The sequence below is a fragment of the Phyllobates terribilis genome, unplaced genomic scaffold, assembly GCF_046119375.1.
Source record: "Phyllobates terribilis strain yellow unplaced genomic scaffold, ASM4611937v1 Scaffold_3__8_contigs__length_932513732, whole genome shotgun sequence".
NCBI classification, from domain to species: domain Eukaryota; kingdom Metazoa; phylum Chordata; class Amphibia; order Anura; family Dendrobatidae; genus Phyllobates; species Phyllobates terribilis.
Genome location: NW_027362763.1, coordinates 543,529,685 through 543,673,863, shown reverse-complemented (window position 1 = coordinate 543,673,863; position 144,179 = coordinate 543,529,685). Strand labels below are relative to the sequence as shown.

The following is a 144,179-nucleotide window of genomic DNA, read 5'->3' as shown; positions in this document are numbered from 1 at the left end:
AATATCTCATAGGGTGACAGTTTGTGTTTCCCTATGGGGGTGGTGCGTATGTGATACAGTGCAATGAGAAGGAGCTCAGGCCACTGGGTCGCAGTCTCCTGCATAATTTTGGTTAATTGTCTTTTCAGTGTGCCATTCAATCTCTCCACCTTGCCACTTGACTGTGGATGGTAAAGAGTATCTAACGACACTGTTGATCCGATCATGGTAAGTAATTCTTGATATACGCATGAGGAAAAGGCTGGTCCTTGATCACTTTTGATAACTTCTGGGTCTCCATACCGGCGAACAACTTCAGAGACCAGCTTCTTTCCGGGGGTCTTGGCAGTCATGTTTGGAAAGGCGAATGCTTCTGGCCAACTGGAAAACATATCCACTACCACTAAGCAGTATTCATATTGGTTTGGCATATTGTGCAACCTTTGTTCTGTGCACTCAACACGGTGGAAATTCCTGGAGCCCAATAGAGTTTCTGTACCAGTAGCAAAGCTTTATTCATCCCTCGATGTACCGGTCCATGGGTCCAGGCCGCAACGGCTGGATATAGAAGTCGAGGCAGACAATATAGTTGTTCCTTCTTCCATAGCCCATCTATCAAATTAGCACCCGCCTCCTTCCACGACTGGCATTCTTCTTTAGAGACTTTTTGCTGTGTGGAGCGTAGCTTTGTGATTGGAGGGACCGGTTGATGCTCTTCTGCAGGTTGATCCTGGGTTGGCACGGAATTTAGCTGTTTGGCCTGTTGCCGCGTAACAGCCATGGGCATGGATGTCAGAAGAAGAGCTGCTCGCTTTACATGGAGATCAGCAAGTGCATTACCTCTTGCTTCAGGGGCATCTGGTCAGGTATGAGCTTTTACCTTTACGACAGCCAACTGTCTTGGTAGTAGCACCGCTTCCATCAATTGTCTGACGCTTTCAGCATTTTTCACTGGAGAACCTGCAGTCGTGACAAAGACTCTCCTTGCCCAGATTTCCCCAAAATCATGTGCAATCTCGAATGCGTATCTCGAGTCAGTAAATATATTCACACGTTTTCCTTCGGCCTGTTGACAAGCAGCAATCAGAGCTTTGAGCTCGGCTTCCTGTGCTGACATACTGGGAGGTAAGGCTGCAGCCTCTACCAATGTATCTTCAGTTGTAACAGCATATCCAGTATGAAACCTGCCAGAGGTGTCAGTATATCTGGATCCATCCATATATAACGTAAGTTCTGGGTCATCCAAGGGTACTTCCCCCACCAAAACAAGTGGAGTTGACTCTGCAGTAATTTGTTCCAGACAATCATGCAGTGGAGCCTCTTTCCCCTCTCCTTCAGGTACTGGCAGCAGGGTGGCTGGGTTGATGGTGGTGCACCGGTGTAATTTCACATTTTCTGGCAAAATAAATGAACACTGCAGCCGCAGGAGTCTCTGTGTAGACAGATGTTTAGGTTGCTGCACAGCCAGAACAGCCGCAATATCGTGTGGGGCATAAATGTGAGTTTCATGTCCAAGGATGATGTCCGCCGCCGTCTTCTCAAGTAACTGCTGTGTGGCGAGAACCGCTCGTAGACAGCTGGGGGAGGCCCTGGCTACCGGGTCCAGATGTGCTGAGTAATACCCGACTGGGCGCTGCTTTGTACAGTGTCTCTGCGTGAGTACTCCGGCTGCATGCCCTCCTGTTTCAGAGACATACAAATGGAAAGGTTGAGCATAGTCCGGATTTCCAAGGGAAGGGGCTGTCTTTATCCTTGACTTTAGTTGCTCAAAGGCTTGTTGCAGCTGTTCTTGGTGGTCCTTGTTGTTTACATCAGCCAGAGTGTCTTCTTTTAATGCATCATATAAGGGCTGCATCAGACGTGAAGCGTCTGGTATCCATTGTTTGCAATATGTACATAGTCCGAGGAACCGTTGCAGCTCTATGGGATCTTTTGGGAATGGTAGTGCGTAGATGGCCGTCTTCCTTTCTTCTGTGAGATGTCTGGCACCCTGAGTAAGGCAGTGGCCTAAGAAGACCACTTGACCAAGGCAAAACTGAAGTTTGGAGGCTGAGACTCGACTATTCAGTTTTGCTAGATGCTTGAGGAGGCTAACACTGGCCCTGATAGACACTTGCTCCGCAGGGGCACACAAAAGAAGATCATCCACGTATTGTAAAAGTACTACCTCCGAGTTGTCCAGCTGCCACGGCAGCAGACAGCTAGACATGTTCTTTGCAAACTGATTAGGGCTATTCTGCACACCCTGCGGCATCACAGTCCAAGTCATTTGCCTGCCCTGATATGTAAATGCAAACAGAAACTGGCAGTCTTTGTGTAGTGGAATGCTGAAAAAAAAGCGTTTGCTAAATCAATTACTGTAAACCAGACAACGTGTATGTGCATCTATTAGAAACTTAAGGATATATGACCATCTAGAAAATTAGTTTACATCACCATATTTTAGCCCTAATGTCAAAGTGGACATAAATATGTGCTGTTGAGGGTAGTGGATTGATCAGCCAACTTATCCTGAGCCCATATTTTAAGGGCTTGACAGAAGTTAACCCCACTCTCATACATATTGGTGTCTAATGCTCTGTCACACACTGATCATGATGATCTTCCTCATACACATTCTGGGTGTAGTGTGTATTGCTGCCTGTATTCCGGTTGTGCCAAGATGGCCGCCACCAGAAGGAAGCATACTACAGGAAGGGTGAACCAAGATGGCCACCACCAAAGGGACATCTGGTCAGAGGCCGAAGGTGATGCAATGGGTGTAGCAACATGGCCGCTGCAGGTAGGGTTGGAACTTTGGGTGGACATAGGTATAACAGGTGAGGATGGGGCACTAGGAGTGGCTTGGGTAGTAGCAAGGGGTGGGGCTCCTGGATGGGGCACGTGACATGCAACACAATAATCTGCTGATAATGGATTCTGCTGGCCACAATTAGAACATTCCCAACAATTCATTACTCTGCCATTATCGGAGAGCAGTATCTTTGTAATACACATAACATAGCGTCTTTCCCTTATTGTCTGTATTTTCTTCCTCCATTCACCCTTTTTTTTTTGACAAATTCTTTGCTGTTCCATATCAAGCCAAGGCCGTTTTGCTATGCTAGCAGCTGTAACTGGGCGCTTATCTGGCAGCGCGCATATTTCAGTTAACCATTTAAGTTCCTCCACATATCCACATACTTTTTCCTTCTGTCAACAAACTCAGCGCAACCTTTTCTCACATACATTCACTTTTCAACATTTCAACATTCCATTATCTTCCTTGCTGCATTTAACATCTTGTACTGTAATCTTACACAATGACATTACTCTTTTGGTTTTCTCTACATGTATAACAAACTGACATGATAGCTGTCCGGCTCTTGTAGCCATCACCTCTCCTTCTCTTAACGGACCATGGTCACGGATGTAATCATTAGATGCAGCTTGTATTGTAGGTCCCCCAATACGACATATCTCTGCAGCTAGCCCCCACCCATGCTGCAGTTTCGCATTTGCTGCGTTTACAATGATCCCAACCTGCTGTTGTGGTATACTCCCCGTGCCTATTCTCAGTATAGTGGAGAATTCCGAAGGACCATTCAGTAAAACAGACGCCACCTCCTGATACTCGCGTCCATGTTCTATTTCCCCAGTTTGGGAGAGGGTGAATAGGGAAGAGTTCAGAGGACCCTGGGTCTCTCTGAATGGAGTATGGACCATGGCAGGGGCAGGTGGGGGTAGTGGTTTATAATACCCACCGTCAGCGTTAAGTAATGGGCAGGTTGGTGCTACAACACCGGGTTTGCGTGCTCCACAATTATAGCACGTCTTGCGCCATCCTGTATTAGTGACCCAACACACATTACAGAGCCAATCGTCTGGGTTATATGATGGTGGCTGGCTCTCAGTGGGAAGTGCAGGGTATTTAATCTCATAAGGTTTAAATTGCTCAGTTTACGGATTCAGGGGCTGGGGTACTGCTACATTTGTGGGGGTAGGGGATGCTTCTTTAGGGGCTTTAGATTCGGGTTGTGGACACATAATTTGGGAAGGGGGACCTACTTCCTCCTGTACTTTTTCCCCATCAGCTTCATTTTGTAGCACAAAACAACCAGTTTTTGTCACTGTGCTAGATAATTTGCATTTCTTGACATAAAAGTAATTGAAATAACCAGGCTTCATCTCCTCCTCTATTTCAACATATCCTTCTTTCACAAATCTCATGTGCAACTTTCTTAAACTTAAACACTTTCAGTGCATTCTTAAATGATCTGTTCCCCTCACGTCCTCACCCTCCTGCGGGGAAGACAAATTCTTTCTGCTCCTCTGAAACATTGATTAATCACTACAACTGACAAAAAGATCCTTAATTTGTGCACAGCACGAGTCCGGACCTCAGCTGCTGTTTCACTGACTTTATTTCACCGCTTCCCGTCGGGGAGTCTTGAACGGCCAGATGAAAGGAGGAGAACTCTCATCCACAGTTCTCTGGACACTAGATTTATGTATATCTGTGTGAGTGTCCTACCCAATCTTTGATCACCCGCCCCGAACGGGTTTACCCCGAAACGGTTTAGGTGAAAGGAGGAGAGCTCTTGCCTGCAGCTCTCTGGACACTAGATATAGTGATATCTGGGTGCGTGTCCTAACCAATCTTCGATCACCTGCCGCGACTGAAACTCACAATGTTCAGTCTCCTAAGGACCTTTGTCAGAAGTTGAGAAAGATTCACACAATATTCACTTGTCAATCTGAGGTGATACTGCTTTGAAAGTAAATAATATCAGACCCCTAATGGGACTACATCCCTTATAGTCTCACCTTTGACTATATCCAACCAAGACGTCCGGAGATACTGCAAACAACCAAACACCATTTGGAAACCACGCCAAACGGTCAGTGCCACTAGTAAAGAACTGGTGCACTTACCGTGGCTTTTTGTGGGGGATGATCAGTCCCAATTCCAGTGGGGGAGGCTGAAGGCAAGTCTCTCTTTGTGGACGTCCAGAGGTGGAGGGGCGTCCCTGATTAGGGATCCGAGTCACGGCACCAGCTGTTAAGGGAGGGCAATAACCCTTCACAGTTGACCAAGTGAGTGTCAAATTATTATGTTGATTGCGCAATCCACAGAAAACCAAACGGAGGCAATGCGTGCTCTGTATGGGAGGATTCAAAGAATCTCTGATCCCATTTATTTTGCTTAGCATTTTATATTGTTTTGAGTATTTTAATAGCCAATCAACTCTGCAGCCATACTACAATACTATAGGCTAACCAATGTTAGTACAATTATTACAGAAACACATATATGGTCATATTATCATTGTTAGTTCGAAGCACTATGGAAATTTTACAAGGTCAATCCTGGCCTAAATTAGTTAGATAACTGGAACGGAGTGTCTGACAAAATACAAAATGTTCTTGTGAGAACAGTTAGTGTGGGAAAGATGAAGCGAGAGAAAAGATGGAAAGAATGTATGTTATGCAAGGAGTGATAATAACATGATTTTGAAACAAGCAGACAAAATGGAGTTGCTCTAGCATGAGTATCAATATGTCCTTTACACTTGGATAGCATGAATATTAATATGTACTTTACAGTATCGTCCCTGTCCATGCTTACTGGTCCACGCATCAATTGTCAGGTGGACCTTGCTACTGACGGCGTTTTGTAGCGCATGTTTAATTTTTATCTCCACATGCTGTTGCAGGGCAGGGACGACTTGCCTGCTGAAATAAAAGCGGCTGGGCACGTTGTATTGTGGGAATGCAAATGCCATCAAGTTACGGAAGGTGTCAGTCTCCACCAACCTGAATGATAGCATTTCAAAGGACAGTAGTTTTGCAATGCCAGCATTCAGAGCCTGTGCTCGGGGGTGGTTTGCCGAGTATGGGCGCCTTTTCTCCCATGCCTGTGCTAACGATGGCTGTAGACTGTCCTGGGAGTGTGAGGATGACAGGGAACGTGGTGCTGTGGGCGGAATGACACTGTGTCTCTGTACAACAGTGCCAGAGGTTCTTCCATGGCGATCCTGTGAGGAAGCCGAACCAGCTGTGTGTGAGCTGGAGGAAGAGGCTACAACACAAGCTGAAGAGGTGGTAGGTGGCGCTGTAGGTTGGCCTAGGTCTTCAGTTTGTCTTTGTAACTCCACCACATGCTTGGTCCACACAGGTTTCCACATATTTGTGGTATTGAGGTTGCTGACACTTTTCCCTCATTTCACTTTCTGATTACACAGCTTGCATTTGACAAAGCAAATGTCATCTGCAACTGTGTCAAAAAAGGCACTGCAAGTCTTGGGAGCGCCCGTTTTGGGTTTTGGAATATGCATGCTCCTAATGGGTGCCGAAGTGGAGGCTACAGGCAACCAAGTCTGCCCCCTCCCTCTCCCTCCTTTTTGGGCCGTTCAGGGAATCTCTTCCTCAGAGCTGCTCCCACCACCTTCCTGTACCTCACGCCATGATGGGTCAAGGACCTCATCATCTACACTACCCTCTTCAAACAACTACTTCTCCTGAGTAGTCTCGAGAGCACAGTACGCACCAGAAAGTGGCACCTGAGTCTCATCATTAGATGCGTCCTGAGGTGTGCTGACCATAGGCACTGGCCCACCCGCCTCTTCAGATTCAGAGGGACAAAGCGGTTGCGCATCACTGCATACTACCTCTTCTTCAAATTCTAGAATTCTGCTTGGCTGGCCCCCTCTTTCCAAGTCAAGAGATTAAGAGAGCAGAGGTAGAGATGGCTCCTGTCCAGGGTTCTCTGATTGACTGGGCAATTTGGCAGGTGGTGAAGAGACAGATGGGTGCTTTTCAGTGCTCAGGACCTGAGAGGATCTGGAACTAATTGAAGTCGATGCGTTAGCTGCCATCCATCCGACAACGGCTTCAATTTGGTCCTCCCGCAGCAGTGGGGTACAGCGAGCTCCTACAAAGCTGCGCATAAAGTACTGTTCCCTGGTAAAACTGGGGGATGCTGAGTCTCTGGTGCCCGCAGCAGTCACAGAATCCCCACGTCCTTACCCTGCAGAAACTCCATGCCCACGCCCATGACCACATGCCATACTCCCTGCCTTCTTCATCTTGGTAGACTGATAAAGATAGGCAGAAAAGTACTAAGGGCTTAGTGTGCTTATTCCTGAACAGCTGCTAACAGGTTTAAGAAACATTAATTTTATAAAGTGTGGACTAGACTTTAATATGAGCTAATGTGGCCTACACAACTGTAAAGTGGAGTGTTTGGTGAACTTTATTTACGTCTTTTTTTCTCAAAAAGACATTGAACTAATGCAAAAAAGGACAATGTATGAGGCTGTGACGCATGCTGAGCGGACTACAACCGGACGTGGCTGCAGAACACACTACAGCATGAGCTGCACTCACACACAGAGACCTCGCAGACAGCCATGAACAGTGCAGAGAACTGTGCACTAGCACTGCAAGGCAAAAGAAAGCTTCTCTATCTACTCCTATATAGTGTGTTTGTAAGCAAGCTAGCTGGATACGGATGGAACCACACTAATAGGAGAAATCAGGAAAAATGGAGCAGCACTAATGCAAAAAAGGCAAAAGAAAGCTTCTCGCACAGCGGTTTAGTAGCCTAGGTAAAGCACTATAGAGCAAATCGCTAGCTCAAACTGTCCCTCAGAACAGCAGAGTCCTGTCACTAACTGAATTCACAGCAGAGTGAACCCAAAATGGCGGCGGCGGCTTTTATAGTGCATCATGACTTCATTTCAGCAGCCAATCACAGCCATGCCATTAGTTAACATGCCTAACATGCCTAACAGGATGTGCCCACACTTCTCAGGATCCTCATTGGCTGAATAAAATCAAACTGGCTCATTGCATTATGGGAACTTCCGATTCCGGTATTCGATATTCTAAAAGTATCGGAACTCCGATACAGTGAATATCGGTCGATACCCCATATTTCAGTATCGGAATGCTCAACACTAGTAATAACTCTGGAACGCTTCAACACATCCCATTAATTCTAAGATTGTTTTTTTAAAGACACATTGTACTTCATGATAGTGGTAAAATTTCTTTGATGTGACTTGCTTTTATTTGTGAAAAAAATAAAAGTTGGCGAACATTTTTCAATTTTCAAATTTGAATTCTTATGCCCTTGAATCAGAGAGATATTTCACACAAAATAGTTAATAAATAACATTTACCACATGTCTACTTTATATTGGCACAATTTTTTAAACAAAATTTTTTTTGCTAGGAAGTTATGAGGGTTAAAATTTGACCAGTGATGTCTAATTTTTTCAACAAAATTTACAAAACCTTATTTTTAGGAACCACATCACATTTGAAATGACTTTGAGGGATCTATATGACAGAAAATACCCCAAAGTGGCACCATTCTAAAAACTGAACCCCTCAAGGTGCTCAAAACACCACTCAATAAGTTTATTAACCCTTCAGGTGCTTCACAGGAATTTTTGGAATGTGGAAGAAAAAAATGAACATTTAACTTTTTTTCACAAAAATTTTACTTTAGACCCAATTTTTTTTTAATGTTTGCAAGGGTACTAGGAAAAAATGGACCCAAACATTTGTTGTGCAATTTCTCCTGAGCATGCCAATACCCCATATGTGGATGAAAACCACTCTTTGGGTGCACGGCAGGGCTTGGAAAGGAAGGAGTGCCATTTGACATTTTGAATGCAAAATTTGCTGGAATAATTAGCGGGCGCCATGTTGCGTTTGGAGATCCCCTGATGTGCCTAAACAGTGGAGACGTCCAACAAGTAACATCATCTTGGAAACTAGACCCCTTAGGGAACTTATCTAGATGTGTGGTGAGTACCTTGAACCCTCAGGTGCTTGACAGAAGTTTATAACATTGAGCTGTGAAAATAAAAATTTCACATATTTCCCACAAAAATGTTTTTTAGCTCCATATTTTGCATTTTCATAGGGGTAACAGAAGAAGTTGCACCATACAATTTGTTGTGCAATTTCTCCTGAGTACACCGACCCAATATGTGGAGGAAAACTACTGTTTAGGTGCACATCAGGACTCGGAAGGGAAGGAGCGCTATTTGACTTTTTAAATGCAAAATTTGCCAGAATAATTAGCGGATGCCATGTAGCATTTGGAGAGCCCCTGAAGTTTCTAAACAGTCAACCCCCCCCCCCCCCCCCATAGGACACCATTTTGGAAACTAAACCCCTCAGGGAACTTTATCTGGATGTGTAGGTAGCACCTTGAACCCCAGGTACTTGACAGAAGTTTATAACATTGAGCAGTGAAAATACAAATTTCATATTTTTCGCCCAAAAATGTTCTTTTAGAACCATTTTTTTATTTTCACAAGAGTAACAGGAGAAAATGGAAAACAAAATTTTTATATTTGTTGTGTACTCCCAAATGTGGGAGTAAACTACTGTTTGGGCACACTGCAGAGGTCAGAAAAGGAGTGACAGTTTGGAATGCAGACTTTGATGGAATGGTCTGCGGCTTTCATCTCGCGTTTAGAGAGCCCCTGATGTGTCTAAGCAATGGAAACACCCCCACAGTGACACAATTTTGGAAACTAAACCCCTCAGGGAACTTATCTAGATGTGTGGACAGCACCTTGAACCCACAGGTGTTTCACAAAATTTTACAACGTTGATCTGTGAAAATGAAATAATATACAGGGTGGTCCAAAAGTAGGTGGACAGAAAGTGTAATAAGGTTATGAAGGGGGAGATTTATCAAACACTAAATAGCAGCCGCTTGTCTGGATCATCCTCCAATAAACCATGAATTAGACATGGACGATAAGCTTTCCACCCAATAGATTTCAGGATTCGCATGATCGAAGCTTGTATAATTCCCAATTCCAAAGAGGCTCTTCTGTTTAACTTTTTTGGGCTTTGAACAAATGTTTCAGTTGTTTATTATCTTCTGTACAGACTGTTTTGGGTCGACCAGTTTTTGGAGCATTAAGGATTGAGCCAGTGGCATTGAATTTGTCACGAATGCGGTAAATGGTTTGTCTCTTTGGGACTTGAGTACCAAATGTTTCAACCCAATTTGCTCTAACGGTTTCAGCATTTTGAGATTTCCAATACTCTGTTAAAATACATTTTCTTTGATCTGTATTTAAATTATTTGCCATTATGTGTTATCTGAATTATCTGAAAAGAAAACATATTTGGGGACATCTATCTGTGAAAACTAGATCTGTGAAACTGGCTAAGTTGCCCTTAGCAACCAATCAGATTCCACCTTTCATTTTCCAAAGAGTCTGTGAGGAATGAAAAGTGGAATCTGATTGGTTACTAAGGGCAACTGAGCCAGATTCACTTTACACCATGCTTGATAAATCTCCCCCTTCATAACCTTTATACACTTTCTGTCCACCTACTTTTGGACCACCCTGTATATTTTTCCCACAAATATGTAGTTTTAGCCCTCGTTTTTTTCATTTTCACAAGGATAGCAGGAGAAAATGAACCGCAAAATTTGTTTCTCTGGAGTACACCTATACCCTATGGTGGCCGAAAATTACTTTTGAGGTACATGGCAAAGTTCAGAAGGGAAGGAGCGCCATATTGATGTTCATATTTTGCTGGACTGGTATGATGGTGCCATGTCACATTGGCAGAGCCCCTAAGGAGCCAGAAAAGCAGAATCCCCCAAAAGAGACCCCAGTTTAAAAACTACACCTCTCAATGAATTAATCTAGGGGTGCAGTGAACATGTTGACACCATAAGTGCCTCAAATAATTTTACACCATTGGGCAGTGAATAAAGAATAATTACATTTTTAATACCAAAGTCTTGTTTTAGCCCCAGATATTTCATTTTCAAACTATGAAATGGGTAAAAATGGCAACAAAATTTGTCACACAATTTCTGCTGAATGTAGAAATACCCCATATGTGGCTGTGCAGTACTCCCTTTATCTACAGGTGTGGTGAGGATTTTTAACTACATGGGTGTTTTCCAGAAACAAGCAGCAGTGGATGTTGCTAAGTGAAAATTGCACACTGCCTTTGTATTGACCAGTACATTGTTGTGATCAGTACGTTGTAATGACTAGTACATTATGCCCAGCTAATGCTTCTGGAGACATGCACCATGTGTACGCTAACTACGGTTTAGGCACACTGTGGGGCTTAGAAAGGAGAGAGGAATTTGGATTTGGGAGCACAGAATTTGCTGAATTTATTTTGGGGGAAATTGCCATTTCACTTTTCCAGAATCTTTGTGCTACCAGTAACGTTGAAGACCCCTATATTTGCGTTACTAGATGACGGACCAGAGTGGGGACTTGCATGTTTTGTGGATTGAGTCGAAGATTTATTGTGATTCAAAATATTATGTAAAATGTTACCATTTATTCTCTGCTCTTCGCTTAACACTGATATCGGTATTTCCATTTAAATCTTTGACTGATGTAATTCTGCTGAAACCCCCGAGGGATCCATTCATTATAATGAGGCAGCAAAGTTACTCTGGACTCCATCTGGCCTTTGTTCAGTGGTGTCCATTTTATCAGAGGTGCACAAAACTGTAGCCGATGGCGCTTTTATGCACGCCTAAAATGATGGACACCGCCGGATCATATGCCAGACAGCATCCACAGTGCCTCCATCTGTCTCATTATAGGGAATCTTCTGCCTGGGGTTGCATCTGAATCACGTATTTCAGACATTTACATGGAAACCTCAATGTAAGCGCTCAGCGCAGAGTACAGGATAAGTGTGAGCCGAGACTTACTGCGATCTTTGGGAGGCAGAATGAACAAATCAACAGCAGGTGAAGAATTGGTTTTATTCATTTTTTACACTCTTCCTTGTGCGATATAAATGATTAGATGACTTTATTCTTCAGGTCGGTGCGATTACAGCGATATCAGATTCATATTGGGTTTTTGTATTTGCCTGCTGTCACACACTAAAAGCCGCTTTTTTTGCAAAAATAGTTTTTTGTATCGCCATATTTTGAGAGCTATAATTTTTCAATATTTCTGGCGACAGAGTCATATGAGGTCTTATTTTTTCCAGGATGGGTTGACGTTTTTATTTGTACCATTTTCGGGCACATGACATTTTTTTGATCGCTTTCTATTTTGATTTTTGGGAGGCAGAATAAACAAAAACCAACAATTCACAAATTGCTTTTTGTATGTTTTTTTGGCCATCCTGCGTGTAGTAAAATTGATAAGGCAGCTTTATTCTTCTGGTCAGTACGATTACAGCGGTACTACATTTATCTAGTTTTTTTATGTTTTGGCGCTTTTACACAAAAAAAAATATTTTGTAGAAAAAATAATTATTTTTGCATCGCTTTATTCTGAGAGGTATAACTTTTTTTTATTTTTTTGGCTGATTGAGCTGTATGGCAGCTTGTTTTTTGCGGGACTAGATGATGTTTTCAGCAGTACCATTTTTATCTACATTCGTCTTTTTGATCTAGTTTTATTACACTTTTTGTTCGGCGGTATGATGATGAAGCATAGTTTCTTCCTTTTTTATTTTTTTTACGGTGTTCACTAAAGGGGTTAACTAGTGAGACAATTTTATAGGTCAGTTTGTTCCGGACGCGGCGATGCCAATATGTGGACTTTTATTGTGTATTTTTTTTCATAATAATATTTATTTATGGGTACAATATATACACTGCTCAAAAAAATAAAGGGAACACTCAAATAACACATCCTAGATCTGAATAAATGAAATATTCTCATTTAATACTTTGTTCTGTACAAAGTTGAATGTGCTGACAACAAAATCACATGAAAATCATCAATGGAAATCAAATATATTAACCAATGGAGGCCTGGATTTGGAGTCACCCCCAAAATTAAAGTGGAAAAACACACCACAGGCTGATCCAACTTTGATGTAATGTCCTTAAAACTGTCACGCTGTCTCAACGTACAGGAGGTCAGGGGCCTGAGCTGACCCTAAACAGGGGCCCTGACTAATCCCTCAACCTGGAGGTACTGTTAATGGTACAGAGGTCCAGGCCGCCAGCGTAACCCTAAACTCCTGAATATCCCTGAACCTCTGTAATCTAGTCCTGAGAAGGACCCCGATCACAACAATGGGGAACAGGATAGAAAATGCCCAAACACAGTACTAAACAAACGAGACAGTACAAGGGGAAAACCAAAAACCACCTTGCATACAAAAACTCACACCACAATTACAGAGGGAACAACAACAGGTTAGGAGATAAATGATAAAGGGAGGAAGGGAAGAAACCACACCGTATACTCTTCGCTCCAAACTCCACCAAACAACGATCCGCTCTGAAGGTCTGCAAGAAATGCTTTCACCGACAACTTCCCTATCAGACCAGCAGGTATTTGAAGGAATCCCAATCCAGCAGCATTAACTGCAGCTGGGCGAGGCAGAGCCTCGTCAAGCACAGAGGGAGAGAATTAACTCCCTCACTACCAAAACACAAAGCACCAAAAACTCAGCTGCGAGAAGTCAGGCTGTGTAGTCGCGACGATCTTCGTGGCGACACACCCGTGACAGTACCCCCCCTTCTACGAGGGGCCTCCGGACCCTCAGGGCCAGGTTTATCCGGGTGAGTCGTGTGGAAGGCCCAAATTAACCGGTCTGCGTTAATATCTGATGCAGGAACCCACATTCTCTCCTCTGGACCATACCCTTTCCAATGAACCAGGTACTGAAGGGACCGGCGACTAAAACGTGAATCGATGACTTTCGATACCTGAAACTCCAAATTTCCATTGACCACCACTGGAGAAGGAGGTAAAGGTGACGGTATCATTGGCGCCACATACCTCTTAAGCAAAGATCTGTGGAACACATTAAGAATTTTAAACGTAGGGGGGAGGTCAAGACGGAATGCCACCGGATTAATTATAGAACTGATCCTGTACGGCCCGATGAACCTGGGACCCAGTTTCCAGGAGGGAACCTTGAGTTTTATATTCTTAGTAGACAACCATACCCGATCGTTCACACTTATTTCCGGACCAGACACTCTCCTCCTATCAGCCATACGTTTGTATCGGTTCCCCATAGTACACAGATTATTCAGTACCCCTCTCCACACTGAAGCGAGTGATGACGAAAATCGTTCCTCCTCAGGAACCCCCGAAGAGCCCCCTCTACTGAAAGTACAAAACTGGGGGTGAAAACCATATGCCCAAAAAAACGGGGACTTACCAGTGGATTCGCTCCGCCTATTATTAAGAGCAAACTCCGCCAGAGGTAAGAAAGAAGCCCAGTCCTCCTGGTTCTCTGACACAAAACACCGGAGATATGTCTCCAAACTCTGGTTCAGACGTTCCGTCTGACCATTGGTCTGAGGATGAAAAGCCGATGAGAACGATAAATGCATCCCCCGCCGAATACAAAAAGCCTTCCAGAATTTGGACACAAACTGAGACCCCTGATCCGACACCACATCGGAGGGTACCCCGTGAAGCCTCACAATCTCTCCAATGAACACCTGCGCAAGAGTTTTAGCTAGTGTTGAGCCACCCCCGTAGTGTTCGAGTTCGGTTCGGTTCGTCGAACACCCGTGTGTTCGCCGAACTGTTCGTCGAACTGTTCGTCGAACACCTTCGAACACCGTTAAAACCAATGGCAGGCAAACAAAAACACATAGAAACACATAGAAAACACCTTCAAAGGTGTCCAAAAGCTGACAAACTGCTCAGAAGACACAACTAACACATGGAAAAGTGACAAGTACATATAGTCATGCGAAAAGAAAAGAGGTGGAGGAGTAAAAGGAGGGGGAGACACAGATATAGGCATGTCATGCCCTTCTAAAATCCAAAAAGTGAGAAGCCGAGACGGCCAGTCCGCTCCTGCCCGTGCCACCTCCGTGTCGCCGGGTTTGTGCCAGAGCCGCGGTGAACCCTGACGGCCAGCCCCCCTCTCCCAATACTGGTGCCTGTCCGCTGGTGGGTCGAGAGAGCCCCCCTGTGGTGGAGGCAGCTCTAAGCTTTTTAATTTAAATTGTCCCTCTAATTTGAATGAATACACTTTAAATCCATTTACAAGGATCTATTGGAGGGCAAGTCTCATGCCAGCAGCCGCGTAATTCCAGCTCCAGTAGCGTCCACTAAAGCTGCTGCAGTTAAAAAGCTTTTATAAGGATCGAGCTCGGCTGTCCACCGCAAGGCATCCTAGTGCCAGTCCCAGCCCCTATGCCTTGGGGTGCCTCCTGATGCTCTTCACTGAGTATCCCGTGGTCCCGAAGCATTTCCTTTGAAAAAATTAAGTATCCAAACTACAGGTGGTGTAGCTTGCTTAACAGCCGGGATAATCCGCTGACAAGCAGACACTGCTACTAGGCACAAAGTATTTCCTGGGCTAGATGCAGTTAAAAATTTGTAAGTAGATACTCTCGTTGGATGCTGAGAAAGCATTCCATAGAGTCTCCTGGCACGCCATATATGATTCTCTTAAAAAGCTTGGGGTAGGGGTCTAGGGGACCCTTTTATAGCCAAAATCACGGCCCTGTATCACAATACGTCACCTAGGCTGAAGATAAATGGAACTGTAGCACCGAGGGCTCGGTTGCTACAGACGTATTGCACCTCACCCAGAGGTGTGATATCTCACTCTCAGATAAGGATGGAGTGTGGATCAGGACCCGACACCTGCATGCATTACACCACATTGCCGTGGGGCAGGGCGACCAATATGCCCCTGAGATGGGCACGACAGTCCCTGTCCCTGGCTGGAGTGGGGGGAGGGAACACTGAGGAAGGGGAACCCTGCAGTGCAGGAGCAGGGAGGAAGCAGTTCCTGGGTGCATTGAGAAGGGAGTATAAAAGGTGGGCACCATCTTAGTTCAGTGCAGAGAAGTCTGAGCAGAAGTGGCAGGGAGCAGGGGCTCTGCATGAGCTCTGCTCCGGAGGCGGGCCTAGTAACAGAGGCCCAGGCCTGCAAGAGGGAGAAGGAAGGAAGAGGAGCGGAGAAGGCTCCAGGAATGAGGAATGAAGGGATCCCAGGGGTGCGGACGGGCGAGTCGCCACCGCACGCCCGAATCCACCTGCGTGGAGGGGTCAGGCCAAAGGGGGAGACCGGTCCCCGAACTAGTGGAGGCAGGAAACGACCCTCAGCTAGAAACCGGAGGCTCTGACATTTTATGTGGCGCAGCCCCTTGCTCCACCAGCTAGGAAGGCACCACATAGGGTCAGGGAAACTGGCGCCAAGTTTACCAAGAGGAGGCCCGAGGCAGCCGGACAGAAGTGTTGGTAAGAAAGGCCAGACAAAGGACACACAAAGGGGGTCCTGTGAAGCGCTCCAAAGTTATCTGGGAGTTGTCTGAGCCCCTCACCTGGTGAGCAGAGTACGACGTGGGCAGCCGTTACCTGCAGACGTGGTCTGGATAATAAGAACTGTGAGTAAAGGCCCTGAACTGCATCACTGACTCCGTGTCGTTACTGCTGCTGCCCTGCACCATCACCCCCATCCTCCGCATACACTGCCCTGAGGCTATACTCCTCCCGTGGGGAGTTATGCTATGCTCTGCTGCACCCACAACACCAGCCTTAGCGGTCTGCCCTGTAGCAGCGGTTCACTCTGACCGCAATCCACGGGTGGCGTAGTCGGACATTTAAACATCAAAACCACATAAATAGTTCCGCCACTGGTTTGACCGCCCTGAGCCACGGAACCGGATCGCCGCCACGAAGACTACAACCACCAGCATCCACCAAAAAGGGTCCGGCTCCGGGTGTCCCAAGGCCCAGGGGGTGCGTCAGAACATTTTCATCACCTTTCACAATCACGAATGGGACAAGGCAGGGATGTCCTCTGTCCCCTCTCTTATACATCCTAGTGACGGAGCACCTGCTCTCATCAATTCGCCATAACCCCAATATTAGGTGGATTGAGGTGGGAGGCACCGAGTACAAGTGCTCTCTATTTGCTGATGATGTCCTAGTATATATCACTCAATCACATATATCCATCCCTGCTGTTATGGCTGAAATAGATCACTTTGTTACATGGTAAAATTTTAAAATCAATGCAGCGAAGTCTGAGGCCCTCGATGTCTCCCTCCCTAAATCCATATAGGATTCCATCCAGTCCAACTTTCCCTTTGCCTGGCCCTCACAGGGTATCAAATACTTAGGAATTCCTATTCATAGAGACCTCTCCCATCTATGTTATCTTAATTTTGGGCCCTTTATTGAACAATTCCATACAGACCACGGTTGGCAAGTTAGAACTGTAAGATTCACTACGTGAACCACTGGTGTTTTGTGGAAAAGCACATGTACACCGCGTTCCAAATTATTATGCAAAAAGTGTTTAGGAGTGATAAGGGAAGAATTTGTTTGTTTGTCAGTTAAACTCATTGATGGTGATGTGTGTCAGGGCTCTTTATATCACTGTAAGCAATTGCAGACACCTGTGCTAATTAGTTTGGCAGGTGTGTCCAATGAAAGGCAAGACTACTTAAGAAGGCTCTCTCACATTATTAAGCAGCCTACATTTTCTGCCAAAATGGGAAAGAAAAAGGATGTGTCGGCTGCTGAGAAGCAACAAATTGTGGAGTGTTTAGGTCAAGGCATGACTACAATCAACATTGTGCGATGATCAGGATGAAGTGTCTTGGCAATCAAGAAGTATGTAGCTGATTCACAGTACACACGTGTGCGTGCTGATAAGGGCAAATTGAGGACTCTTTCCTACAGGCAATTACGTCAGGTTGAAAGAGCAGCGGCAAAAAAGCCTTGTCATAGCAGCAGACAAGTTTTTGAAGCTGCTTGTGCCTCCAACGTCCCCCGAACAACAAGATGCAGGGTCCTTCAGAGGTTTGCAGCTGTGCATACGCCATCCTGTCGACCTCCTCTATCCACTTCACACAAGCAGAAACGGCTCCAGTGGGCCAAACATTACATGAAGACTGATTTCAAAACTGTTTTGTTCACGGATGAGTGCCGTGCAGCGCTCGATGGTCCAGATGAATGGAGTGGAGGATGGCTGGTTGATGGACACCCCACGCAAACACGGCTACAGCGCCAACAAGGAGGAGGTGGAGTAATGTTTTGGGCTGGAATCATGGGGAGAGAGATTGTCGGCCCCTTTAGGATCCCTGAAGGCGCTAAAGATGAACTCCATAATGTATGTGGATTTTCTCAAACAGCACTTCCTGCCATGGTTCAAGAAGAAGAACCGTGTATTTCACAGCAAGATCATTTTTCTGCATGATAATGCACCATCTCATGCTGCACATAAAACATCTGCATCTCTGGCTGATATGGGCATAAAAGGGGACAAACTTATGGTGTGACCCCCATGCTCCCCTGACCTCTACCCCATTCAGAACCTTTGGAGCATCATTAAAAGGAGTGTCTATGATGGCGGGCGGCAGTTCACATCTAAGCAACAGCTCTGGGAGGGTATTCTGTCCTCATGCAAAACAATTGAAGCAGAAACCATCCAAAACCTGACAAATTCAATGGACGAGAGAGTTCAGAAGCTCCTTTCGAACAAGGGGTCCTATGTGAAAATGTAACATCACCTAGAATAAAGTTTTGAGTTGAAAACTGTTTGATTTCAGTTTCTAACAACCTGCTAATGCTTATAATTTCAAAAATGACCATTTTTTTGGTCTTTATTAAAATGAAAAGGTTGATCGAAAAGTTTGGGGGATCTAAGAGTGTGGCAACCCAGTAGTCATGATTACTTCGAATTCTGACAATATGAGGGTCATGCTGCAGGTAGTGCAGCAAGAAGGCACTTATGTGTCTTGCGCATCTCGGAGCCCCAAAATTATTTTCCGGGCTAGATGCAGCTAAAAATTATTTTTAATTTTAAATCTGGTGAAGCTTATTATAGATGGCCTAATAGGATCAGTGCTGCACACTGCTACAAAGCCCAAATTATTTTCCAGTCAAGATACAGATAAACATGATTAGTAATTTGAAAGCTTAAAACGGTTGGTAGGGTGATTTTAACCAATCATCAAGCTTTTACTCTCCCCAGGATGACACAGGGGTAGAAAAGTCGTTTCGGATCCATGATTTGTTCATCTTTATGAACGTGAGTCTGTCTACATTATCAGTGGAGAGCCGCGTGCGCTTATCTGTCAGCACACCACCAGCAGCGCTGAACACACGTTCAGACAGAACGCTGGCTGCGGGGCATGACAAGATCTCCAAGGCGTAAGTGGCTAGCTCCGGCCATTTATCCAGATTGGAAGCCCAAAAAGAGCAAGGGTCCAGTGACACAGTCGTGGCTTCAATGTTTACTTGGAGATACTCCTGTACCATCGTCTCTAGGCGTTGACTATGTGTCAGACTTCTTGTCTCCTGTGGCCTTGCAAAGGATGGGCTAAAAAAGTGGTGAAATGATTCCGCAAATTTGATGTTACCAGCAGATACTGTGGTTCTGTTACGGTTTGAGTGCTGAACACTTGACGGTCCCACGGTTGGCAAGTTGGAACTGTGAGATTCACTACGTGCATCACTGGTATTTTGTGGAAAAGCACATGTAAGATTCTGCAACAGTCTCTGCTGATACTCCTGCATGCGTGCATCCCTTTCTATGGCAGGAATAATTTCTGCAAATTTACTTTTGTACCGGGGATCTAACAGTGTGGCAACCCAGTAGTCAGGATTATTTCTAATTCTCACAATTCGAGGGTCATGTTGCAGGTAGTGCAGCAAGAAGGCACTCATGTGTGTTGGGCATCCAGGAGCACCAAGTCCCTGTTGTGTTGGTGGCGAGGTAACAATCATGCTTCCTTCCTCTGTCCTCTCCCCCCAACCTCGCACAACAGAAATGTGATCAAGGTCTCCCTCATCTGATGAGTCTTCCATCAGTTCGTCCTCCACTTCTTCCTGGGCTCCTGCACCTTCCTCACTAGTTTGGCTGCTACCATGCGCCCTGATAAAATCATCTCCCCCACCCTCACATGCCTGCCGCCTTGGTGCTGCCGACCGTCTGGACCTTGCAGATGTTAGCCCTTCCGCATACAACTCCTCCTCCTCTACTTCCTCCACCTCCTCTTGTGCCACCACCTGACTCCGAATTCTGTTTAACATGTGCTCCAGCATGTAAATCACCGGAATAGTCATGCTGATAATGGCATCGTCAGCACTAAACATCTTCGTCGCCATTTCAAAACTGTGCAGAAGGGTGCATAGGTCCCTGATATGAGACCACTCCTCCAGCGTGATTTGCCCCACCTCTGAATCTCGTTGGCCCAGGCTATACGTCAGAACGTATTGCACCAGGGCTTGTCGGTGCTGCCACAGTCGCTGCAACATGTGCAGAGTTGAATTCCACCGGGTAGGCACATCGCATTTTAGCCGGTGAAGTGGCAGGCCCAACGACTTCTGTAGAGATGTAAGTCGCTGAGCTGCGGGATGCGAACGGCGGAAGTGAGCACACAGCGACCGTGCCCTCTGCAGAAGGCCATCTAGTCTGGGATAGTGGGCTAAAAATTGCTGGACAACCAGGTTCAACACGTGAGCCATACAAGGCACGTGTGTGACATTGCCCCGGCGAAGGGCCGCACCCAGGTTTGCAGCATTGTCGCACACGGCCTTCCCTGGTTTCAGGTCCAGTGGAGACAACCATTCATGAAATTGGTTCTCCAGAGCTGACCACAACTCCTCAGCTGTGTGACTCACATTTCCCAGACATTTCAATGTAAAAACCGCCTGATGACGTTGAGCCCTACTGCCAGCATAGTAAGGAGGTGTGCAGGATCCCTTCTGCGCAGTTAGAAAGCTTGTGGCATGACCAGACAGGCTTTGGGTGCAGGTGGAAGACCGAGAGGAGGTTGAGGAGGCAGAAGCAGTGGAGGAACTTTGACATAAAGAGGATTGACGCACAACTCGTGGGGACGGCAAGACTTGGACAGCAGCCCCTTGTCCTGCTGTCACCATAGTTACCCAGTGCCCAGTCAGCGACATGTAACGCCCCTGTCCATGCCTACTCGTCCAAGTGTCTGTGGTGAAATGCACCCTGTCACACACAGAGTTTCTCAAAGAAGCGGTGATGTTGTGTGCGACATGCTGGTGGAGCGCAGGCACACCTTTCTTTGAGAAGTAGTGCCGACTGGGCATCTGGTACTGGGGCACTGCGACGGACATAAGGTCTCGAAAATCCTCTGTGTCAACGAGGCGGAAAGGCAGCATTTCTGTAGCCAAGAGCTTGCAGATGGTGAAATTCAACCTCTTAGCTTTCTCATGGCTAGGAGGAAATGGTCTTTTACTTGTCCACATCTGAGGGACCGAGGGCTGGCTATTGTGCTTAGACGGGGTTGATAAGGGTGTCCCCGGCAAACTGCCGGTCTGTGAGGAAGATGCAGGCGGACATGTTAGGTTGCCTTGATCCAAAGGTGGTGCTATCGATGTCGGACAGCGCTCAAGACCAGCTGGTGTTACCACCTCCAAAGAAAATGATGACCTGCCAATCACGCTGGCTGTTGCGGGTAAAGAGGTGGCAGGTCTGCGCCCCAAAACAGGTGTGACTGCTGTCCCCCCAGTCACAGAGGATGAAGAGGCCGCGGATTCACAAGATATGGCAGACGGTGGTTGGCCCGGCCGGCTAGGCCGCATTGTAGCACACTGAGCTTCCCACTGCAACTTATGCTTCATGTCCATGTGCCGGTTCATGCATGAAGTACTCAAACTATGTATTTTTTGGCCTCTACTTAGCTTTTGCTGACAAATGTTACAGATAACACGAGTTGGGTCATCTTTATCGATCTGAAAAAATGCCCAGGCTATGCAAGGCTTAGCACCCATGCGACCTGAAGAGCCACCACGACTTGTGGTGAGAGGCAGAGTTGTGTTTGAGGATGCAGTTGTTGACGTGCTTCCAGTACTACGTCTCTGTCCAGGAAGGCGCAACCTGACCTCGTCGTCACTAGCATCTTCCTCCACCTCCTCTGCTGACCTCATCTCTTGGCTGACTGTGGGTTGACAGTAAGTGGGATCTCCGACCTCATCATCATCACCCTGTGCGTTATCACACCCGTCGTCCTCAGAGCCAACCTGTTCCTGCCCTGACAAAAAACTAAAGTTGTCGCTCCAATCAGGTATTTGAGTCTTATCATCGTCTTCCTCATTGTCTCCACCAACAGGAGTTACAGTTTGGGAATGAGGGTCTACATTATGGTCAGAACCTTCTGCGTCTGGTCCTGTATCCGACTCATAAAGATTCTGGGCATCAGTGCAGATCATTTCCTCGTCTGGATTCACAGAAGCACTGGAGTCGACCTCTGATTCCCAGGCTATAGTATGAGTAAACAGCTCTGCAGACTCAACCATCTGTTCTACCTCATACTCAGACGGGCAGCTGGAGATTTGGGAGCTGTGAGGAAGCAAGTGCGATTTGGGTGACACCTTTGAGGACTGGAGTATTTGTGATGTTGAAGTTGATGTGGAGGAGAGCCCACTTAAAGGAGCACTTGATATCCGTTGAAGCACCTGCTGTTTTTGTGCCTCATCTGGAATTTGTAGCGATTGGCGCGGCCGTAAGAAAGGGATCTTATCACATTGTCCGCTAAAAGAAGTAGACATTTTAGTTTGGCTGGAAGATGGTCTTTCTTCTGCACCTACCCCACGGACACAACCTTTTTTCCCCTTCCCAACACGCCTATTCCCCTTTCCACCAGCAGCAGGCCTTTTTCCACTCATTTTGGTGGTTAACTAATTCACAACTCTGGAGTTGTTTGCACAAAAAAACAATGGATGGTAACCGAGCAGAGCTGAGTGGCCAAACTGTGGTATTAGGCCAAAACTATTGGCTGGGTTAGATGCAGAAAAAAATTATTTTTAATTTGAAACCTGATGGAGGTCAGTATAGATGGACTAATAGACCAAGTCCCACACACCGCTAGAAGCCCAAATATTTTTTCAGAGCTAGATGCAGAAAATTTTTTTATTCAATTTGCAACCTGATGGAGGTCAGTATAGATGGACTAATAGACCAAGTCCCACACACTGCTAGAAGCCCAAATATTTTTTCAGAGCTAGATGCAGAAAAAAATTATTTTTAATTTGCAACCTGATGGAGGTCAGTATAGATGGACTAATAGACCAAGTCCCACACACCGCTAGAAGCCCAAATATTTTTTCAGAGCTAGATGCAGAAAAAAATTATATTCAATTTGCAACCTGCTGGAGGTAAGTATAGAAGGACTAATAGAACAAGTCCCACACACTGCTAGAAGCCCAAATATTTTTTCAGAGCTAAATGAAGAAAAAAATTATTTTTAATTTGCAACCTGATGGAGGTCAGTATAGATGGACTAATAGACCAAGTCCCACACACTGCTAGAAGCCCAAATATTTTTTCAGAGCTAGATGCAGAAAAAAATTATTTTTAATTTGCAACCTGATGGAGGTCAGTATAGATGGACTAATAGACCAAGTCCCACACACCGCTAGAAGCCCAAAAATTTTTTCAGAGCTAGATGCAGAAAATTTTTTTATTCAATTTGCAACCTGATGGAGGTCAGTATAGATGGACTAATAGACCAAGTCCCACACACTGCTAGAAGCCCAAATATTTTTTCAGAGCTAGATGCAGAAAAAAATTATTTTTAATTTGCAACCTGATGGAGGTCAGTATAGATGGACTAATAGAACAAGTCCCACACGCTGCTAGAAGCCCAAATATTTTTTCAGAGATAAATGAAGAAAAAAATTATTTTTAATTTGCAACCTGATGGAGGTCAGTATAGATGGACTAATAGACCAAGTCCCACACACTGCTAGAAGCCCAAATATTTTTTCAGAGCTAGATGCAGAAAAAAATTATTTTTAATTTGCAACCTGATGGAGGTCAGTATAGATGGACTAATAGACCAAGTCCCACACACCGCTAGAAGCCCAAATATTTTTTCAGAGCTAGATGCAGAAAAAAATTATATTCAATTTGCAACCTGCTGGAGGTCAGTATAGAAGGACTAATAGAACAAGTCCCACACACTGCTAGAAGCCCAAATATTTTTTCAGAGCTAAATGAAGAAAAAAATTATTTTTAATTTGCAACCTGATGGAGGTCAGTATAGATGGACTAATAGACCAAGTCCCACACACTGCTAGAAGCCCAAATATTTTTTCAGAGCTAGATGCAGAAAAAAATTATATTCAGTTTGCAACCTGATGGAGGTCAGTATAGATGGACTAATAGAATGATGCTATGCCCAAAAGATTTTACTTCACTAGGTGCAGTAAAAAAATTGGTATTCTATACACAGGTGGTATATCTTGCAACACAGATAGGCTACTCCACTGACTAACACACTCTGCAATAGGCCAAAAAGGATTAGCTTTGCTAGATTCAGCCAAATGCTGTGAAAAAAACTTGCACAGCACTGGCACAGACCTGCCTGGCAAAAACTGATAGGAACTGATGTAACCTAGTCCTGAAAAGGACTCCAATTACAATTAGTCTTTACTCCCACAATCTATCTATTTAAGAGCACAGACCTGCTTGATAAAAGTCGTAGGAAATGCTGTAACATAGTCCTTAAAAGGACTGCAATCACAACTATTCCCTACTCCCAAGCTATCTGTATATTTGTGCGAAAATTGGCTTGAAATTAACAAGGTATAGTGCACACAGCAACAGCGGTGCCGTCTAACACGCAGCTGCAGCAGTGAGAAAATGGTGGCGACGGGGAAAATGGCTTGGTCTTATAGGGCAAGGACATGTGACATACACTGCTAATCACACATGCCCTTGCTTGTGTGAAAAAAAGCACTTCGCTCCGTGTGTGCGCTGCTGATAGGCTGACAGATTGCACCTCCCCACTGCAAATGCGGGAAAGAGAAAAAAAAATGGAGATCTTCATTGTTCCTGCAGAGATCCATCCCCTGCCCCTCCCCCCGCCCCGCTGTACACTCAAACTGCGTATTAACATTAATTTTCATCATTACTGAGAAAAAATCCAGTTATGATTTTGGTGCACGAACAGTTATCGAACATAACCTCGAACAGCCGAATTTTTCTCAAATTGTTCGTGTTCGCCGGCCGGCTCGAACACCGCCCAAAACAGCTCGAATTTGAGATTGGCGAACAGTTCGAGTAGAACAACGCTCATCTCTAGTTTTAGCATTAGGAAGAGCAGGAAGAGCGATAAAATGTGCCATCTTGCTGAAACTGTCTACTACAACGAGTATGACCGTTTTACCCGAGGACGGCGGGAGGTCCGTAATAAAGTCCATAGACAGATGAGTCCAAGGACGCTCCGGGATCTTCAAAGGTAAGAGGGCCCCAGACGGACGGGTATGTGGGGTCTTAGAGCGCGCACAAACCCCACAGGACGCAACAAAAGTTACCACCTCCTTATGTAAGTTAGGCCACCAAAACCGACGCGAGAGGAGATCCACAGTTGCTTTACTTCCTGGGTGTCCTGCCAAAGCTGAGTTATGGTGTGCCTCGATCACCTTTTGTCGTAGCTGATCTGGAACAAACAGTCTCCCTGGAGGTCCAACAGGGGCGTCCCCCTGAGCCTCCAATACCTCCTCCTCAAGCTCAGAGCATACTGCCGACACCACCACCCCCTCTTGAAGGATAGAAACCGGATCATCCGTATTCCCGGCCCCAGGGAAACTACGAGATAAGGCATCCGCCTTCACATTTTTTGACCCAGGACGATATGTAACGACAAAATTAAACCTGGTAAAAAACAATGACCACCTGGCTTGTCTGGGATTCAGACGTTTAGCGGACTCCAGATATAGCAGGTTCTTGTGATCGGTGATAACGGTGACCGGATGGACTGCCCCCTCCAAAAAATGGCGCCACTCTTCAAACGCTAACTTAATGGCCAAGAGTTCCCTATTGCCGACATCGTATTTCCTCTCAGCGGACGACAATTTTTTTGAGAAAAAAGCGCACGGACGCCACTTACCAGGAGACGAACCTTGTGATAAAACTGCTCCCACCCCTACCTCAGAAGCGTCTACCTCAACAATGAACGGCTGTGACGCATCAGGTTGAATGAGTATGGGTGCTGAGGCAAAACATTTTTTCAAGGAGGAGAATGCTTGACAAGCCTTGTCAGACCACCTAGAAAAATCCGTCCCCTTTTTTGTCATGTCTGTGAGAGGTTTAACCATGGATGAGAAATTACGAATGAATTTCCGGTAATAATTAGCAAACCCCAGGAAACGTTGTAGTGCCTTAAGATTCTCTGGCAGATCCCACTCCAGAACTGCCCGCACTTTCTCTGGGTCCATACGAAAACCGGACGCTGACACCAGGAATCCTAAAAACTGGAGTTCCTGTATGGCGAACACACACTTCTCCCATTTGGCGTACAGTTTATTATCCCGCAAGATCTGTAATACCTGCCTAACATGCTCCTGATGAGACACAAGATCAGGCGAGTAAATTAAGATGTCATCCAGATATATGACCACAAATTGACCCACCAGGCGGCGAAAAATGTCATTAACAAAGTGTTGGAACACCGCCGGGGCATTAGTCAGACCGAATGGCATGACAAGGTTCTCATAATGCCCCTCCGGAGTGTTAAACGCCGTCTTCCACTCATCCCCCTCCTTCATCCTAATCAGATTGTACGCCCCCCTGAGATCCAACTTAGAGAACCACTTGGCGCCCACGATCTGATTAAAGAGATCGGGGATAAGTGGGAGTGGATACAGATCTCGGACCGTAATCCGATTAAGTTCACGGAAATCCAGGCAAGGGCGTAGGCCTCCATCTTTCTTCTTCACAAAGAAGAACCCCGCGGCCACCGGGGAAGATGAAGGTCTAATATGCCCCTTAGCCAGACTCTCTGAAATATAATCCTTCATGGCCTGCCTTTCCAGACCAGATAGGTTATACAACCTAGATTTAGGTAAATTGGCCCCAGGAAGCAATTTTACAGAACAGTCATACACGCGATGAGGAGGTAGTTCCTGACACCCTTTCTCTGAGAATACATCCTCAAAGTCTGCCAGAAATGGAGGTAAGACCCTAGGAGTGACAGCACCGATGACCGTATTCATGCAGTTTTTATTACAGAATTCACTCCATTGGCTTATCTCCCTGGATTGCCAATTAATAATCGGATTATGCTTAGTTAACCAAGGAAGGCCCAAAACAATAGGAGTGGGAAGACCCTCCAGCACGTAACAAGACAACAGTTCTTTATGTATCGCCCCCACTTGAAGATTTACGTTATGCACCACTTGTAAAAAACTTCCCTGACCGAGAGGCCTGGCGTCGATCGAAAATATGGGGATGGGTTTAGCCAACATATTCAATAGCATACCTTGAACCCGGGCAAACCGAGCGTCCACCAGATTAGCCCTGGCCCCACTATCTAGAAGAACAGATATCCTCTCAGTTCTCGTACCCACCACCACCTCCACCGGCACGAGAAACTGAGACGAACCTAGGGACGAAATACATACTCCCAGATTGCCGTCCACCACACAACCTGGGATCAACAGTTTTCCGACGACTCTTTACTCTGCAAAGGACGGGATGGACACCCCCCAATAAAATGTCCCTTTCTCCCGCAGAAGAAGCACCTTCCAGTCTTGTGGCGCACCGCCGGTTCCCTCCCCCGGAATGATGTCCCTCCTAACTGCATAGGCTCCTCAGGACTGACCAGGGGAACCTCCATATGAGGGGACCTTGTAGGAGGTGGAGTCATCACAGGGAACGGAGTTATCCCGCACCTCTCCCGAAGCCGTCTGTCAATGCGAATAGCAAGGGCCATAGCTGCTTCCAGTGAGGCGGGAGGATCATACTGTGCCAACACATCCTTTAATTTGTCAGATAACCCTTGACAAAACTGGCTCCTAAGAGCCGGGTCATTCCACTGGGTGTCCGTGGCCCACCTACGGAACTCCGAACAGAATTCTTCCGCCGGACGATCTCCCTGGTGGATCCTACGTAACTTAGATTCAGCAAAGGAGATCCGATCCGGGTCATCATATACGAGTCCCAGAGCAGCGAACAACCTATCCACTGACTGGAGAGTCGGGGAGCCCGGGGGAAGAGAGAACGCCCAAGATTGTGGGTCCCCTTGTAGGAGCGAGATGACAATTCCCACCCTTTGCTCCTCACTCCCCGATGACCGAGGCCGCAGCCGAAAGTACAACATGCATGCCTCCCGGAAAACAAAAAACTTGTCCCGCCCCCCAGTGAACCTGTCAGGGAGAGCTACTTTAGGTTCTGATCCGGCTTGCTCCTGGGGATACAAAACCTTGGACTTAACGTCCGCCAGCTCCATGGACAAACTCTGCAACTGCCGAGCTAGACTGGCTACTGGATCCATGGTGGCTGGAGAGAATTTTTTTTTTTTTTGTGTCGGTCGGTGAAAATGTCACGCTGTCTCAACGTACAGGAGGTCAGGGGCCTCAGCTGACCCTAAACGGGGGGCCTGACTAATCCCTCAACCTGGAGGTACTGTTAATGGTACAGAGGTCCAGCGTAACCCTAAACCCCTGAATATCCCTCAACCTCTGTAATCTAGTCCTGAGAAGGACCCCGATCACAACAATGGGGAACAGGATAGAAAAAGCCCAAACACAGTACTAAACAAACGAGACAGTACAAGGGGAAAACCAAAAACCACCTTGCATACAAAAACTCACACCACAATTACAGAGGGAACAACAACAGGTTAGGAGATAAACGATAAAGGGAGGAAGGGAAGAAACCACACCGTATACTCTTCGCTCCGAACTCCACCAAACAACGATCCGCTCTGAAGGTCTGCAAGAAATGCTTTCACCGACAACTTCCCTATCAGACCAGCAGGTATTTGAAGGAATCCCAATCCAGCAGCATTAACTGCAGCTGGGCGAGGCAGAGCCTCGTCAAGCACAGAGGGAGAGAATTAACTCCCTCACTACCAAAACACAAAGCGCCAAAAACTCAGCTGCGAGAAGTCAGGCTGTGTAGTCGCGACGATCTTCGTGGCGACACACCCGTGACAAAAACAAGTCAAAATGAGGCTCAATATTGTGTGTGACCTCCACGTGCCTGTATGACCTCTCTACAATGCCTGGGCATACACCTGATGAGAATGTGGCTGGTCTCCTGTGGGATCTCCTCCCAGACCTGGACTAAAGCATCCGCCAACTCCTGAACAGTCTGTGGTGCAACGTGACGTTGGTGGATGGAGCGAGACATGATGTCCCAGATGTGCTCAATCGGATTCAGGTCTGGGGAATGGGCGGGCCAGTCCATAGCTTCAATGCCTTCATCTTGCAGGAACTGCTGACACACTCCAGCCACATGAGGTCTGTCATTGCCCTGCATTAGGAGGAACCCTTGCCCAACCGCACGCGCATATGGTCTCACAAGGGGTCTAAGGATCTCATCTCGGTAACTAATGGCAATCAGGCTACCTCTGATGAGCACATGGAGGGCTGTGCGGCCCTCCAAAGAAATGCCACCCCACGCTATTACTGACCCACTGCCAAATCGGTCAAGCTGAAGGATGTTGCAGGCAGCAGATTGCTCTCCACAGCGTCTCCAGACTATGTCTTGTCTGTCACAGGTGCTCAGTGTGAACCTGCTTTCATCTGTGAAGATCACAGGGCGCCAGTGGCGACTTTGCCAATCCTGGTGTTCTGTGGAAAATGCCAAGCGTCCTGCATGGTGTTGGGCTGTGAGCACAAGCCCAATCTGTGGATGTCAGGCCCTCATACCACCCTCATGGAGTCAGTTTCTAACCGTTTGTGCAAACACATGCACATTTTTGGCCTGCTGGAAGTCATTTTGCAGGGCTCTGGCAGTGCTCCTCTTGTTCCTCCTTGCACAAAGGCAGAGGTAGCAGTCCTGCTTCTGGTTTGTTGCCCTCCTAAGGCCCCCCTCCATGTCTCCTGGTGTACTGGCCTGTCTCCTGGTAGCGCCTCCAGCCTCTGGACACTACGCTGACAGACACAGCAAACCTTGACCGCAGCATTTAGGGGATTAAAGTGTTGGGAGCAGTGAGGGCACTACTCCTGGCACTGAGTACTAGGTGTCAGCTGTCAGAATCAGTTGACACCCAGCAATGATCGCCTGGATGTATCGCCTGGACATATCCATACGTCCCTGGTCAATAAGTACCAGGCCACATACCCGTGTAATCTGTGGACAGGTGTGAGAGAGAAGAGAAGAGCTGTAGGGGTCCCTGAAGACTACCTAGAGAAAGGACGGCCAACGGGTAAGTATGCAAAAATTGATAGTTCTACGTCCATAGGTGGAGTTACCTGCTACTAGACGTGTGAGGAGGATCAGGAGTGGCAATGCGGCGTCCACCGCTCGTTGCTATAACTCCAAGTAAGAGGGAGGGTCTTTAAATAGGGCTAAAGGTGATAGGGTGTCCAGTCACAGTGGGAGCGCTAGAGAGACGGATTGAGCATCACCGGAAGTGTCACCATGACGAAACCGGAAGTGACGGGTCACGTGTGCGTTCCACAGTGTAGAAGCTTGCGTTCCAGGATACAGGAAGTGGGTGCGCAAGCTAAGGAGGTATGTGGAGTGCTCCGTTGCCATGAAAATGGGTCAGGTACTGGAGAGGACAACGGGGAGGGACCAAGTTATGGGTGATTCTGCAATAGAAGAAAGAACATGTCACTGTGGTAATTATAACACGGCATGGATAATAAATCCACAGTGACATGTTCTTTCTTCTGTTGCAGAATCACCCATAACTTGGTCCCTCCCCGTTGTCCTCTCCAGTACCTGACCCACTTTTATGGCAACGGAGCACTCCACATACCTCCTAAGCTTGCGCACGCTCTTCTTGTATCCTGGAATGCAAGCTTCTACACTGTGGAACGCACACGTGACCCGTTACTTCTGGTTTCGTCATGGTGACACTTCCGGTCATGCGCAGTCCGTCTCTCTAGCGCTCCCACTATGACTGGACACCCTATCACCTTTAGCCCTATTTAAAGACCCTCCCTCTTACTTGGAGTTATAGCAACGAGCGGTGGACGCCGCGTTGCCACTCCTGATCCTCTTCACACGTCTAGTAGCAGGTAACTCCACCTTTGTTCCAAGTCTCTTGGACGTAGAACTATCAATTTTTGCATACTTACCCATTGGCCGTCCTTTCTCTAGGTAGTCCTCAGGGACCCCTACAGCTCTTCTCTTCTCTCTCACACCTGTCCACAGATTACACGGGTATGTGCCTCTAGCCATGTATAGAGCGCCCCCCCTTCCCTCCTCCTCCTCCCCTTTGCATCACCCTATACTTGCGTTCCACTTTCCCATCCCCCTTGATCCTGTCCTTTATATATTTTTTGCTAATCTTTTTGCTTATATTTAGATTAATGACAGTTGTACTCTGTTGATTTATGCTAATTTTCTTGTATTTTATTTTATTTTCATTGTTTTCTGCAGTCAACTGATGAAGGTCGTATAGACCGAAACGTTTTGTGTTCTGTGTACTTTTTTTGGACTGCAATAAAAATCATAAACAGAGAATCCTGAGTGCCAAGGTTATTTTACACAGTATAGGGCTCGGTCCCTTCTTGAGCTCCATATTAGGGAGTGCAGCGATTATTTTTTCATATACCAGTACACGACTATTGATGTACAACTATGTCAAAGATGGTGAAAGGGTTTAAAAATGCATCAAAAACTTAATAAACTTTCTAATATTAAAATGCATTTTTATCTCTGATGCAGGTTTTTCATTTTTACCTGATGCTGCCTAAATATTGGAGGTCACACTGGCATTCCAGTAAATAAATAGCATTAGAGGTTACAAAAGAAATTTGATTGCTGATATTAAATTTAAAATTATTTGAATGGGCTTTAAAATTGGCAATTTTAATGATTCTTACACTTTTGGATATATTTTTACAACCCATGATAACACTACAATGTGTGAACCTTGTGCTAATGTGGGTGTATACAGCACGGTTCTTGCTTAGGCAGCTTTTTACTATTTTATCTTTGAAATTGGGAGTTTTTTTTATAAATAATGCTGGGTCTATCTGAGAGAGTGGGACCTATCACTGGATCATATTTTAATATATGCAAATTGTGTATAATAATAATTTTAAATTGAAATATATTCCTGTTAATCCTGGTGATAAATTAATATTTACATTTCTATTCTTCTTTTTCTGGTCTCATTGAATTAATTGGAGAGGAATGAATCATCTACTTCTTTAGTAAATCAAAGGCCATGATTCATTCATATATTTTTTAAGCAGTGTTCCTTTCTTTGTCTTGTGGTGCTAGTTGCCATTTTTGGCACTAAATTAATCAAAATGGCCCATGCGATTCATAATTTGGCACAAAGTAAAAAATGGTCTTTCTTGAACAGTTTTTGAAACTTTTGGCACCAAAATTCACAAAATGTTGCCAAAAGTTGTACCAAAATTTTGGCATACTCAAAAAAAAACAGGTGCAAATAGAAAAATTAATTGGATGCAAACAAAAAAAGCATAAAACACAGAAAACTAGACAAAAAATAGGATCAAACTAAATGATGCATCGGGGCCGTAGTTTTCTGTTTCATAACTTCTTTTCTATACGTTTGAATTTGATGTATTCATTTTGTTCTAAAATATTTTTCAATACTCAAACGGTTCTGCTTAATATGTAAAAACTATCCTTTTGGTATGTTATTAAGCCATGTAGGTTTATGCCAACTGGTAGTATGGATATAGGCATTTTTATCAATGGAGTTAAATGTGTTGTGGTTCTTAGAATTCCAGATTAATATATAGTTGAAGATCTTTTATAAAATATATAAGCTGAAAAACATTGCACATGGAAATACACTTGGAAAAGATTTGTAAAATGTATTGGTTACAGAACATTAAAGCTTCAAAATGAAGCAGCGGTAATATAGAAAATAAGCTTTGCTACTCAAAATGGATATAATGATTGCCAGCACTTTATACAGAGCACAAAGAAAGAGAACTAGTGCATGAAAAATAGTATCTATTTAAAAGAAGTGATGCATGAATAATAGGAGAACTCAATGGTCCAAGTAATGAGGACAAATTCCCAAAAAAGAAAGCATTATCCATTATATTTTAACAACAGTAAATAAGGTGTTAACCCCTAAGACAGAAGAATATTAATAGGCTCATAATCACAGTTTATTATTCAGAACTGAACATACGGTTCAAATAAAATTTGCATCTAGAAGTACCATAACAGATATTAAAATTAAGGTTTTAAGCAGTTAACATTCACATTATGCCGTTCATTCTTTGTATTATTCATAAATTTCAGATTGACAGATTCTTAGAGCAGTTCATGGACAGAATAGAAATGAGGCAGTTATCACCATTCATAACAGTGTGGCTATGATATGTGAATACAATTTAACAATGCTCAGGTAACGGGGAAATGTTTAAATTCAACCAATTAAAGTAAGAAGTAATGACAGTCCAGAAGTGTTATTGTTCTGTCAAAGCTGGTGTTTATAGGACAAATATCAAATCTTTTAGAATTCAGTCGGTGTTTACAATGATGCCTATAAAAGTAAAATGCTATCATAAAATTGACATTAGGATCATGCAGTGGTTATCTGAAGCTAGCACTGCACTTTTTTCTACAATTTTAAGAGAAGACAAGAGCTAACCAGGGTTTAATAGATCATCTTTTGTGTAGATTGTAAATCCTTTCTTGTATTGCTTTACTTTGAAGTGTTTCTTGACTTTTCTGATCTTTCTGCTATTTTTTTCTTTCGGTAATCTCTTTATTCTTTAAGGAAAGGAAAATCATAAAATATCAGTTGAGGTTAAGGAAGAGACGCTAATATTATTCAAACCACTGTTTTATTATGCATTGCAATATTACCTTCTTGTTTCCTCAGGCTGTTCTTTTGATTATCACAGAGAAATATCGAAATGTGCTTTACCTGAGAAAGGCATTAAAAAAAGCTGAGAAGTAAGTAGCTTTCAACATGAGCTAAAAGAGAGTTTTTGGCAAAAAATACACAAGAAAGAAATCTTCCAACCAACCTAAGACATGCCATATTTTTTTATTTAACTAATTTCTACATACATAGCAGAAATTCAATCACAATTATTTACTTTTAAAATACATTATATATATACAGTACAGACCAAAAGTTTGGACACACCTTCTCATTTAAAGATTTTTCTGTATTTTCATGACTATGAAAATTGTACATTCACACTGAAGGCATCAAAACTATGAATTAACAGATGTGGAATTATATACTTAACAAAAAAGTGTGAAACAACTGAAAATATGTCTTATATTCTAGGTTCTTCAAAGTAGCCACCTTTTGCTTTGATGACTGCTTTGCACACTCTTGGCATTCTCTTGATGAGCTTCAAGAGGTAGTCACCGGAAATGGTCTTCCAAAAATCTTGAAGGAGTTCCCAGAGATGCTTAGCACTTGTTGGCCCTTTTGCCTTCACTCTGTAGTCTAGCTCACCCCAAACCATCTCGACTTGGTTCAGGTCTGGTGACTGAGGAGGCCAGGTCATCTGGCGTAGTAACCCATTACTCTCCTTTTTGGTCAAATAACCCTTACACAGCCTGGAGGTGTGTTTGGGGTCATTGTCCTGTTGAAAAATAAATGATGGCCCAACTAAACGCAAACCGGATGGAATAGCATGCAGCTGCAAGATGCTGTGGTAGCCATGCTGGTTCAGTATGCCTTCAATTTTGAATAAATCCCCAACAGTGTCAGACAGCATAGCCAGAACAATAGATGCCCGGCACCCTATCCATGCATCGCAGAGTTGTGAAGCCCCCACTCACAAGGTCACCATTACTGGGCCTGGCCGTGCCCTGGCAGATAAAAAAAAGTGCAAAAAATATCATATGAGGTATTAGTTGATATTTTGGCCAAAATACGTAAGCTCGCAACCCATCGTCAAGGGTCCTCATGGTTTTGCGAGTCCCTACTCTAATTTTAAAAACAGACAGCATAGCCAGAACAATAGACAGAATTTTTAGAAAATAGCAAAAGGCAATGGTACTCACCAGCCAAGGTTTCAAGAAAAAATGCACACCAGGACACGGCCGGCCCCCTTTTGTTAGAAGGAGGTAACACAGGTGCAGAATGCTAATGAACAATCGCCCTCACCCACTCTCACTGGAGGGGCGATTCACACACTCGCGGCACCGTGCCTAGCCAGCATCCTATTACACGCCCCTACTATTCGACTAGGCGGGATGCCCGGGGGCTTCACAACTCTGCGATGCACGGATAGGGTGCCGGGCATCCCGCCTAGTCGAATAGTAGGGGCGTGAAATAGGATGCTGGCTAGACACGGTGCCACGAGTGTGTGAATTGCACCCTACTGCAAGTTTCATCTGTGTGCAGTTTTAGTGGTGGGCAGTCGCCCCTCCAGTGAGAGTGGGTGAGAGCGATTGTTCATTAGCATTCTGCACCTGTGTTACCTCCTTCTAACAAAAGGGGGCCGGCCGTGTCCTGGTGTGCATTTTTTCTTGAAACCTTGGCTGGTGAGTACCATTGCCTTTTGCTATTCCCCAACAGTGTCACCAGCAAAGCACCCCCACACCATCACACCTCCTCCTCCATGCTTCACGGTGGGAACCAGGCATGTAGAGTCCATCCGTTCACCTTTTCTGCATCGCACAAAGACACGGTGGTTGGAACAAAAGATCTCAAATTTGGACTCATCAGGCCAAAGCACAGATTTCCACTGGTCTAATGTCCATTCCTTGTGCTCTTTAGCCCAAACAAGTCTCTTCTGCTTGTTGCCTGTCCTTAGCAGTGGTTTCCTAGCAGCTATTTTACCATGAAGGCCTGCTGCACAAAGTCTACTCTTAACAGTTGTTGTAGAGATGTGTCTGCTGCTAGAACTCTGTGTGGCATTGACCTGGTCTCTAATCTGAGCTGCTGTTAACCTGCGATTTCTGAGGCTTGTGACTTGGATAAACTTATCCTCAGAAGCAAAGGTGACTCTTAGTCTTCCTTTCCTGGGGCGGTCCTCATGTGAGCAAGTTTCTTTGTAGCGATTGATGGTTTTTGAAACTGCACTTGGGGACACTTTCAAAGTTTGCCCAATTTTTCGGACTGACTGACCTTCATTTCTTAAAGTAATGATGGCCAGTCGTTTTTCTTTACTTAGCTCCTTTTTTCTTGCCATAATACAAATTGTAACAGTCTATTCAGTAGTAGAGATGAGCGGTGTTCGACTCGAACTGTTCGCCAATCTCAAATTCGAGCTGTTTTGGGCGGTGTTCGAGCCGTTAAGTGAACACGAACGATTTGAAAAAAATTTGGCTGTTCGAGGTTATGTTCGATAACTGTTCGTGCACCAAATCATAACTGGATTTTTTCTCAGTAATGCTGAAAATTAATGTTAATACGCAGTGTGAGTGTACAGCGGGGCGGGGGGAGGGGCAGGGGATGGATCTCTGCAGGAATAATGAAGATCTCCATTTTTTTTTCTCTTTCCCGCATTTACAGTGGGGACAGGCTGACAGACTGCACGTTAGCAGCGCACACACGGAGCGAACTGCTTTTTTTCACACAAGCAAGGGCATGTGTCATTGACAGTGTATGTCACATGTCCTTGCCCTATAAGACCCAGCCATTTTCCCCGTTGCCACCATTTTCTCACTGCTGCAGCTGCGTGTTAGATGGCACCGCTGTTGCTGTGTGCGCTATACTATGTTAATTTCAAGACAATTTTCGCACAAATCTACAGATAGCTTGGGAGTAGGGAAGAGTTGTGATTGCAGTCCTTTTAAGGACTAGGTTACATCATTTCATACGACTTTTATCAGGCAGGTCTGTGCTCTTAAGTAGATAGGTTGGGAGTAAAGACTAATTGTAATTGCAGTCCTTTTCAGGGCTAGGTTACATCAGTTCCTATCACTTTTTGCCAGGCAGGTCTGTGCCAGTGCTGTGCAAGTTTTTTTCACAGCATTTGGCTAAATCTAGCAAAGCAAATCCTTTTTGGCCTATTGCAGTGTGTGTTAGTCAGTGAAGAAGCCTATCTGTGTTGCAAGCTACACCACCTGTGTATAGAATACAAATTTTTTTACTGCACCTAGTGAAGTAAAACCTTTTGGGCTTAGCATCATTCTATTAGTCCATCTGTACTGACCTCCATAAGGTTGCAAATTAAAAATAATTTTTATCTGCATCTAGCTCTGAAAAAATATTTAGGCTTCTAGCAGTGTGTGGGACTTGGTCTATTAGTCCATCTATACTGACCTCCATCAGGTTGCAAATTCAATATAATTTTTTTCTGCATCTAGCTCTGAAAAAATATTTAGGCTTCTAGAAGTGTGTGGGACTTGGTCTATTAGTCCATCTATAGTGACCCCCATCAGGTTGCAAATTCAATATAATTTTTTTCTGCATCTAGCTCTGAAAAAATATTTCAGCTTCTAGCAGTGTGTGGGACTTGTTCTATTAGTCCATCTATACTGACCTCCATCAGGTTGCAAATTAAAAATAATTTTTATCTGCATCTAGCTCTGAAAAAATATTTAAGCTTCTAGCAGTGTGTGGGACTTGTTCTATTAGTCCATCTATACTAACCTCCACCAGGTTGCAAATTAAAAATAATTTTTATCTGCATCTAGCTCTGAAAAAATATTTGGGGTTGTAGCAGTGTGTGGTACTCATTGTATTAGGCCATCTATACCAAGTTCCACCAGCTTTGAAATTAATAATAATTTTTATCTGCATCTAGCCCTGAAAATAATTTTTCTTCCCAATAGTGGTAGCAATAGAAATATGTGGCGCGCGCCTTGCTAACAAAAATATACGCTTCATAACAAAAAACACCAACCTAGCGCATTGAATTAATAAGATGGCATCATCGTCTCTCCCAGTGCTAGGCCTACTACGCCGGCTAGCATTCCTGTGCCTAAAACACAATGTATGGGTCCGCGCTAGCCACTATGCTGAGGGGTCTAAAGCTGCTGCTAACGCTTTCTAACAATTCAATTGGCAGATTTTCACAGAGCTCTTCCCCAACGCCCACCCATCGGGCAACAGTTGCCCACCCTCCCTATGGGAACTAGTGGCGAATAGTTGATGCCATTAATCAGAGCGTCAGTTGCCCCGTCGACGTGGCTAGCATACAGTAAGGCATGGGAAGAGTGGACACGACTAGTAGCAGGAAGACAGGTTGACCAATGTGAACAAGCCAGATCACAAGTCACCATAGAATTTCTCCACCAGCTAATGATGAGGGGCATATCAGGGGCGTCAGCGCAGCGATGTCTGACCGGAGTAGCATTTCACTTCCAACTACTGAATTGGGGAGGTGTGATAAAGATTCATCATCAGACAATCCATAAAAGGGTGGAAAAGGGGTCAGCCAAGTCAGGAGTGTAGACGTCCCGTCCCGTGTCACTAAAACTGATTTCTCACATCATATCCCTAACACCATTAACATGACACTCACAATTTGAAGCAACACTACTGTCTACTGCATTTGTGATCGCCTTCTTCTGGGCGCTATGCATAAGCGAATTAGTCCCTCAATCCAAAATTACCACCAGTGGAGGCTTATTACACCAGGACATAGTCATAGCCAATACTGCAATACGTCTACGCATATGCCTATCGAAAACGGTTCCAGCGGGCAGGGGCACTTGGGTACTTCTACAACCCACAAACCGTACACTGAGTCGGGTAACAATAGTAAAATCATATGTAACCATCAGATCACAAAGTAATTTCTTCCTATCACACATTGATGGAACGCCATTATCAAGATACCAGTTCCAAGCTATATTTAATAAATGCATAACATCGGCAGGGAACCACGCCAAAGATTACGGGACACACTCATTCCGCATAGGCGCGGCAACGGAAGCAGCAAGAGCAGGACTGTCAGAAACGAAAGTTCAGAGGATAGGGAGATGGCGATCCACGTGTTTGGCGAGATACATAAGACCGGACTTGTTATCCTAACGTGGTTTGTTTCTTTTACAGGTGACGCTAAGCCAACAGTGTGGGTGATAGGCCACTCGTATATATATTGGGCAGAAAAAAGGGTGAAAGTCCGCCCAGGCAGGAGGAAATTAGAGTTTCATAACACATATTTCAACTGGAGAGGTATTAGAGGCCTGCTATAGCCACAGGTACTAATGGAGGTAATCAAGTTAGGGAGAGAGGCAAGAGGTCTGGTCATCTTAGTTATACAGGCCGGGGGAAACAACCTAGGTCATCACAAGAGCGCATAACTAATGGCAATAATGAAACTAGACACTGAGCGCTTCAGAGAATTTTTCACAAAACTAGCTATTGTATGGTCAGAGATTGTGCCGATAGCGGTATGGGAGGGTGCGCGAGACATCACGGCCATCGAACGGACAAGGCGGGTAATAAATATTCGGATGGCAAAATTTAGAAGAGACAGAGGCGGTGTAGTGATACGACACTGACAACTGGAAGGAGATAATGCAGGCCTCATACGGCTCGACGGTGTTCACTTAATGGATATTGGACTGGACATATTCCTGTCAGGACTCCAGGACAGAGTGCAACAAGCGTTAAGAGTGATGGGTGGGGGTCAGAGTCCTGCTTACGAGTATGCAGGATCCTCCGTGGCCTGGAAATAGAAAGGACATGTTGGAGAACTACACTTGTTGGCCAACTTGCCGGAGTGGAGACCCAGGGCATGCTGCAACAAGCTGAATTATTTTAGAAATAAAATGCCTTTCTAATGGAATGAGTATAAAGAGTTAATAAAGCTGTGACCGATCCTCACACATCCAGTTGTAATAGTTACATTATTGTATTGTCAAGGAAAGGGGGGCGGTAGGGGGGCGGAGCGACTGTGTTTGGTTGGGGGTCCCCACAGTCTGCCTAGGCTAGATGCATTTAAAAATTCTTATTAGATACACAGGCGGTGCAGCTTGCTTCGCAGCTGGGCTACTATGCCCAAAGTATTGCCTAGGCTATAGAGTCTCCATTTTTTCCCAAAATTGTGGCACAGACACCACTTAACCCTAGAACGCATACCTGGGGCCTCGCAGGCCCGCCCTGTTAATTGTTTTCTCTTTTCTGCAAGATTACTTTAGTTAGAATTTTGAAACTCTAGGTATTCTTCATGTATATAGTTGTTTATCATTTGAGTTTGAGTTATTCCATGTTATTTGCACACGGGCCTAAAAGGCCCCAGGTATGTGAAAGTGTAGATTTTTATGGTCATGCGTTCTAGGGTTAAGTGGCTTCAATTGCCCCACAGTTGCTTAAAACGGTTGGTGAGGTGATTTTACCAAATGCTCAAGCTTTTAGTCTCCCCAGGAAGACACAGGGGTAGAAAAGTCCTTGCGAATCCATGATTTGTTCATCTTTATGAACGTGAGTCTGTCTACATTCTCAGTGGACAGCCGCGTGCGCTTATCTGTCAGCACACCACCAGCAGCGCTGAACACACGTTCAGAGAGAACGCTGGCTGCTGGGCATGACAAGATCTCCAAGGCGTGAGTGGCGAGCTCCGGCCATTTTTCCAGATTGGAATCCCAAAATGAGCAAGGGTCCAGTGACACAGTCATGGCTTCGATGTTCACTTGGAGATACTCCTGTACCATCCTCTCTAGGCGTTCACTATGTGTCAGACTTCTTGTCTCCTGTGGCCTTGCAAAGGATGGTCTAAAAAAGTGGTGACACGATTCCACAAAATTTCTGTTACCAGCAGATACTGTGTTACTGTTACGGTTTGAGTGATGAAGACTCGACAGTCCCACGGTTGGCACGTTAGAACTGTGAGATTCACTACGTGCACCACTGGTGTTTTGTGGAACAGCACATGTAAGATTCTGCAACAGCGTCTGCAGATATTCCTGCATGCGTAAATCCCTTTTTATGGCAGGAATTATTTCGGCAAATTTACTTTTATACCGGGGATCTAAGAGTGTGGCAACCCAGTAGTCGGGATTACTTCGAATTCTGACAATCCGAGAGTCATGTTGCAGGTAGTGCAGCAAGAAGGCACTCATGTGTCTTGCGCATCCAGGAGGACCAAGTCCTTGTTGTGTTGGTAGCGAGGTAAGAATCATGCTTCCTTCCTCTGCCCTCTCCCCCCAACCTCACACAACAGAAATGTGATCAAGGTCTCCCTCATCTGATGAGTCTTCCAGGCCCATCGCCAGTTCATCCTCCACTTCTTCCTCAGCTCCTGCACCTTCCTCAACAGTTTGGCTGCTACCATGCGCCCTGGTTAATCGCTCTCTCCCACCCTCCCATGCCTGCCGCCTTGGTGCTGCCGACCGTCTGGACCTTGGACATGTTATCCCTTCCGCATACATCTCCTCCTCTACTTCCTTCACCTCCTCTTGTCCCACCACCTTTCTCTGAATTCTGTTTAATGTGTGCTCCAGCATGTAAATCACCGGAATAGTCATGCTGATAATGGCATCGTCGTCAGCACTAAACATCTTCGTCGCCATTTCAAAACTGTGCAGAAGGGTGTGTGGCGCCCCTGAGGGTTCAGTCGCCACAGAGTTACTGCATCTCACCCAGAGGTGTGGTATCTCACCCTCAGGTAAGGGACCCTAACACCTGCATCCAACACATACCCGCAGTGGGGGTAGGGCGAGATTGCTCCTAAGGGAGAGCACAGTCCCTGGTCCCTAGCTGGCGGGAGGGTCCTATGTAGTGTTGAGCCACCCCCGTAGTGTTCGAGTTCGGTTCGGTTCGTCGAACACCCGTGTGTTCGCCGAACTGTTCGTCGAACTGTTCGTCGAACACCTTCGAACACCGTTAAAACCAATGGCAGGCAAACAAAAACACATAGAAACACATAGAAAACACCTTCAAAGGTGTCCAAAAGCTGACAAACTGCTCAGAAGACACAACTAACACATGGAAAAGTGACAAGTACATATAGTCATGCGAAAAGAAAAGAGGTGGAGGAGTAAAAGGAGGGGGAGACACAGATATAGGCATGTCATGCCCTTCTAAAATCCAAAAAGTGAGAAGCCGACACGTTCAGTCCACTCCTGCCCGTGCCACCTCCGCGTCGCCGGGTTTGTGCCAGAGCCGCGGTGAACCCTGACGGCCAGCCCCCCTCTCCCAATACTGGTGCCTGTCCGCTGGTGGGTCGAGCGAGTTCCCCTGTGGTGGAGGCAGCTCTAAGCTTTTTAATTTAAATTGTCTCTCTAATTTGAATGAATACACTTTAAATCCATTTACAAGGATCTATTGGAGGGCAAGTCTCATGCCAGCAGCCGTGTAATTCCAGCTCCAGTAGCGTCCACTAAAGCTGCTGCAGTTAAAAAGCTTTTATAAGGATCGAGCTCGGCTGTCCACCGCAAGGCATCCTACTGCCAGTCCCAGACCCTATGCCGTGGGGTGCCTCCTGATGCTCTTCACTGAGTATCCCGTGGTCCCGAAGCATTTCCTTTGAAAAAATTAAGTGTCCAAACTACAGGTGGTGTAGCTTGCTTAACAGCCGGGATAATCCGCTGACTAGCAGACACTGCTACTGGGCACAAAGTATTTCCTGGGCTAGATGCAGTTAAAAATTTGTAATTAGATACTCTCGTTGGATGCTGAGAAAGCATTCCATAGAGTCTCCTGGCACGCCATATATGATTCTCTTAAAAAGCTTGGGGTAGGGGTCTAGGGGACCCTTTTATAGCCAAAATCACGGCCCTGTATCGCAATACGTCACCTAGGCTGAAGATAAATGGAACTGTAGCACCCTGAGGGCTCGGTTGCTACAGAGGTATTGCACCTCACCCAGAGGTGTGATATCTCACTCTCAGGTAAGGATGTAGTGTGGATCAGGACCCGACACCTGCATGCATTACACCACATTGCCGTGGGGCAGGGCGACCAATATGCCCCTGAGATGGGCACGACAGTCCCTGTCCCTGGCTGGAGTGGGGGGAGGGAACACTGAGGAAGGGGAACCCTGTAGTGCAGGAGCAGGGAGGAAGCAGTTCCTGGGTGCATTGAGAAGGGAGTATAAAAGGTGGGCACCATTTTAGTTCAGTGCAGAGAAGTCTGAGCAGAAGTGGCAGGGAGCAGGGGCTCTGCATGAGCTCTGCTCCGGAGGCGGGCCTAGTAACAGAGGCCCAGGCCTGGAAGAGGGAGAAGGAAGGAAGAGGAGCGGAGAAGGCTCCAGGAATGAGAAACGAAGGGATCCCAGGGGTGCGGACGGGCGAGTCGCCACCGCACGCCCGAATCCACCTGCGTGGAGGGGTCAGGCCAAAGGGGGAGACCGGTCCCCGAAACTAGTGGAGGCAGGAAACGACCCTCAGCTAGAAACAGGAGGCTGTGACATTTTATGTGGCGCAGCCCCTCGCTACACCCGCTAGGAAGGCACCACATAGGGTCAGGGAAACTGGCGCCAAGTTTACCAAGAGGAGGCCCGAGGCAGCCGAACAGAAGGGTTGGTAAGAAAGGCCAGACAAAGGACACACAAAGGGGGTCCTGTGAAGCGCTCCAAAGTTATCTGGGAGTTGTCTGAGCCCCTCACCTGGTGAGCACAGTACGACGTGGGCAGCCGTTACCTGCAGACGTGGTCTGGATAATAAGAACTGTGAGTAAAGGCCCTGGACTGCATCACTGACTCCGTGTCGTTACTGCTGCTGCCCTGCACCATCACCCCCATCCTCCGCATACACTGCCCTGAGGCTATACTCCTCCCGTGGGGAGTTATGCTACGCTCTGCTGCACCCACAACACCAGCCTCAGCGGTCTGCCATGGAGCGGCGGTTCACTCTGACCGCAATCCACGGCTGGCGTAGTCGGACATTTAAACATCAAAACCACATAAATAGTTCCGCCACTGGTTTGACCGCCCTGAGCCACGGAACCGGGTCGCCACCACGGAGACTACAACCACCAGCATCCACCAAAAAGGGTCCGGCTCCGGGTGTCCCAAGGCCCAGGGTGCGCGTCAGAACATTTTCATCACCTTTCACAATCACCAATGGGACAAGGCAGGGATGTTCTCTGTCCCCTCTCTTATACATCCTAGTGACGGAGCACCTGCTCTCATCAATTCGCCATAACCCCAATATTAGGTGGATTGAGGTGGGAGGCACCGAGTACAAGTGCTCTCTATTTGCTGATGATGTCCTAGTATATATCACTCAATCACATATATCCATCCATGCTGTTATGGCTGAAATAGATCACTTTGTTACATGGTCAAATTTTAAAATCAATGCAGCGAAGTCTGAGGCCCTCGATGTCTCCCTCCCCAAATCCATATAGGATTCCATCCAGTCCAACTTTCCCTTTGCCTGGCCCTCACAGGGTATCAAATACTTAGGAATTCCTATTCATAGAGACCTCTCCCATCTATTTTATCTTAATTTTGGGCCCTTTATTGAACAACTCCATACAGACCACGGTTGGCAAGTTAGAACTGTAAGATTCACTACGTGAACCACTGGTGTTTTGTGGAAAAGCACATGTACACTGTGTTCCAAATTATTATGTAGAAAGTGTTTAGGAGTGATAAGGGAAGACTTTGTTTGTTTGTCAGTTAAACTCATTGATGGTGATGTGTGTCAGGGCTCTTTATATCACTGTAAGCAATTGCAGACACCTGTGCTAATTAGTTTGGCAGGTGTGTCCAATGAAAGGCAAGACTACTTAAGAAGGCTCTCTCACATTATTAAGCAGCCTACATTTTCTGCCAAAATGGGAAAGAAAAAGGATGTGTCGGCTGCTGAGAAGCAACAAATTGTGGAGTGTTTAGGTCAAGGCATGACTACAATCAACATTGTGCGATGATCAGGATGAAGTGTCTTGGCAATCAAGAAGTATGTAGCTGATTCACAGTACACACGTGTGCGTGCTGATAAGGGCAAATTAAGGACTCTTTCCTACAGGCAATTACGTCAGGTTGAAAGAGCAGCGGCAAAAAAGCCTTGTCATAGCAGCAGACAAGTTTTTGAAGCTGCTGGTGCCTCCAACGTCCCCCGAACAACAAGATGCAGGGTCCTTCAGAGGTTTGCAGCTGTGCATACGCCATCCTGTCGACCTCCTCTATCCACTTCACACAAGCAGAAACGGCTCCAGTGGGCCAAACATTACATGAAGACTGATTTCAAAACTGTTTTGTTCACGGATGAGTGCCGTGCAGCACTCGATGGTCCATATGGATGGAGTGGAGGATGGCTGGTTGATGGACACCCCACGCAAACACGGCTACAGCGCCAACAAGGAGGAGGTGGAGTAATGTTTTGGGCTGGAATCATGGGGAGAGAGATTGTCGGCCCCTTTAGGATCCCTGAAGGCGCTAAAGATGAACTCCATAATGTATGTGGATTTTCTCAAACAGCACTTCCTGCCATGGTTCAAGAAGAAGAACCGTGTATTTCACAGCAAGATCATTTTTTTGCATGATAATGCACCATCTCATGCTGCACATAAAAAATCTGCATCTCTGGCTGATATGGGCATAAAAGGGGACAAACTTATGGTGTGACCCCAATGCTCCCCTGACCTCTACCGCATTCAGAACCTTTGGAGCATCATTAAAAGGAGTGTCTATGATGGCGGGAGGCAGTTCACATCTAAGCAACAGCTCTGGGAGGGTATTCTGTCCTCATGCAAAACAATTGAAGCAGAAACCATCCAAAACCTGACAAATTCAATGGACGAGAGAGTTCAGAAGCTCCTTTCGAACAAGGGGTCCTATGTGAAAATGTAACATCACCTAGAATAAAGTTTTGAGTTGAAAACTGTTTGATTTCAGTTTCTAACAACCTGCTAATGCTTATAATTTCAAAAATGACCATTTTTTTGGTCTTTATTAAAATGAAAAGGTTGATCGAAAAGTTAGGGGGATCTAAGAGTGTGGCAACCCAGTAGTCATGATTACTTCGAATTCTGACAATATGAGGGTCATGCTGCAGGTAGTGCAGCAAGAAGGCACTTATGTGTCTTGCGCATCTCGGAGCCCCAAAATTATTTTCCGGGCTAGATGCAGCTAAAAATTATTATTAATTTTAAATCTGGTGAAGCTTTAGTATAGATGGCCTAATAGGATCAGTGCTGCACACTGCTACAAAGCCCAAATTATTTTCCAGTCAAGATACAGATAAACATGATTAGTAATTTTAAATCTGGTGGAGCTTATTATAGATGGCCTAATAGAATCAGTGCTGCACACTGCTACAAAGCCCAAATTATTTTCCAGATAAACATGATTAGTAATTTGAAAGCTTAAAACGGTTGGTAGGGTGATTTTAACCAATCATCAAGCTTTTACTCTCCCCAGGATGACACAGGGGTAGAAAAGTCGTTTCGGATCCATGATTTGTTCATCTTTATGAACGTGAGTCTGTCTACATTATCAGTGGAGAGCCGCGTGCGCTTATCTGTCAGCACACCACCAGCAGCGCTGAACACACGTTCAGACAGAACGCTGGCTGCGGGGCATGACAAGATCTCCAAGGCGTAAGTGGCTAGCTCCGGCCATTTATCCAGATTGGAAGCCCAAAAAGAGCAAGGGTCCAGTGACACAGTCATGGCTTCAATGTTTACTTGGAGATACTCCTGTACCATCGGCTCTAGGCGTTGACTATGTGTCAGACTTCTTGTTTCCTGTGGCCTTGCAAAGGATGGGCTCAAAAAGTGGTGAAATGATTCCGCAAAATTGATGTTACCAGCAGATACTTTGGTTCTGTTACGGTTTGAGTGCTGAACACTTGACGGTCCCACGGTTGGCAAGTTGGAACTGTTTGATTCACTACGTGCACCACTGGTATTTTGTGGAAAAGCACATGTAAGATTCTGCAACAGTCTCTGCTGATACTCCTGCATGCGTGCATCCCTTTCTATGGCAGGAATAATTTCTGCAAATTTACTTTTGTACCGGGGATCTAACAGTGTGGCAACCCAGTAGTCAGGATTATTTCTAATTCTCACAATTCGAGGGTCATGTTGCAGGTAGTGCAGCAAGAAGGCACTCATGTGTATTGCGCATCCAGGAGCACCAAGTCCCTGTTGTGTTGGTGGCGAGGTAACAATCATGCTTCCTTCCTCTGTCCTCTCCCCCCAACCTCGCACAACAGAAATGTGATCAAGGTCTCCCTCATCTGATGAGTCTTCCATCAGTTCATCCTCCACTTCTTCCTGGGCTCCTGCACCTTCCTCACTAGTTTGGCTGCTACCATGCACCCTGGTAAAGCCATCTCCCCCACCCTCACATGCCTGCCGCCTTGGTGCTGCCGACCGTCTGGACCTTGCAAATGTTAGCCCTTCCGCATGCAACTCCTCCTCCTCTACTTCCTCCACCTCCTCTTGTGCCACCACCTGACTCCGAATTCTGTTTAACATGTGCTCCAGCATGTAAATCACCGGAATAGTCATGCTGATAATGGCATCGTCAGCACTAAACATATTCGTCGCCATTTCAAAACTGTGCAGAAGGGTGCATAGGTCCCTGATCTGAGACCACTCCTCCAGCGTGATTTGACCCACTTCTGGATCTCGTTGGCCCAGGCTATACGTCAGAACGTATTGCACCAGGGCTTGTCGGTGCTGCCACAGTCGCTGCAACATGTGCAGAGTTGAATTCCACCAGGTAGGCACATCGCATTTTAGCCGGTGAAGTGGCAGGCCCAACGACTTCTGTAGAGATGTAAGTCGCTGAGCTGCGGGATGTGAACGGCGGAAGTGAGCACACAGCGACCGTGCCCTCTGCAGAAGGCCATCTAGTCTGGGATAGTGGGCTAAAAATTGCTGGACAACCAGGTTCAACACGTGAGCCATACAAGGCACGTGTGTGACATTGCCCCGGCGAAGGGCCGCACCCAGGTTTGCAGCATTGTCGCACACGGCCTTCCCTGGTTTCAGGTCCAGTGGAGACAACCATTCATGAAATTGGTTCTCCAGAGCTGACCACAACTCCTCAGCTGTGTGACTCACATTTCCCAGACATTTCAATGTAAAAACCGCCTGATGACGTTGAGCCCTACTGCCAGCATAGTAAGGAGGTGTGCAGGATCCCTTCTGTGCAGTTAGAAAGCTTGTGGCATGACCAGACAGGCTTTGGGTGCAGGTGGAAGACCTAGAGGAGGTTGAGGAGGCAGAAGCAGTGGAGGAACTTTGACATAAAGAGGATTGACGCACAACTCGTGGGGACGGCAAGACTTGGACAGCAGCCCCTTGTCCTGCTGTCACCATAGTTACCCAGTGCCCAGTCAGTGACATGTATCGCCCCTGCCCTTGACTACTCGTCCAAGTGTCTGTGGTGAAATGCACCCTGTCACACACAGAGTTTCTCAAAGAAGCGGTGATGTTGTGTGCGACATGCTGGTGGAGCGCAGGCACACCTTTCTTTGAGAAGTAGTGCCGACTGGGCATCTGGTACTAGGGCACTGCGACGGACATAAGGTCTCGAAAATCCTCTGTGTCCACCAGGCGGAAAGGCAGCATTTCTGTAGCCAAGAGCTTGCAGATGGTGAAATTCAACCTCTTAGCTTTCTCATGGCTAGGAGGAAATGGTCTTTTACTTGTCCACATCTGAGGGACCGAGGGCTGGCTATTGTGCTTAGACGGGGTTGATAAGGGTGTCCCCGGCAAACTGCCGGTCTGTGAGGAAGATGCAGGCGGACATGTTAGGTTGCCTTGATCCAAAGGTGGTGCTATCGATGTCGGACAGCGCTCAACACCAGCTGGTGTTACCACTTCCAAAGAAAATGATGACCTGCCAATCACGCTGGCTGTTGCAGGTAAAGAGGTGGCAGGTCTGCGCCCCAAAACAGGTGTGACTGCTGTCCCCCCAGTCACAGAGGATGAAGAGGCCGCGGATGCACAAGATATGGCAGACGGTGGTCGGCCCGGCCGGCTAGGCTGCATTGTAGCACACTGAGCTTCCCACTGCAACTTATGCTTCATGTCCATGTGCCGGTTCATGCATGAAGTACTCAAACTATGTATTTTTTGGCCTCTACTTAGCTTTTGCTGACAAATGTTACAGATAACACGAGTTGGGTCATCTTTATCGATCTGAAAAAATGCCCAGGCTATGCAAGGCTTAGCACCCATGCGACCTGAAGAGCCACCACGACTTGTGGTGAGAGGCAGAGTTGTGTTTGAGGATGCAGTTGTTGACGTGCTTCCAGTACTACATCTCTGTCCAGGAAGGCGCAACCTGACTTCGTCGTCACTAGCATCTTCCTCCACCTCCTCTGCTGACCTCATCTCTTGGCTGACTGTGGGTTGACAGTAAGTGGGATCTCCAACCTCATCATCATCACCCTGTGCGTTATCACACCCGTCGTCCTTAGAGCCAACCTGTTCCTGCCCTGACAAAAAACTAAAGTTGTCGCTCCAATCAGGTATTTGAGTCTTATCATCGTCTTCCTCATTGTCTCCACCAACAGGAGTTACAGTTTGGGAATGAGGGTCTACATTATGGTCAGAACCTTCTGCGTCTGGTCCTGGATCCGACTCATAAAGATTCTGGGCATCAGAGCAGATCATTTCCTCGTCTGGATTCACAGAAGCGCTGGAGTCGACCTCTGATTCCCAGGCTATAGTATGAGTAAACAGCTCTGCAGACTCAACCATCTGTTCTACCTCATACTCAGACGGGCAGCTGGAGATTTGGGAGCTGTGAGGAAGCAAGTGCGATTGGGGTGACACCTTTGAGGACTGGAGTATTTGTGATGTTGAAGTTGATGTGGAGGAGAGCCCACTTAAAGGAGCACTTGATATCCGTTGAAGCACCTGCTGTTTCTGTGCCTCATCTGGAATTTGTAGTGATTGGCGTGGCCGTAAGAAAGGGATCTTATCACATTGTCCGCTAAAAGAAGTAGACATTTTAGTTTCCTGGAAGATGGTCTTTCTTCTGCAGATGTTACTGTTGCTTTAACACCTACCCCACGGACACATCCTTTTTTCCCCTTCCCAACACGCCTATTCCCCTTTCCACCAGCAGCAGGCCTTTTTCCACTCATTTTGGTGGTTAACTAATTCACAACTCTGGAGTTGTTTGCACAAAAAAACAATGGATGGGAACTGAGCAGAGCTGAGTGGCCAAACTGTGGTATTAGGCCAAAACTATTGGCTTGGTTAGATGCAGAAAAAAATTATATTCAATTTGCAACCTGATGGAGGTCAGTATAGATGGACTAATAGAGAAAGTCCCACACACTGCTAGAAGGCCAAATATTTTTTCAGAGCTACATGCAGATAAAAATTATTTTTAATTTGCAAGCTGATGGAGGTCAGTATAGATGGACTAATAGAGAAAGTCCCACACACTGCTAGAAGGCCAAATATTTTTTCAGAGCTAGATGCAGATAAAAATTATTTTTAATTTGCAACCTGATGGAGGTCAGTATAGATGGACTAATAGAGAAAGTCCCACACACTGCTAGAAGGCCAAATATTTTTTCAGAGGTAGATGCAGAAAAAAATATATTCAGTTTGCAACCTGATGGAGGTCTGTATAGATTGATTAATAGAACAAGTCCCACACACAGCTAGAAGCCCAATATTTTTTCAGAGGTAGATGCAGAAAAAAATATATTCAGTTTGCAACCTGATGGAGGTCTGTATAGATGGATTAATAGAACAAGTCCCACACACAGCTAGAAGCCCAATATTTTTTCAGAGGTAGAAGCAGAAAAAAATAAATTCAGTTTGCAACCTGATGGAGGTCAGTATAGATGGACTAATACAACAAGTCCCACACACAGCTAGAAGCCCAATATTTTTTCAGAGGTAGATGCAGAAAAAAATATATTCAGTTTGCAACCTGATGGAGGTCTGTATAGATGGATTAATAGAACAAGTCCCACACACAGCTAGAAGCCCAATATTTTTTCAGAGGTAGATGCAGAAAAAAATATATTCAGTTTGCAACCTGATGGAGGTCTGTATAGATGGATTAATAGAACAAGTCCCACACACAGCTAGAAGCCCAATATTTTTTCAGAGGTAGATGCAGAAAAAAATATATTCAGTTTGCAACCTGATGGAGGTCAGTATAGATGGACTAATACAACAAGTCCCACACACAGCTAGAAGCCCAATATTTTTTCAGAGGTAGATGCAGAAAAAAATATATTCAGTTTGCAACCTGATGTAGGTCTGTATAGATGGATTAATAGAACAAGTCCCACACACAGCTAGAAGCCCAATATTTTTTCAGAGGTAGATGCAGAAAAAAATATATTCAGTTTGCAACCTGATGGAGGTCAGTATAGATGGACTAATACAACAAGTCCCACACACAGCTAGAAGCCCAATATTTTTTCAGAGGTAGATGCAGAAAAAAATATATTCAGTTTGCAACCTGATGGAGGTCTGTATAGATGGATTAATAGAACAAGTCCCACACACAGCTAGAAGCCCAATATTTTTTCAGAGGTAGATGCAGAAAAAAATATATTCAGTTTGCAACCTGATGGAGGTCTGTATAGATGGATTAATAGAACAAGTCCCACACACAGCTAGAAGCCCAATATTTTTTCAGAGGTAGATGAAGAAAAAAATATATGCAGTTTGCAACCTGATGGAGGTCAGTATAGATGGACTAATACAACAAGTCCCACACACAGCTAGAAGCCCAATATTTTTTCAGAGCTAGATGCAGAAAAAAATTATATTCAATTTGCAACCTGATGGAGGTCAGTATAGATGGACTAATAGAATGATGCTATGCCCAAAAGATTTTACTTCACTAGGTGCAGTAAAAAAATTGGTATTCTATACACAGGTGGTATATCTTGCAACACAGATAGGCTACTCCACTGACTAACACACTCTGCAATAGGCCAAAAAGGATTAGCTTTGCTAGATTCAGCCAAATGCTGTGAAAAAAACTTGCACAGCACTGTCACAGACCTGCCTGGCAAAAACTGATAGGAACTGATGTAACCTAGTCCTGAAAAGGACTCCAATTACAATTAGTCTTTACTCCCACAATCTATCTATTTAAGAGCACAGACCTGCCTGATAAAAGTCGTAGGAAATGCTGTAACCTAGTCATTAAAAGGACTGCAATCACAACTATTCCCTACTCCCAAGCTATCTGTAGATTTGTGCGAAAATTGGCTTGAAATTAACAAGGTATAGCGCACACAGCAACAGCGGTGCCGTCTAACACGCAGCTGCAGCAGTGAGAAAATGGTGGCGACGGGGAAAATGGCTTGGTCTTATAGGGCAAGGACATGTGACATACACTGCCAATGACACATGCCCTTCTTGTGTGAAAAAAAGCACTTCGCTCCGTGTGTGCGCTGCTGATAGGCTGACAGATTGCACCTCCCCACTGTAAATGCGGGAAAGAGAAAAAAAAAATGGAGATCTTCATTGTTCCTGCAGAGATCCATCCCCTGCCCCTCCCCCCACCCCGCTGTACACTCAAACTGCGTATTAACATTAATTTTCATCATTACTGAGAAAAAATCCAGTTATGATTTTGGTGCATGAACAGTTATCGAACATAACCTCGAACAGCCGAATTTTTCTCAAATTGTTCGTGTTCGCCGAACGGCTCGAACACCGCCCAAAACAGCTCGAATTTGAGATTGGCGAACAGTTCGAGTAGAACAACGCTCATCTCTAGTCCTATGTAGTGGGTGCTTAGGGGAGCAGCTTAGGGGAGCACATGACAGGGAGAGTATAACTAGGAAGCCATCTTAGAAAGAGCAAGCCAGTCAGAGGAGGAAAAGTGACAGGAGCAGAGGCTCGGCATGAGCTCTGCTCCGGAGGCGGGCCTAGCCTGGGAGGCCCAGGACTGAAGGAGAGAAGAGAGGAGTGGGAGCAGGAAGCCTCCAGGAACCGAAGGGTCCCTAGGGCTACGGGCTGTGCAGAAGGCCACCCGTACTCCAACTGCTACCAGGAGGTAGAGGGGTCAGGCCAGATAAGGGGAACCGGTCCCTCAACTAGCGGAGAAACAGCAATGCTCAACTAGAAACCGGAGGCTGCAGCATTTCATGTACTGCAGGCCAAAGTCCACACCAGTCTCACTAAGAAGGTAGCCACATAGGACCCAGGGGACGGAACACACATCGCCCGCCAAGGCCCGAGGATACCGGATAGAAGTGTCACTGGGTGTGAGGTGCAGGGAGAAGGCCAGAGAAAGGACACACAGAAGGGGGTCCTGCTAAGTACTCCGGAGCTATCTGGGGGAGGACTGAGCCCCTCACTGAGTACGCACAGCACGACGGGGGAGATTGCTCTGGTACCTGTAATCTGGACTGCAACAACAGTGAGTAAAGATCGTGGGACTGCATCACACGGACTCTGTGTTCTTTACTGACTCCCTGCACTACAATCACCATCATCCACCTACACTGCCCTGAAGCTACACTCTTCCTGTGGGGAGTAATAATACCATTGCTGCAAAACCACCAGCTTCAGAGGACTGTTCCGCAGCGGCGGCCCCTTTGGCCGCACTCCACAGGTGGCATAGTCGGAGATTATAAAACCCATATATACAAATTACCCTTGGATTGACCGCCCTGGGTCACGGACTGGGTCACCACCACAGTGACTACAACCCCCAGCGTCTACCGGCCCGGCTCCGGGTACACCACGGCCCAGGGGGCGCGTCAATTTCATAGGTCCCTGATCTGAGACCACTCCTGCAGCATGATTTGCCCCACCTCTGGATCTCGTTGGCCCAGGCTATACGTCAGAACGTATTGCACCAGGGCTTGTCGGCGCTGCCACAGTCGCTGCAACATGGCAGAGTTGAATTCCACCGTGTCAGCACATCACATTTCAGCCGGTGAACTGGCAGGCCCAACGACTTCTGTAGAGATGTAAGTCGTTGAGCTGCGGGATGCGAATGGCGGAAGTGAGCACACAGCGACCGTGCCCTCTGCAGAAGGCCATCTAGTCCGGGATAGTGGGCTAAAAATTGCTGGAATACCAGGTTCAACACGTGAGCCATACAAGGCACGTGTGTGACATTGCCCCGGCGAAGGGCCGCACCCAGGTTTGCAGCATTGTCGCACACGGCCTTCCCTGGTTGCAGGTCCAGTGGAGACAACCATTCATGAAACTGGGTCTCCAGAGCTGACCACAACTCCTCAGCTGTGTGAGTCACATTTCCCAGACATTTCAAAGTAAACACTGATGCCATTGAGCCCTGCTGCCAGCATAGTAAGGAAGTGTGCAGGATTCCTTCTGCGCAGTTAGAAAGCAGGTGGCATTACCAGACAGGCTTTGGGTGCAGGTGGAGGACCGAGAGAAGGTTGAGGAGGCAGAAGCAGTGGAGGAACTTCGAGATAAAGAGGATTGACGCACAACTCGTGGGGACGGCAAGACTTGGACAGCAGCCCCTTGTCCTGCTGTCACCATAGTTACCCAGTGCCCAGTCAGCGACATGTAATGCCCCTGTCCATGCCTACTCGTCCAAGTGTCTTTGGTGAAATGCACCTTGTCACACACAGAGTTTCTCAAAGAAGCGGTGATGTTGTGTGCGACATGCTGGTGGAGCGCAGGCACACCTTTCTTTGAGAAGTAGTGCCGACTGGGCATCTGGTACTGGGGCACTGTGACGGACATAAGGTCTCGAAAATCCTCTGTCTCCTCCAGGCGAAAAGGCAGCATTTCTGTAGCCAACAGCTTGCAGATGGTGAAATTCAACTTCTTAGCTTTCTCATGGCTAGGAGGAAATGGTCTTTTACTTTTCCATATCTGAGGGACCGAGGGCTGGCTGTTGTGCTTAGACGGGGTTGAGTAGGGTGTCCCCGGCAAACTGCCGGTCTGTGAGGAAGATGCAGGCGGACATGTTAGGTTGCCTTGATCCAAAGGTGGTGCTCTCGATGTCGGAGAGCGCTCAACACCAGTAGGTGTTTCCACTTCCCAATGAACTGACGACCTGCCAATCACACTGGCTGTTGCAGGTAAAGAGGTGGCAGGTCTGCATCCAAAAACATGTGTGACTGCTGTCCCCCCAGTCACAGAGGATGAAGAGGCTGCGGATGCACAAGATGGGGCAGACAGTGGTTGGCCTGGCCCGCTAGGCCGCATTGTAGCACAGTGAGCTTCCCACTGCAACTTATGCTTTATATCCATGTGATGGTACATGCATGAAGTACTCAAACTATGGATTTTTTGGCCTCTACTTAACTTTTGGTGACAAATATTACAGATAACACGAGTTGGGCCATCCTATCGATCTGAAATAATGCCCAGGCTATGCAAGGTGTAACGGATCTGGGGGGCGGAACCTCAGAGCAACTATACAAGGGGGCGGTCCTTGTAAGGAAGCTGGTGGCTCCCAGGGAAGACGGGCAGGTAGTCACGGCAAGGACAGGGACAGTCTCTGGGTAGAAGGGCAGGTAGTCACGGCAAGTGACAGGGACAGTCTCTGGGTAGAAGGGCAGGTAGTCACAGCAAGTGACAGGGACAGTATCTGGGTAGAAGGGCAGATAGTCACGGCAAGTGACACGGACAGTCTCTGGGTAGACTAGCAGACAGGTAGAAGGTGGACGCTCCCAGGTGAGCGGGCAAGAGTCTCTGGACGGCCAGGTGGTCACGGCAAGTGACGGCAGAGCCTTCAGGTAGGCGAGCAGGCTGGTAGCAGGTGAGCGCTCCCAGGTGAGTGGGCAAGAGTCTCTGGACAGGCAAGTGGTCACGGCAAGTGACGGCAGAGCCTCCAGGTAGGCTAGCAGGCAGGTAGCAGGTGAGCGCTCCCAGGTGAGCGGGCAAGAGTCTCTGGACAGGCAGGTGGTCACAGCAAGTGACGGCAGAGCCTCCAGGTAGGCTAGCAGGCAGGTAGCAGGTGAGCGCTCCCAGGTGAGCGGGCAAGAGTCTCTGGACTGGCAGGTGGTCACAGCAAGTGACGGCAGAGCCTTCAGGTAGGCTAGCAGGCAGGTAGCAGGTGAGCGCTACCAGGTGAGCGGGCAAGAGTCTCTGGACTGGCAGGTGGTCACAGCAAGTGACGGCAGAGCCTCCAGGTAGGCTAGCAGGCAGGTAGCAGGTGAGCGCTCCCAGGTGAGCGGGCAGGTTGGTCCATAGACAGACTGACAGGTGTCAGAAGGCAGACCGTCGGACCTCAGGCTTGCAAGCAGGTAAGCTTTTATCAGGCAGGTTTCAAGCAGGAATCTGGCAGGTGACTGGCAGGTAACAGGCAGGAATCTGGCAGGTGACTGGCAGGTAACTCAAGGCTTAGAGCGCATGCATCCTGAAGAGCCACTACGACTTGTGGTCAGAGGCAGAGTTGTGGTTGAGGATGCAGTTGTTGACGTGCTTCCAGTACTCCGTCTCTGTCCAGGAAGGCGCAACCTAACCTCCTCGTCAATAGCATCTGTGACGCCGCGCGCTTGGTATCACAGATCCTAGAAGAGTGCATTGATGGAATCCTCCACAAGAGGCCCCCATAAACATTCACACATCTCCACCTTCCACCTCAGACCAGCAGAGGGAGCCCGTTAGGGATATAAATAGGGAAGGTGGACCTAGACAGTTCAGTTCCTCTGAAGAGTTCCTGGAGTAGAGAAGCCTAAGAGAGGTCAGTCTGCAGTGGAGCTCAGTCTAGTCTAGAGAACTCAGTTAATAGTTCAGCAGTGGAGCACGAGGCTCCTGCTAGCTAGATTCAGGGAGCCCAGATAGAGCTTAATGTGTGCCGGCACCTCTTTTCTTTTCGCATGACTATATGTACTTGTCACTTTTCCATGTTTTAGTTTTGTCTTCTGAGCAGTTTGTCAGCTTTTGGACACCTTTTGAAGTGTTTTCTATGTGTTTTCTATGTGTTTCTATGTGTTTTTATTTGCCTGCCATTGGTTTTAATGTTGTTCGACGGTGTTCGACTAACAGTTCGACGAACAGTTCAGCAAACCTACGGGTGTTCGACGAACCGAACTCGAACACTACGGGGGTGGCTCAACACTATTCAGTAGGACTATCAGCTGTGTATCCACCAGACTTCTGCACAACACAACTGATGGTCCCAACCCCATTTATAAGGCTAGAAATCCCACTTATTAAACCTGACAGGGCACACCAGTAAAGTGAAAACCATTTCTGGTGACTACCTCTTGAAGCTCATCAAGAGAATGCCAAGAGTGTGCAAAGCAGTCATCAAAGCAAAAGGTGGCTACTTTGAGGAACCTAGAATATAAGACATATTTTCAGTTGTTTCACACTTTTTTGCTAAGTATATAATTCCACATGTGTTAATTCATAGTTTTGATGCCTTCAGTGTGAATGTACAATTTTCAAAGTCATGAAAATACAGAAAAATCTTTAAATGAGAAGGTGTGTCCAAACTTTTGGTCTGTACTGTATATATATATACACTGATCTAAATATCTTCTTTGACAAGGACCAACTGTGCACCAGCACCTTCTTTAAACCTACAGACACAAATGGATATATCCATCTAGACAGTTGCCATCTACCCAGATGGATTCTAAATGTACCAAAGAGACAATACTTAAGACTACGCGGGAACTGCTCCAAAACGTCGGATTTTAACAAAGAGGCAAATCTCCTTACAGATAAATTTATTGACAAGTGGTACCAACAAGATTTTCTCCAAACTACCAAAAATCAAATTAAAGCAATCCCACGATGCCAATTACTAACAAACAATAACTCCAGTGATATGAATCATCCCACATTCACTAAACCCACACTTGAAGTTCCTATCATTACGACCTATAACTCCAATTCTAATATACTCAAAACTATCATCCAGAAACACTGGGACACTCTAAAGGATGATAAGATAATCGGGGATCTGATACCTCCACACCTCAAATTCATCTTTAGGAAAGCAAAAAATATCGGCATGAAGGTAGTACCTACAAAAAAAAATCCACAGGCCCCCCACCCCTCAGACACCGTGGGCTTCTTTCCGTGCAGAGACTGTAAAATGTGCAAGACTTTACATACTAAAAAACAGAGCCACATTTCCCTTGGCCATAGAGAATTTCCCATAACAGACCATATTACGTGCACCTCTAAAGGAGTGATATATGGGTTAAAATGTCCATGCAAAAAATTATATGTTGGTCGGACTATACGAGCCTTTAATAAAAGGATAAGTGAACATGTTAGAAATATCAAAAATAAATATGAGGGACATCCCCTATCCAAGCATTTCAAAGATAAACACAAAGGATCCATAAAAGGCACCGAAATTACAGGGATACAGATTGTCCAAAGAAACTGGAGGAATGGCAACAACATCAAACAGATGTCAAAGACAGAAACGGAATGGATATTCAAGATGGACTCATTAAGGCCAAGAGGCCTGAACAGCGGTATTGAACTTTTTGCTTTCAATGATAACTAATTACAAACACCTCCCACCAGCTATGATAGGTATATAATGAGAGCAGTGAGAATCATGACCATCCCTGACGAAGGATGCCACAGTATTCGAAACGCGGAGGAAGTTTGGCCTCTCCTGCTCTCCGTCTCCAAGTCACGTGACTAACCAGGACCTTACGCTACGCAGGTCCTAGTGTGTAAACCGTCTCTCTACCTCCGGGCGCTGAACGCAGGTGCCGGAGTCTCCAGCCGGGACTCCGACATCCCTCAGCCCCGACACCTACCTGCCCCGTCTCCACGACGCAAGTCTTCCATCACAGGACGCCGACTAAGGTAATAACCTCAGCAGCACGTAACTCCCTGGACTACACGATTTTGTTACGATCTACTCTCTCTCCCCAAAGAAGCTAGGCTCCCTACAGCAACAAACGCTTATTACCATCACTGCCTAAAGGAACTACCACAAAGCGCTATCAAGCTCTTTAACTCCTGCAACAGATAAGGATATTTACAAATAACCTGACCTTTTCCGCGGCAGAATCTGATCCATCATATAGAGCCAGCAGTGGTAAGACCTCTCACCCTATTACAGTACTATGGAATTTTTACTCTAATAATAATAGAAAATCTTAAGCTCTTTTTTAACCCTATGTTCACCGATTTTTATACTAATTATTGTTGACACATAGCTTCCCTAGGTCTGGAAAATTAACCTTGATGGCTAAATTAACCTTGATGGCTAAACTGTGACTACAATCCACCACCATTGGATTACAAGTATCACCTAAAATCCACACAACCACCTCCCTACGGGTAAGATGCTCAATTGTTTAAAACTGTGTACTATATATCTATATACGTTTTATTTTCTTGAGTTCCCACTTAATATTACCCTATAGTCCTCCAAGCAGACCCAGGACATTGACTCTCTAGTCCAAACAGGTGTACACAGGTTTTTCCACCAATCTCAGATCCCAACTATAACAGGTAAATATCCAACTTATTCTCAATACGTGGCAACACTCTGTCTCCTAATAATTAGCCCCTTCTTTACTCACAGCTGACCGTTTCAGCAGAGCTAGCCAGTGACGTCCATACTCCTGTGATTATTCTCCCACCACCTAACTGCCTTCCAGGTAATTAGAACCTCTACATTAGTGTTGAGCCACCCCCGTAGTGTTCGAGTTCAGTTCGGTTCGTCGAACACCCGTGTGTTCGCCGAACTGTTCGTCGAACTGTTCGTCGAACACCTTCGAACACCGTTAAAACCAATGGCAGGCAAACAAAAACACATAGAAACACATAGAAAACACCTTCAAAGGTGTCCAAAAGCTGACAAACTGCTCAGAAGACACAACTAACACATGGAAAAGTGACAAGTACATATAGTCATGAGAAAAGAAAAGAGGTGGGGGAGTAAAAGGAGGGGGAGACACAGATATAGGCATGTCATGCCCTTCTAAAATCCAAAAAGTGAGAAGCCGACACGTTCAGTCCGCTCCTGCTCGTGCCACCTCCGTGTCGCCGGGTTTGTGCCAGAGCCGCGGTGAACCCTGACGGCCAGCCCCCCTCTCCCAATACTGGTGCCTGTCCGCTGGTGGGTCGAGCGAGCCCCCCTGTGGTGGAGGCAGCTCTAAGTTTTTTAATTTAAATTGTCTCTCTAATTTGAATGAATACACTTTAAATCCATTTACAAGGATCTATTGGAGGGCAAGTCTCATGCCAGCAGCCGTGTAATTCCAGTTCCAGTAGCGTCCACTAAAGCTGCTGCAGTTAAAAAGCTTTTATAAGGATCGAGCTCGGCTGTCCACCGCAAGGCATCCTACTGCCAGTCCCAGCCCCTATGCCTTGGGGTGCCTCCTGATGCTCTTCACTGAGTATCCCGTGGTCCCGAAGCATTTCCTTTGAAAAAATTAAGTGTCCAAACTACAGGTGGTGTAGCTTGCTTAACAGCCGGGATAATCCGCTGACTAGCAGACACTGCTACTAGGCACAAAGTATTTCCTGGGCTAGATGCAGTTAAAAATTTGTAAGTAGATACTCTCGTTGGATGCTGAGAAAGCATTCCATAGAGTCTCCTGGCACGCCATATATGATTCTCTTAAAAAGCTTGGGGTAGGGGTCTAGGGGACCCTTTTATAGCCAAAATCACGGCCCTGTATCACAATACGTCACCTAGGCTGAAGATAAATGGAACTGTAGCACCCTGAGGGCTCGGTTGCTACAGACGTATTGCACCTCACCCAGAGGTGTGATATCTCACTCTCAGGTAAGGATGGAGTGTGGATCAGGACCCGACACCTGCATGCATTACACCATATTGCCGTGGGGCAGGGCGACCAATATGCCCCTGAGATGGGCAAGACAGTCCCTGTCCCTGGCTGGAGTGGGGGGAGGGAACACTGAGGAAGGGGAACCCTGTAGTGCAGGAGCAGGGAGGAAGCAGTTCCTGGGTGCATTGAGAAGGGAGTATAAAAGGTGGGCACCATGTTAGTTCAGTGCAGAGAAGTCTGAGCAGAAGTGGCAGGGAGCAGGGGCTCTGCATGAGCTCTGCTCCGGAGGCGGGCCTAGTAACAGAGGCCCAGGCCTGCAAGAGGGAGAAGGAAGGAAGAGGAGCGGAGAAGGCTCCAGGAACGAGAAATGAAGGGATCCCAGGGGTGCGGACGGGCGAGTCGCCACCGCACGCCCGAATCCACCTGCGTGGAGGGGTCAGGCCAAAGGGGGAGACCGGTCCCCGAACTAGTGGAGGCAGGAAACGACCCTCAGCTAGAAACCGGAGGCTCTTACATTTTATGTGGCGCAGCCCCTCGCTACACCCGCTAGGAAGGCACCACATAGGGTCAGGGAAACTGGCGCCAAGTTTACCAAGAGGAGGCCCGAGGCAGCCGGACAGAAGTGTTGGTAAGAAAGGCCAGACAAAGGACACACAAAGGGGGTCCTGTGAAGTGCTCCAAAGTTATCTGGGAGTTGTCTGAGCCCCTCACCTGGTGAGCACAGTACGACGTGGGCAGCCGTTACCTGCAGACGTGGTCTGGATAATAAGAACTGTGAGTAAAGGCCCTGAACTGCATCACTGACTCCGTGTCGTTACTGCTGCTGCCCTGCACCATCACACCCATCCTCCACATACACTGCCCTGAGGATATACTCCTCCCGTGGGGAGTTATGCTACGCTCTGCTGCACCCACAACACCAGCCTCAGCGGTCTGCCCTGTAGCGGCGGTTCACTCTGACCGCAATCCACGGGTGGCGTAGTCGGACATTTAAACATGAAAACCACATAAATAGTTCCGCCACTGGTTTGACCACCCTGAGCCACGGAACCGGGTCGCCGCCACGAAGACTACAACCACCAGCATCCACCAAAAAGGGTCCGGCTCCGGGTGTCCCAAGGCCCAGGGGGTGCGTCAGAACATTTTCATCACCTTTCACAATCACCAATGGGACAAGGCAGGGATGTCCTCTGTCCCCTCTCTTATACATCCTAGTGACGGAGCACCTGCTCTCATCAATTCGCCATAACCCCAATATTAGGTGGATTGAGGTGGGAGGCACCGAGTACAAGTGCTCTCTATTTGCTGATGATGTACTAGTATATATCACTCAATCACATATATCCATCCATGCTGTTATGGCTGAAATAGATCACTTTGTTACATGGTCAAATTTTAAAATCAATGCAGCGAAGTCTGAGGCCCTCGATGTCTCCCTCCCCAAATCCATATAGGATTCCATCCAGTCCAACTTTCCCTTTGCCTGGCCCTCACAGGGTATCAAATACTTAGGAATTCCTATTCATAGAGACCTCTCCCATCTATGTTATCTTAATTTTGGGCCCTTTATTGAACAACTCCATACAGACCACGGTTGGCAAGTTAGAAATGTAAGATTCACTACGTGAACCACTGGTGTTTTGTGGAAAAGCACATGTACACTGCGTTCCAAATTATTATGCAAAAAATGTTTAGGAGTGATAAGGGAAGAATTTGTTTGTTTGTCAGTTAAACTCACTGATGGTGATGTGTGTCAGGGCTCTTTATATCACTGTAAGCAATTGCAGACACCTGTGCTAATTAGTTTGGCAGGTGTGTCCAATGAAAGGCAAGACTACTTAAGAAGGCTTTCTCACATTATTAAGCAGCCTACATTTTCTGCCAAAATGGGAAAGAAAAAGGATGTGTCGGCTGCTGAGAAGCAACAAATTGTGGAGTGTTTAGGTCAAGGCATGACTACAATCAACATTGTGCGATGATCAGGATGAAGTGTCTTGGCAATCAAGAAGTATGTAGCTGATTCACAGTACACACGTGTGCGTGCTGATAAGGGCAAATTGAGGACTCTTTCGTACAGGCAATTACGTCAGGTTGAAAGAGCAGCGGCAAAAAAGCCTTGTCATAGCAGCAGACAAGTTTTTGAAGCTGCTTGTGCCTCCAACATCCCCCTAACAACAAGATGCAGGGTCCTTCAGAGGTTTGCAGCTGTGCATACGCCATCCTGTCGACCTCCTCTATCCACTTCACACAAGCAGAAACGGCTCCGGTGGGCCAAACATTACATGAAGACTGATTTCAAAACTGTTTTGTTCACGGATGAGTGCCGTGCAGCGCTCGATGGTCCAGATGGATGGAGTGGAGGATGGCTGGTTGATGGACACCCCACGCAAACACGGCTACAGCGCCAACAAGGAGGAGGTGGAGTAATATTTTGGGCTGGAATCATGGGGAGAGAGATTGTCGGCCCCTTTAGGATCCCTGAAGGCGCTAAAGATGAACTCCATAATGTATGTGGATTTTCTCAAACAGCACTTCCTGCCATGGTTCAAGAAGAAGAACCGTGTATTTCACAGCAAGATCATTTTTCTGCATGATAATGCACCATCTCATGCTGCACATAAAACATCTGCATCTCTGGCTGATATGGGCATAAAAGGGGACAAACTTATGGTGTGACCCCCATGCTCCCCTGACCTCTACCCCATTCAGAACCTTTGGAGCATCATTAAAAGGAGTGTCTATGATGGCGGGAGACAGTTCACATCTAAGCAACAGCTCTGGGAGGGTATTCTGTCCTCATGCAAAACAATTGAAGCAGAAACCATCCAAAACCTGACAAATTCAATGGACGAGAGAGTTCAGAAGCTCCTTTCGAATAAGGGGTCCTATGTGAAAATGTAACATCACCTAGAATAAAGTTTTGAGTTGAAAACTGTTTGATTTCAGTTTCTAACAACCTGCTAATGCTTATAATTTCAAAAATGACCATTTTTTTGGCCTTTATTAAAATGAAAAGGTTGATCGAAAAGTTTGGGGGATCTAAGAGTGTGGCAACCCAGTAGTCATGATTACTTGGAAATCTGACAATATGAGGGTCATGCTGCAGGTAGTGCAGCAAGAAGGCACTTATGTGTCTTGCGCATCTCGGAGCCCCAAAATTATTTTCCGGGCTAGATGCAGCTAAAAATTATTATTAATTTAAAATCTGGTGAAGCTTTAGTATAGATGGCCTAATAGGATCAGTGCTGCACACTGCTACAAAGCCCAAATTATTTTCCAGTCAAGATACAGATAAACATGATTAGTAATTTTAAATCTGGTGGAGCTTATTATAGATGGCCTAATAGAATCAGTGCTGCACACTGCTACAAAGCCCAAATTATTTTCCAGCCAAGATACAGATAAACATGATTAGTAATTTGAAAGCTTAAAACGGTTGGTAGGGTGATTTTAACCAATCATCAAGCTTTTACTCTCCCCAGGATGACACAGGGGTAGAAAAGTCGTTTCGGATCCATGATTTGTTCATCTTTATGAACGTAAGTCTGTCTACATTATCAGTGGAGAGCCGCGTGCGCTTATCTGTCAGCACACCACCAGCAGCGCTGAACACACGTTCAGACAGAACGCTGGCTGCGGGGCATGACAAGATCTCCAAGGCGTAAGTGGCTAGCTCCGGCCATTTATCCAGATTGGAAGCCCAAAAAGAGCAAGGGTCCAGTGACACAGTCGTGGCTTCAATGTTTACTTGGAGATACTCCTGTACCATCGTCTCTAGGCGTTGACTATGTGTCAGACTTCTTGTCTCTTGTGGCCTTGCAAAGGATGGGCTAAAAAAGTGGTGAAATGATTCCGCAAAATTGATGTTGCCAGCAGATACTGTGGTTCTGTTACGATTTGAGTGCTGAACACTTGACGGTCCCACGGTTGGCAAGTTGGAACTGTGAGATTCACTACGTGCACCACTGGTATTTTGTGGAAAAGCACATGTAAGATTCTGCAACAGTCTCTGCTGATACTCCTGCATGCGTGCATTCCTTTCTATGGCAGGAATAATTTCTGCAAATTTACTTTTGTACCGGGGATCTAACAGTGTGGCAACCCAGTAGTCAGGATTATTTCTAATTCTCACAATTCGAGGGTCATGTTGCAGGTAGTGCAGCAAGAAGGCACTCATGTGTGTTGCGCATCCAGGAGCACCAAGTCCCTGTTGTGTTGGTGGCGAGGTAACAATCATGCTTCCTTCCTCTGTCCTCTCCCCCCAACCTCGCACAACAGAAATGTGATCAAGGTCTCCCTCATCTGATGAGTCTTCCATCAGTTCGTCCTCCACTTCTTCCTGGGCTCCTGCACCTTCCTCACTAGTTTGGCTTCTACCATGCGCCCTGGTAAAACCATCTCCCCCACCCTCACATGCCTGCCGCATTGGTGCTGCCGACCGTCTGGACCTTGCAGATGTTAGCCCTTCCGCATACAACTCCTCCTCCTCTACTTCCTCCACCTCCTCTTGTGCCACCACCTGACTCCGAATTCTGTTTAACATGTGCTCCAGCATGTAAATCACCGGAATAGTCATGCTGATAATGGCATCGTCAGCACTAAACATCTTCGTCGCCATTTCAAAACTGTGCAGAAGGGTGCATAGGTCCCTGATCTGAGACCACTCCTCCAGCGTGATTTGCCCCACCTCTGAATCTCGTTGGCCCAGGCTATACGTCAGAACATATTGCACCAGGGCTTGTCGGTGCTGCCACAGTCGCTGCAACATGTGCAGAGTTGAATTCCACCGGGTAGGCACATCGCATTTTAGCCGGTGAAGTGGCAGGCCCAACGACTTCTGTAGAGATGTAAGTCGCTGAGCTGCGGGATGCGAACGGCGGAAGTGAGCACACAGCGACCGTGCCCTCTGCAGAAGGCCATCTAGTCTGGGATAGTGGGCTAAAAATTGCTGGACAACCAGGTTCAACACGTGAGCCATACAAGGCACATGTGTGACATTGCCCCGGCGAAGGGCCGCACCCAGGTTTGCAGCATTGTCGCACACGGCCTTCCCTGGTTTCAGGTCCAGTGGAGACAACCATTCATGAAATTGGTTCTCCAGAGCTGACCACAACTCCTCAGCTGTGTGACTCACATTTCCCAGACATTTCAATGTAAAAACTGCCTGATGACGTTGAGCCCTACTGCCAGCATAGTAAGGAGGTGTGCAGGATCCCTTCTGCGCAGTTAGAAAGCTTGTGGCATGACCAGACAGGCTTTGGGTGCAGGTGGAGGACCGAGAGAAGGTTGAGGAGGCAGAAGCAGTGGAGGAACTTTGACATAAAGAGGATTGACGCACAACTCGTGGGGACGGCAAGACTTGGACAGCAGCCCCTTGTCCTGCTGTCACCATAGTTACCCCGTGCCCAGTCAGCAACATGTAACGCCCCTGTCCATGCCTACTCGTCCAAGTGTCTAGGTGAAATGCACCCTGTCACACACAGAGTTTCTCAAAGAAGCGGTGATGTTGTGTGCGACATGCTGGTGGAGCGCAGGCACACCTTTCTTTGAGAAGTAGTGCCGACTGGGCATCTGGTACTGGGGCACTGCGACGGACATAAGGTCTCGAAAATCCTCTGTGTCCACCAGGCGGAAAGGCAGCATTTCTGTAGCCAAGAGCTTGCAGATGGTGAAATTCAACCTCTTAGCTTTCTCATGGCTAGGCGGAAATGGTCTTTTACTTGTCCACATCTGAGGGACCGGGGGCTGGCTATTGTGCTTAGACGGGGTTGATAAGGGTGTCCCCGGCAAACTGCCGGTCTGTGAGGAAGATGCAGGCGGACATGTTAGGTTGCCTTGATCCAAAGGTGGTGCTATCGATGTCGGACAGCGCTCAACACCAGCTGGTGTTACCACTTCCAAAGAAAATGATGACCTGCCAATCACGCTGGCTGTTGCGGGTAAAGAGGTGGCAGGTCTGCGCCCCAAAACAGGTGTGACTGCTGGTCCCCCCAGTCACAGAGGATGAAGAGGCCGCGGATGCACAAGATATGGCAGACGGTGGTTGGCCCGGCCGGCTAGGCCGCATTGTAGCACACTGAGCTTCTCACTGCAACTTATGCTTCATGTCCATGTGCCGGTTCATGCATGAAGTACTCAAACTATGTATTTTTTGGCCTCTACTTAGCTTTTGCTGACAAATGTTACAGATAACACGAGTTGGGTCATCTTTATCGATCTGAAAAAATGCCCAGGCTATGCAAGGCTTAGCACCCATGCGACCTGAAGAGCCACCACGACTTGTGGTGAGAGGCAGAGTTGTGTTTGAGGATGCAGTTGTTGACGTGCTTCCAGTACTACGTCTCTGTCCAGGAAGGCGCAACCTGACCTCGTCGTCACTAGCATCTTCCTCCACCTCCTCTGCTGACCTCATCTCTTGGCTGACTGTGGGTTGACAGTAAGTGGGATCTCCAACCTCATCATCATCACCCTATGCGTTATCACACCCGTCGTCCTCAGAGCCAACCTGTTCCTGCCCTGACAAAAAACTAAAGTTGTCGCTCCAATCAGGTATTTGAGTCTTATCATCGTCTTCCTCATTGTCTCCACCAACAGGAGTTACAGTTTGGGAATGAGGGTCTACATTATGGTCAGAACCTTCTGCGTCTGGTCCTGGATCCGACTCATAAAGATTCTGGGCATCAGTGCAGATCATTTCCTCGTCTGGATTCACAGAAGCGCTGGAGTCGACCTCTGATTCCCAGGCTATAGTATGAGTAAACAGCTCTGCAGACTCAACCATCTGTTCTACCTCATACTCAGACGGGCAGCTGGAGATTTGGGAGCTGTGAGGAAGCAAGTGCGATTGGGGTGACACCTTTGAGGACTGGAGTATTTGTGATGTTGAAGTTGATGTGGAGGAGAGCCCACTTAAAGGAGCACTTGATATCCGTTGAAGCACCTGCTGTTTTTGTGCCTCATCTGGAATTTGTAGCGATTGGCATGGCCGTAAGAAAGGGATCTTATCACATTGTCCGCTAAAAGAAGTAGACATTTTAGTTTGGCTGGAAGATGGTCTTTCTTCTGCAGATGTTACTGTTGCTTTAACACCTACCCCACGGACACAACCTTTTTTCCCCTTCCCAACACGCCTATTCCCCTTTCCACCAGTAGCAGGCCTTTTTCCACTCATTTTGGTGGTTAACTAATTCACAACTCTGGAGTTGTTTGCACAAAAAAACAATGGATGGGAACCGAGCAGAGCTGAGTGTCCAAACTGTGGTATTATTCCAAAACTATTGGCTGGGTTAGATGCAGAAAAAAATTATATTCAATTTGCAACCTGATGGAGGTCTGTATAGATGGACTAATAGAACAAGTCCCACACACAGCTAGAAGCCAAATATTTTTTCAGAGGTAGATGCAGAAAAAAATTATATTCAGTTTGCAACCTTATGGAGGTCAGTATAGATGGACTAATAGAACAAGTCCCACACACAGCTAGAAGGCCAAATACTTTTTCAGAGCTAGATGCAGAAAAAAATTATATTCAGTTTGCAACCTTATGGAGGTCAGTATAGATGGACTAATAGAACAAGTCCCACACACAGCTAGAAGGCCAAATATTTTTTCAGAGGTAGATGCAGAAAAAAATTATATTCAGTTTGCAACCTTATGGAGGTCAGTATAGATGGACTAATAGAACAAGTCCCACACACAGCTAGAAGGCCAAATATTTTTTCAGAGGTAGATGCAGAAAAAAATTATATTCAGTTTGCAACCTTATGGAGGTCAGTATAGATGGACTAATAGAACAAGTCCCACACACAGCTAGAAGGCCAAATATTTTTTCAGAGGTAGATGCAGAAAAAAATTATATTCAGTTTGCAACCTTATGGAGGTCAGTATAGATGGACTAATAGAACAAGTCCCACACACAGCTAGAAGGCCAAATACTTTTTCAGAGCTAGATGCAGAAAAAAATTATATTCAGTTTGCAACCTTATGGAGGTCAGTATAGATGGACTAATAGAACAAGTCCCACACACAGCTAGAAGGCCAAATATTTTTTCAGAGGTAGATGCAGAAAAAAATTATATTCAGTTTGCAACCTTATGGAGGTCAGTATAGATGGACTAATAGAACAAGTCCCACACACAGCTAGAAGGCCAAATATTTTTTCAGAGGTAGATGCAGAAAAAAATTATATTCAGTTTGCAACCTTATGGAGGTCAGTATAGATGGACTAATAGAACAAGTCCCACACACAGCTAGAAGGCCAAATATTTTTTCAGAGGTAGATGCAGAAAAAAATTATATTCAGTTTGCAACCTTATGGAGGTCAGTATAGATGGACTAATAGAACAAGTCCCACACACAGCTAGAAGCCCAATATTTTTTCAGAGGTAGATGCAGAAAAAAATATATTCAGTTTGCAACCTGATGGAGGTCTGTATAGATGGATTAATAGAACAAGTCCCACACACAGCTAGAAGCCCAATATTTTTTCAGAGGTAGATGAAGAAAAAAATATATGCAGTTTGCAACCTGATGGAGGTCAGTATAGATGGACTAGTACAACAAGTCCCACACACAGCTAGAAGCCCAATATTTTTTCAGAGCTAGATGCAGAAAAAAATTATATTCAATTTGCAACCTGATGGAGGTCAGTATAGATGGACTAATAGAATGATGCTATGCCCAAAAGATTTTACTTCACTAGGTGCAGTAAAAAAATTGGTATTCTATACACAGGTGGTATATCTTGCAACACAGATAGGCTACTCCACTGACTAACACACTCTGCAATAGGCCAAAAAGGATTAGCTTTGCTAGATTCAGCCAAATGCTGTGAAAAAAACTTGCACAGCACTGGCACAGACCTGCCTGGCAAAAACTGATAGGAACTGATGTAACCTAGTCCTGAAAAGGACTCCAATTACAATTAGTCTTTACTCCCACAATCTATCTATTTAAGAGCACAGACCTGCCTGATAAAAGTCGTAGAAAATGCTGTAACCTAGTCCTTAAAAGGACTGCAATCACAACTATTCCCTACTCCCAAGCTATCTTTAGATTTGTGCGAAAATTGGCTTGAAATTAACAAGGTATAGCGCACACAGCAACAGCGGTGCCGTCTAGCACGCAGCAGTGAGAAAATGGTGGCGACGGGGAAAATGGCTTGGTCTTATAGGGCAAAGACATGTGACATACACTGCCAATGACACATGCCCTTGCTTGTGTGAAAAAAAGCACTTCGCTCCGTGTGTGCGCTGCTGATAGGCTGACAGATTGCACCTCCCCACTGCAAATGCGGGAAAGAGAAAAAAAAATGGAGATCTTCATTGTTCCTGCAGAGATCCATCCCCTGCCCCTCCCCCCACCCCGCTGTACACTCAAACTGCGTATTAACATTAATTTTCATCATTACTGAGAAAAAATCCAGTTATGATTTTGGTGCACGAACAGTTATCGAACATAACCTCGAACAGCCGAATTTTTCTCAAATTGTTCGTGTTCGCCGAACGGCTCGAACACCGCCCAAAACAGCTCGAATTTGAGATTGGCGAACAGTTCGAGTAGAACAACGCTCATCTCTACTCTACATACTAAAAAGGTAATCTGCCAACTTATTTTAAAGTTTACCATAGCATATATATACCCTTCGCAGGTACTCGTACGTCCTGGATTTACCGAGAATAACCAATCAGGAGTACCTGGAATCTCGATCATATTCCTCAAAGGAACTCCTACTCTTTCTGTGAATTTTAACCTTGTATTTTAACCATATATTTTAAAAAATCTTTGTAGAAATAAATTTTTCTTTTTACCACTTACCCTCTCGTGTCATTTTAAATTAAGTTTACCAGCACAGTAGATCTTTTATATATTTAAGTATATAATTCCACATGTGTTAATTCATAGTTTTGATGCCTTCAGTGTGAATGTACAATTTTCAAAGTCATGAAAATACAGAAAAATCTGTAAATGAGAAGGTGTGTCCAAACTTTTGGTCTGTACTGTATATATATATATATATATATATATATATATATATATACTGCTCAAAAAAATAAAGGGAACACACAAATAACATATTCTAGATCTGAATGAATGAAATATTCTCATTGAAATTTATTAACCAATGGAGGCCTGGATTTGGAGTCACCCCCAAAATTAAAGTGGAAAAACACACTACAGGCTGATCCAACTTTGATATAATGTCCTTAAAACAAGTCAAAATGAGGCTCAGTATTGTGTGTGGCCTCCACGTGCCTGTATGACCTCCCTACAATGCCTGGGCATGCTCCTGATGAGGTTGCGGATGGTCTCCTGTGGGATCTCCTCCCAGACCTGGACTAAAGCATCCACCAACTCCAGGACAGTCTGTGTTGTAACGTGATGTTGGTGGATGGAGCGAGACATGATGTCCCAGATGTGCTCAATCGGATTCAGGTCTGGGGAACGGGCAGGCCAGTCCATATCTTCAATGCCTTCATCTTGCAGGAACTACTGACACACTCCAGTCACATGAGGACTTGCATTGTCCTGCATTAGGAGGAACCCAGGGCCAACCGCACCAGCATATGGTCTCACAAGGGGTCTGAGGATCTCATCTCGGTACCTAATGGCAGTCAGGCTACCTCTGGAGAGCACGTTGAGGGCTGTGCGGCCCTACAAAGAAATGCCACCTGCACCATTACTGACCCACTGACAAACCGGTCAATCTGAAGGATGTTGCATGCAGCAGATTGCTCTCCACGGCGTCTCCACACTCTTTCATGTCTGTAACATGTGCTCAGTGTGAACCTGCTTTCATTTGTGAAGAGCACAGGGCGCCAGTGGTGACTTTGCCAACCCTGGTGTTCTGTGGCAAATGCCAAGCATCCTGCACAGTGTTGGGCTGTGAGCACAACCCCCATCAGTGGACGTCGGGCCTCATACCACCCTCATGGAGTCGGTTTCTAACCGTTTGTGCAGACACATGCACATTTGTGGCCTGCTGGAGGTCATTTTGCAGGGCTCTTGCAGTGCTCCTCCTGTTCCTCCTTGCACAAAGGCTGAGGTAGCGGTCCTGTTGCTGGGTTGTGTCCCTCCTACAGCTCCCTCCACGTCTCCTGGTGTACTGACCTGTCTACTGGTAGCGCCTCCAGCCTCTGGACACTATGCTGACAGACACAGCAAACCTTCTTGCCACAGCTCGCATTGATGTGCCATCCTGGATGAGCTGCACTACATGAGCAACTTCTGCACGTTGTAGAGTCCGTCTCATGCTACCACGAGTGTGAAAGCACAACCAACAATCAAAAGTGACCTAAACATCAGCCAGGATGCATTGGTACTGAGATGTGGTCTGTGGTCCCCACCTGCAGAACCACTCCTTTATTGAGTGGGTCTTGATAATTGCCAATAATTTCCATCCATTGTCTATTCCATTTGCACAACAGCATGTGAAATTGATTGTCAATCAGTGTTGCTTCCTAAGTGGACAGTTTGATTTCACAGAAGTTTCATTTACTTGGAGTTATATTCTGTTATTTAAGTGTTCCCTTTATTTTTTCGAGCAGTGTGTATATATATATATTATCTATGTAGTATATAATTGTAATTGAATATATAAGGGCACGTGTGTGTGCATATATGTATGTATATAAATGTAGCAGTGCCAGAAAGGCTAGGGTTAAATGCTAGCTTTGCAGGCTTTGATTAGTGCACCTGGCTAGATCTGCATATAAGCAGTCTAGGCGTACATCTAAGTCAGTCAGCTCAGTATATATATATATATATATATATTCATAGCTCCCAACCGTCCCGTATTCAGCGGGGCTCTCCCGATTTGAGGGCTCAGTCCTGCATCCGTCATGGCACAGCTGTTCTCTGGGCAAGTGCCGGGACCTTGAGGAAGCGGAGGGCCCACTCGCTGTCAGGGTCCCCGGCGTGCCATGGGCCCGGTGAGTATGGGGGACCCGGTTGTCATAGTAATAGTGTTGAGCGAGCACTAAAATGCTCGGGTGCTCGAAGCTCAGGCCGAGCTCACCGTGATACTCGGGTGCTCGTCCCAAGCAACGAGGCCAATGTTAGTCTATGCGAGACCCGAGCATTTTTGCAGCGGTACCCCCGGCAGTCTGTAGAAAGCCTAAAAAGTGCCCAAAACAATAGTGACAGTGCTCAAATGACATGAGGACAGCATGGGGATCGCCCCAGGAAGCATTTCTGACCCCCAGGTCACTGCTGTCAACAACGTGGTCAGAGGTATTAAGCTACTTTTACGGGCTCACAATAAAACGTTCAAAAACAAAACTGAAACTGTTTTCCTGTGAAATATGTTAAGGAACATCCTTTCCAGGGTAAAGACTTGTGTATAAGGTAAAATAAATAACCAAAAACAAAAATACTCCTCCACACCTTGGGCTATGTTCACAAGTAGCATTTTTATGCATTTTTGCACTTTTGTATTGCTTTCAACCGTGACAACTGCATTCACCGGGAAATGTCATTTTAACATTTTACAACCTTATCTGGCCATGTGCTGTGTGACACATGCATACAGTGCTGAGAAGACATGGGAACAGAATGGGGAAGACCCCTGGAAGAATCTCTGATGCCCAGGTCACTTCCTAAAAGTGTGCCCATCATAAGTGATCCTTGCCGCATTAGAAGATGCAGACTTGCAACTATCCCCGTGCAAGTCCTTCTCCCAGGGCAGTGTTCAATTTTACCTCCCCCATTCCTTGCAATGCAAGCGCAAATAAGCAGCCAACCACCCACCCAACCGCAGGCTGCAATACTATACTGCTAGCTTGCACTTGAAATGGGGCCTTTTAGTTTGGAGGAGGCCGAAGCTAGCCACTACCTCATGGCTGCGTCAGCGGTGAGGTCTCCATACTCAGTCTCCAGCCACCATTATTTGTCCCGGGAACCTTCCCCACACTTTTCTTAGCCTGGCCTGCTTTAGGGCAGCATTGGACGAGCCCACCAGACAACCAGAGACTCCTCCGGTGGGCCCTGGCTTCTCCATCAGGGGAGTTGAGAGCTCCAAGGTGAGGAGCATGATGATGATGATAGAAGTTAGCATCTGCTTTGTTTTCTTGGAATGCAAGCGTAAGTGTGCAGCCTGCCACCCACCCACCCCCAGGCTGCAATACCATACTGCTAGTTTGCTTGCACTTGAAATGAGGCCTTTTAGGCTTGTAGAGGCAGACGCCGGCCAACATGTCAAGGCTGCGTCGACGGCCTGGTATCCATACTCAGTCCCCAGCCACCCGGCGGCCGGGTGTCCACACTCGTTCCCCAGCCGCCAGGGGGCAGCCGGGTGTCCATACTCGGTCCCCCGCCGCCCCTATTTGTCCCGGTGCGCCTTATACACAAGCGCGCATACAAAAATATTACCTGTGCCCTCCCCAGTGCATTTAGTGGGAAGGACAGCCTATTCCGCTGTAGTGTGTGCTCCAACCCCCTGTTCATGGCACATGCGAAGATGCCTCCCGCCCTGCACCTGTCGTTGCAGACTTTCAACTATCCCCGTTCAAGTCCTTGTCCCAGGGCAGTGTTCAATTGTACCTGCCCCATTCCTTGCAATGCAAACGCAAGTATGCAGCTTGCCACCCACCCACCCCCAGGCTGCAATACCATACTGCTTGCTTGCACTTGAAATTGGGCCTTTAAGGCATGTGGAGATGGAATCTGGCCACCACGTCATGGCTGCGTTGGCGGCCTGGTATCCATACTCAGTCCCCAGCCGCCCGGCGGCCGGGTGTCCACGCTTGGTCCCCAGCCGCAAGGGGGTGGCCGGGTGTCTATACTCGGTCCCCAGCCGCCCCGCGGCCGGCTGCCCACACACGGTCCCCAGCCGCCCCTATTTGTCCCGTTGCACCTTATACACAAGCGAGCATACCAAAACATTACCTGTGCCCTCCCCAGTGAATTTAGTGGGAAGGACAGCCTAACCACAAACACGTGGACAAGTGAATGTGGCCAGGGATGGTCCATCTCACTGACGCCTTCACACTGGGTTAATATTGTGGAAGCTGGGACACAGTTGGACACTGGGATGCAACACGTCCTCCAGACATAGAGGATTGCGGGTCCTGGGTCAATCAGGCTTCAACACAAAGTTCAGAAGGCATAGAGCAGCAGTCGTCGGCCTCCTACACAGAGAGTAACTTATTCATGATCATGAGGCCATCCATCTACTTAGCTTTCTGTTCCTTGGAATGCAAGCTCATGTATGTAGTAGCGGCTAGGACTGAGGTGCTCAGCGTTTTGGCACATATCCTACCTCCTCCGAGGATTGCTGGATGTTTTCCTGCTACTATCCCAGTTCTATGACCCCCTTTAAAACAAAGCTTCAGGTGATGAATGATGGATGAGGTGGTGGCAAAGGAGAAAGAGCAGGAGGAACAGGGACCATTCACATCAATATCAGGCCGGTCAACCACATATGTCTTGTAGGATATGTTTTTGTACCAAAAGGAGCAGTTTGTCTACACAGTTATAGGGCATACAGTGAGTGCAATGACTACCAAAAATTTAGAGGCACTCCATTGCCCCTTGGAAGTGACATGGAGGTCAAAGGGCCTTAGCTAAACCGTTTTTTCCATTTATAGCTACTGGGTCTCCTGTACACTGTTGGCCTAAGCAGTGAATGGAAGGCTTTCCAAAAATTATGAGGAACTGCAAAGCCCCTTGAAACAGACGTGGATTACAGCATACTAAAAACCTTCTACCCATTATTGGGGAGTCAGTCTCCCTTAGTGTTCGACTATGCATTGAAAAGCAAAAGCTGACTAAAATTAGGAGGAAATGCAATGCCCGTTGGAAGAGTCATGGAGGTTAGAGGTAATTAAAAACAACATTTCAATGCCCCTTGGAAGAGCTGTGGAGTTCAGAGTGGTTTAACAAGACGGTTTTAATGCCCCTTGTAAGAGACGTGGAGGTCACAGTAGCTTAACAAGACAGTTTTAATGCCCCTTGGAAGAGACGTGGAGTTAAGAGTGGTTTAACAAGATGGTTTTAATGCCCCTTGGAAGAGATGTTGATGTGCCAGTGGAATAAAAAGACAATATCAATGCCCCTTGGAAGAGTGGTGGAGGTCGCAGTGGAATAAAAAAACAATATAAATGCCCCTTGGAAGAGTGGTGGAGGTTACAGTGGAATAAAAAGACAATATCAATGCCCCTTGGAAGAGTGGTGGAGGTCACAGTGGAATAAAAGGACAATATCAATGCCCCTTGGAAGAGACGTGGAGGTCCCAGTGGAATAAAAAGACAATATCAATGACCTTTGGAAGAGACGTGGAGGTCACAGTAGCTTAAGAAGACGATTTTAATGCCCCTTGGAAGAGACGTGGAGTTTAGAGTGGTTTAACAAGACGGTTTTAATGCCCCTTGGAAGAGACGTGGAGGTCACAGTAGCTTAACAAGACGGTTTTAATGCCCCTTGGAAGAGACGTGGAGGTCACAGTGGAATAAAAAGACAATATCAATGCCCCTTGGAAGAGACGTGGAGGTCCCAGTGGAATTAAAAGACAATATCAATGACCCTTGGAAGAGACGTGGAAGTCACAGTTGCTTAACAAGACTATTTTAATGCCCCTTACAAAAGCCATTCAGTACAGCATATTAAAAACATTTTTCCCATTATTGGAGAGTGGGTCTCCCATAGTCTTTGCCTATGCCTTCTAAGCAAAAGCTGCCAAAAATTTGGACGGAGGAACTTGCAATGCCCCTTACAAGAGCCATGCAGTAGAGCATATTAAAAACATTATTCCCATTATTGGGGAGTGAGTCTCCCATAGTTTTTGCCTATGCCTTCAAGCAAAAGCTGCCAAGAATTCGGACAGAGGAACTTGCAATGCTGGCAACACGGACCACGGTCACCCTGCTGGTATAGTGTTGGTGGAGGCTGAGGATAAGGAGAAGAGCAAAAAACAGCCGAAATGAGGAAGCGTATACCCATGTGTGGGTGTGAAGCGGTGCATGGGAATACACCTCTCGAAATAACACAGTGGATTTGACTTTATGTTACTCTGCTGTCATTTGGTGGTGATGAGAAGTCTGGCCCAATCCAGCCCTTGTTCATTTTAATAAGGGTCAGCTTGTCAGCATTGTAAGTTGACAGGCGAGTGCGCTTATCAGTTATAATTTCCCCAGCGGCACTAAAAACATGCTCCGATAACACGCTAGCGGCAGGGCAGACCAGGACCTCCAAGATACTCCCTCACCATCTTTTGAAACTTTCCACTCCTTGTGAGAGTACCCCGCGCCTCAGGGCCTGTAAGCTGGGCGGGTCTCAGAAAACTGTCCCAGAATGTTGACAGTGTTCCCCTGCCTCTGCTGGATTGGAATTGTCTCTCTCTCGCCTGTACGCCTTGGTTGGGCGACGAACTGTGACATCTGCCGCTAGCGTGTTCAGATGGGAATTTTTTAACAGTTCTGCAGCAAAGACCTTCTGGTACTGCCCCATTTTTGTAGACCTCTCCACCTCAGGAAAAAGAGAGTGAAAGTTCTCCATGTAGCGGGGGTCTAAAAGTGTCACCAACCAGTATTGACTGTCACCCAACATTTTGACAACACGAGGGTCACGGTTAAGGCAGCGTAACATAAAGTCAGCCATGCGTGCCAAACTGGTAATGGGCAAGACTTCCATGTCCCCACCAAGATGACGACTGACCATGCTCTCCTCCTCCTCCTCCTCCCCCCTGTCCTCAGGCCACCCACGCTGAACCGACGGTATGACAGTTGTACAGGTACTACCGTCTACAGCGCATGATACCAGCTCCTGTTCTTCCTCCTCCTCCTCCTCTCCCTCATTGTCCCCCAATGCATATTAGGATGAGATGAGGCTGGGCTGTGTGTAATCGACCGCTACGGCTTCTTGATCCATCTCATCATACTCTAGCTGCAATGCCTCCTCTTTAATTGTCTGCAGAGAGCGTTGCAAAAGACAGACAAGTGGGATGCTGACGCTAATGATGGCGTCATCGCCACTCACCATCTTGGTGGACTCCTCAACGTTTGTCAGGATGGTACATACTGTATGTCAGACATCCAGGTCCACTCCTAAGGTCTTATGTGTGGAGTCTGACCTGAATATCGACGGCCTTGTTGCAGCTGGCAGTCCACAACTGCTCTCTTCTGCTCACAAATCCTTTGCAACATGTGGAGGGTAGAGTTCCAACGTGTGGGGACATCACACACCAGTCAGTGTGCCGGAAACTGAAAACGCTGCTGCAACACAGCAAGGGCAGCGGAAGCTGTAGCTGCCTTGCGAAAATGAGCTGACAGGCGGCTTACTTTAACGAGCAGATCTGGCAACTCGGGGTACGATTTAAGAAACCGCTGAACCATGAGGCTCAGCACATGAGCCAGGCATGGTACGTGTGTGATCTCGCCTCGCCTCGCCTCAGAGCCGCCACCAGGTTACGGCCATTTTCACACACGACCATGCCGGGATGTAGGTTCAGCGGTCTCATCCACAGATCTTCCTGCTCTTTCACAGCTGTCCACAACTCACAAGCAGTGTGAGTTTTATCACCTAAGCTTATGAGTTTCAGCACAGCCTGTTGCCGCTTGGCTGAGGCAGTACTGCAGTGCTTCCAGCTTGTAACTGATGTGGTGATATTTGAGATTGAGGCTGCTGAACATGAGGATGAGGAGGATGATGTGCAGGAGCTGAACACTGTGGGGGCAACTCTGACTGACATAGGGCCCGCAATCCTCGGTGTGGGGAGGATGTGTTCCGTCCCAAGGTCCGACTGGGTCCCAGCTTCCACTATGTTTACCCAGTGTGCCGTCAGGGATATGTACCATCCCTGGCCACAAGCACTTGTCCACGTGTCCGTTGTCAGGTGGACTCTCCCAGTAACTGCATTGTTGAGGGCATGGCAGATGTTTTGCGACACGTGCTTGTGTAGTGCGGGGATAATAATAATAATAATAATAATTTTTATTTTTATAGTGCCAACATATTCCGCAGCACTTTACAAATTTTAGGGGGGACTTATACAAACAATACAGAATAAACATATCTCATATCGAAAGGAGTGAGGGCCCTGCTCGCAAGCTTACAGTCTATGAGGAAATGGGGGAGACACAAAAGGTAGAATATACATATATTGTATAATGCAGCCTTCATATACTATAAAGGATAAATAATACATGAACTGGTCGCTTGCCAGTATGTGTGCAGTCCTGACCGAGGCCATTATGTGCATGGTTGGTATGAACCTGAAATTGAAGATTTTAATATGGGAGAAAACTGGGACGGACAACTGGGATGGACAGATAGTGTGTGGAGGCGATACGCCAGTCTAAAGAAATGGGTTTTTAGGGTCCGCTTGAAACTGTGGGCATTGGGAATTAATCAAACTGTCCTGGGTAATGCATTCCAAAGAATTGGTGCAGCACGCGAGAAATCTTGGAGACGGAAGTGGGAAGTTTGGATTATGGAGGATTTAAGTTTTAATTCACTGGCAGAACGGAGGGCACGTATAGGGTGGTAGACTGAGACAAGGGAGGATATGTAGGGGGGTACTGAAGCATGGAGCGCTTTGTGGGTAAGCGTGATAAGTTTAAATTGAACTCTATATTGGATGGATAGCCAATGCAATGACTGGCACAGGGAAGAGGCATCTGTGTAGCGGTTGACGAGGAATATGATCCTGGCTGCTGCATTAAGAATGGATTGGAGAGGGGAGAGTTTAGTAAGAGGGAGCCCGATAAGTAGAGAGTTGCAGTAGTCCAGACGAGAATGAATAAGAGTGACAGTAAGAGTTTTTGCCGAGTCAAAGGTGAGAAAAGTCCTGATACTTGAGATGTTTTTGAGGTGTTGATGACATGAACGAGCTAGTGATTTGATGTGAGGAGTGAAGGAAAGATCTGAGTCAAAAATTACCCCAAGACAGCGGGCTTAATGCTGGGGAGTAATGGTTAAGCCACAAACAGAAATGGCAATATTGGACACAGGTAGGTTAGTGGAGGGAGGAAATACGAGTAGTTCAGTTTTTGACAGATTCAGTTTTAGACAGAGGGAGGACATAATGTTAGACACAGCAGAAAGACAATCATTGGTCTTTTGTAGTAATGCAGGGGTGATGTCCGGAGCAGAGGTGTATAATTGGGTATTATCAGCATAGAGATGTTACTGAAAACCGAATCTGCTGATTGTTTGTCCAATGGGAGCGGTGTATAAGGAGAAAAGAAGGGGGCCTAGGATTGATCCTTGAGGAACCCCTACAGTAAGGGGAAGGAGAGAGGAGGAGGAGCCGGCGAAAGACACAGAGAAGGAGCTGTCAGAGAGGTAGGAGGAGAACCAGGAGAGAGCGGTGTCCTTGAGGCCAATAGTGCGGAGCATAGTGAGGAGGAGCTGGTGATTCACAGTGTCAAATGCTGCAGACAGATCCAGGAGAATCAGCAGGGAATAGTGACCATGAGATTTAGCTGTTAGTAGATCTTTAGAGACTTTAGTGAGGGCAGTTTCAGTAGAATGTAAAGAGCGGAAACCAGATTGTAAAGGGTCAAGAAGAGAGTTGTCTGAGAGATAGCGGATTAGACGGGAATGGACCAGGCGTTCCAAGAGTTTAGAGATAAAGGGAAGATTGGAAATAGGTCTGTAGTTGGCCATGCAGTTCTGGTCAAGGGATGGTTTTTTAAGTAATGGATGTATGCTGGCGTGTTTAAAAGAAGAGGGAAAGATACCAGATGAGAGGGAGAGGTTGAAAATTTTAGTTAGGTGAGTGGTGACAGCTGGAGCAAGGGACTATAGGAGATGTGAGGGAATAGGGTCATTGGTGCAGGTGGTAGGGCGAGAGAATGCAAGGAGTCTGATCACGTGATCTTCCGTAACTGGTTCAAAATCAGAAAGTGAGCAAGATACAATGTGGTGGGGTAGAGCATGCAAAACGTTTGGGGATTGGGAGAAAATTTCCTGTCGGATATGGTCAATTTTTTCTTTGAATGCGGTGTCATTTATGCGGGGACAATTGTCAGGAAACACTTGGTCAGACCTTGCTGCCCTCTGGCGCCCCCTTATCCTGCTGGTCAAACACGGTATTGACCGAGGATAAGCTACAGGGCGCAGCTGCTCTCATTTATGTCGACCATTGTGGCACATGATGTGACAGGACATATATATACCACCAGTTCCTTCCAGGAACGTATATATTCCTCAATCCAGCCACCCTCTACCACAATATCACATAAATACACAGTATGCTGCCACCACTGATCTCTTAACAGGTGGATCGGGTACCCATTAGGTAACGTGAAATTACCGGGTGAGGAACATGTTTGCTCGACATAGGACAAGAAGAATGAAGCTGGTAAATAATAAGAATTTACTCCCGAAAGTTGGTAGTGTTTACAAAAGATATACAAGATATTATAAAAGAGACAATTTACATATATGCTTAAAACAGTTATTAAAATAAAAGGGATAAGTAATAGCAAAACCTGCGCCACAAGGTGATGGTCTCAGATTCTGTGGGGGGGGTGGCTCCCCGGAAATTAGGTGTGATTCCTCCACGCAGCGAGGAGTGCTTGCGTCTGACGTCCCTGGTTGGAATGAATCAAGATGGCCGTTTTGGTTTTTAATAAGGAGGCAAGACACTAGGACACAACCATGTTGTTTACCTCACAAGGGGGCTCGGTTTTGTGAACCCACCCAGCTGCACCAGACATAAAAATCCTTCATCTTCCATATCTTGGTATGGGGGGGGTGCACATCCAAGATGGATACATCATGGTTGCCGTCACCAATATTAACGGAGATTGATATCAAATATGATATTTCTATGACTTTCAGAAGCTCAGAACCCATTTCTTAGGTTTCTGGTGGTTTCCCAGTTATGAAAGATACACCATCATAACTGGAAAAAGGTGAACATCCCAAAAATGTGGGATGGCGCACCGGCCAAAATAGTGTCGGCTGGGGACCGAGTACCGAGAGACGGCCACTGCCATAAGTTGCGGAAGGATTCCGTCTCCACCAGCCTAAAAGGCAGCATTTCCAACGCAAGCAGTCGTGAAATGTGCGAATTTAGGACTGTGACCTGTGGGGGGTTGGCTGCGAATTTACGCTTTCATTCAAAGGTCTGGGATATGGACAATTGAACGCTGCGGTGGGACGTGGACGTGGACGTTGATGCTGTTTCTTGAGAAACTGTAATAACAAGTGAAGTCTGAGAGGAGGGGGCATCTTTACATGCAGTATGGACAGAGGATTGCCTTGCACACACAACAGGGGGTTCTATTGCATGCACAACAGCAGAAGAAGCAGTGGTGACACCCGCTGACACTGGTCGTGGACCCTGGGGTTCGCCCCACAAAGTCGGGTGCTTTGCTGACATGTGCCTGATCATGCTGGTGGTGGTGAGGCTGGTAGTTTTGTCACCCCTGCTGATGCTGGCCTGGCAGGTGGTACAAATGGCCTTTTTGGGGTTATCAGCAGAGTCTTTAAAAAAATTCCAGACTCTGGAAGACCTACCGGTTGTACTGGCAACGTCCCTCGTGTTGGTGTTACGGGGAACGGTTGCCCGCGTTCTGTCTGCAGCCACCACACTGTTTCTTCCTGCCTGTTGGGGTACTCTGCCTCCTTCCCCTTGTGTGCTGCTGGCCTCGCTGTGCGTGTCCTCCTGCCACGTTGGGTCAGTTACTAGATCATCCACCACCTCCTCCTCTTCCACTTATGCTCCACGGTCCTCCTCCTCACTTCGTGGCAATTATGTCTCGTTATCGTCCACCTCTTGTGACAAATTGCCAGCGTTGCCTTCCTGTGGCCATGGCTGTTCAAATATTTGGCCATCGCTACATGGGATCTCCTCTTCCACCACTTCAAGCGGAGCAAGCGAGGGGCCTAAATATGGAAATGGACCAGTGAACAGCTCATCAGAGTGTCCAACTGTGGGATCAGTTGCTGTCTGACGACACTCGGCATGGTGGGAGGAAGGAGCATCAGGGTGAGGAGGAGTATGTGGTCGAGACTAACGGCTACTAAGACTTGACCATGTGGAAGACAGACCAGAGGTGGTGGTGCCCAGGTGACTGTTCAAACTGATCAGATCGCAATAGTGGTGTTGTTGTGTGCTTCCCTAGTAATTCGGTCAAGAACTGGGAGCGAGAAGATGTGGCTGTTGGTTGTGGCACATTTTCACCTTGGCCATGGCCCCGTCCTCTGCATGCACCATCACCAGAACATCCAGTTCCACGTCCCTTGCCACGCGCCTTGCCCATTGTAAAGGAAGCAAAATAGCTTACACTCGCACTATCAATGGCAAAAGGGTAATAAAAACTAGATTAGAACCGTGGAAGAGGAAAACCACAGTTCTAGTTCTCTGGCCTACCACAGAATTTTTTAAACAGATATATTTGTGTCTGAACAGTCAGCGAGACACTCAAACTGTTTTTTTTTACGGAATAAAGGCAAAAAGGTGGATTACACCCAGATTTGAACCGTGGAAGAGGAAAACCACAGTTCTAGTTCTCTTGCCTGCCCCAGAATCTTTTAAACAGATCTATTTGTGTCTGAACAGTCAGCGAGACACTCAAACTGTTCTTTTTTTACGGAATAAAGGCAAAAAGGTGGATTACACCCAGATTTGAACCGTGGAAGAGGAAAACCACAGTTCTAGTTCTCTGGCCTACCCCAGAATCTTTTAAACAGATATATTTGTGTCTGAACAGTCAGCGAGACACTCAAACTGTTTTTTTTTATGGAAAAAAGGAAAAAAGGTGGATAACACCCAGATTTGAACCGTGGAAGAGGAAAACCACAGTTCTAATTTCCTGGCGTATACCAGACTTTTATAAATAGATATATTTGTGTCTGAACAGTCAGCGAGACACTCAAACTGTTTTTTTTTATGGAAAAAAGGCAAAAAAGTGCATAAGGCTGCGTGCCCACGTTGCGGATTACAAGAGTTTTTGCTGCGGATTTTCCGCAGCGGAAATGCTTGTAAAACGCTTTGTAATCCGCATCCCATTGTCCCCAATGAGAATCCGCAAGTTCTATGCCCATGCTGCGGATTTTTCCGCAGCGTTTATGCTGCGTTCAAAAATCCGCAGCATGTCCATTAATTTTGGGTTTCCGCATGCGGAATTGCCTTGTGCAATGCATTAAAAACGCAAGGCAATTCCGCATGTGGAAAACGTGCGATAAACGCGCAATAGACGCGCAATAAACGCGTGCGGAATCCCGTATGCGTTTTTCCGGGAGAGGACATGCGGAAATGAAGCAGAAATTTTCTGCCTCATTTCCGCAACGTGGGCACATACCCTAATACATAGATTTGAACCGTGGAACTGCAAAACCACAGTTGTTATCTGGCCGAAACCAGACTCTTTTAAACAGATATATTTGTGTCTGAACACTCACAGACACACTCAATTTTTTATTTGGGGGGGGGGGGGATACCGAAAGGTTAATAAGACGGGTATTTGTACAGTCTGACTGAGGGAAAAAAAAAAAGAGGATTTAGATGAAAAAAAAAGAGGATTTTTCCTGGCCCCTGAGACCTGGGGCTAAGTCTAGCAATTTGAGCAGCAGCAGCACACAGGACTGTAATGCAGTGTTTGTTGGTATAACCACTGTGTCTCCTATACAGCCTGCCTGCCTGCCTGCCTGATATCTGGGATGGATATTAGTCTTCAGAAGGACTATTTGTTTGATTTTGCAGGCTTTAGAGACCCAACACTACCTATTTTGCAGTATAAATCTCTCCCTAGCTCAGCAGCACTCTCCCTACACTGTCTGATCCGGAACGACTGTGTCCAAGATGGCAGCCCCCGGTTTTAAAAACTCGAGGTGACGCTGTGCGGCCAGCCAATCACTATAATGCCCAGAAGCAACATGGCTGCGGCATTACAGTGACTAGCTGGCAATCCCTGCATGTTCATTGGCTCTGTAAAGAGCACTAAATATGCAGGGCGGAGACCCGGGCTCCGGCCCGAGTAACCCGAAAATGCTCGGTGCTCGCCGAACATCCCGAGTAGTGAGATGCTCGGGCGAGTACCGAGTAGTGTTGAGCATGCTCGCTCAACACTAGTCATCTGTTATTGGAAATATACAGTAGGGGGCTTCCACGTTACTAGTTGCTCAAAGGCTCTGGAAAAACGCTATGCCTCCTCGCCCCCCATAAAGGAATCCAACTAATTCCTAAATCCAAATGCCCCCTCCCTTCTGAGCCCCAGTGTGCCTAAACCACATTTAGTGTTCACATGTTTGGCATTTCTGTAGCAATGAGAGCCCAAATAATTTAAGGGTGCTTGTCTCCAGAAGCATGAGCTGGGTATAATGTCCTGGGTACTACAATGTACTGGCACTCCGCAATTTTCACTCAGCAACATAAATTGCTGCTTGTTTCTGTAATAAACCCATGGAGTCAAAATCATCACTGTTATGCACACGCCCGGACTGACTGGCGTGTGCGTGTTTAGTGATCCCACTGGACCATGAACAGGAGAGTGCCTGGAGGGGCGTAACTAAGTATCTACCCGATCTGACCAAGGTCGCACAACGGCTATCGACGCCTGTGCACCAGGGAGGAACCGAGCAGAGGGACCAGGTGCGACTCCAGGTCAGACCCCGGACACGGCTGTTGACCCACACCGGGGAATACAGGAACAGGCAGGTTAGAGCACAGGCTGGGTAGGGTCCAGTACAGATTAGGAAATGGGTTCAGAGCCGCAGATGCGGTAATCAAACAGAGTAAAGCAAAACAGCAGGTCCGGTGGACAAGGCTGAGCAGAGCGAAACCGCAGGTGCGGTGGACAAGGCTGAGCAGAGCGAAACCGCAGGTGTGGTGGACAAGGCTGAGCAGAGCGAAACCGCAGGTGCAGTGGACAAGGCTGAGCAGAGTGAAACCACAAGTGCAGTGGACAAGGCTGAGCAGAGCGAAACCGCAAGTGCGGTGGACAGGACTGAGCAGAGCGAAACCGCAGATGCGGTGGCCAAGGCTGAGCAGAGTGAAACTGCAGATGCGGTGGACAAGGCAGAGCAGAGCGAAACCGCAAGTCCGGTGGACAGGGCGGAGCAGAGAGAAACCGCAGATGGGGTGGACAAGGCTGAGCAGAGCGAAACCGCAAGTGCGGTGGACAGGGCTGGGCAGAGCGAAACCGCAGATGCGGTGGACAAAGCAGAGCAGAGCGAAACCGCAGATGCGGTGGACAAGGCAGAGCAGAGCGGGCAGAAACCGCCAGAGCGGTAAGTAAGACAGGGCAGAGATAAACCGCCAAAGCGGTGATCAAAGACAGAGCAGAGGGGACAGGGCTCTGTTCACACGGAATTGACTGGAAGGGAAAGGCAGAACCAGATACACACAAGGTACTTGCAAAGAAGTAGCGAGTGGACTACAAACTCACAAACAGAAGTACAGTGACAACGAGTAGGAGTTAGGTGCAGGTTCAGACTCTACAGAAAAAGAGAGGAAACGGACAAAGAGACAAAACAGATAACAAGTTAGGAGACAGTTCAGACTGGAACTGTACTGCAACGAATTACAGGAACGAGCCTAGGTAATGCCAATTGCTGGTTCAGACTCTGCAGCAAAAGGGAGGAAACGGACATAGAAACGAAACAAGTAACAGGTTAGGAGACAGTTCAGACAGGAACTGTTACTGCAGTGAAATACAGTAACAAACCTGGGTATACGGACCCCAGAGGCAGGAACGAACAGGCTAGGAGCGTGTTCAGACTGCCCTGGGAATACAGCCTCCAGGAAGGCAGACAGACAGGCAAGAAACACAGATAACAGATCTAGGTATGCGGCCCCTAGAAGGCAGGACGAACAGGCTAGGAGCATGTTCAGACAGGCCTGGAAATACAGCCTCCAGGAAGGCAGACAGGCAGGATAAACAGAACAGGACCTGGCACATTCAGAGTCAAGGAGCACACTGAATGATAAAGTTGCTCAGGCATCAGCTTCCAGGTGAAACTGGTTTAAATATCCAGTGACTGACAGCAATAGGCTGAGGACACATTAGGGGTGTGCCCACAGCAGCTACAAGAAACAGAAAGTGACCGGGCCGCCGCCCTAAGCAGCCAGAACAGAGGCAAGCAGACAGCATGGAAAGAAGCCAGGCTAGCAGACTGAACTGATGATCAAGTTTGTGATCTTGCATAGTGGGAGATGGTGCCCTATGCAAGAACGCCGCCAGGTATGTTACAGTACCCCCCCCTTAACGCCCCCTCTTCTTCAAGCCTGCAAGAGTGTTCCACAGAGAATTGGGAGGCCAATCCTTCTCTTCAAGAGGATTACCTCTTCTGTCCACTAGAGGAAACGAAACTGGTTTCATCATCTTGGTAACTAGGATGCTTCCTCCCATCAAGCCATCCTCAGCAGCGGATGAAGTAGGTGAAGTACCAGGTACAGGGTGTAAGAAAGTCTCTGTCCATTTGTTATCAGATAACACCCCGGCGGATTCTGGAGACAACTGGAGGTCCTCCTCCTGGTTGGATGGGTGCGGAGACTCGGGGGTCATTAGTGCTTCGAAGTACATTTTGCCAAGCTTACTAGATGAAGTAGGCGCAGTACCAGGTACAGGGTGTAAGAAAGTCTCACTGCAATTGTTACCAGGTAGCACCCAGGGGAATACAGGAGACAACTGGAGGTCCTCCTCCTGACCGGAGGGGTGCAGGGACTCGGTGGTAACCACTGCTTCGGAGTACACTTGGTCAAACTCACTGGAAGAAGTGGGCGAGGTATCCGATATAGGATGCAGGAAAGTCTCTCTCCATTCGTTAACAGGCAGCACCCCGGAGGATTCAAGAGGCAACTGGAGGTCCTCGGCCTGGTTGGAGGGGTGCAGAGACTCGGGGGTAACCACTGTTTCAGAGTACACTTGGTCAAGCTCACTGGATGAAGTGGGCGAGGTATCCTGTACAGGGTGTAAGAAAGTCTCTCTCCATTCGTTAACAGGTAGCACCCCGGAGGATTCAGGAGGCAACTGGAGGTCCTCCGTCAAGTTAGAGGGGTGCACAGACTTGGGAGTATCATCCGCCTTGATGGACGTATCGCCAGATTCATTAAAGATGGAGAGTCACTGCTTGGGGACCATCTTCAGTCTGGTTTCTGGGTGGGCAGCAGTCTCTTCGGGCAGGAGAACTGGTGCGCTACCCACACACATCACCCATCGGTGGTGCTCCGGGACACTGGGAAGGGCAGCTTCAGCAGAGTCCCCAGGATTAGGGTCGTCGAAGACCATTAGAAAGGCCACCAGGAAGGCCTGCAGGTCAAGGACGATAGGATCCCATGCTTCACATAGGGGGGTGACCCATTTCAAGGCATCACCCGCTAGGTAAGATAACATAAATGCCACTTTAGACCAATGGGTTGGAAAATAGAGAGGGTAGAACTTGAAATGCAGCATGCATTGCTCCACAAACGCACGGCTTTGTTTAGGATCACCATAGTACCGTGGCGGATCCGCAGGAACGAGTGCAGAAAGCTCCATTTGAACTGGTGCGTACATCGCCTGGGCCATAGGTAGAGAAAAAAAAAAAAAAAATTGTATTTATTTATTTTTAATGCACGTATTCGCTGGACACGGATTCAAAATGTCTCAGAGAGCGAAGGGCAGTGGGGCTCAACGGGAACCAGGGCCTGAGCAAACAGTTATGCACACGCCCGGACTGACTGGCGTGTGCGTGTTTAGTGATCCCACTGGACCATGAACCGGAGAGTGCCTGGAGGGGCGTAACTAAGTATCTACCCGATCCGACCAAGGTCGCACGACGGCTAACGATGCCTGGGCACCAGGTAGGAGCCGAGCAGAGGGACAAGGTCCGACTCCAGGTCAGACCCTGGACACGGCTGTTGACCCACACCGGGGAATACAGGAACAGGCAGGTTAGAGCACAGGCTGGGTAGGGTCCAGTACAGACTAGGAAACGGGTTCAGAGCCGCAGATGCGGTAATCAAGCAGAGTAAAGCGAAACCGCAGGTGCGGTGGACAAGGCTGAGCAGAGCGAAACCGCAGGTGCGGTGGACAAGGCTGAGCAGAGCGAAACCGCAGTTGCGGTGGACAAGGCTGAGCAGAGCGAAACCGCAGGTGCGGTGGACAAGGCTGAGCAGAGCGAAACCGCAAGTGCGGTGGAGTGAGCTGAGCAGAGCGAAACCGCAGATGTGGTGGACAAGGCTGAGTAGAGTGAAACCGCAGACGCGGTGGACAAGGCAGAGCAGAGCGAAACCGCAAGTGCGGTGGACATGGCTGAGCAGTGCGAAACCGCAGATGTGGTGGACAAAGAAGAGCAGAGCGAAACCGCAGATGCGGTGGACAAGGCAGAGCAGAGCGAAACCGCAGATGCGGTGGACAAGGCAGAGCAGAGCGAAACCGAAGATGCGGTGGACAAGGCAGAGCAGAGCGAAACCGCAGATGCGGTGGACAAGGCAGAGCAGAGTGAAACCGCAGATGCGGTGGACAAAGCAGAGCGAAACCGCAGATGCGGTGGACAAGGCAGAGCAGAGCGAAACCACAGATGCGGTGGACAAGGCTGAGCAGAGCGAAACCGCAGATGCGGTGGACAAGGCTGAGCAGAGCGAAACCGCAGATGCGGTGGACAAGGCTGAGCAGAGCGAAACAGCAGATGTGGTGGACATGGCTGAGCGGAGCAAAACTGGAGATGCGGTGGACAAAGCAGAGCAGAGCGAAACCGCAAATGCAGTGGACAAGGCAGAGCAGAGCGGGCAGAAACCGCCAGAGCGGTACGCAAGACAGAGCAGAGATAAACCGCCAAAGCGGTGAGCAAAGACAGAGCAGAGGGGACAGGGCTCTGTTCACACGGAACAGACTGGAAGGGAAAGGCAGTACCAGATACACACAAGGTACTTGCAAAGAATTAGCAAAGGCAGAGCAGAGTGAAACCGCAGATGCGGTGGACAAAGCAGAGCGAAACCGCAGATGCGGTGGACAAGGCTGAGCAGAGCGAAACAGCAGATGTGGTGGACAGGGCTGAGCGGAGCAAAACTGCAGATGCGGTGGACAAAGCAGAGCAGAGCGAAACCGCAGATGCGGTGGACAAGGCAGAGCAGAGCGGGCAGAAACCGCCAGAGCGGTACGCAAGACAGAGCAGAGATAAACCGCCAAAGCGGTGAGCAAAGACAGAGCAGAGGGGACAGGGCTCTGTTCACACGGAACAGACTGGAAGGGAAAGGCAGAACCAGATACACACAAGGTACTTGCAAAGAATTAGCGAGTGGACTCCAAACTCACAAACAGAAGTATAGCGACAACGAGTAGGAGTTAGGTGCAGGTTCAGACTCTACAGATAAAGAGAGGAAACGGACAAAGAGACAAAACAGATAACAAGTTAGGAGAAAGTTCAGACTGGAACTGTACTGCAACGAAATACAGGAACGAGCCTAGGTAAAGCCAATTGCTGGTTCAGACACTGCAGCAAAAAGGGAGGAAACGGACATAGAAACGAAACAAGTAACAGGTTAGGAGACAGTTCAGACAGGAACTGTTACTGCAGCGAAATACAGTAACAAGCCTGGGTATATGGCCCCCAGAGGCAGGAACGAACATGCTAGGAGCGTCTTCAGACTGGCCTGGAAATACAGCCTCCAGGAAGGCGGACAGACAGGCAAGAAAAACAGATAACAGATCTAGGTATGCGGCCCCTAGAAGGCAGGACGAACAGGCTAGGAGCGTGTTCAGACAGGCCTGGAAATACAGCCTCCAGGAAGGCAGGCAGGCAGGAGAAACAGAACAGGACCTGGCACATTCAGAGTCAAGGAGCACACTAAATGATAAAGTTGCTCAGGCATCAGCTTCCAGGTGAAGCTGGTTTAAATATCCAGTGACTGACAGCAATAGGCTGAGGACGCATTAGGGGTGTGCCCACAGCAGCTACAAAAAGCAGGAAGTGACCGGGCCGCCGCCCTAAGCAGCCAGAACAGAGGCAAGCAGACAGCATGGAAAGAAGCCAGGCTAGCAGACTGGACTGATGATCAAGTTTGTGATCTTGCATAGTGGGAGATGGTGCCCTATGCAAGAACGCCGCCAGGTATTTTACAATCGCTACACCTGTAGTTAATTTCCCAAATGCATATAATTTCCAGAATGGGGTTACTTGAGGGGGGATTCTGCTCTTAGGGTCTCTATATATGGAGTCTGAAAACTATTCTAGAAAAATCTACGCTCCTGGTGGCAAATAGCACTCTGTCCCTCCTGAGTCTCACTGTATGGCTAAGCAGTACTGTACTGCTACATATGGGTATTGCCACATTCAGCAGAAATTGTGGGACAAATTTTGGTGCTATTTTTACCCATTTCCCCATATGAAAATGTAAAAATTGGCTTTCAAACTAAATTTTGGTGGTAAAACTATAATTAATTATTTTTTCTTCACTGTCCAATGATATAAAATTCTGTGACAAACCTGTGGTGTCAATATGCTCACTGCACCCCTAAATGAATTAATTGAGAGGTGTAGTTTGTAAAATGGTGTACCTTATGGCAGATTCTGCTGTTCTGGCATATCAGGGGCTCTCCCAATTGGTCATTTCACCCACAAACCGTGACAGTAAAATCTGCACTGTAATATGGTGGTCCTTCCCTTTTGAGCTTTGCATTGTGCCTGAGAACTATTTCCCCATGACATGTAGGGTATTGGGGCACTTAGGTAAAAATATGACCTTTGTTGTTTCTCCTATTAGCCCTAAGAAAAATTAAAAACTTGAGGTTAAAATAACATTTTAGTGGTAAATATGTAATTTATTCTTTCTTCTCATCCCAATGGTATAAAATTCTATGAGGCACATGTCATGTCAATATGATCACTGCACCCCTAGATGAATTCATTGGGTGGTGTAGTTGGTAAAAAGAGGTCACGTATGGGGGTTTTCTGTTATTCTGGCACCTGGGGGGGCTCTGTCAATGGGACATGGCCCCCTCAAATCATTCCAGAAAAATTTGAACTCCATTATGTTGCTTCTTCCCTTCTGAGCTTTGCACTGTGCATTAAAAGTAGTTTTTAACCACATATGGTGTTTCAGTGTACTCAGGAGAAATTGTACAACCGATGTTGGGCTCTATTTTCTCCTGCTATCCTTGTGAAATTGAAAAGAATTGGGGCTAAAACAATTTGTGCGAAAAATATACATTTTTTCATTTTCACAGATCAAAGTTTTAAAATTCGATGAAACACCAGGGTGTTCAAGGTGTTCACCACATGTCTAGATAAATTCCTTGAGGGGTCTAGTTTCCAAAATGAGATCACTTGTGGGTTTTTTCTGTTTAGGCACATTAAGGGCTCTCCAAACGCGACATGACACCCGCAGACCTTTCCATCAAAGTCTGCATTCAAAAATGTCACTCCTTTTCTGGGCCCTGCCATGCACCCGAACAGTAGTTTTCCCCCACATATGAGGTATCAGCGTACTTAGGAGAAATTGCACAACAAATTTCATGGTGCAATTTTTCCTGTTACCCTTGTGAAAATAAAAAAAATGGCGCTAAAAAACATTTTTGTGGTAAAAATATGATTTTTTATTTTCACGGCTCAATGTTATAAACTTCTGTGAAGCACCTGGGAGTTCAAGATGCTCAACATACATCTAGGTAAGTTTCCTGAAGGGTCTAGTATCCAAAATGGTGTCACTTGTGGGGGATTTCCACTGCTTAGGAACATCCGGGGCCATCCAAATGCGACATGGTATTTGCTAATTGTCTCAACAAATTTTGCATTCAAAAAGTCAAATGGCGGTCTTTCCCTTCCGAGCCCTGCTGTGTGCCTAAACAGTAGTTATCCTCCACATATTTGGTATCTGCGTACTCAGGATGAATTCCAAAAGAAATTGTATGGTGCAATTTCTCCTGTTACCCTTATAAAAATGCAAAATTTTGGGCTAAAAAACATTTTTGTGGAAAAATTTGATTTTTTTATTTTCACGTCTCAATGTTATAAACTTCTGAAGCACCTACATAAGTTCCCTAAGGGGTCTAATTTTCACAATGGTGTCACTTGTGGGCAGTTTTTACTGTTTAGGCACATCACATTAGGCACATTATATAGGGTTTATTATTCTGTATGGAGCACTATATAGGGTCTATTATTCTGTATGGAGTATTGTAAGGTGCCCATTATTCTGTATGGAGCAATATATGGGGCTCATTAAACTGTATGGATAACTAATCATGCTGTTCAAGGTCAGTGTGGGGTAATCAATACTACATACAATTTGCCAAAGGCAACCAAAACTCCAAACTAAAGACCCTAAAATATAACCTTTATTTAAATCGTATAAAAGAACATCAATTAAAATTTTCAGGAGTCAGTATGACCCAAGGATATCAGCTATCTAGCCCTTCATTAAATCTGACAAGTTGTATGCATTATACTGTAAGGGGCACTATATGGGGCTCATTATTCTGTATGGAGCAATATATGGGGCTCATTATACTGTGTGGAGGACTATGTGGTGCCCATAATACTGCATGGAGGACGATGTAGTGCACATAATAATGTATGGAGGACAATATGGTGGCCATTATACTGTATGGAGGAGTATACTATTTGGTCTAAAATGAAAACTTTTGACTCTCCCCAGGGAACGCACTGTGCACTGTGAGGATTCGCTGGTTTCTGAGCTATTGTAGAATTTACAGTAGATATCACTCATGTAATATAAGATTATAATGCAGTCTGCAGATCCTGCAGGGCACGTATCAGGTTAGCTAAAGCTGACAATGAATTAAGGCTTGCAAGAGATGTCAAAAGCAATAAAAAAGGATTTTGGGGGTATGTCAAAAGTAAAAGAAAAGTCAAAGATGCTATAGGATTTTTACAGGATGAAAATGGAGAAATGGTAAGAGAGGATGTTGAGAAGGCCGAACTTTTTAATTCCTATTTTGCATCTGTTTTCTCTCAGAAAGAAAATGTAACATCAACTGATCTTCACTGTCCTTTTAAAGGAATAGAGGAATCCAAGTTATCAGTAAACAGAAAGATTGTGAGGGAATATTTAGCTAACATAAATGAGTTCAAGTCTCCAGGTCCAGATGAATTACACCCCAGAGTACTGAAGGAGATTGTAGAAGAAATTTTAGAACCACTCTCCATAATCTTTGAAAATTCTTGGAGAACAGGAGAAGTCCCAGAAGACTGGAGAAGAGCAAATGTTGTTCCTATCTTCAAAAAGGGGAAGAAGGTGGACCCAGGGAACTATAGGCCGGTGAGTCTGACTTCTATACCAGGAAAGATCTTTGAACAAATTATTAAACAACATGTATGTAAGTACATGGATAAGAATGAAGTGATTAACCAGAGTCAGCATGGGTTTGTAACTAACAAGTCATGTCAGACTAACTTAATTTCCTTCTATGACAGAATCACTGACTGGGTGGATCAGGGAAATGCTGTAGATATAGTATATCTTGACTTCAGCAAAGCATTTGACAAAGTATCTCACATCATCCTTATTGAAAAAATGACCAAGTATGCAATGGACCAGGCAACTGTTAGGTGGATTCATAACTGGCTTAGTGATCGGACTCAAAGGGTGGTTGTAAATGGCTTCACATCCAGCTGGATGAATGTCTCAAGTGGGGTACCACAGGGCTCCGTCCTGGGACCTGTATTGTTCAACATCTTTATCAATGATTTAGATGAAGGAATTGAGGGTAAACTGATTAAATTTGCTGATGACACAAAGCTAGGAGGGATAGCTAATACTAGAGAAGAGAGAGAGAGGATTCAAAAAGACCTAAATAAACTGGAGCAGTGGGCAGCAACCAATAGAATGGTTTTTAACAGGGAAAAATGCAAAGTACTACATCTGGGCAATAAAAATTAAAAAAGCATATACAGAATGGGAGGAATAGAGCTAAGCAACAGTACATGTGAAAAAGACTTAGGTATACTAATAGATCATAGACTGAACATGAGTCAACAGTGTGATGCAGCAGCAAAAAAGGCAAATACAATTCTGGGATGTATTAACAGAAGCATAGAGTCTAGATCACGTGAAGTCATTATCGGTCTTTACTCCTCTTTGGTCAGACCTCATCTGGAATACTGTGTACAGTTTTGGGCACCACATTTTAAAAAAGACATCGACAAACTGGAGCAAGTTCAGAGAAGAGCGACCAGAATGGTGACTGGTCTGCAAACCATGTCCTATGAGGAACGGTTGCAGGATTTGGGAATGTTTAGCTTGCAAAAAAGAAGACTGAGAGGAGACTTAATAGCTGTCTACAAATATGTCAAGGGCTGTCACATTGTAGAAGGATCATCTTTATTCTCATTTGCACAAGGAAAGACTAGAAGCAATGGGATGAAACTAAATGGGAGGAGACACAGATTAGATATTAGAAAAAACTTTTTGACAGTTAGGGTGATTAATGAGTGGAACAGGCTGCCACGAGAGGTGGTGAGTTCCCCTTCAATGGACGTCTTCAAACAGAGGCTGGACAGACATCTGTCTGAGATGATCTAGTGAATCCTGCTTTGAGCAGGGGGTTGGACCAGATGACCCAGGAGGTCCCTTCCATCTCTACCATTCTATGATTCTATGATTCTATGATTCTATAAGTAAGTGAAATCTTTGGCATTGTACTATACCTACCGTATATTTTTCTGCCGTATCTGTGCATCATGACTTGTGGTATGTGTTAAAGGGACCCACTTAAATTATTTTACCCGGGGTCCAAGAAAACCTGGATCCGGCCCTGGGTAAAGGGGTTAAACAATTTACAACCACATGCAATGTAGGACTTGTGGACTTTCAGCTTTTCAGTAATTAGTGATTTAGATGCTTTAAGGACATGAAATACTATGACCCAGTTTGTATATGGATGTCCTCAACGCCTAGATGTAATAAACATAAAGCAGATTAAGAGTATGTTAAAAAGGAATATATTGTATCCCTGAAAAGAAGTTATGTTTGGCAATACCAAAAGATATGTTAAATATCTCCAATCACAAATGAACAGCGCCAGCAGTCAATGGATACATTTAGATAAAGGAAGGATAGTCTATGAGGAGTAAAGTACCATCTATGTAGCATTTTGCTAGTGGACTCTAGATGTGATAAGCATCCAGAATATTTATGTGCTTCTTCACATGTGTGCAACCAGCATGCTTACCTTGTGTTAGGTTTAACTTTTATTCCCTTATCTATGTAAGGAGGAAGGTCATGCATTTATTTTTTGCATAGAGTATGGTAAGTCTTAGATAGTTTCCTCCCTTTTATAGGTATTAAAGAAGGATAGCCTAAATGTAGACCTTGTAGCAATAATTTAAAATAAAGTTGGAAAATGTGGCTTAGCTTCAGATACTTATAAAAGTAATTTTTAGGTAAAGTACCTATCCCCAGTATCAGTGATATCCAGGAATGTAACACAGCTGTGACTTGAAAAGAAATGGGGATAAATGAAAATGGCAATGTAATATAGGTCTCCATAGTTTTTCTACTAGAATATAGTTTCACAAAATGGTCTTACAACTATACCCAATGAGGACTTTGGCATTTAACTCCTTATTGTCCACCAATATGCATTTTAACTTATATGACAGCTGACACCTTGCATTATTGGCCCAAGCCAGTTTTGTTACCGATCAGGGCCGATTAACCCCTTAAATACCGCTGTCAATCGTGACAGTGTTATCTAAGTGTTAAAAGAAGGATAAAAGACCCCCTTTGGCAATATTGACTCATGCACTTGTAATCGCGCATGCCGATGATTGATCATTGCCATGGTACTCTGAGGACATCTGATGACCTCAGGGCATCGTGGCCTGTGAGATACAGCTATAAGCAGAGTATCAGAGGCCCTACCAGAGGCCCTACCAGTGAGTCACTAACAGGTCTCTGCCATTGCAGTACTTAAGTACTGCAATGCATGAGACCAATGCTTAAAGTAAGAAATATTCATGTCCCACAGTGGGACTAAGTGAAAAAGTGGAAAGAAGTAAAATAAAATAAGTATAAATGGAAGAAAACACAAAAAAGTGCACACAAGTCACAAAAAACAGTTTCACAACTAAAAACGCATAGTTTGTGTTAAAACAAAAAAATGTACACATAATTGGTATTGCCACATCAGAAACGACCAGATCTATAAAACTAGAATGTTATTTATTACGTACGGTGAACAAAAGGAACAAAAGGCACATCAAAAATGTAGCTTTTTCATCATACTGACACACAAAAATTTAATAAGCAATCAAAAAGTCATATGTAAAAAAAATGTTATGAATGAAAATGCCCAATATTGTTTTTAGTCTATAAAAGTAGCAAAGCATAAAAAAAATATAAATCTAGTATTGCTGTAATCGTACTGACCACACAAGCAAATTGATCTTATCACTTTTACCGCACTGTGAACAGCGCAAAAAAAAAGAAATAAAACAATGACTTAATTGCTGCTTTTTGTTCATTCTGCTTCTGAAAAATCTGATTTAAAAGTGGTAAAATAATTTTATGTACCACAAAATGGTACCAAAAAAATCTCCAACTCGTCGCACAAAAAATAAGCCCTCATACAGCACTGTTCACCATAAAAAAAAAAGTTGCAGCTCTCAGAATATGGTGAAGAATTTTTTATAAAAAAAAAGCATTTTTACTGTGCAATAGCAGCAAAACATAAAATATTCTATATGAATCTGGTCTCATTGAAATTGTACCAACACAAAGAATAAAGTCATCTTATCACTTGTACCGCATGGTGACCTGTGCAAAAATAAAAATGAGGACTATTCTTGTACTACTGTCAATTTGTTCATTCTGCATCCCCAAAATCAGACTAAGGTTCGGGTGACGTGTATCCTGCACTCTTCCCTGAGCACTTACGACAAGTTTTCCAAGTAAATTCCCAAAAATGCAATTCAATTGAAATTCCCAATGGAACCACTCACTTTTGTGGCACATGGAGTCTCTTTGGACTCCATCTGAACTCGTTTCCGGTATCCGATCATTTTAGGTGTCTTTTTAGCACACAAGTGTGGATGACCACAGTTGTGTGCACGCCTAAAAATATGGACACTATTGTAACAGACTCCAAATGGACTGGAAGTGTCTCCATCTACTTCATTATGGTGGATGGTTCCATCAGGAGAATCGTCTGAATAGCATTTTTGTGGGATTAACATAGAAACCCTGATGTCAGTACTCAGTGTAGAACACAAGAATGTGATCTCAGGCTTAAACTGAAAGTGATCAAAAAATGTCATGTACCCTAAAATGTTGCCAATAAAAACCCTAACTTATCCTCACAAAACCAGCACACACTCAGGTTCGTCACCTGTCACTGGAAATATAGGGGCTCCCTTGTTACTCTGGAGAAGCAACATGGCTCCCTCCCCCCTCAAATAAAATCCAGTGAAATATGCGCTCCCAAATTTTTTAACCCTGCAGGTGCTACACAGGAATTAATGTAAAGTGGAATGAAAACAATATACATTTAAATTTTACCTCTAAAATGTTGTTTGAGCTCCATTTTTTTCACTTGAACAAAGCATAGCATGACAAAATGGACCACAAAATGTATTACCAGTTTCTTCTGAGCGCGCTGATATGTGATATGTGGTCAGAAACCTCTGTTTGGACACACGGCGGGGTTCGGAAGGGAAGGGGCACCATTTGAATTTTGGAACTCATGTTTGGCTAAAATAAATTGTGGGCACCATATCGCATTTGCAGGGCCCCTAAGGTGCCTAACCAGCAGAAAACCCCCACAAGTGACCTTATTTTGTAAACTATACCCCTCAAGAATTTTATCTAGGGGTATAGTGAGCATTTTGAACCCACAGTTACTACACAAAATTTGATAATATTAGGTCGTCATATTGAAGCTTTTGATTTTTTTCACAAAAATGTTGCTCTAGCCCCCAATTTATCACATTTGCAAGAGGTAACACCAAAAAGTGGACAGAATTGTTTGCTACCCACATTATTATGAGCATAGTGATATCTCACATGTAAGCAAAATGTTCTGTTTGGACAAACGCCAGGGCCTGGAATGGAAGAAGCACTATTTGAATTTTGGAACACAAATTTGTAGGAAATAAATTATGGGCACCATGTCGCATTTTCAGGGCCCCTAATATGCCTAAACAGCAGAAACCCTGCCCAAGTAACTCCATTTTGGAAAATACACCCCTTAAGGAGTTTATTCAGGGGTATAGTGAGCACAGAATTTTATAATATTAGTTTGTGATATTGAAAATCTTCATTTCTTTCACGAAAATGTTGTTTTAGAGCCAAAATTTTTATTTTCACAATGGATAATAGGAGAAAATGGACCCCCTTAATTTGTTATGAAATTTCTCCCGAACTCAAAGATACCCCATTGGTGATCAAAAAGTTTTGCTTGGGCACATGGCATGGCTAGGAATGGAAAGAGCGCTACTTGTCTGGAATAGATTGTGAATGCCATGACACATTTGCAGGGTCCCTGACAAGCAAAAAAAGCAGAAATCCCCCACAATTGACCCCATTTTGGAAACTAGACCACTCAAGGAATTAATCTAGCGGTGTGCTGAGCATTTTTAACCTACAAGGGATTCAGAAAACTTCAGAACAATTAGATGTGAGAACAAAAAATTACATTTTTTATCACTGAAATACTGTTTTAGCACCAAATTTATTATTTACACCAGGGGTAATGGGAGAAATTGAACCTCACAATTTGTTATGCAATTTCTCCCGAACGTGGCAATACCTACTATGTGGTTGTAAACTACTGTTTGATCACACGGCAGGAATCGATGGGAAGGAGCGCTACTTGGCTTTTAGAAAGCATATTCCATTAGCAGAGCCCATGAGGTGCCAAAACAGCAGAAACCCCCACAAGTAACCTTATTTGTAAACTTAACAGCCTAAGGAATTCATCTAGAGGTGTAGTGAGTATTATGAACGCATAGGTGCCTCACAGAATTTTATAACATTGAGATGTGTAAATATAACATTTTAGTGGTAAAAATGTAGTTTTTTAATTAGCTGAAAAATTTTCAGTTACTCAAGGGTTAATAAGTGCAATTGGACCCCATAATTTATTGCACAATTTCTCCCGGATGTGGTGATGCCCCATATGTCATCAGAAACTACTGTTAGGCCACACATCAAGGCTTAGAAGAAAGGAGCACTATTTGGCTTTTGGAGCACATATTTTGCTAAAATAGTTTGCAGTCCACATTTGCGGAGCCCCAAAGGTGCCAGAACAGGAGAAAACCCTAAAAGTAATCCCATTGTAGAAATTGCACCTCTCAATAAATTCATCTACATCTGCAGTGACTATTTTGTAACATCCAAGCCAGGAATTTTTTCTGGAGAATTACAAATATGCCAGCATAGTGCCCATACATTGTGTCCCCAATATATTGTAAGTCCCCCATATATTGTAGTGCCCCCATACATTGTTCCCAGCTGGTGCTTCAGGTGATACACACCACATAAATTGTTAAGTGCGCTCTCCCTGTAACATTAATGCCAAACATGTAGCAGCTTAGTGTGTTTTAGGCACAGTGGGGCTCAGAAGAAAGTGATATTTGGATTTGGGAGCGCAGAATTCACTGGATTTTATTTGAGGGGGTGATGTCACTTTTACAGAATCTTTGTTCTCCTGGTAATGTGGGAACTCCCTATAGTTCTAGTGACAGATGATGGACCTGAATGGGGGCTGGTTTTGTGCAGGATAAAGTAGGGTTTTATTGGTAACATTTTAGGGTACATGACAATTTTTGATCACTTTTAGTATAAGCCTGGGATCACATTCTTGTGTTCTACACTAAGTACTGACATTGGGGTTTCTGTGTTAATCCCACAAAAATGAGATTCAGACGATACTCCTGATGGAACTATCAACCATAATGAAGCAGATGGAGACAAATTTTTTGATTGCTTCCAGTATAGGACTGGGCTCTCATTTTTGCATTCTACGCTGCGCTCTTAAATAGGGGATTCCGTGTAAATCCCAGAAAAATGTGATTCAGACTAAACCCCCTATGGAACCACCCACCATAATTATGCAGTTGGAGACACTTTGGTCTACGTTTGGCATCTGTTCTGGTGGTGTCCATCTTTTTAGGCATGCACAAACTGTGGTCACCCACACTTGTGCGCAAAAGATGCCTAAAATAATGGGACACTGCTGGAACAGAGACCATACAGAGTTTAAAGGGACGCCACCTGCCTCATAAGTGAGTTGTTTCGTCTATGGTTTTGTCTGAATAGCAGGTTTGGGGAATCTATACGGAAACGCCGACGTAAGCGCGCAGGATAAATGTGAACCTAATTCCGATTTTTGGGAGTTATAATGAACAAATAGACAACAGCACAAGAATAGTTCTTTTTTTTTTTGTGTGGTACATGACTATTCTTTGGGTCGGTGTGATTACACCGATACCAGATTTCTATTGTTTTTTTAATGTTTTGCTACTATCACACAGTAAAAATGTTTTTTTTTATAAAAAGTAGTACTTTTGTCGCCAGATTCTGAGAGCTGTATATTTTTTAATTTTTGGCCATCAGAGCTGTATCAGAGCTTATTTGTTGCGTGACAGGTTACAGATTTTTTTGACCAATTTTGGGGGTACAGAATATATCACGTTTTATTCAGATTTTTCAGACACAGAATGAACAAAAACCATCAATTCATTCTGCTTCTTTAACTTTATTTTAACAAATGTGTTAAGGATATAATTTGCAAATTTTGCACTCATTAATATAATATATAATACTATATAAACTAATATAGTTTTAAAGGTTCTCCTTCTGCATATTACTATAAAAAGTAATTTATAAGTTTTATAGGTTCTCCTTCTGCATTTGATTGTGCAGCTTTCCTTACCCCCTTCATGACATAAGACAAACATTTACAGTACTTCCTATGTTGTGTCCCTGCCTTTTATGTGGACAATCAACCATCATGTGCTTTTAACAGCCAGGAGAGGAGCAAAGCAGGTGTTAACATGTTAAATTTCCGACAACAGCATTTGACATGTGCTGACAGCTATATTGACCGAAAAATAAAAAAAGTTATAGTTCTTGTAAATAGGGGAGGAAAAAATGAAAAAATGGAAAATCACCCATGGGTGAAGAGGTTAAGGGCTGCTTGGCTTTTTTGTCCACAAAATGACTGGTGAAGGAGGTGCATCTGACCAGACCAGTCTATCATTATCCTCTGACTGAAAAACACTTCACACGAGAAAGCTTTTATTTTTTAAGGGAAACTGTCAGCAGGTTTTTTGCTATGTAATCTGAAAACAGCAGAAGATAGAGTCTGAAACACAGAATTCAGGGATGTGTCACTTGTGGGTGCTGTTGTTTACTAACTGAGAATGAGTTATCACTAAGAGATTAACATTGCTGGACTAGTCCAGGAACACTTCTCTGTGATAAGTACCTCATTGTCTATGGACCTTGTACATGAAGAGCCTTGTGTGGGCGGGGGCAGCTCTCTCAGCTCTACTTAATGCTAAATCTAAAAGCTCTGATTGCGTCAGAATGGCTGCAACCCAATAATCTAAGTGATTTATGGTTGGATTCAGTTTCTCTTTGTCTACATCAGGTAGCACTCAGATGAGGTAGTAAAATCTGCTGATAGATTCCCTTTAACCCCTTTAAAGCCCAGGGCATACTAATACGTACCTACGCCCTGGGCTTTAAGAGCCAGGTACGTATTAATATTCCCTGGCGATTGCGCCTGCACACAGGCTGTGCAGGCTCGATCGGCGCCAGGTGTCAGCTGATTGTCACAGCTGACACCCGGTACTATGTGCTGGGAGCGGTCCTGCACCACTCCCAGCGCATTAACTCTTGAAATGCTGCGATCGAAGTTGCTTCCTCGGCGTCCCGCGCTGTCTGAAGCCCGATCCCGTGGTTGTCATGGTGACAACATCCGAGTCACCAGACAGCCGGAAGATACTTTGATCATGCGCAGTACACGATCAAAGTATCTTCTGTCTCTGTAGCGCTGACATCCTGTATAGCACAGGGATGGTGCTCCATTCCTATGCTATACAGGCGATCAGAGTAAAAAACGTGAAAGTCCCATAGTGGGACAAAGTATAAGAGTAAAAAAAGTTTTAGAAAATGAAAAAAAAATACAAAAAAAATTGTAAAAATTAAAAAAAATAAATAAATAATTCCCAAAAAATAAAAATATAATGCACCCATCAATAAATATTTTTATGAAAAAACAAACAAACAATAAAAGTACACATATTTGGTATCGCTGCATCCGGAACGACCTGTTCTATAAAACTGTCCCACTAGTTAATTTCTTTACTGAACTCGGTGAAAAAAAAAAAACGAAGCAAAAAGCGATGCTTATCTTCAGACCGCCAAACAAAAAATGGAATAAAAAATATGGTACCGCTGAAAACGTCATCTTGTCCCACAAAAAACAAGCCGCCATACAACTCCATCAGCCGAAAAATAAAAAAGTTACAGCTCTCAGAATAAAGCGATACAAAAAATATTCTTTTTTTCTATAAAATAGCTTTTATTGTGTAAAAGTGCCAAAACATAAAAATACAATATAAATGTAGTAACGGTGTAAACGTACTGCCCTGAAGAATAAAGCTGCCTTATCAATTTTACAACACGCAGAACGGCATAAAAAAAAACAATTCCTGAATTGTTGATTTTTGTTTATTTGCCTCCCAAAAATCGGAATAGATAGCGATCAAAAAATGTCACGTGCCTGAAAATGGTACCAATAAAAACATCAACTTGTCCCGAATAAAACAAGCCATCACATAACTCCGACCGAAATATGGAAAAATTACAACTCTCAAAATATGGGGATGCAAAAACTAGTCTTTGCACAAAAAAACATGTCTTTTAGTGTGTGACAACTGTCAATAATAAAAACCCGCTATAAATCTGGTATCGCTGTAATCGCACCGACCCGAAGAATAAAGTCGTCTAATCACTTATACCGCACACAAGGAATGGCGTAAAAAATAAACTCTAGGGTTAGGGTTGTGTTAAGGTTAGGGTTGTGCTAGAGTTAGGGTTGTTCTAGGGTTAGGGTTGTGTTAGGGTTAGGGTTGTGCTAGGGTTAAGGTTAGGGCTGTGCTAGGGTTAGGGTTGTGCTAGGGTTGGGGTTGCGCTAGGGTTGGGGTTGTGCTAGGGTTAGGGTTGTGCTCGGGTTAGGATTGTGCTAGGGTTAGGGTTGTGCTAGGGCTAGAGTTAGGGTTGTGCTAGGGTTAGGGTTTTGCTAGGGTTAGGGTTGTGCTAGGGTTAGGGTTGTGCTAGGGTTGGGGTTGTGCTAGGGCTAGGGTTGTGCTAGGCTTAGGGTTGTGATAGGGTTGCGGTTCTGCTAGGGTTGGGGTTGTGCTTAGGTTAGGGTTGTAATGAGTTTGGGATTTTTTCGAAAGTAAAAAAAAATGATGACAATATGGCGACTAGTGTTGAGCGCAAGTACTCGCTACTTGAGTTTGCATCAGGTGCTCAGGTATGCACTGAGTATCCCGGGTGCTCAATTGTCATGCTCGAGTCTCCACCCCATATGCTTCAAAATGTTCACTATACCCCTTGGTAAAATCCTTGAGGGGTCTAGTTTCCAAAATGGGGTCACTTGTGGGGGGTTTCCACTATTTAGGCACAACAGGGGCTCTCCAAATTTGACATGGCGTCTGCTTTCAATTCCAGCCAATTTTGCATTCAAAAAGTCACACCGTGCTCCTTCTGTTCTGAACCCTGCTGTGTGCCCAAACAGTGTATTTTCCCCACATATGGGGTATCGGCATACTCATGGGAAATTGCTAAAAAGTTTTTGGGGTCCATTTTCTCCTCTTACCATTGAGAAAATAAAAAATTTGGGGCTAAAACATCATTTTTTGTGGAAAAAGTTAGATTTTTTTATTTTCACGGCTCCATGTTATAAACTTCTGTGAAGCACCTGGGGATTCAAGGTGCTCACCACAGAACCTTATAAGTTCCCTGAGGGGTTTAGTTTCCAAAATGGTGTCACTTGTGGGGGGTTTCCATTGTTTAGGCACATCAAGGCCTCTCCAAACACAACATGGTATCCGCTAATTATTCCAACAAATTTTACATTCAAAGTCAAACCGTGCTTCTTCCCTTCTGAACCCTGCCATGCGCCCAAACAGTGGTTTTCTCCCACATATGGGGTATCAGCTTACTCAGAAGAAATTGCACAACAAATGGTTTGGTGCAACTTCTCCTGTTACCCTTATGAAAACGCAAAATTAAGGGGTGAAAAATATTTTTGTGGGAAAAATGTGAAAAATTTATTTTACGGCTCAATGTTATAAACTTCTGTGAACCACCTGGTGGTTTAAGGTGTTCACCACACATCTAGATAAGTTCCCTCAGGGGTCTAGTTTCCAAAATAGTGTCACTTGTGGGGGGTTCCCATTGTTTAGGCACATCAGGGGCTCCCCAAACGCAACATGGTGTCCGCTAATTAGTCAAGCAAATTTTACATTCTAAAAGTCAAATGGTGCTCCTTCCGTTCTGAACCCTGCCGTGCGCCCAAACAGTGGTTTTCCCCAACATATGGGGTATCGGCGTACTCAGGAGAAATTGCACAACAAATTGCATCATGAAATTTCTCCTGTTACCCTTTTCAAAATGCAAAATTGGAGGCTGAAAAACATTTTTGTTAGAAAAATGTGAAAATTTTATTTTTAAAGCTCAATGTTATAAACTTCTGTGAAACACCTAGGGATTCAGGGTGCTCACCACACATCTAAATAAGTCCCCTGGTGGGTCTAGTTTCCAAAATGGTGTGAATTGTGGGGGGTTTCCACAGGTTAATCACATCAGACGTTCTCCAAATGCAACATGGCATACGCTAATTATTCAAGCAAATTTTACATTCAAAAAATCAAATGATACTCCTTCCCTTCCAAACCCTGCTGTGTGCCCAAACAGTGGTTTTCCCCCACATATGGGGTATCAGTGTGCTCAAGAGGAATTGCACAACACATTTTGTGGTCCATTTTTTCCTGTTACTCTTGTGAAAATAAAAAATTGTGATCTAAAGTAACATTTTTGTGAAAACATTTAAATGTTAATTTTTTTCTTCCACATAATTCCTTTGAAGCACCTGAAGGGTTAATAAAGTTCATGAATGTGGTTTTGAGCACCTTGAGGGGTGAAGTTTTTAGAATGGTGTCACTTTTGAGTATTATCTGTCATAAAAGCCCCTCAAAGTCACTTCAAATGTGATGTGGTCCCTAAATAAATGGTTTTGTAAATTTTGTTGGAAAAATGAGAAATCACTTGTCAACTTTTAACCTTTATAACTTCCTAACAAAAACAAATTATGGTTCCAAAATTGTGCTGATGTAAAGTAAACATGTGGGAAATGTTATTTATTAACTATTTTTTGTGACATATCTCTCTGATTTAAGAGCATGGAAATTCAAAGTTTGAAAATTGCAAAATTTTCAAAGTTTTTGCCAAATTTCCATTTTTTTCACAAATAAACGCAAGTGATATTGGAGAAATTTTACCACTATCATGAAGTACTATATGTCATGAAAAAAAATTCTCAGAATCAGGGGGATCCATTGAAGCGTTCCAAAGTAATTACCTCATAAAGTGACAGTGGTCAGAATTGTAAAAATTGGCCTGAACATTAACGTGCAAAACACCTTCGGGGGTGAAGGGGTTAATTGGAGGAGGTTATCTGACTGGAATAGTCACATTCTCCTATTCCAATACTCAGTATCTAAATCATTTTCCACCGCCCAGACATCATGTCTACTTAGTGCATGAAACGTCACAGAAGTCAGGAGTATGAAAAGTCTTGGATGTCAGAAGAAGCCAAAAATGTCCCAGCCTGAACCTTATGAGCAATACCAGAAAACTGAGTGGCCTAGAGTAGTCTTATGGAGGAAAAAAGGTTTTCATTGTTGTTCACCTCAACTAATAGTTAAATGATATGTGATGTGTTCAAATGTTATTAGTTTAAAAACTTTGTAGTACAAGAAATACCTATAAGACCATGGCCCCACTATCAGCATTTGGACAGTATTCGCTCAGTATTTTTTCTCAGGAGTGGAAGCCAAAACCAGGTGAGGAACAATCAGAGAAAAGGTATAATAGAAACAAGTCACCAATTCTGCATTTATCACCCACTCCTGGTTTTGGCTCCCACTCCTGAGAAAAAATACTGACCAAATACTGATAGTGGGGCCATGGCCTAAAGATGAGTATTAGTGTTGAGCGAGCACTAAAATGCTCGGGTGCTCGAAGCTCGGGCCGAGCTCGCCGTGATACTCGGGTGCTCGCCCAAGCAACGAGCCCAATGTTAGTCTATGGGAGACTCGAGCATTTTTGCGGTGGCACCCCCCGGCAGTCTTTTAAAAGCCTAACAAGTAGTGTTGAGCCACCCCCGTAGTGTTCGAGTTCGGTTCGGTTCGTCGAACACCCGTGTGTTCACCGAACTGTTCGTCAAACTGTTCGTCGAACACCTTCGAACACCGTTAAAACCAATGGCAGGCAAACAAAAACACATAGAAACACATAGAAAACACCTTCAAAGGTGTCCAGAAGCTGACAAACTGCTCAGAAGACATAACTAACACATGGAAAAGTGACAAGTACATATAGTCATGCGAAAAGAAAAGAGGTGGAGGAGTAAAAGGAGGGGGAGACACAGATATAGGCATGTCATGCCCTTCTAAAATCCAAAAAGTGAGAAGCCGACACGGCCAGTCCGTTCCTGCCCGTGCCACCTCCGTGTCGCCGGGTTTGTGCCAGAGCCGCGATGGACCCTGACGGCCAGCCCCCCTCTCCCAATACTGGTGCCTGTCCGCTGGTGGGTCGAGCGAGCCCCCCTGTGGTGGAGGCAGCTCTAAGCTTTTTAATTTAAATTGTCTCTCTAATTTGAATGAATACACTTTAAATCCATTTACAAGGATCTATTGGAGGGCAAGTCTCATGCCAGCAGCCGCATAATTCCAGCTCCAGTAGCGTCCACTAAAGCTGCTGCAGTTAAAAAGCTTTTATAAGGATCGAGCTCGGCTGTCCAACGCAAGGCATACTACTGCCAGTCCCAGCCCCTATGCCTTGGGGTGCCTCCTGATGCTCTTCACTGAGTATCCCGTGGTCCCGAAGCATTTCCTTTGAAAAAATGAAGTGTCCACACTACAGGTGGTGTAGCTTGCTTAACAGCCAGGATAATCCGCTGACTAGCAGACCCTGCTACTAGGCACAAAGTATTTCCTGGGCTAGATGCAGTTAAAAATTTGTAATTAGATACTCTCGTTGGATGCTGAGAAAGCATTCCATAGAGTCTCCTGGCACGCCATATATGATTCTCTTAAAAAGCTTGGGGTAGGGGTCTAGGGGACCCTTTTATAGCCAAAATCACGGCCCTGTATCGCAATACGTCACCTAGGCTGAAGATAAATGGAACTGTAGCACCCTGAGGGCTCGGTTGCTACAGAGGTATTGCACCTCACCCAGAGGTGTGATATCTCACTCTCAGGTAAGGATGTAGTGTGGATCAGGACCCGACACCTGCATGCATTACACCACATTGCCGTGGGGCAGGGCGACCAATATGCCCCTGAGATGGGCACGACAGTCCCTGTCCCTGGCTGGAGTGGGGGGAGGGAACACTGAGGAAGGGGAACCCTGTAGTGCAGGAGCAGGGAGGAAGCAGTTCCTGGGTGCATTGAGAAGGGAGTATAAAAGGTGGGCACCATCTTAGTTCAGTGCAGAGAAGTCTGAGCAGAAGTGGCAGGGAGCAAGGGCTCTGCATGAGCTCTGCTCCGGAGGCGGGCCTAGTAACAGAGGCCCAGGCCTGGAAGAGGGAGAAGGAAGGAAGAGGAGCGGAGTAGGCTCCAGGAACGAGGAACGAAGGGATCTCAGGGGTGCGGACGGGCGAGTCGCCACCGCACGCCAGAATCCACCTGCGTGGAGGGGTCAGGCCAAAGGGGGAGACCGGTCCCCGAAACTAGTGGAGGCAGGAAACGACCCTCAGCTAGAAACAGGAGGCTGTGACATTTTATGTGGCGCAGCCCCTCGCTACACCCGCTAGGAAGGCACCACATAGGGTCAGGGAAACTGGCGCCAAGTTTACCAAGAGGAGGCCCGAGGCAGCCGGACAGAAGGGTTGGTAAGAAAGGCCAGACAAAGGACACACAAAGGGGGTCCTGTGAAGCACTCCAAAGTTATCTGGGAGTTGTCTGAGCCCCTCACCTGGTGAGCACAGTACGACGTGGGCAGCCGTTACCTGCAGACGTGATCTGGATAATAAGAACTGTGAGTAAAGGCCCTGGACTGCATCACTGACTCCGTGTCATTACTGCCCTGCACCATCACCCCCATCCTCCGCATACACTGCCCTAAGGCTATACTCCTCCCGTGGGGAGTTATGCTACGCTCTGCTGCACCCACAACACCAGCCTCAGCGGTCTGCCCTGGAGCGGCGGTTCACTCTGACCGCAATCCACGGGTGGCGTAGTCGGACATTTAAACATCAAAACCACATAAATAGTTCCGCCACTGGTTTGACCGCCCTGAGCCACGGAACCGGGTTGCCGCCACGTAGACTACAACCACCAGCATCCACCAAAAAGGGTCCAGCTCCGGGTGTCCCAAGGCCCAGGGGGCGCGTCAGAACATTTTCATCACCTTTCACAATCACCAATGGGACATGGCAGGGATGTTCTCTGTCCCCTCTCTTATACATCCTAGTGACGGAGCACCTGCTCTCATCAATTCGCCATAACCCCAATATTAGGTGGATTGAGGTGGGAGGCACCGAGTACAAGTGCTCTCTATTTGCTGATGATGTCGTAGTATATATCACTCAATCACATATATCCATCCATGCTGTTATGGCTGAAATAGATCACTTTGTTACATGGTCAAATTTTAAAATCAATGCAGCGAAGTCTGAGGCCCTCGATGTCTCCCTCCCCAAATCCATATAGGATTCCATCCAGTCCAACTTTCCCTTTGCCTGGCCCTCACAGGGTATCAAATACTTAGGAATTCCTATTCATAGAGACCTCTCCCATCTATGTTATCTTAATTTTGGGCCCTTTATTGAACAACTCCATACAGACCACGGTTGGCAAGTTAGAACTGTAAGATTCACTACGTGAACCACTGGTGTTTTGTGGAAAAGCACATGTACACTGTGTTCCAAATTATTATGCAAAAAGTGTTTAGGAGTGATAAGGGAAGAATTTGTTTGTTTGTCAGTTAAACTCATTGATGGTGATGTGTGTCAGGGCTCTTTATATCACTGTAAGCAATTGCAGACACCAGTGCTAATTAGTTTGTCAGGTGTGTCCAATGAAAGGCAAGACTACTTAAGAAGGCTCTCTCACATTATTCAGCAGCCTACATTTTATGCCAAAATGGGAAAGAAAAAGGATGTGTCGGCTGCTGAGAAGCAACAAATTGTGGAGTGTTTAGGTCAAGGCATGACTACAATCAACATTGTGCGATGATCAGGATGAAGTGTCTTGGCAATGAAGAAGTATGTAGTTGATTCACAGTACACACGTGTGCGTGCTGATAAGGGCAAATTGAGGACTCTTTCCTACAGGCAATTACGTCAGGTTGAAAGAGCAGCGGCAAAAAAGCCTTGTCATAGCAGCAGACAAGTTTTTGAAGCTGCTTGTGCCTCCAACGTCCCCCGAACAACAAGATGCAGGGTCCTTCAGAGGTTTGCAGCTGTGCATACGCCATCCTGTCGACCTCCTCTATCCACTTCACACAAGCAGAAACGGCTCCAGTGGGCCAAACATTACATGAAGACTGATTTCAAAACTGTTTTGTTCACGGATGAGTGCCGTGCAGCGCTCGATGGTCCAGATGGATGGAGTGGAGGATGGCTGGTTGATGGACACCCCACGCAAACACGGCTACAGCGCCAACAAGGAGGAGGTGGAGTAATGTTTTGGGCTGGAATCATGGGGAGAGAGATTGTCGGCCCCTTTAGGATCCCTGAAGGCGCTAAAGATGAACTCCATAATGTATGTGGATTTTCTCAAACAGCACTTCCTGCCATGGTTCAAGAAGAAGAACCGTGTATTTCACAGCAAGATCATTTTTCTGCATGATAATGCACCATCTCATGCTGCACATAAAACATCTGCATCTCTGGCTGATATGGGCATAAAAGGGGACAAACTTATGGTGTGACCCCCATGCTCCCCTGACCTCTACCCCATTCAGAACCTTTGGAGCATCATTAAAAGGAGTGTCTATGATGGCGGGAGGCAGTTCACATCTAAGCAACAGCTCTGGGAGGGTATTCTGTCCTCATGCAAAACAATTGAAGCAGAAACCATCCAAAACCTGACAAATTCAATGGACGAGAGAGTTCAGAAGCTCCTTTCGAACAAGGGGTCCTATGTGAAAATGTAACATCACCTAGAATAAAGTTTTGAGTTGAAAACTGTTTGATTTCAGTTTCTAATAACCTGCTAATGCTTATAATTTCAAAAATGACCATTTTTTTGGTCTTTATTAAAATGAAAAGGTTGATCGAAAAGTTTGGGGGATCTAAGAGTGTGGCAACCCAGTAGTCATGATTACTTCGAATTCTGACAATGTGAGGGTCATGCTGCAGGTAGTGCAGCAAGAAGGCACTTATGTGTCTTGCGCATCTCGGAGCGCCAAAATTATTTTCCGGGCTAGATGCAGCTAAAAATTATTTTTAATTTTAAATCTGGTGGAGCTTATTATAGATGGCCTAATAGGATCAGTGCTGCACACTGCTACAAAGCCCAAATTATTTTCCAGTCAAGATACAGATTAGAGATGATCGTTGTTCTACTCGAACTGTTCGCCAATCTTAAATTCGAGCTGTTTTGGGTGGTGTTCGAGCCGGTCGGCGAACACGAACAATTTGAGAAAAATTCGGCTGTTCGAGGTTATGTTCGATAACTGTTCGTGCACCAAAATCATAACTGGATTTTTTCTCAGTAATGATGAAAATTAATGTTAATACGCAGTTTGAGTGTACAGCGGGGCGGGGGGAGGGGCAGGGGATGGATCTCTGCAGGAACAATGAAGATCTCCATTTTTTTTTCTCTTTCCCGCATTTGCAGTGGGGAGGTGCAATCTGTCAGCCTATCAGCAGCGCACACACGGAGCGAAGTGCTTTTTTTCACACAAGCAAGGGCATGTGTGATTGGCAGTGTATGTCACATGTCCTTGCCCTATAAGACCAAGCCATTTTTCCCGTCGCCACCATTTTCTCACTGCTGCAGCTGCGTGTTAGACGGCACCGCTGTTGCTGTGTGCGCTATACCTTGTTAATTTCAAGCCAATTTTCGCAAAAATATACAGATAGCTTGGGAGTAGGGAATAGTTGTGATTGCAGTCCTTTTAAGGACTAGGTTACAGCATTTCCTACGACTTTTATCAGGCAGGTCTGTGCTCTTAAATAGATAGATTGTGGGAGTAAAGACTAATTATAATTGGAGTCCTTTTCAGGACTAGGTTACATCAGTTCCTATCAGTTTTTGCCAGGCAGGTCTGTGCCAGTGCTGTGCAAGTTTTTTTCACAGCGTTTGGCTGAATCTAGCAAAGCTAATCCTTTTTGGCCTATTGCAGAGTGTGTTAGTCAGTGGAGTAGCCTATCTGTGTTGCAAGATATACCACCTGTGTATAGAATACCAATTTTTTTACTGCACCTAGTGAAGTAAAATCTTTTGGGCATAGCATCATTCTATTAGTCCATCTATACTGACCTCCATCAGGTTGCAAACTGAATATAATTTTTTTCTGCATCTAGCTCTGAAAAAATATTTGGGCTTCTAGCAGTGTGTGGGACTTGGTCTATTAGTCCATCTATACTGACCTCCATCAGGTTGCAAATTAAAAATAATTTTTTTCTTCATTTAGCTCTGAAAAAATATTTGGGCTTCTAGCAGTGTGTGGGACTTGTTCTATTAGTCCTTCTATACTGACCTCCAGCAGGTTGCAAATTGAATATAATTTTTTTCTGCATCTAGCTCTGAAAAAATATTTGGGCTTCTAGCGGTGTGTGGGACTTGGTCTATTAGTCCATCTATACTGACCTCCATCAGGTTGCAAATTAAAAATAATTTTTTTCTGCATCTAGCTCTGAAAAAATATTTGGGCTTCTAGCAGTGTGTGGGACTTGGTCTATTAGTCCATCTATACTGACCTCCATCAGGTTGCAAATTAAAAATAATTTTTTTCTTCATTTATCTCTGAAAAAATATTTGGGCTTCTAGCAGCGTGTGGGACTTGTTCTATTAGTTCATCTATACTGACCTCCATCAGGTTGCAAATTAAAAATAATTTTTTTCTGCATCTAGCTCTGAAAAAATATTTGGGCTTCTAGCAGTGTGTGGGACTTGGTCTATTAGTCCATCTATACTGACCTCCATCAGGTTGCAAATTAAAAATAATTTTTTTCTGCATCTAGCTCTGAAAAAATATTTGGGCTTCTAGCAGTGTGTGGGACTTGGTCTATTAGTCCATCTATACTGACCTCCATCAGGTTGCAAATTGAATAAAAAAATTTTCTGCATCTAGCTCTGAAAAAATATTTGGGCTTCTAGCGGTGTGTGGGACTTGGTCTATTAGTCCATCTATACTGACCTCCATCAGGTTGCAAATTAAAAATAATTTTTTTCTGCATCTAGCTCTGAAAAAATATTTGGGCTTCTAGCAGTGTGTGGGACTTGGTCTATTAGTCCATCTATACTGACCTCCATCAGGTTGCAAATTAAAAATAATTTTTTTCTGCATCTAGCTCTGAAAAAATATTTGGGCTTCTAGCAGTGTGTGGGACTTGGTCTATTAGTCCATCTATACTGACCTCCATCAGGTTGCAAATTAAAAATCATTTTTTTCTTCATTTAGCTCTGAAAAAATATTTGGGCTTCTAGCAGTGTGTGGGACTTGTTCTATTAGTCCTTCTATACTGACCTCCAGCAGGTTGCAAATTGAATATAATTTTTTTCTGCATCTAGCTCTGAAAAAATATTTGGGCTTCTAGCGGTGTGTGGGACTTGGTCTATTAGTCCATCTATACTGACCTCCATCAGGTTGCAAATTAAAAATAATTTTTTTCTGCATCTAGCTCTGAAAAAATATTTGGGCTTCTAGCAGTGTGTGGGACTTGGTCTATTAGTCCATCTCTACTGACCTCCATCAGGTTGCAAATTAAAAATAATTTTTTTCTTCATTTATCTCTGAAAAAATATTTGGGCTTCTAGCAGCGTGTGGGACTTGTTCTTTTAGTCCATCTATACTGACCTCCATCAGGTTGCAAATTAAAAATAATTTTTTTCTGCATCTAGCTCTGAAAAAATATTTGGGCTTCTAGCAGTGTGTGGGACTTGGTCTATTAGTCCATCTATACTGACCTCCATCAGGTTGCAAATTAAAAATAATTTTTTTCTGCATCTAGCTCTGAAAAAATATTTGGGCTTCTAGCAGTGTGTGGGACTTGGTCTATTAGTCCATCTATACTGACCTCCATCAGGTTGCAAATTGAATAAAAAAAAATTCTGCATCTTGCTCTGAAAAAATATTTGGGCTTCTAGCGGTGTGTGGGACTTGGTCTATTAGTCCATCTATACTGACCTCCATCAGGTTGCAAATTAAAAATAATTTTTTTCTGCATCTAGCTCTGAAAAAATATTTGGGCTTCTAGCAGTGTGTGGGACTTGGTCTATTAGTCCATCTATACTGACCTCCATCAGGTTGCAAATTAAAAATAATTTTTTTCTTCATTTAGCTCTGAAAAAATATTTGGGCTTCTAGCAGTGTGTGGGACTTGTTCTATTAGTCCTTCTATACTGACGTCCAGCAGGTTGCAAATTGAATATAATTTTTTTCTGCATCTAGCTCTGAAAAAATATTTGGGCTTCTAGCGGTGTGTGGGACTTGGTCTATTAGTCCATCTATACTGACCTCCATCAGGTTGCAAATTAAAAATAATTTTTTTCTGCATCTAGCTCTGAAAAAATATTTGGGCTTCTAGCATTGTGTGGGACTTGGTCTATTAGTCCATCTATACTGACCTCCATCAGGTTGCAAATTAAAAATAATTTTTTTCTTCATTTAGCTCTGAAAAAATATTTGGGCTTCTAGCAGTGTGTGGGACTTGTTCTTTTAGTCCTTCTATACTGACCTCCAGCAGGTTGCAAATTGAATACAATTTTTTTCTGCATCTAGCTCTGAAAAAATATTTGGGCTTCTAGCAGTGTGTGGGACTTGGTCTATTAGTCCATCTATACTGACCTCCATCAGGTTGCAAATTGAATAAAAAAATTTTCTGCATCTAGCTCTGAAAAAATATTTGGGCTTCTAGCGGTGTGTGGGACTTGGTCTATTAGTCCATCTATACTGACCTCCATCAGGTTGCAAATTAAAAATAATTTTTTTCTGCATCTAACACAGCCAATAGTTTTGGCCTAATACCACAGTTTGGCCACTCAGCTCTGCTCGGTTACCATCCATTGTTTTTTTGTGCAAACAACTCCAGAGTTGTGAATTAGTTAACCACCAAAATGAGTGGAAAAAGGCCTGCTGCTGGTGGAAAGGGGAATAGGCGTGTTGGGAAGGGGAAAAAAGGTTGTGTCCGTGGGGTAGGTGCAGAAGAAAGACCATCTTCCAGCCAAACTAAAATGTCTACTTCTTTTAGCGGACAATGTGATAAGATCCCTTTCTTACGGCCACGCCAATCGCTACAAATTCCAGATGAGGCACAAAAACAGCAGGTGCTTCAACGGATATCAAGTGCTCCTTTAAGTGGGCTCTCCTCCACATCAACTTCAACATCACAAATACTCCAGTCCTCAAAGGTGTCACCCAAATCGCACTTGCTTCCTCACAGCTCCCAAATCTCCAGCTGCCCGTCTGAGTATGAGGTAGAACAGATGGTTGAGTCTGCAGAGCTGTTTACTCATACTATAGCCTGGGAATCAGAGGTCGACTCCAGCGCTTCTGTGAATCCAGACGAGGAAATGATCTGCACTGATGCCCAGAATCTTTATGACTCGGATCCAGGACCAGACGCAGAAGGTTCTGACCATAATGTAGACCCTCATTCCCAAACTGTAACTCCTGTTGGTGGAGACAATGAGGAAGACGATGATAAGACTCAAATACCTGATTGGAGCGACAACTTTAGTTTTTTGTCAGGGCAGGAACAGGTTGGCTCTGAGGACGACGGGTGTGATAACGCACAGGGTGATGATGATGAGGTCGGAGATCCCACTTACTGTCAACCCACAGTCAGCCAAGAGATGAGGTCAGCAGAGGAGGTGGAGGAAGATGCTAGTGACGACGAGGTCAGGTTGCGCCTTCCTGGACAGAGACGTAGTACTGGAAGCACGTCAACAACTGCATCCTCAAACACAACTCTGCCTCTCACCACAAGTCGTGGTGGCTCTTCAGGTCGCGTGGGTGCTAAGCCTTGCATAGCCTGGGCATTTTTTCAGATCGATAAAGATGACCCAACTCGTGTTATCTGTAACATTTGTCAGCAAAAGCTAAGTAGAGGCCAAAAAATACATAGTTTGAGTACTTCATGCATGAACCGGCACATGGACATGAAGCATAAGTTGCAGTGGGATGCTCAGTGTGCTACAATGCGGTCTAGCCGGCCGGGCCAACCACCGTCTGCCATATCTTGTGCATCCGCGGCCTCTTCATCCTCTGTGACTGGGGGGACAGCAGTCACACCTGTTTTGGGGCGCAGACCTGCCACCTCTTTACCCGCAACAGCCAGCGTGATTGGCAGGTCATCATTTTCTTTGGAGGTGATAACACCAGCTGGTCTTGAGCGCTGTCCGACATCGATAGCACCACCTTTGGATCAAGGCAACCTAACATGTCCGCCTGCATCTTCCTCACAGACCGGCAGTTTGCCGGGGACACCCTTATCAACCCCGTCTAAGCACAATAGCCAGCCCTCGGTCCCTCAGATGTGGACAAGTAAAAGACCATTTCCTCCTAGCCATGAGAAAGCTAAGAGGTTGAATTTCACCATCTGCAAGCTCTTGGCTACAGAAATGCTGCCTTTCCGCCTGGTGGACACAGAGGATTTTCGAGACCTTATGTCCGAAGCAGTGCCCCAGTACCAGATGCCCAGTCGGCACTACTTCTCAAAGAAAGGTGTGCCTGCGCTCCACCAGCATGTCGCACACAACATCACCGCTTCTTTGAGAAACTCTGTGTGTGACAGGGTGCATTTCACCACAGACACTTGGACGAGTAGGCATGGACAGGGGCGTTACATGTAACTGACTGGGCACTGGGTAACTATGGTGACAGCAGGACAAGGGGCTGCTGTCCAAGTCTTGCCGTCCCCACGAGTTGTGCGTCAATCCTCTTTATGTCATTTTTCCTCCACTGCTTCTGCCTCCTCAACCTCCTCTCGGTCTTCCACCTGCACCCAAAGCCTGTCTGGTCATGCCACAAGCTTTCTAACTGCGCAGAAGGGATCCTGCACACCTCCTTACTATGCTGGCAGTAGGGCTCAACGTCATCAGGCGGTTTTTACATTGAAATGTCTGGGAAATGTGAGTCACACAGCTGAGGAGTTGTGGTCAGCTCTGGAGAACCAATTTCATGAATGGTTGTCTCCACTGGACCTGAAACCAGGGAAGGCCGTGTGCGACAATGCTGCAAACCTGGGTGCGGCCCTTCGCCGGGGCAATGTCACACACGTGCCTTGTATGGCTCACGTGTTGAACCTGGTTGTCCAGCAATTTTTAGCCCACTATCCCAGACTAGATGGCCTTCTGCAGAGGGCACGGTCGCTGTGTGCTCACTTCCGCCGTTCGCATCCCGCAGCTCAGCGACTTACATCTCTACAGAAGTCGTTGGGCCTGCCACTTCACCGGCTAAAATGCGATGTGCCTACCCGGTGGAATTCAACTCTGCACATGTTGCAGCGACTGTGGCAGCACCGACAAGCCCTGGTGCAATACGTTCTGACGTATAGCCTGGGCCAACGAGATTCAGAGGTGGGGCAAATCACGCTGGAGGAGTGGTCTCAGATCAGGGACCTATGCACCCTTCTGCACAGTTTTGAAATGGCGACGAAGATGTTTAGTGCTGACGATGCCATTATCAGCATGACTATTCCGGTGATTTACATGCTGGAGCACATGTTAAACAGAATTCGGAGTCAGGTGGTGGCACAAGAGGAGGTGGAGGAAGTAGAGGAGGAGGAGTTGTATGCGGAAGGGCTAACATCTGCAAGGTCCAGACGGTCGGCAGCACCAGGGCGGCAGGCATGTGAGGGTGGGGGAGATGATTTTACCAGGGCGCATGGTAGCAGCCAAACTAGTGAGGAAGGTGCAGGAGCCCAGGAAGAAGTGGAGGACGAACTGATGGAAGACTCATCAGATGAGGGAGACCTTGATCACATTTCTGTTGTGCGAGGTTGGGGGGAGAGGACAGAGGAAGGAAGCATGATTGTTACCTCGCCACCAACACAACAGGGACTTGGTGCTCCTGGATGCGCAACACACATGAGTGCCTTCTTGCTGCACTACCTGCAACATGACCCTCGAATTGTGAGAATTAGAAATAATCCTGACTACTGGGTTGCCACACTGTTAGATCCCCGGTACAAAAGTAAATTTGCAGAAATTATTCCTGCCATAGAAAGGGATGCACGCATGCAGGAGTATCAGCAGAGACTGTTGCAGAATCTTACATGTGCTTTTCCACAAAATACCAGTGGTGCACGTAGTGAATCTCACAGTTCCAACTTGCCAACCGTGGTCTGTATGGAATTGTTCAATAAAGGGCCCAAAATTAAGATAACATAGATGGGAGAGGTCTCTATGAATAGGAATTCCTAAGTATTTGATACCCTGTGAGGGCCAGGCAAAGGGAAAGTTGGACTGGATGGAATCCTATATGGATTTAGGGAGGGAGACATCGAGGGCCTCAGACTTCGCTGCATTGATTTTAAAATTTTACCATGTAACAAAGTGATCTATTTCAGCCATAACAGCAGGGATGGATATATGTGATTGAGTGATATATACTAGGACATCATCAGCAAATAGAGAGCACTTGTACTCGGTGCCTCCCACCTCAATCCACCTAATATTGGGGTTATGGCGAATTGATGAGAGCAGGTGCTCCGTCACTAGGATGTATAAGAGAGGGGACAGAGGACATCCCTGCCTTGTCCCATTGGTGATTGTGAAAGGTGATGAAAATGTTCTGACGCACCCCCTGGGCCTTGGGACACCCGGAGCCGGACCCTTTTTGGTGGATGCTGGTGGTTGTAGTCTTCGTGGCGGCGATCCGGTTCCGTGGCTCAGGGCGGTCAAACCAGTGGCGGAACTATTTATGTGGTTTTGATGTTTAAATGTCCGACTACGCCACCCGTGGATTGCGGTCAGAGTGAACCGCCGCTACAGGGCAGACCGCTAAGGCTGGTGTTGTGGGTGCAGCAGAGCGTAGCATAACTCCCCACGGGAGGCGTATAGCCTCAGGGCAGTGTATGCGGAGGATGGGGGTGATGGTGCAGGGCAGCAGCAGTAACGACACGGAGTCAGTGATGCAGTTCAGGGCCTTTACTCACAGTTCTTATTATCCAGACCACGTCTGCAGGTAACGGCTGCCCACGTCGTACTGTGCTCACCAGGTGAGGGGCTCAGACAACTCCCAGATAACTTTGGAGCGCTTCACAGGACCCCCTTTGTGTGTCCTTTGTCTGGCCTTTCTTACCAACACTTCTGTCCGGCTGCCTCGGGCCTCCTCTTGGTAAACTTGGCGCCAGTTTCCCTGACCCTATGTGGTGCCTTCCTAGCGGGTGGAGCAAGGGGCTGCGCCACATAAAATGTCAGAGCCTCCGGTTTCTAGCTGAGGGTCGTTTCCTGCCTCCACTAGTTCGGGGACCGGTCTCCCCCTTTGGCCTGACCCCTCCACGCAGGTGGATTCGGGCGTGCGGTGGCGACTCGCCCGTCCGCACCCCTGGGATCCCTTCATTCCTCGTTCCTGGAGCCTTCTCCGCTCCTCTTCCTTCCTTCTCCCTCTTGCAGGCCTGGGCCTCTGTTACTAGGCCCGCCTCCGGAGCAGAGCTCATGCAGAGCCCCTGCTCCCTGCCACTTCTGCTCAGACTTCTCTGCACTGAACTAAGATGGTGCCCACCTTTTATACTCCCTTCTCAATGCACCCATGAACTGCTTCCTCCCTGCTCCTGCACTGCAGGGTTCCCCTTCCTCAGTGTTCCCTCCCCCCACTCCAGCCAGGGACAGGGACTGTCGTGCCCATCTCAGGGGCATATTGGTCGCCCTGCCCCACGGCAATGTGGTGTAATGCATGCAGGTGTCGGGTCCTGATCCACACTCCATCCTTATCTGAGAGTGAGATATCACACCTCTGGGTGAGGTGCAATACGTCTGTAGCAACCGAGCCCTCGGTGCTACAGTTCCATTTATCTTCAGCCTAGGTGACGTATTGTGATACAGGGCCGTGATTTTGGCTATAAAAGGGTCCCCTAGACCCCTACCCCAAGCTTTTTAAGAGAATCATATATGGCGTGCCAGGAGACTCTATGGAATGCTTTCTCAGCATCCAACGAGAGTATCTACTTACAAATTTTTAACTGCATCTAGCCCAGGAAATACTTTGTGCCTAGTAGCAGTGTCTGCTAGTCAGCGGATTATCCCGGCTGTTAAGCAAGCTACACCACCTGTAGTTTGGACACTTAATTTTTTCAAAGGAAATGCTTCGGGACCACGGGATACTTAGTGAAGAGCATCAGAAGGCACCCCAAGGCATAGGGGCTGGGACTGGCACTAGGATGCCTTGCGGTGGACAGCCGAGCTCGATCCTTATAAAAGCTTTTTAACTGCAGCAGCTTTAGTGGACGCTACTGGAGCTGGAATTACGCGGCTGCTGGCATGAGACTTGCCCTCCAATAGATCCTTGTAAATGGATTTAAAGTGTATTCATTCAAATTAGAGGGACAATTTAAATTAAAAAGCTTAGAGCTGCCTCCACCACAGGGGGGCTCTCTCGACCCACCAGCGGACAGGCACCAGTATTGGGAGAGGGGGGCTGGCCGTCAGAGTTCACCGCGGCTCTGGCACAAACCCGGCGACACGGAGGTGGCACGGGCAGGAGCGGACTGGCCGTCTCGGCTTCTCACTTTTTGGATTTTAGAAGGGCATGACATGCCTATATCTGTGTCTCCCCCTCCTTTTACTCCTCCACCTCTTTTCTTTTCGCATGACTATATGTACTTGTCACTTTTCCATGTGTTAGTTGTGTCTTCTGAGCAGTTTGTCAGCTTTTGGACACCTTTGAAGGTGTTTTCTATGTGTTTCTATGTGTTTTTGTTTGCCTGCCATTGGTTTTAACGGTGTTCGAAGGTGTTCGACGAACAGTTCGACGAACAGTTCGGCGAACACACGGGTGTTCGACGAACCGAACCGAACTCGAACACTACGGGGGTGGCTCAACACTAATACAGATAAACATGATTAGTAATTTGAAAGCTTAAAACGGTTGGTAGGGTGATTTTAAACAATCATCAAGCTTTTACTCTCCCCAGGATGACACAGGGGTAGAAAAGTCGTTTCGGATCCATGATTTGTTCATCTTTATGAACGTGAGTCTGTCTACATTATCAGTGGAGAGCCGCGTGCGCTTATCTGTCAGCACACCACCAGCAGCGCTGAACACACGTTCAGACAGAACGCTGGCTGCGGGGCATGACAAGATCTCCAAGGCGTAAGTGGCTAGCTCCGGCCATTTATCCAGATTGGAAGCCCAAAAAGAGCAAGGGTCCAGTGACACAGTCGTGGCTTCAATGTTTACTTGGAGATACTCCTGTACCATCGTCTCTAGGCGTTGACTATGTGTCAGACTTCTTGTCTCCTGTGGCCTTGCAAAGGATGGGCTAAAAAAGTGGTGAAATGATTCCGCAAAATTGATGTTACCACCAGATACTGTGGTTCTGTTACGGTTTGAGTGCTGAACACTTGATGGTCCCACGGTTGGCAAGTTGGAACTGTGAGATTCACTACGTGCACCACTGGTATTTTGTGGAAAAGCACATGTAAGATTCTGCAACAGTCTCTGCTGATACTCCTGCATGCGTGCATCCCTTTCTATGGCAGGAATAATTTCTGCAAATTTACTTTTGTACCGGGGATCTAACAGTGTGGCAACCCAGTAGTCAGGATTATTTCTAATTCTCACAATTCGAGGGTCATGTTGCAGGTAGTGCAGCAAGAAGGCACTCATGTGTGTTGCGCATCCAGGAGCACCAAGTCCCTGTTGTGTTGGTGGCGAGGTAACAATCATGCTTCCTTCCTCTGTCCTCTCCCCCCAACCTCGCACAACAGAAATGTGATCAAGGTCTCCCTCATCTGATGAGTCTTCCATCAGTTCGTCCTCCACTTCTTCCTGGGCTCCTGCACCTTCCTCACTAGTTTGGCTGCTACCATGCGCCCTGGTAAAACCATCTCCCCCACCCTCACATCCCTGCCGCCTTGGTGCTGCCGACCGTCTGGACCTTGCAGATGTTAGCCCTTCCGCATACAACTCCTCCTCCTCTACTTCCTCCACCTCCTCTTGTGCCACCACCTGACTCCGAATTCTGTTTAACATGTGCTCCAGCATGTAAATCACTGGAATAGTCATGCTGATAATGGCATCGTCAGCACTAAACATCTTCGTCGCCATTTCAAAACTGTGCAGAAGGGTGCATAGGTCCCTGATCTGAGACCACTCCTCCAGCGTGATTTGCCCCACCTCTGAATCTCGTTGGCCCAGGCTATACGTCAGAACGTATTGCACCAGGGCTTGTCGGTGCTGCCACAGTCGCTGCAACATGTGCAGAGTTGAATTCCACCGGGTAGGCACATCGCATTTTAGCCGGTGAAGTGGCAGGCCCAACGACTTCTGTAGAGATGTAAGTCGCTGAGCTGCGGGATGCGAACGGCGGAAGTGAGCACACAGCGACCGTGCCCTCTGCAGAAGGCCATCTAGTCTGGGATAGTGGGCTAAAAATTGCTGGACAACCAGGTTCAACACGTGAGCCATACAAGGCACGTGTGTGACATTGCCCCGGCGAAGGGCCGCACCCAGGTTTGCAGCATTGTCGCACACGGCCTTCCCTGGTTTCAGGTCCAGTGGAGACAACCATTCATGAAATTGGTTCTCCAGAGCTGACCACAACTCCTCAGCTGTGTGACTCACATTTCCCAGACATTTCAATGTAAAAACCGCCTGATGACGTTGAGCCCTACTGCCAGCATAGTAAGGAGGTGTGCAGGATCCCTTCTGCGCAGTTAGAAAGCTTGTGGCATGACCAGACAGGCTTTGGGTGCAGGTGGAAGACCGAGAGGAGGTTGAGGAGGCAGAAGCAGTGGAGGAACTTTGACATAAAGAGGATTGACGCACAACTCGTGGGGACGGCAAGACTTGGACAGCAGCCCCTTGTCCTGCTGTCACCATAGTTACCCAGTGCCCAGTCAGCGACATGTAATGCCCCTGTCCATGCCTACTCGTCCAAGTGTCTGTGGTGAAATGCACCCTGTCACACACAGAGTTTCTCAAAGAAGCGGTGATGTTGTGTGCGACATGCTGGTGGAGCGCAGGCACACATTTCCTTGAGAAGTAGTGCCGACTGGGCATCTGGTACTGGGGCACTGCGACGGACATAAGGTCTCGAAAATCCTCTGTGTCCACCAGGCGGAAAGGCAGCATTTCTCTAGCCAAGAGCTTGCAGATGGTGAAATTCAACCTCTTAGCTTTCTCATGGCTAGGAGGAAATGGTCTTTTACTTGTCCACATCTGAGGGACCGAGGGCTGGCTATTGTGCTTAGACGGGGTTGATAAGGGTGTCCCCGGCAAACTGCCGGTCTGTGAGGAAGATGCAGGCGGACATGTTAGGTTGCCTTGATCCAAAGGTGGTGCTATCGATGTCGGACAGCGCTCAACACCAGCTGCTGTTACCACCTCCAAAGAAAATGATGACCTGCCAATCACGCTGGCTGTTGCGGGTAAAGAGGTGGCAGGTCTGCGCCCCAAAACAGGTGTGACTGCTGTCCCCCCAGTCACAGAGGATGAAGAGGCCGCGGATGCACAAGATATGGCAGACGGTGGTTGGCCCGGCCGGCTAGGCCGCATTGTAGCACACTGAGCATCCCACTGCAACTTATGCTTCATGTCCATGTGCCGGTTCATGCATGAAGTACTCAAACTATGTATTTTTTGGCCTCTACTTAGCTTTTGCTGACAAATGTTACAGATAACACGAGTTGGGTCATCTTTATCGATCTGAAAAAATGCCCAGGCTATGCAAGGCTTAGCACCCATGCGACCTGAAGAGCCACCACGACTTGTGGTGAGAGGCAGAGTTGTGTTTGAGGATGCAGTTGTTGACGTGCTTCCAGTACTACGTCTCTGTCCAGGAAGGCGCAACCTGACCTCGTCGTCACTAGCATCTTCCTCCACCTCCTCTGCTGACCTCATCTCTTGGCTGACTGTGGGTTAACAGTAAGTGGGATCTCCAACCTCATCATCATCACCCTGTGTGTTATCACATCCGTCGTCCTCAGAGCCAACCTGTTCCTGCCCTGACAAAAAACTAAAGTTGTCGCTCCAATCAGGTATTTGAGTCTTATCATCGTCTTCCTCATTGTCTCCACCAACAGGAGTTACAGTTTGGGAATGAGGGTCTACATTATGGTCAGAACCTTCTGCGTCTGGTCCTGGATCCGACTCATAAAGATTCTGGGCATCAGTGCAGATCATTTCCTCGTCTGGATTCACAGAAGCGCTGGAGTCGACCTCTGATTCCCAGGCTATAGTATGAGTAAACAGCTCTGCAGACTCAACCATCTGTTCTACCTCATACTCAGACGGGCAGCTGGAGATTTGGGAGCTGTGAGGAAGCAAGTGCGATTTGGGTGACACCTTTGAGGACTGGAGTATTTGTGATGTTGAAGTTGATGTGGAGGAGAGCCCACTTAAAGGAGCACTTGATATCCGTTGAAGCACCTGCTGTTTTTGTGCCTCATCTGGAATTTGTAGCGATTGGCGTGGCCGTAAGAAAGGGATCTTATCACATTGTCCGCTAAAAGAAGTAGACATTTTAGTTTGGCTGGAAGATGGTCTTTCTTCTGCAGATGTTACTGTTGCTTTAACACCTACCCCACGGACACAACCTTTTTTCCCCTTCCCAACACGCCTATTCCCCTTTCCACCAGCAGCAGGCCTTTTTCCACTCATTTTGGTGGTTAACTAATTCACAACTCTGGAGTTGTTTGCACAAAAAAACAATGGATGGTAGCCGAGCAGAGCTGAGTGGTCAAACTGTGGTATTAGGCCAAAACTATTGGCTGGGTTAGATGCAGAAAAAAATATATTCAGTTTGCAACCTGATGGAGGTCAGTATAGATGGACTAATACAACAAGTCCCACACACAGCTAGAAGCCCAAATATTTTTTCAGAGGTACTGTAGATGCAGATACAAATTATTTTTAATTTGCAACCTGATGGAGGTCAGTATAGATGGACTAATACAACAAGTCCCACACACAGCTAGAAGCCCAAATATTTTTTCAGAGGTACTGTAGATGCAGATACAAATTATTTTTAATTTGCAACCTGATGGAGGTCAGTATAGATGGACTAATAGAGAAAGTCCGACACACTGCTAGAAGGCCAAATATTTTTTCAGAGCTAGATGCAGAAAAAAATTATATTCAGTTTGCAACCTGATGGAGGTCAGTATAGATGGATTAATAGAACAAGACCCACACACAGCTAGAAGCCCAAATATTTTTTCAGAGGTAGATGCAGAAAAAAATATATTCAGTTTGCAACCTGATGGAGGTCAGTATAGATGGACTAATACAACAAGTCCCACACACAGCTAGAAGCCCAAATATTTTTTCAGAGGTACTGTAGATGCAGATAAAAATTATTTTTAATTTGCAACCTGATGGACGTCAGTATAGATGGACTAATACAACAAGTCCCACACACAGCTAGAAGCCCAAATATTTTTTCAGAGGTACTGTAGATGCAGATACAAATTATTTTTAATTTGCAACCTGATGGAGGTCAGTATAGATGGACTAATACAACAAGTCCCACACACAGCTAGAAGCCCAAATATTTTTTCAGAGGTAGATGCAGAAAAAAATATATTCAGTTTGCAACCTGATGGAGGTCAGTATAGATGGACTAATACAACAAGTCCCACACACAGCTAGAAGCCCAAATATTTTTTCAGAGGTACTGTAGATGCAGATAAAAATTATTTTTAATTTGCAACCTGATGGAGGTCAGTATCAATGGACTAATACAACAAGTCCCACACACAGCTAGAAGCCCAAATATTTTTTCAGAGGTACTGTAGATGCAGATACAAATTATTTTTAATTTGCAACCTGATGGAGGTCAGTATAGATGGACTAATAGAGAAAGTCCGGCACACTGCTAGAAGGCCAAATATTTTTTCAGAGCTAGATGCAGAAAAAAATTATATTCAGTTTGCAACCTGATGGAGGTCAGTATAGATGGATTAATAGAACAAGACCCACACACAGCTAGAAGCCCAAATATTTTTTCAGAGGTAGATGCAGAAAAAAATATATTTGTAGCACCCTGAGGATTCGGCTGCTACAGGAGTATTGCACCTCAACCCAGAGGTGTGATATTCCACTCCCGGGTAAGGATGGAGTGTGGAACTGAGCTCAGATAGACTGCATGCACTACATACATCCCATTCCAGAGGAGCAGGCCGACGGCACTCCCACTTAGAAATGTGCAGGTGCGACCGAGCCTGTTCCTGGCTGGAGTGGGAGGGGGGAGGAACATCCCATGTAGTGTAGGGGCAGATAGGGGGAGCAGTCTGGGTAGTGGTAGGAGCTCATTGGGTGCTGGTCACCTGAGCTCACACATAGAGGGATATATAAGGAGGGCACCAACTTAGAATCAGGGTCAGTCAGCTGCAGAGGACAAGTCAGATGCAGAGAGCAGGAAACAGCAGCCCTGGAGAGAGAGAGAGTGGAGTGAAGAAAGACCCAGAGGGGGACAAAGAAGGGACCCAAGAACCCAAATAAGAACACCGGGTGAGGAGTCAGCAAGAGGGTACCGGAACCCAAGCTGGTGGGGGCGAAGACATTCCCCAGCCAGAGACCGGAGACCGTGGGCAGTGTCTGTCACGGTCACCCACTACATTCACCCTGAAGGCACACCACAGGAAGGGTCAGGGAACCTAAGGCCAAAGGTTGCCCAACAGAAGGCCCGAGGGAGCTGGACTTAGGTGAATCACTGGTGGGGACGGCTGAAGTAAGGACAGAGGGAGAGCTCAGGGCCACGCTCCGGACTTGTTTGGGGGTTGGCCGGATCCAGGACCTGGTGGACGCAGCACGGCTCGGGAGGTCACTTGGAGCTAGAGTGACCAGGAACATCTGCAGTAAGTAAAGACCCTTAACTGCACTACCCGAGTCTGTCATCATTACCGGCTGCACCGCACCACCACAACCCCCATCCTCTGCGCCTGTCCCCTCTGAGGCTATACCCCTCCCGTTGGGGGTTATCCCACCAAGCTGCGCATCCACCATCAGCCTCAGCGGACCCTGCTGCAGCGGCGGCCACAGTGACCGCATCACAACGGGTGGCGTAGTCGACACAACGAACTTTAATAACATCAGTAAAGACTGCCACATAACCCTGAGCTTGACGCCCTGGGCACGGGACCGGGTCACAGCCGCTCGGAGACTACAACCCCCCATCTGATCCGGTGCCAGGTATTCCCCTCAAAAAGGAATATGTCCCAGGGGGCGCGTCAACTTTGGCGTAGTCGGCAGGATTACGTGCCCGCAACACCCGGGTACTGCGTGCCTGAAGAAAAGTGCAAGTTTACCTCAGAAAGAAGACTCCTGCCGGTTCCGGAGGGTCCACGCCATCGGACTCCATCACCAGTCGTTTCCCGCCGATTGTCCGCCATTTCCAGCTTGTTCCCGCCATCTGCAGAGTTTCCCGCCACTGGGCGACGCTTCCCGCCAAAACCGCAGATTTCCCGCCTTGGAAGAGCAGCGGACGCCATTATGGGCGTGCCAAAGGAGGGCAAGAGGCCACCTCCCATCGTGGGCCAGGACAGAAAATGGCGCCAAAAGTGGAAACCGCCCCCACCAACAGAGACTGTGATGCTGGAGGTGTCTGTCAGCGTGAAAGAACTACCCCTGGAGCTGACAGTCACCGAGTTGCCCCGGGACCGCCCTCGGAGGGGGAGGAGACGAAAGAAAAGAGCAAAGATGGGTGTCGCTTGGAGCAGTCTAGAACGAGCGCACCCGGAGGCAAGGTGTCCAGAGCGAGAGCACCCGGAGTCGAGAAGAGGAAGAGTAGACCCGGGAATGGAGCGGCAGCAGAGCAGCACCGGCCCGCTGGCCAGGAGCCTGCAGAAGGAAGAAGGAGGAGAGCAGAGCAGCACCGGCCCGCTGGCCAGGAGCCTGCCGGAAGCAGAGCAGAGCAGCACCGACCCGATGGTCAGGAGCCTGCTGGAGTCAACAACCCCGCTAGGCTTAGCGGAGATCCTGGCGCAGCTTCCCCGAGATCGGGAGTGCGCGCGGAGTGCCCTGGAGGGCCTCGCGGGAAGGATGGCCCGAGTGCAGAGGGAGATCCTGGCGGAGTGGGGCCGGGAGATGGCCCAGCAAGCTGGAATCCGTCCACGGAACCCGCTCCCTTGGAAGAAGACACCGACTACCTCTGCGGATGACGCGGGAGGACCCAAGGCCGGAGACGGCGCAGAAGAGGGAGCGAGACGTATGGCAGCAGGTAAGGGGGACGCCTATACCCCATACCGGAAGACCACCCACCTGCCCCAGCTCCCCGTCGCAGAGCCCGAAAGTCCCCCTGCCGTACCCGAGACCGCCATGACACTGCCACCGACTAGGCCCCGACCGGAAGCCGCCGTCGCGACCCCAGTGACGTCACGCGTCGTGACCCGGAGCGTGGCGAAGGAAGGGAAGCCTCCGGCCTGGTCGCAAGGCCTAGCGTTTCCGGGCGCCGCATCCCCAGCAGAGCCATCTACCTCCGCGGAGCCTCCGGCCTGGTCGCAAGGCCAGGTGGCCCAGGGTGCCGCCGTGTTAACAGTTCCATTTACCTTCCAGATGCCCCAGGCCTGGCCGCAAGGCCTGGGCAACCTGGGCGCCCCCACCATCGCGCCCGCACCCGTAACATCAAGGGTGCCAAATCTGGGAGAGGACCCCTTCAGCCAGCTAGCGTGGCCGGACGGGCGGCCTTTCATCTGGCCCAAAGAATTCTTGGAACTGGAGCGACAAAAGAAGTTAGGTCCCCTGTGTGAGCCCCTGATCCCGGCTCCAAAGCCCGTGACTCGGGTCTCGCCTCCACTCGAGGAAGCCCAGTTCGTGTGGGACCCCACGGGAGAAGATTTGATGGGGTTCACCGGAGAGACTCGGGCAGCTGCAGCAGAGCGTACCGAGTGTTGCCGTCAACAGCTGGCAGAGTTCAAGAGAGAGCGGGAGGAGAGGCGGGCCAGAGAGCAATGGGCCCGGACCCGCAGCGCGGAGCAAAAGAGTCGGACCAGAAGGGACCCCTATGCAGCAGATCGTCCCCGTACCATCGGGACGGTAATAAAGTTTAATGCGCAGCATGGGTGGGGCTTCATAAAGGACCGGAACACCATGGGTGACGTCTTCGTTACCCGACGGGATGTCGAGTCTCACCTGCCAGAGGGTCACAAAGGCCGTGACCTCTACGTCGGTGACGAGGTAACGTTCACCCGGCACAAGTGTGCCAAGGGACCTTACGCCCTCCACGTGCATCGCCTGACAGAGGAGGAGTTGCGGTGTAGGGAGGAGGAGCCAGAAGACCCGGACGGGTTCAAGGCTAGAAGGTACTATGACTGAAATAGTACAAAGGAGATGTAAATAGTTACCCGTCGGGGTACCCAAGTAACCGTGGCTGCTTTAAAGTTTAGTCCCCGTTGGGACCAGTGAACAGTTTAACCCGTGTGTCCCCTACCCAAACCAGGCTGAGGACTGTGAGCAGCCATCCCATTCCCTTTACTTGGCCGGGGACTGAGAACGGCCAAAACTTCCCTGTACATAGTTGCGCTTCCTAAGGCGCCCCCTACTGGTTTTATGAGAAACTGCTTATCAAAAGACTGTCGCACTTTACCTGGTCACGAGTTGCACGGTGACCAGAGGAGGAAGAAAGAAAGAGACGACGAGAATGTTATAATGATGTCTATATGAAAAAGTTATATATATATAATATTTTATATGTTTTATATGTTTATAAAAATTTGTATGTTTTGGTGTTTTTGTCTTTGCAGCCCGAGGACGTGCTGTGATTTACCAGGGGGGAATGTAGCACCCTGAGGATTCGGCTGCTACAGGAGTATTGCACCTCAACCCAGAGGTGTGATATTCCACTCCCGGGTAAGGATGGAGTGTGGAACTGAGCTCAGATAGACTGCATGCACTACATACATCCCATTCCAGAGGAGCAGGCCGACGGCACTCCCACTTAGAAATGTGCAGGTGCGACCGAGCCTGTTCCTGGCTGGAGTGGGAGGGGGGAGGAACATCCCATGTAGTGTAGGGGCAGATAGGGGGAGCAGTCTGGGTAGTGGTAGGAGCTCATTGGGTGCTGGTCACCTGAGCTCACACATAGAGGGATATATAAGGAGGGCACCAACTTAGAATCAGGGTCAGTCAGCTGCAGAGGACAAGTCAGATGCAGAGAGCAGGAAACAGCAGCCCTGGAGAGAGAGAGAGTGGAGTGAAGAAAGACCCAGAGGGGGACAAAGAAGGGACCCAAGAACCCAAATAAGAACACCGGGTGAGGAGTCAGCAAGAGGGTACCGGAACCCAAGCTGGTGGGGGCGAAGACATTCCCCAGCCAGAGACCGGAGACCGTGGGCAGTGTCTGTCACGGTCACCCACTACATTCACCCTGAAGGCACACCACAGGAAGGGTCAGGGAACCTAAGGCCAAAGGTTGCCCAACAGAAGGCCCGAGGGAGCTGGACTTAGGTGAATCACTGGTGGGGACGGCTGAAGTAAGGACAGAGGGAGAGCTCAGGGCCACGCTCCGGACTTGTTTGGGGGTTGGCCGGATCCAGGACCTGGTGGACGCAGCACGGCTCGGGAGGTCACTTGGAGCTAGAGTGACCAGGAACATCTGCAGTAAGTAAAGACCCTTAACTGCACTACCCGAGTCTGTCATCATTACCGGCTGCACCGCACCACCACAACCCCCATCCTCTGCGCCTGTCCCCTCTGAGGCTATACCCCTCCCGTTGGGGGTTATCCCACCAAGCTGCGCATCCACCATCAGCCTCAGCGGACCCTGCTGCAGCGGCGGCCACAGTGACCGCATCACAACGGGTGGCGTAGTCGACACAACGAACTTTAATAACATCAGTAAAGACTGCCACATAACCCTGAGCTTGACGCCCTGGGCACGGGACCGGGTCACAGCCGCTCGGAGACTACAACCCCCCATCTGATCCGGTGCCAGGTATTCCCCTCAAAAAGGAATATGTCCCAGGGGGCGCGTCATATTCAGTTTGCAACCTGATGGAGGTCAGTATAGATGGACTAATACAACAAGTCCCACACACAGCTAGAAGCCCAAATATTTTTTCAGAGGTACTGTAGATGCAGATAAAAATTAGTTTTAATTTGCAACCTGATGGAGGTCAGTATAGATGGACTAATAGAATGATGCTATGCCCAAAAGATTTTACTTCACTAGGTGCAGTAAAAAAATTGGTATTCTATACACAGGTGGTATATCTTGCAGCACAGATAGGCTACTCCACTGACTAACACACTCTGCAATAGGCCAAAAAGGATTAGCTTTGCTAGATTCAGCCAAATGCTGTGAAAAAAACTTGCACAGCACTGGCACAGACCTGCCTGGCAAAAACTGATAGGAACTGATGTAACCTAGTCCTGAAAAGGACTCCAATTACAATTAGTCTTTACTCCCACAACCTATCTATTTAAGAGCACAGACCTCCCTGATAAAAGTCGTAGGAAATGCTGTAACCTAGTCCTTAAAAGGACTGCAATCACAACTATTCCCTACTCCCAAGCTATCTGTATATTTGTGAGAAAATTGGCTTGAAATTAACAAGGTATAGCGCACACAGCAACAGCGGTGCCGTCTAACACGCAGCTGCAGCAGTGAGAAAATGGTGGCGACGGGGAAAATGGCTTGGTCTTATAGGGCAAGGACATGTGACATACACTGCCAATGACACATGCCCTTGCTTGTGTGAAAAAAAGCACTTCGCTCCGTGTGTGCGCTGCTGATAGGCTGACAGATTTCACCTCCCCACTGCAAATGCGGGAAAGAGAAAAAAAAATGGAGATCTTCATTGTTCCTGCAGAGATCCATCCCCTGCCCCTCCCCCCACCCCGCTGTACACTCAAACTGCGTATTAACATTAATTTTCATCATTACTGAGAAAAAATCCAGTTATGACTTTGGTGCACGAACAGTTATCGAACATAACCTTGAACAGTCAAATTTTTATCAAATTGTTCGTGTTCGCCGAACGGCTCGAACACCGCCCAAAACAGCTCGAATTTGAGATTGGTGAACAGTTCGAGTAGAACAACGCTCATCTCTACTAACAAGTGCCCAAAACGATAGTGACAGTGCTCAAATGACATGGGGACAGCATGGGGATCGCCCCAGGAAGCATTTCTGACCCCCAGGTCACTGCTGTCAACAACGTGGTCAGAGGTATTAAGCCACTTTTCCAGGCTCGCAATAAAACGAAAGTGAAACTTTTTTTCTGTGAAATATGTTAAGGAACATCCTTTCCAGGGAAAAGACTTGTGTATAAGTTAAAATAAATGACCAAAAACAAAAATACTCCTCCACACCTTCGGCTATGTTCACAAGTAGCATTTTTTATGCGTTTTTTCACTTTTTTATTGCTTTCAACTATGACAAATGCATTCACCGGGAAATGTCATTTTAACATTTTACAACCTTATCTGGCCATGTGCTGTGTGACACATGCATAAAGTGATGAAAAGACATGGGAACAGCATGGGGAAGACCCTTGGAAGCATCTCTGACTCCCAGGTCACTGTCTAAAAGTGTGCCCATCATAAGTGATCCTTGCCGCATCAGAAGATGCAGACTTGCAACTATCCCCATGCAAGTTCTAGTCCCAGGGCAGTGTTCAATTGTACCTCCCCCATTCCTTGCAATACAAGCGCAAGTATGCAGCCTGCCACCCACCCACCCCCAGGCTGCAATACCATACTGCTTGCTTGAACTTGAAATTGGGCCTTTTAGGCATGTGGAGGCGGAATCTGGCCACCACGTCATGGCTGTGTTGGCGGCCTAGAATCCATACTCAGTCCCCAGCCGCCCGGCGGCCGGGTGTCCATACTTAGTCCCCAACCGCCCCGCGGCCGAGAGTCCACACGGTCCCCAGCCGCCTGGGGGCAATCGGGTGTCCATAAACGGTCCCCAGCCGCCCCTATTTCTCCTTGGAACATCCCCCCACACACTTTTCTTAGCCCGGCCTGCTTTAGGCAGCATTGGACGAGCCCACCAGAGAACCAGACTCCTCCGGTGGGCCCTGACTTCTCCATCGGTGGAGTTGAGAGTGCCAAGGTGAGGAGCATGATGATGATGACAGAAGTTAGCATCTGCTATGTTTTCTTTTAATGCAAGGGTAAGTGTGCAGCCTGCCACCCACCCACCCCCAGACTGCAATTCATACTGCTAGCTTGCACTTGAAATGGGGCCTTTTAGATTAGAGGAGGCCGAAGCTGGCCACTACCTCATGGCTGCTTCGGCAGCGAGGTATCCATACTCAGTCCCCAGCCGCCCATATTTGTCCTGGTGTGCCTTATACATAAGATTAAGCGCGTATACCAAAACATTACCTGTGCCCTCCCCAGTGCATTTAGTGGGAAGGAGAGCCTATTCCGCTGTAGTGTGTGCATGCCAAACCCCTGTTCATGGTACATGCGAAGATGCCTCCCACCTTGCACCTGTCGTTGCAGACTTGCAACTATCCCCATTCAAGTCCTTGTCCCAGGGCAGTGTTCAATTGTACCTCTCCCATTCCTTGCAATGCAAGTGCAAGTATGCAGCCTGCCACCCACCCACCCCCAGGCTGCAATACCATACTGCTTGCTTGCTTGCGCTTTAAATTGGGCCTTTTAGGCATGTGGAGGCGGAATCTGGCCACCACGCCATGGCTGTGTCGGTGGCCTGGTATCCATACTCAGTCCCCAGCCGCCTGGTGGCCGGGTGTCCCCGCCAGCTCCCCAGCCTCCAGGGGGTGGCAGGGTGTCCATACTCGGTCCCCAGCCACCCTTATTTGTACCGGTAACCTTTCCCACACTTTTCTTAGCCTGGCCTGCTTTAGGGCAGCATTGGCCGAGCCCACCGGACTATCAGACTCCTCCGGTGGGCCCTGGCTTCTCCATCAGGGGAGTTGAGAGTGCCAAGGTGAGGAGCATGATGAGGATGATAGAAGTTAGCATCTGCTTTGTATTGTTGTAATGCAAGCGCATGTATGTAGTAGCGGCTAGGCCTGAGGAGGTCAGCGTTTTGGCGCATATCCTACCTCCTCCGAGGATTGCTGGATGTTTTCCTGCTACTATCCAAGTTCTATGACTCCCGTTAAAACAAAGCTTCAGGTGATAAATGATGGATGAGGTAGTGGCAAAGGAGAAAGAGCAGGAGGAACAGGGACCATTCACATCAATATCAGGCCAGTCAACCAGATATGTCTTGTAGGATAGGTTTCTGTAACAAAAGGAGCGGTTCGGCTACACAGTTATACGGCATACAGTGAGTGCAATGCCTCCCAAAAATTTCGAGGCACTCCAATGCCCCTTGGAAATGAAATGGAGGTCAGAGGGCGTTAACTAAACCTTTTTTTCCATTTATAGCAACTGGGTCTCCTGTGCACTGTTGGCCTAAGCAGTGAATGGAATGCTTTCCAAAAATTATGAGGTACTGCAATGCCCCTTACAAGAGCCATGTGTGGCATCCCAGGGGTCTGGTCACCACAGTAATAGAGATTACGTTGGAGAGCAAGGGGGAGGTTTTCTGGTCAGGATTCCTTAAACATGCAACATCCTCCTGCCCCAGTCCTGGGAGGGGAGAATTCTGCCCTTATAAACTGGATCTGGTGTGGGGTTGAGTGAGTCAGAGAACAGAGAACAGTCAGAGTCAGAGTGAGAGCAAGGGAAAGTAACAGCAAGGAGCTCTGTAGGAGCTAGGAGCTAAAGACGAGGGGCTGGAAGCTGAGCAGAGCTCGCCCTGGCAGAAGACAATAGGAACCGGACACAGGAGTCCGAAGCTGTGAGGACTTATATATCCAGCAGCAGAAACCAGCCGGCAGGGGATTTCAGGTCCTCTGGCCATAGAAGCCCGGAGGCTCAGTCACAAGCAAGGGACCAGCACCGCCGTCGTGGAGCGGAGGCTAACAGAAGGCCACAAGTCACCAGCCATACGGGTGAGCACTACACGGTACACTCAGGGATGTGGGCTACTTCTACCCGCTTACAGCAAGGTAGCCAGGGAGAGTGCAGACAGACGGGGAGGCCTACAATTCCACCTGGCCAGGGGAACTCCTGCTTGCTCACAGACTGACCAGGCCTCTTATGCTAGCCAGTACTCCCGGGAGGGTCTACCTTATAATCATCAGTAAAGACCCTGAACTGCACTGCAAAGACTCTCAGTCATTCCTGCTGCGCTCGTGCTCCATCACCCCCATCATCCACACTCACTGCCCATTAGGCTATACTCCTCCCGAGGGGAGCTATCCCATTTTATGCTGCGCACACAACACCAGCCTCAGCGGTCTGCCTCGCAGCGGTGGTACTCCCTGACCGCAATCCACGGGTGGCGCAGTCGGACAATTAACCTCAAAACCTAAGAAAGATTGCCACTGGTTTGAGCAGCCTGAGCCACGGGACCTGGTCACCGCCACGGAGACTACAGACCCCAGAGACCCGGCACCGTGTATCCCACACACGTGTACACACGGCCCAGGGGGCGCGTCACATGCAGTACAGCATATTACAAACATAAGTCCCATTATTGGGGAGTGGGTGTCCCATAGTATTTGCTTATACCTTGCAAGCAAAAGCTGCCAAAAATTAGGATGGAGCAACTTGCAATGCCCCTTACAAGAGCCATGCAGTACAGCATATTACAAACATAAGTCCCATTATTGGGGAGTGGGTCTCCCATAGTATTTGCTTATGCTTTCCCAGCAAAAGCTGCCAAAAATTAGGACGGAGGAACTTGCAATGCTGGCACCCTGGTGGTATAGTGGTGGTGGAGGCTGAGGATAAGGAGAAGAAGATTAAACAGCCGAAACGAGGAAGCGTATACCCATGTGTGGGTGTGAAACGGTGCATGTGAATACACCTCCCGAAATAACACAGTGGATTTGACTTTATGTTACTCTGCTGTCATTTGGTGGTGATGAGAAGTCTGGCCCAATCCAGCCTTTGTTCATTTTGATAAGGGTCAGCTTGTCAGCTTTGTCAGTTGACAGGCGAGTGCGCTTATCAGTTATAATTCCCCCAGCGGCACTAAAAACACGCTCCGATAACACGCTAGCGGCAGGGCAGGCCAGGACCTCCAAGGCATACAGAGCGAGTTCATTCCAAGTGTCCAGCTTGGATACCCAATAATTAAAAGGCACAGAGGAATCACGGAGGATGCTGGTACGATCGGCAAGGTACTCCCTCACCATCTTTTGAAACTTTCCACTCCTTGTGAGAGTACCCCGTGCCTCAGGGCCTGTAAGCTGGGCGGGTGTCAGAAAACTGTCCCAGAACATTGACAGTGTTCCCCTGCCTCTGCTGGATTGGAGTTGCATCTTTCTCGCCTGTACGCCTTGGTTGGGCAACGAACTGTGACCTCTGCCGCTAGCGTGTTCAGATGGGAATTTTTTTAAGAGTTCTGCAGCAAGGGCCTTCTGGTATTGCCCCATTTTTGTAGACCTCTCCACCTCAGGAATAAGAGAGTGAAAGTTCTGCTTGTAGCGGGGGTCTACAAGTGTCACCAACCAGTAATGACTGTCACCCAACATTTTGACAATGCGAGGGTCACGGTTAAGGCAGCGTAACATAAAGTCAGCCATGCGTGCCAGACTGGTAACGGGCAAGATTTCCGTGTCCTCACCAAGATGACGACTGACCATGCTCTCCTCCTCCTCCTCCGCCTCTTCCTCCTCCCCCCTGTTCTCAGGCCACCCACGCTGAACCGACGGTATGACAGTTGTACAGGTACTACCGTCTACAACGCATGATAGCAGCTCCTGTTCTTCCTCCTCCTCCTCCTCCTCCTCTCCCTCATTGTCCCCCAATGCACATTGGGATGAGATGAGGCTGGGCTGTGTGTAATCGCCCGCTACGGCTTTTTGATCCATCTCATCATACTCTGGCTGCAATGCCTCCTCTTTAATTCTCTGCAGAGAGCCTTGCAAAAGACAGACAAGTGGGATGCTGACACTAATGATGGCGTCATCGCCACTTACCATCTTGGTGGCCTCCTCAAAGTTTGTCAGGATGGTACATATGTCAGACATCCAGGTCCACTCCTGAGGTCTTATGTGTGGAGTCTGACTTGAATATCGACGGCCTTGTTGCAGCTGGTACTCCACAACTGCTCGCTTCTGCTCACAAATCCTTTGCAACATGTGGAGGGTAGAGTTCCAACGTGTGGGGACATCACACACCAGTCAGTGTGCCGGAAGCTGCAAACACTGCTGCAACACAGCAAGGGCGGCGGAAGCTGTAGCCGACTTGCAAAAATGAGCTGACAGGCGGCGTACTTTCATGAGCAGATCTGGAACTCGGGGTACGATTTAAGAAACCACTGAACCACGAGGTTAAGCACATGAGCCAGGCATGGTATGTGTGTGATCTCACCTCGCCTCAGAGCCGCCACCAGGTTACGGCCATTGTCACACACGACCATGCCGGGATGTAGGTTCAGCGGTCTCAGCCACAGATCTGCCTGCTCTTTCACAGCTGTCCACAACTCACAAGTAGTGTGAGGTTTATCACCTAAGCTTATGAGTTTCATCACAGCCTGTTGCCGCTTGGCGGAGGCAGTACTGCAATGCTTCCAGCTTGTAACTGATGTGGTGATATCTGAGATTGAGGCTGAACATGAGGAGGAGGAGGAGGATGCGCAGGAGCTGTACACTGTGGGGGCAACTCTGACTGACATAGGGCCCGCAATCCTCGGTGTGGGGAGGATGTGTTCCGTCCCAAGGTCCGACTGGGTCCCGGCTTCCACTATGTTTACCCAGTGTGCCGTCAGAGAGATGTACCATCCCTGGCCACAAGCACTTGTCCACGTGTCCGTTGTCAAGTGGACTCTCCCAGTAACTGCGATGTTGAGGGCACGGCAGATGCTTTGGGACACGTGCTTGTGTAGTGCGGGGATGGCACACCGGCAAAATAGTGTCGGCTGGGGACCGAGTACCGAGGGATGGCCACCACCATAAGATTGCGGAAGGATTCCGTCTCCACCAGCCTAAAAGGCAGCATTTCCAATGCAAGCAGTCGTGAAATGTGCGAATTTAGGACTGTGGCCTGTGGGGCGTTAGCTGCGAATTTCCGCTTTCGTTCAAAGGTCTGGGATATGGACAATTGAACGCTGCGGTGGGACGTGGACGTGGACGTTGATGCTGTTTCTTGAGAAACTGCCATAACAAGTGAAGACTGAGAGGAGGGGGCATCTTTACATGCAGTATGGACATGGGATTGCCTTGCACACACAACAGGGGGTTCTATTGCACGCACAACAGTGAAAGAAGCAGTGGTGACACCCGCTGACACTGGTCGTGGATCCTGGGTTTCGCCCCACAAAGTCGGGTGCTTTGCTGCCATGTGCCTGATCATGCTGGTAGTTTTGTCACCCCTGCTGATGCTGGCATGGCAGGTGGAACATATGGCCTTTTTGGGGTTATCAGCAGAGTCTTTAAAAAAATTCCAGACTCTGGAAGACCTACCGCTTGTACTGGCAACGTCCCTCGTGTTGGTGTTACGGGGAACGGTTGCCTGCCTTCTGTCTGCGGCCACCACACTGCTTCTTCCTGCCTGTTGGGGTACTCTGCCTCCCTCCCCCTGTGTGCTGCTGGCCTCACTCTGCATGTCCTCCTTCCACTTTGGGTCAGTTACTAGATCATCCACCACCTCCTCCTCTTCCACTTGCGCACCACGATCCTCCTCCTCACTTCCTGGCAATTGTGTCTCGTCATCGTCCACCTCTTGTGACAGATTGCCAACGTCGACTTCCTGTGGCCGTGGCTGTTCAAATATTTGGGCATCGCAACATGGGATCTCCTCTTCCACCACTTCAAGCGTATCAGGCGAGGGGCCCAAATATGGAAATGGACCAGTGAACAGCTCTTCAGAGTGTCCAAGTGTGGGATCACTTGCTGTCTGACGACACTCGGCATGGTGGGAGGAAGTAGCATCAGGGTGAGGAAGAGTATGCGGTCGAGACTCACGGCTACTAAGAGTTGACCGTGTGGAAGACAGACCGGAGGTGGTGGTGCCCAGGTAACTGGAAGTATTGTCTGCTATCCAATTAATAACCTGTTCACACTGATCAGTTCTCAATACTGGCGTTGTTCTGTGCTTCCCTAGTAATTCGGTCAAGAAGTGGGAGCGAGAAGATGTGGCTGTTGGTTGTGGCACATTTTCACATTGGCCACGGCCCCGTCCTCTGCACGAACCATCACCAGAACGTCCACTTCCACGTCCCTTGCCTCGCGCCTTGCCCATTGTAAATGAAGTAAAATAGCTTACACTTGCACTATCAATGGAAAAAGGGTAATAAAGAGTAGATTAGAACCGTGGAAGAGGAAAACCACAGTTATTGTTTACTGGGGTATACCACACTTTTTTAAATAGAGATATTTGCGGCTGAACAGTGAGCGACACACTCAAACTGCTTTTTTTTTAGATATCAAAGGCTCAAAACTGGATAGTACAGCGATTTGACCCGTGGAACTGCGAAACCACACTGGGATGTCGGGCCTACACAAGACTATTTTCAACAGATATATTTTTGTGTCACAACAGTCAGGAGACACTACTGTTTTTCTTTACGGAAAAAACTACCAAAACCTGAATAATAGAGATTTTTTACCATGGAACAGCAAAACCACAGTTATAATTTACTGGTGTATACCAGGCTTTTTAAAATATATATATATTTGCGGCTGAACAGTGAGCGACACACTCAAACTGTTTTTTTTAGATACAAATGGCCCAAAAGTGGATAATACAGAGGTTTGTACCGTGGAACTGCAAAACCACACTTGTATTTCTCGGGCCTACACCAGACTATTTTCAACAGATATATTTGTGTCTGAAAAATCAGGGAGACACTATTTTTTATTTTTTTTTACAGCAAAAAATGCAAAAAGCAGGATAATAGAGATTTTTTACCGTGGAACAGCAAAAGCACACTTCTGTCTCTCTGGCCTACACCAGACTATTTTCAACAGATATATTTGTGTCTGAAAAATCAGGGAGACATTATTATTATTTTTATACAGCAAAAAATGCCAAAAACAGGATAATAGAGATGTTTTACCGTGGAACATCAAAACCACAGTAATAATTTACTGGTGTATACCAGGCTTTTTAAAATATATATATATTTGCGGCTGAACAGTGAGCGACACACTCAAACTGTTTTTTTTAGATACAAATGGCCCATAGAACTGCAAAACCACACTTCTATTTCTCTGGCCTACACCAGACTATTTTCAACAGATAAATTTGTGTCTGAAAAATCAGAGGCACACTTTTTTTTTGGGGGGGGGGGGGCACCAAAAGGTTAATAAGATGGGTATTTGTACATTGTGAAGGAAGAAAAAAAAAAGAGGATTTAGATAAAAAAAAGGATTTTTCCTGGCCCCTGGGACCTGGAGCTAAGTCCAGCAATTTCAGCAACAGGAGCAGCACACAGGACTGTAATGCAGCGTTTGCTGGTATAACCACTGCGTCTCCTATACAGCCTGCCTGCCTGCCTGCCTGATATACCTGGGATGGATATTAGTCCTGAGAAGGACTGTTTGTTTGATCTGGCAGCCTTTACAGACCCTACACTAACTATTTTGCAGGTTAAATCTCTCCCTAAATCAGCAGCGCTGTCCCTATACTGTCTGATCCGGAGCGACTGTGTCCAAGATGGCGGCGCCCGGTTTTAAATACTCGAGGTGACGCTGTGCGGCCAGCCAATCACTGTAATGCCCACAAACAACATGGCTGCGGCATTACAGTGACTGGCTGGCAATCCCTGCATGTTCATTGGCCCTGTAAAGAGCGTCAAACATGCAGGGCGGAGACCCGAGCTCCTGCCCGAGTAACCCGGAAATGCTCGGTGCTCGCCGAACATCCCGAGTAGCGTGATGCTCGGGCGAGTACTGAGCAGTGTCGAGCATGTTCGCTCAACACTAATGAGTATGAGTAAGAAGGACGTATACTGTTGCATGAAGAAAAATAAGGAATATGGTAGATTGTTTTTCAACAGAAGAAACACAGAGCCAGCATTTTTTTTCTTATTCTGGACAGGCACCTTTACTTGAGGAGCCAAACACCTGGGGATGATTGGTGAGCTTGTGGTGAGCTGCTTTAGAGATTTTCATGATCTTAACTAGTGATGAGCGAGTATGTTCTATTAACCCTTTCGCCGAGTATGCTCGGGCCGAGCTCCGAGTATTTACAGCTGCTCGGTGATATGGTTGAATCGCTCCCGTGTGCATGATTTGCAACTGTTTGACAGTTTTATTACATATGAGGAATGTCTATTTCTTACACATTTCTCACATGTAATAAAACTGTCAAACAGTCGCAAATCATGCACACGGGAGCGATTCAACCATATCACCGAGCAGCTGTAAATACTCGGAGCTCGGCCCGAGCGTACTCGGACAGAACATACTCACTCAACACTACTCTTAACATATATGTAAAAAAGATAATTATGTATTTTTGAAACCTTACAGTGCAATGATCAAATAATGAATTGCTAAGTAAACCAAACATTTTAGCTCCCCGATTCATCATTGCCTTAGTGCTTGTTTTTTTTCTAGTTCTGTGTTTTTGCGCTTTTTTGAATTGCGCCCAATTCATCATTCTGTTTGAATCTATTTTTAAGTCTATTTTATATGTGCTCACTTGTTTTTCTTATTTGTTTTTTGCTTTGTAAGTCTAGAGTCTAGTCTTGTAGTCTAGAGTCTAGCAATTCCAGACGTTTTCGCCTGATTCAAAATTTCAACTTTACTCCATTCTGCCCCCAGGATAGTTTTGAGCATTCCAAAACTTTTGGTGCAACTTTTGACACCGAAATTCACAAAAAAAAACTGTTTAAGATAGGAAAAAAAGATCCTTTTTTTTCATTTTGGGCCAAATTAATAAATTGTGTGCGTCATTTTGAAATGGTAACTAAAACCACAAGACAAAAAAGGAAAGTGAATTTAAAAAAATGCATAAATAAATTAGCTTAGTTGCATATATAGTATTTGGGAAATGTATACTGTTACAATTAAATATGATATATTATGCCATTTGATTGAAATTATAAAGACTGGGCATTGAATTTATTTAGCACAGTGTATTGTGTAAATGTTGCTGTCCCATTTTTGTTAAATGCTGGTTACTGCTTTTTCTGTTAATGTGAGTCCAATGCATTTGAAAGTTTTTCTTTCCATGCCCTCTGGAAAAATCAATTTCAAAGACCATGTAATGCTGACAAGGTATGACACTTGCAATCTTTATTCTTCTAGTCAGCAGGTCTAGGCATGTGTGCTGATAGATTGGGGGAGGGAAACTATTCAAAGGCAAATTCACTTGAAAAAAATCTCTTCTGAGCAATACTATAATCCCTCTGTAAGCAATGTGAAATAAATCCATGCCTGTATTACTCACCTTGTAACTGATGCAATGAGATACAACCTGTTCAGTTTTGTTATGTGCATAGGATTCAGAAGATTTTTTAACAAATAAAGTTTGTCTGACTGTATGTCTTTTTTCTTTGCAATTATTCCCTCACCATGAAAAAGCTCTGTATCATTTTTCACTGACTACTCATGCTTTGGCAATGTTTTCACATGCTGTGCTTGTTGGTCTCAATTCAATAAAGTGTTTAGTTCCAAGACATTTTCATTTTGGCTCTCAGAATATAAAATATGTTGTATACAGATACATAGTACCACAGGAAATTGATCCCAGATGTAACATATGATGTTACATAAAAATGATAACCTTAGTCCACATGGTGTGCACACGTATACACGCATACATAGTATATGTGTATATATATATATATATATATATATAAGTGTGTATAATATATATATATATACTGCTCAAAAAAATAAAGGGAACACTCAAATAACACATCCTGGATCTGAATGAATGAAATATTCTCATTGAATACTTTGTTCTGTACAAAGTTGAATGTGCTGACAACAAAATCACACAAAAATCATCAATGGAAATCAAATTTATTAACCAATGGAGGCCTGGATTTGGAGTCACCCCAAAATTAAAGTGGAAAAACACACTACAGGCTGATCCAACTTTGATGTAATGTCCTTAAAACAAGTCAAAATGAGGCTCAGTATTTTGTGTGGCCTCCATGTGCCTGTATGACCTCCCCACAACGCCTGGGCATACTCCTGATGAGGTTGCGGATGGTCTCCTGTGGGATCTCCTCCCAGACCTGGACTAAAGCATCCGCCAACTCCTGGACAGTCTGTGGTGTTGGTGGATGGAGAGAGACATGATGTCCCAGATGTGCTCAATCGGATTCAGGTCTGGGGAATGGGCGGGCCAGTTCCTGCCTTCTTCTTGCAGGAACTACTGACACACTCCAGCCACATGAGGTCTGGCATTGTCCTGCATTAAGAGGAACCCAGGGCCAACCGCACCAGCATATGGTCTCACAAGGGGTCTGAGGATCTCATCTCAGTACCTAATGGCAGTCAGGCTACCGCTGGTGAGCACATGGAGGGCTGTGCGGCCCTCCAAAGAAATGCCACCCCACACCATTACTGACCCACTGCCTCTGTCACATCTGTCACATGTGCTCAGTGTGAACCTGATTTCATCTGTGAAGAGCACAGGGTGCCAGTGGCGACTTTGCCAATCCTAGTGTTCTGTGGCAAATGCCAAGCGTCTTGCACAGTGTTGGGCTGTGAGCACAACCCCCATCTGTGGATGTCGGGCCCTCATATCACCCTCATGGGGTCGGTTTCTAACCTTTTGTGCAGATGACTTACCCCCGGGGCAATGGAGTACTCGGCAGCCGGGCCTATGGATGCTGGTGGTGGATAGGTCACAGTGGCTGGCCCGGTCCGTGGCCCAGGGCGGTCAACTAAAAAGGGGGATTGTAACTTGGATAAAAAAATTTAGTAAATAGTTCATGACGCCACCTGTGGTATCTGGTAAGGTTTACCAGCGCTGCTGCAGACCTCCGGGGCGTGATGGGATGGCAGCTGAGGTGTTTCTGCTCCCCATAGGCGGAGCGGGACTCCGGGGCAGTGTGGAGTTTGGTTGGTGGTGATGCTGGGACTTGTAGTGCAGGCGGGATGGCACAGCAGGAGTAACTGACAGAGACAGGGGATTCGCTTCAATACCTTTACTGGAGCGGACATCAGGTACGGTCCAGGGTACTCAGAAGGATGGGTGCACTTCAGGACTTCTCCCCAGTGAGCGGGTATAAGGCCTCCTGATCCATGTCTGCCTCTCTGTATGCTCCTGGCCAGCCTGCAACTGGCCCTAGCTTATGTGTCGTGCTGTTCCTTCACCTGTCGCTCGGTAGTAGGGCCTACTGCTGGCATCCACTATCCCTGGTAACGCTGGGGCCTTTGTGGTTCCTGGTCCTGTAATGGGTCAAGCTTCAGGTCTGCCAGGGACTTGTAGTCCTCCTGGAATGCCGGTGATCCCTACTGGGTAGAAAGGAACCCTGTAGGCG

The 144,179-nt window shown here is 46.5% G+C and overlaps 1 long non-coding RNA gene across 1 annotated transcript; it reads right to left on the bottom strand.

Annotated features, from left to right (window-relative positions):
• Positions 1–33,474: 33,474 nt before the first annotated feature.
• Positions 33,475–142,198, bottom strand: LOC141258231 (uncharacterized). Its single transcript, XR_012318247.1, has 3 exons — positions 142,130–142,198; positions 33,682–33,742; positions 33,475–33,585 (listed from the first exon to the last, which is right to left on the bottom strand). It is a non-coding gene; the product is annotated as an uncharacterized lncRNA (long non-coding RNA).
• Positions 142,199–144,179: the final 1,981 nt, after the last annotated feature.